At 34.2% G+C, this 144,179-nt stretch overlaps 5 protein-coding genes across 8 annotated transcripts in view; 3 read left to right on the top strand and 2 right to left on the bottom strand.

Moving 5' to 3' along the window:
* The first annotated feature begins 333 nt into the window (after positions 1 to 333).
* LOC136034840 (golgin subfamily A member 1-like) lies at positions 334 to 24,072 on the top strand. The gene is made up of 5 exons (XM_065716299.1): positions 334 to 419; positions 8,528 to 8,750; positions 16,105 to 16,683; positions 18,109 to 18,318; positions 19,337 to 24,072. The coding sequence occupies exons 2-5, from the start codon at positions 8,532 to 8,534 to the stop codon at positions 19,472 to 19,474; spliced, it is 1,146 nt and encodes a 381-aa protein (XP_065572371.1). The 5' UTR covers positions 334 to 419; positions 8,528 to 8,531; the 3' UTR covers positions 19,475 to 24,072.
* A 4,317-nt stretch (positions 24,073 to 28,389) lies between these two features.
* LOC136034843 (hepatoma-derived growth factor-like) lies at positions 28,390 to 68,920 on the top strand. Of its 4 annotated transcripts, none has more exons than XM_065716302.1 (8): positions 28,390 to 28,480; positions 35,233 to 35,362; positions 39,442 to 39,503; positions 40,618 to 40,888; positions 49,698 to 49,861; positions 60,452 to 60,626; positions 64,551 to 64,658; positions 68,654 to 68,920. In XM_065716302.1, the coding sequence occupies exons 2-8, from the start codon at positions 35,300 to 35,302 to the stop codon at positions 68,789 to 68,791; spliced, it is 981 nt and encodes a 326-aa protein (XP_065572374.1). In that variant the 5' UTR covers positions 28,390 to 28,480; positions 35,233 to 35,299; the 3' UTR covers positions 68,792 to 68,920. The 4 variants fall into 4 exon arrangements, with proteins under 4 accessions (XP_065572374.1, XP_065572376.1, XP_065572377.1 ...); XM_065716304.1 differs by lacking the exon at positions 28,390 to 28,480 and adding an exon at positions 28,680 to 28,700; XM_065716305.1 differs by lacking the exon at positions 28,390 to 28,480 and adding an exon at positions 30,043 to 30,063.
* Positions 54,668 to 58,199, bottom strand: LOC136034841 (uncharacterized). Its single transcript, XM_065716300.1, has one exon. The coding sequence runs from the start codon at positions 58,116 to 58,118 to the stop codon at positions 56,382 to 56,384; it is 1,737 nt and encodes a 578-aa protein (XP_065572372.1). The 5' UTR covers positions 58,119 to 58,199; the 3' UTR covers positions 54,668 to 56,381.
* A 1,941-nt stretch (positions 68,921 to 70,861) lies between the features above and the next one.
* LOC136034842 (uncharacterized) lies at positions 70,862 to 74,399 on the bottom strand. Its single transcript, XM_065716301.1, has one exon. The coding sequence runs from the start codon at positions 74,396 to 74,398 to the stop codon at positions 72,704 to 72,706; it is 1,695 nt and encodes a 564-aa protein (XP_065572373.1). The 5' UTR covers position 74,399; the 3' UTR covers positions 70,862 to 72,703.
* Positions 74,400 to 89,907: 15,508 nt separating this feature from the next.
* Positions 89,908 to 144,179, top strand: part of LOC136034845 (hemolymph clottable protein-like) — a 55,743-nt gene continuing 1,471 nt past the window's right edge. The window contains exons 1-32 of the mRNA XM_065716306.1: positions 89,908 to 90,002; positions 92,610 to 92,776; positions 93,658 to 93,981; positions 96,565 to 96,801; positions 98,057 to 98,306; positions 100,028 to 100,292; positions 101,739 to 101,907; positions 103,325 to 103,541; positions 104,094 to 104,236; positions 105,296 to 105,425; positions 107,541 to 107,726; positions 109,114 to 109,287; positions 111,538 to 111,690; positions 112,212 to 112,364; positions 113,514 to 113,696; positions 115,806 to 115,985; positions 117,722 to 117,898; positions 118,849 to 119,016; positions 121,427 to 121,647; positions 122,467 to 122,633; positions 124,616 to 124,835; positions 125,725 to 125,962; positions 127,183 to 127,378; positions 128,746 to 129,037; positions 130,944 to 131,199; positions 132,573 to 132,861; positions 133,824 to 134,025; positions 135,470 to 135,610; positions 137,654 to 137,936; positions 139,878 to 140,257; positions 142,243 to 142,511; positions 143,883 to 144,042. Coding sequence (XP_065572378.1) covers positions 89,969 to 90,002; positions 92,610 to 92,776; positions 93,658 to 93,981; positions 96,565 to 96,801; positions 98,057 to 98,306; positions 100,028 to 100,292; positions 101,739 to 101,907; positions 103,325 to 103,541; positions 104,094 to 104,236; positions 105,296 to 105,425; positions 107,541 to 107,726; positions 109,114 to 109,287; positions 111,538 to 111,690; positions 112,212 to 112,364; positions 113,514 to 113,696; positions 115,806 to 115,985; positions 117,722 to 117,898; positions 118,849 to 119,016; positions 121,427 to 121,647; positions 122,467 to 122,633; positions 124,616 to 124,835; positions 125,725 to 125,962; positions 127,183 to 127,378; positions 128,746 to 129,037; positions 130,944 to 131,199; positions 132,573 to 132,861; positions 133,824 to 134,025; positions 135,470 to 135,610; positions 137,654 to 137,936; positions 139,878 to 140,257; positions 142,243 to 142,511; positions 143,883 to 144,042 — 6,624 coding nt within the window. The 5' untranslated portion in view covers positions 89,908 to 89,968. The remainder of the gene's footprint in view (positions 90,003 to 92,609; positions 92,777 to 93,657; positions 93,982 to 96,564; positions 96,802 to 98,056; positions 98,307 to 100,027; positions 100,293 to 101,738; positions 101,908 to 103,324; positions 103,542 to 104,093; positions 104,237 to 105,295; positions 105,426 to 107,540; positions 107,727 to 109,113; positions 109,288 to 111,537; positions 111,691 to 112,211; positions 112,365 to 113,513; positions 113,697 to 115,805; positions 115,986 to 117,721; positions 117,899 to 118,848; positions 119,017 to 121,426; positions 121,648 to 122,466; positions 122,634 to 124,615; positions 124,836 to 125,724; positions 125,963 to 127,182; positions 127,379 to 128,745; positions 129,038 to 130,943; positions 131,200 to 132,572; positions 132,862 to 133,823; positions 134,026 to 135,469; positions 135,611 to 137,653; positions 137,937 to 139,877; positions 140,258 to 142,242; positions 142,512 to 143,882; positions 144,043 to 144,179) is intronic.

Consider the following 144,179-nt stretch of genomic DNA (forward strand, 5'->3'; position numbering starts at 1 on the left):
TACTGAAAAAGTTACTTTGAAGTAACTTTTCTGTCGTTCCAGCTGCTAAATAGCCTCAGCTGGAACGGAAAAAGTTACTTTTAGTAACTTTTCCGTAACTTTTAGTTACTTTTTGTCTCAGCTGGAACACGCTCAGAGCTTATGAACGCGAGGAGACTCCAACATTTATTTTCAAATTGCGAGAACATGTTCTGTTTCTTTTTAAAACATTGAGTAACTTTTCTGTCGTTCCAGCTGCTAAATAGCCTCAGCTGGAACGGAAAAAGTTACTTTTAGTAACTTTTCCGTAACTTTTAGTTACTTTTTGTCTCAGCTGGAACACGCTCAGAGATTATGAACGCGAGGAGACTCCAACATTTATTTTCAAATTGCGAGAACATGTGCTGTTTCTTTATAACATATTGATTTGCTGGAAAAGGGTAGGAGGAAAATGACAATATGTCAATGATATATTTTTTATCATATCTACATAATATGAAATCTTTTTATATATTATAAAAAGGTCTAGGCTACATTGCTGATTCGCCACAATTCTATATGAGGGGATCTTGAAAGTAGGCTAGTTGAGGGGGAGCAAATGAAACTAAACTATAAGAAGTGAATTCAAAAACTATTTAAAGGTTTACTACTGAATAAGGATGGTTCTTTCTTAAAAATAACTTGTCTAGAGTAAATATTTTGTAGTCAGACACTTCAGAAGGAAACCTGCTAGCCTATACTAAACAGAAAAAAGCCTAGGCTAGTACAATTTAATTTTGGTAATTACCTAGTTTACCATATAATTTATTTAAATGGAAGTGCTCAGGTCATTTGATGCCTTTTTTAATGCTCTTTCATAGTTTAGTGATTGCCTCTTGGACTAATTAGCCTACATCTTGAGCCCTTAAAGGAGTCTCAAAGGTATTTGACTGTTTTAACCACACAAAGAAATTTTAAACAGTGGTAAAGTTATTGGAAAGTGGTTTGAAACATGCCATTAATCTATAAATAACTTGTTCAAAAGTAGGCCAAATAGGCTATACTCCAAAGATATATTAGTAAATTTCTAGTGGGTCATATAATTTAGCTAAGATGAAAGTGAAAACATCATTTCATGCCTTTTTTTATAAAACTACATTTTTTAAAACTTTATAGCTAAAAACTCTTTCATTGTTCAAAAAATAGTTCTGGGGCTAAATGCATCTTGAGCCTTTAAATGGGCCCTAAAGGTATTTCATATGAACTATTAAAGAGCATAAAAAAAGCATCAAATGATGTTCTCACTTTCATCCTAGCTAAATTATATACCTATAAGTTTGCAGATTTGTTTTGGGTGTCCTTCTGTTATGTGGGAGGGGTCAATCTCCAGGATCTCATTTTCTTGATTGGTTTAAAGGAGTTTGTGTGCCTACATCATGTCCACACGTTTCTGCCTGTAGACTAAATAGGGGAGGTTGAATTCCATCAGCCATTCACTATAGGGCTTGTTTTCCATTGTGGCAATCAGCTTAGTGGCCTTTTGTTGGATTTGCTCAAGAACTACCTTGTCCTTTTTTAATTAAGGAGTGGCTCTAATTAAGGAGTGGCCTTACTCATGTCATGGTTAAAAAATATATGTAACTTACAAATTAACTTATGTAGCAAACTTCTATATTTGTATGTTTTTATTGCATATATGAGGGGGTTCACCCCTTGTCAATACCTTGCTCTTTACACTAAAGCTTAAAGTTTGTCCCAATTCCTTAAAAATGACCTCTGAATCATAAAAGCCATAGAATAAATAGTTGAAACTACTAAAAATACTTTAGAGTAAAGAGCAAGGTATTACAAGCAGGTAAACCCCTCATCTCCGAATAATTTCTGTTTGTTTTAAGTTTTAATGCTGCTCCTCACTTTCAATAGAAAATTTTTTTCATATTTATTTTTCATTGTTTTTTAAATAATGCTGCAGGGGAGTAACTCGTCCCCAAAGACATAGCTATTAGGTTTTTCAACTATGGTGAATAAAATGGCTATCTCAGAATTTTGATCTGGTGACTTTGGGGAAAAAATGAGCATGGGAGGGGGCCTAGGTGCCCTCCAATTTTTTGGTCACTTAAAAAGGGCACTCGAAGTTTTAATTTCTGTTAGAATGAGCCCTTTTCTGACATTCTAGGACCACTGAGTCAATACAATCACCTTTGGGGAAAAAACCCTAATAAACATGCATCCATGATTTGTCTTTTGGCAAAAAATGTGAAATTCCACATTTTTGTAGGTAGGGGCTTGAAACCTCTACAAGAGGGTTCTCTGATACGCTCAATCTGATGGTGTGATTTTCGTTAAGATTGTATGACTCTTAGGGGGTGTTTTCCCCCCTATTTTCTAAAATGAAGCAAATTTTCTCAGGCTTTTAACTTTTGATGGGTACGACTAATCTTGATGAAACTTATATTTTTAAAATCAGCATTAAAATGCAATTCTTTTGATGTAACTATTGGCATCAAAATGTTTTGGTTACTATTGAGCTGAGTTGCTCCTTACTATAGTTTGTTACCACAAACTGTTTGATAAGGGATAGCTCATTTATGTATATATTGAACAGGGTAGGGCCCAGGACACTGCCCTGGGGGCCCCACTGGTGACTTTGACTTTAACAGAGAGTGTGTGACTGTTTGGTCCTGTGGTCACTTTCACTTGCTGTATTCTGTCTCTCAGAAAATCCTTGATCCAACCAATCACTTGTGGACTAAGAGATATGGTATATAGCCTGTTAATGAGGTAGCAGTGACAAACTTTGTCAAAAGCTTTGGCTAGATCCAGCAGGATTATATCCACTTAAGTGAACATATCCAGTTAAGTGGACATTTTTTTGCTGTTAGATATTTGCCATCAACTAACAATAGCACTGAATTTGGCAATGAGAAACTTGTCTAATAATAGTATTAATTTATCAAGATCTATCTGAATTTGAGTTGTCACAGTGTATACTTGCACATCACAGAGTTATTTGTTCCTTCCAGACCCTAACTTGCCCCCCTTCCCAGACCACAGTTAACCTCCTTTCTATCTGAAATTTAGTCTTGTTAAAACTAAGATAAGAAAAAAAAATCGTCTTAAGACTAAGGTAAGCCTGCACAATACAAGCATCCTGGGAATATAATTATAATTATCTTTATATCTTTGCCTTTATTTTGGCAATGATTTTGACAAAATTATGCCCCTGATTACATTTTATTTTATCCAATTTTGGAAGCACTAAAATCACTGAAAGTTTTAGCTATCAGACCTTTCATTGTTTGAAAAGATTGCCAGATTTGTTTTCATCATTTGTCAGTATTAAGTAAAAGCTTCAAATAAATGCATTCTGTAATGACTATTCTTTTCTGAGATATTCTACCTATGTACAGCTGAAGAATCTACTCTGCTAATAGCCTTCTTCCAGGAAAATAACAGCAATAGGCAGCCAAGATAATCATTATGTTCTGAGTGTCAACATTTTGAAAGACATTTGAATATTATTGCATATGGAATCCCTCCCCCCTTCCTAGATTGATGATGCTGTTTTCCTGAACAATTATTTTCGCCACACTTATGGACTAGACATTTTTACCCCCTCCCCAAATAGCCAACAACTGGCAATAACCCTCTGGTAGCTGCCTCCTTTCTATGTCTCCATCTTGTTTACTGAATCAAAAAAACAGATCATACACAAATCATTTGAAACTAAAGGAACAATCTGTTTCTATGGTAACAGTTCAAAGGAAGATTGTACCAAGCTCTAGTCAAGGAGTTGAAATGCTAGAAAGCTAAAGGAGAATTAGATTTTGATAATTGAAAAGGGTGCTATCATACAAAAAAAAAAACAATTAGAGTTATCCCCCTGACTGCTCTGATATCCCACTAATAATTGTGCCTTCTTGTACCCCTGTAAATGATTGAAATGAATATGGATTAGCACCACCTAATCTTGTCTCTCAACTGCATAATAGTGTTCATAATAGTATTTCTTTGTCTGATGCTGACCTTTCTTTTGCTTCTATTTCAAGTGTTTCTACTATGACTTAACTTGCTCACTTATAGTTTCTTCTTTGTCTTTCACAGTGATGTATCCAATAATATATTAGTTCTTTAGTTCCTGCTTACTCTAGTCCTGCATCCTCTTGGATTCTTACCTCACAAACAATGAAGCTCTTTACCTCCAACGTTGATAGCCTCCCTAATGAACTTTCTGAACTTACCTTTGGTATGATAATGAAAAAGTGGATCTTGTAGCAATTGTAGAAGTTGCACCAAAAAACACCTTGTCAGCCTTATCATTTTATGAAATTAAAATCAATGGTCATCAACTCTTTTCAAACATGAATTCCCCACTTTGCCACAGAGGAATTCGCCTGTATGTCAGGGATGGACTAAAGGTAAGTCTCATCCATCCTAATTCTGTGACTGTTGAGAGAATTGAGTCTGTTTAGATAAAAATACATAACCAAACATCATCAATTGTGGTGGGTGTTGTATAAAGAAGCCCCTGATCTCCCAGTGTTTTCAACCCCTAATCTAATTTTGGTGCTATGCTTCCCCATGTGATGTCCAGTTTCATAAATTATGATCTTGTCCTTCTGGGGAACTTTAATCATCCTGAAATTTAATGGATTAGTGGATCTGGTTTTGTACAAGGGATTTTCCTTTTTTTGTCTTCTCTCTCTGATAATTCTCTGTCCAACAATATCTCAACCAACAAATTTCAGAGAGGGTCAAGCTTCTAACACTCTTAATCTGGTTATTTTCACTAATCCAGACCTTCTTATTAAGAAAATAATATCCACCCACACCTGTTGGTAATAGCATTAGTAATTGTAATTATTTTGGAGCTATAATATCTACTAAACAAGCATCTTCTAAGCAACAAAAATATATCAATTACAAACTAGTCTCCAAAAGACTTGTCAATGTCAGTTGGAAACAACTTGTTACTGATAATATTAATGCGAGTTGGTCTAATGCCAAAAATGAAATTTTGCGTGCTGAGAAGTCTTGCATCAGAATTTTTGGGCAAAATAGGCCAAGATTTTACCTTTTTTAACTACCAAAATAATAAGCTAATTAATAGAAACACTGTGCATGGAGTCACTACAGAAACAAAAACTCAGAAAAGTATCAAGTATCAAGTCTTAAAACTTTTTGTAACCAGACAGCCAAACATATCAAGGAGTTTAAGAGAATCATTCTAATGAGATCAATTCCAATGTTTCAGAAAGGTGGAAATGATTTTACTGAAGATTAGCAACATATTAGGATGACATCAGTGGTTGTTAATGTTCTTGGAAGATCAATCAATTCTGCAGTTATTAGACATCTCAAAGCAAATGATCTTGCTCAGCTCAAAGCATGGCTTTTGTTCTGGAAGATCTGCTTATACCAATCTCCTTGAATCATATGACCACATCACTAAGTTACTTGATACTGGGGTGCCTGTTGACATGATTATGCTTGACTTTTCTAAAGCTTTTGACAAAGTTTGTCACAAGCAATTTGCAATTATATAATGTGGAGTCAAGCGTAAAGAGAAATCCCTGCTCTGGATCCTTTATTTTTTTTTTTCTTTGCAATCTCAATGTGTCAAGTTATTTAATGGCTGTGGTCAAGATATTATTTCTTCCTCTATGCATGTCTTGAGTGGAGTTCTTCAGGGAAGTATTTTGGGTCCTTCACTATTTGATATCTTCATCAATGATGAAGATATTATAATGATCCTTCCACTATCAGCAGTAAATTGACACTATGCTGACAACCTGAAGTTTTGTTGATCAGCCTTGTTGTGTGAAGGTCATGCCCTTCTACAAAGTAATTTTGGACTGATTTGTCAATGGGCCAAGGCTTGGCCTTTTGAAGTCCATGTTGCTAAGCGTCATGTCATTCACTTTGGCAAAATGAATCCTTGTTGCTCATATTTTTCTCACGCCACCCATTCTTCTCTGTAAATAATGAGCAAGATCTTGGAGTAACTATTGACACTGAACTAAAATTCAGCACTTATGCTAAGAAGTTTTGCTGCTTGTGCTAGTTCAGCTATGGGGCTGATTAAGTGTATTCTTTCCCTTTTTCCCCCTCAAGTCATTAGTCTTCTGTACAAGGGACTTGTGCATCCCAAGCTTGAAGTTACAATGTCTCTAATCTCAGCTTATTTTAAGAAAGACATTAAAGTTGTGGAAGATATGCAGATGGGTGCCACCAAAATTATATATGGCATGCAGGAGCTTTCCTATCCTGCAAGACTATCAAAGCTGCAACTCCCAACACTTATATACAGAAGAAATTGAACTGAGCCCATTCTAGCCTATAAGTTAGTAAGGGCTAATACTCTCCCAGCATTATTTCCTACTGTTGACCCTAAGTCAAGAACTAGAGGTCATCAACTGAAACAAGTTAAGCAGTCTACTTTATCCAGAGTTGGCACTCAATTCTTTTCTTTAAGAATCATCAACAGTTGGAACAAACTCTTTGAAAAAACAGTTACTGTTGAATCCATTGACATTTTCAAACAAAGGCTGAATGCTGAGTGGTCCTCCAGAGAGTGTAAACTCAACTGGGAAGCTATTGATCTTCCAACTGCACTGGGTCATTAAAGAACTTTGAAATCAGCTCAAATCATAAACTCTGGAGCCTGACAGGGAGAAATCCTTAGGCTGCTCCAAGATCCAATTTAAGGTAAGGTAATTACAGCTGGTAGAATTCTATTTAATGTTGAAAAAGAGACTAAAACCCAAAATTAAATGAAAAAGTATTACCAAGCTACTATGTTACCTCTGAATTCTAAGTCTTAGAAATTTGCCTATTTAACAGGTCTACACCTATTGGAATTTTGACAAAACAATATCATACTTTAATTTTCAGTTTCTTTCTCTCTAGTTTTAGATTTGAAAATGCAATTCCTGTTATTTGAGCTGAATCTTAAGCCATAACATTGGTTTTTCCTACATTTAGTAAATGTAATGACAGATCTTTGAAACTTCATAAATCAGGATTGAACAAAATTGTGAATCTGAAACACTTTTCTTGTACTTCATGTAAGTTGAAAACCTAGGACATGCCTTCCCAGGACATACTTTAGTCTATAAAAGGAATGCAAATCACCCTACCCCCTTCCTTTTATACTTTTAGATGCTTCCCTCTCTACTAATAAAAAGTATAAAAAGTCATTTTATTGTAAATATTTCCAAGGTCTAGTAGCTATGTCTCTGTTTGATCCCGTGTGTGTCTCAAAAGACTAATGGTATTGAGGTGGAATGTCAGAGAATGTTGAAAGATATGTTGAACTAAATCAAAAGACACTATATGTATCTACCTTTCTATTATAATGAGCCAAATGGATATCTCAGAATTTCATTCAGATGTCTTTGGGGAAAAAGGGACATAGGAAGCAGACCAGTTGCCCTTCATTTTTTTAATTACTTAAAAGGGTGCTGGTCTTTTAGGACCCTTAGTTCGGTACAATCATCCCTAGGAGAAACAAAAATTTCCTATTAAATTTTGTAAACAAAACATATTCATGATCTTCAAATGACAACAAAGGCCATACTGTGGTTCCATCATAAAAACAACAAACTTGGAACTGTTTTATTCATTTATTTGAGTAGTCTGCTAAGAATGGCTCTTGGATATAGGGCCAAATTATTTTTAATGTCTGAACAAATTTCTTTATCTTGGGTAAATTCCCTGTTGTTTTACTTGTTGTTGTTTTTATCCATGATGATTCTTTTGCAAAAAATGTACAATTCCAGATATTTAGTTTCGTTTTTTTTTTAAAGTAAAAAATGATTGGAGAACAAACAGCCCCTGTCTTTGAAAAGTTCTGGTACTTTTGATATCTAAAAAGTGATCAATCATCCAGGATTTTTCTTTGGTAAAAAATAAACAATTTCAAACCTTTGTAGACAAAAGCTTTAAACCTCTACAGTAGAATTCTCTGATTGTTCTGTAGCTAGGGAGGGAGGCAGCTCCAGCCTCAAAGTGATCATTTTAATGTCAAAACATTCTACCTTTCATTAAGTCTTCAGGTAAATGCAGGATTAGTTTTGAGAAAGGGGTAGGGGGTGGGGGCAAAAATTGATATATTGGAGACCCACTAGTCCCTGCTCTAAAACTGTTTTGAGTGTCTGGTCTTTTTGGTACCCCTTAGAACATCTGATCAACATTTCGAGGTGCATATTTTCTACTTTCTCTGTGGCTGCTCAATTTTGCATGTAGGGGAATGTTTCATGGTTGGGATGCCAGCTCCATGTAAAAAGGAAAATGATTGGTTCCTTTTTACCCATATGCTAAATTAAAAGTTCAATTTTTGTTTTCTATTCAGTGTTTTCATATATTGTTTTACCTTAATTGAGTGAAACACCTATGTTTAGAAGCATTTAGTGCCAACAACTTACTGAACATGTTCTTACAAGGACTCTGGGTGCAAATATGGGCTTTTGTGTTTGTTATGTGCATCCAGAGGCTGAACATAAATTCAGGGTGACTTTTATGATTCTATTATTTACATTCAATGAGTGTTAAAATGTTTGCTTTCTAGGAACATGTTCAAGAAATTGAAGGAGAAAATAGAAGAGACAAGTGGAGAAGATCTTAGAAATGCAGCCACATCTTTTATGCCTCCAATACCTGCTCTTAAGAAAGATACTAGAGCCTCTCAGGGAAGCATAGCACATGGATCTCAAAAAAGCCTTGCTAGTATATCTGCAAGTATGACATCTATAAGTGATCAGACTATTGTGCAAGACTTGTCCTCAAATCAGGTAGTGTCTTCATTTAAAATCAATTTTAAGGGTTGTTTAATTTCAGTTGTCACAGCCAAAGAAGTGGCAAGATTGTTGAAAACCATTTTGGGATGATTGAAGAACTATTGTGACTTATTTTGTTAAATTACCAACAAATTTTCAGATATACATGGTTAATATATTAGTTGTTACTACCTGGTATGGAAAAAGTTCCAAAGCTACCAATAGCAGAATTTGACAGAATTCCAAAAGCTGCCGACACTTTAGCAGCACAACTTGTGTTTTGACAGTTTTTCTTTGAGCAAAAAATATTTTTATACGTAAGTATGGTATTTTCAGACAAAATCTGACAGCAAATTTGGAAACTGCCAAGTAGCATTGCTACTTTGTTACCCCACTTTTTGCATGGTGGGCTGCTACATTTTCTTCTTTGTAGGCTGTTCACTGCACTAAAAGACAGTTGGCTATGAGTGTAGGACTTAAATATTTATTTACTTTGTATTTTTATATTTTATTAACTAGATGTCTGATATTATGGATATTATTCTGATGTTATTTTACGAATAACTATATCCTTCTGGGAATGACTTCTAAGTTTAGTCCCATATTTGCTGTTTTCTAAAAAATCAGAAACTTTTAGTAGTAAGTCCTTTGTGCATAAAGGAGTGCTAAATGGATGTACTGAAGACTTCTTTTTATTGACAAACTTTTTACTTAGATTACTGTGACTTTTGGATGATCTATAAAACTTATATAACATTTTCCTCTGGTAGTAAACACTGTATGAATCATGGCATCAGATTCAACACCATTTTGAGTGTAACTGAAACCCAAGCACCTAATCCCTTGCAAAATTGAGACATGATACATGATAACACATCTAATGGTAACACATGATACATGATAACATGATACATGATAACACATCTAATGATGTGTTATGACAATGATGTGTATAAATGACAATGAGGGACAAAATAAAAAAAGAAGAAATAAGGTCTAATGTTGTAATTTAGATTGACTTGTTACTCTTCAAAATTGAGTCAAATGGGTGATCTGATTTTAATGAAGGTTGAGATTTAGATAGATACCGTGTCTCAGAGCTCTTATTCAAAATTCCAACTGGATCTGGTGACATTGGGGGGAATTGGAGGGGGAAACCTAAAATCTTGGAAAACGCTTAGAGTGGATGGATCGGGATGAAACTTGGTGGAAAAAATAAACAAAAGTCCTAGAGACGTGATTGACATAACCGGAACGGATCTGCTCCCTTTCGGAGAGTTGAGGAGAGGGTTAATTCTGAAAAATTAGAAAAAATCAGGTATTTTTAACTTACGAAGGAGTGATCGGATCTTAATGAAATTTCATATTTAGAAGGACCTTGTAACACAGATCTCTTACTTTAAATCCCGCAGATCGAGTGTCATTGGGGGAGTTGGGGGGACCGGAAATTTTGGAAAGCACTTAGAGTGGAGAGTAGGATGAAACTTGATGGGAATTAGCACAAGTCCATAATACGTGACTAACATAATTGGACCAGATCTGCTCTCTTTGGGGGAGTTGGGTGGGAGGGGGGTAGTTCAGAAAAGTGGGAAAAATTAGGAATTTGTAACTTACTAACAGGCAATCAGATCTTAATGAAATTTGATATTTAGAAGGATCTTGTGCTTCAGAGCTCTTATTTCAAATACCGACCAGATCCGGTGACATTGGGTGGAGTTGGAGGGGGAAACCGGAAATCTTGGAAAACGTGAAAATTGAGGTATCTTTATCTTATGAATGGGTGATCGGGTCTTAATGAAACTTGATATATAGAAAGATCTTATGTCTCAGATGCTCCATTTTCAATTTGAATTGGATCTTGGCACACAGGGGGTTGGAGGGGTAAACAGAAATCTTGGAAACCAGAAATCTTGGAAAACGCTTAGAGTGGAGATATCGGGATGAAACTTGATGGGAAGAATAAGCACAAATCTAGATACGTAATTGACATAATTGGAACGGATCCGCTGTCTTTGGGGGAGTCGGGGGGGGGGGGGGATTTCCAGTGCTTTGGCGAGTTCGGTGCTTTTGGACGTGCTAGGACGATGAAAATTGGTAAGCGTGTCAGGGACCTGCACAGATTGACTTGATAACACTTGTTTCCCCGATTAGACCATCTGGGGGTCTTTAAGGAGAGGGAATATTGAAAAAATGAGGTATTTTTGCTTGCGAATGGGTGATCGGTTCTTAATGAAGTTTGAAATTTAGAAGGAGCTCGCGTCTCTCGACCGTATCTGGTGATATTGGGGGAGTTGAATGGGGAAACAGGAAATCATAGAAAACACTTAGAGTGGAGAGATCGAGATGAAACTTCGTGGGAAGAATAAGCCTAAGTCCTGGATACGTGGTTGACATTGCCGGACTGAATCCGCACTCTTTTGGGGAGTTGGGGGGGGGGGTGTTAATTCGGAAAAATTAGAAAAATTGGGGTATTTTCAACTTAAACACGGGTGACCGGACCTTAATGAAATGCGATATTTAGAAGGAACTCATGTCTCAGAGCTCTTATTTTAAGTCCCGGCCTGATCTGGTGACATAGGGGGGAGTTGGAGGGGGAAACCAGAAACCTTGGAAACCGCTTAGAGCAGATCGGGATGAAACTTGTTGGTAGAATAAGCAAATGTCGTAGATACGTGACTGACGTAACCGGACTGGGTCTGCTCTCTTTGGAGGAGTTAAAGGGAGGGGGTCTATTGCTTTGACGAGTTCGGTGCTTCTGGACGTGCTACGACGATGAAAGCTGGTAGGCGTGTCAGGGACCTGCACAAATTGACTTGATAAAGTCGTTCTCCCCGATTCGACCATCTGGGGGGGCTGAAGGGAGAGGAAAATTAGAAAAAATGAGGTATTTTTAACTTACGAATGGGTGATCAGATCTTAATGAATTTTTATATTTAGAAGGACCTCGTGTCTCAGAGCTCTTATTTCAAATCCCGACCGGCATTAAGCCTCTGATTTTTTTTTTTAAATCAATCTATTGATTCTTAGAAGTTTGCTAGAGCTCATGCCATATGAGCTCTTGGCTCTTCTGACCTCATCACAAGTGTCATATGAGCTCTTAGCTTTCGCTCATTTATGATATGTAGTGCTCATTTTGATTTTTTAATTTATACCCACGAGAAACATGATATAAATTAAAGAAACCTAAGTAAAGGTAAACTAAACCTAAGTAAACCTAAATTAAAGAAACCTAAGTCGTATTTTTTTTTTTTTTTTTTTTTTTTTTTTTTTTTTTTTTTTTTTTACTGATGCTTTACATTTGACTGAATATAAAAGAGCCAGTTTTTCCAAAAAGGCACAATTAAAAAACTAAATAAAAAACTAAACAGGGCTTCATTGTTCATGATAACCAAGCCCTGAATAATTTATAATCAATAAAAACAGTTATTTTTGGACTTTATGAAAATTTGAAGTTTTCAAATTGAACTTTATGAAAAGTTTTCACATTAACTTATATTCAAATAAAGCTGAAACTTTTTGAATAGAAGTCACTTTGGATATACCCCGGCTAGCAAAATTGTGGTTCGGAAAAAAAGTTGATTGTTCAGATTTTCCCGAAGTTTTCTTTGAAGCTGTCTAAATATTCCGATCCAAACCACGAGGCTATTTATAGAAACTAAATAAAAACATTAGCTGTATTTATTTTATTTTTTATCTCATTTTTCACTGCTGCTTTACACTGCTATGAAAAACAAAATGTCAAGTTTTGCCAAAATGGCACAATAGGTATATGTATGTGCTTAGAAAACTAGGTGACGTTCTGCATGCTAATTTAGCCCTATATAATCAAAAATAATCCTTGGAGCACATTGGGCTGACATGCAAAGGTTTCTCTTTCGCGTAAAATGCCATTTATGACTGGTAAAATTGCAGTTGGTTGGCGGTGCTAGTATGATCACATGGTCCGCATGGGAAAAAGACACCCCTCCCCATGACATGTGAGCTGGGTCCCTCTCGGTATCACGGTATTGGAAAAACTTTTGATCAACACAGTCAAATTTACAGTTTTTTTGTTTTTTTCAATGATCTATTGTCAGCGAAAAGTATTTTGTAACAAAAAGTAGTTGTATGTATTCAGAAAATCTCAAATAGGATCCAAATAAACTTAAACTTAGGTTAAACCAAAATAATAACAAACTAACACAAAATAGATGAAGACGGTTAAATTATTCTCCTTTATAAATTTTGCTGAGTTTCGCTGTGTTATATGTGCATTATAAACTTTTTATTTATTTATATTAATCTCTTTTGAAAGTAGCAAAGTCTCGTCTTTTTTCACTTTAGTACACTCTTTGAGTTTTTCATATAAGAAGTGGGAGAAACGTCTTTTTTCTGGTTTGGCAAGGCAAAGTCAAGTACATTTAAATGGGATTTGGGAGTTCGAAACCATGTTCTTTTTCTTTCAATTGGGCTTAGTCTTGACGATCATGCTAATATTTTAGTTTCTCTGGTTAAATAAGATAAAAAATTTTAAAATTACTTTAAAAATCATTTTCATGATCATTTAAAAATCATTACTCACTTAAAAAAATCTAAACGAAATAGTGTATTGCTACAATATTAACACTAAAAACACTATACAGATAAAAACAAAGATGAATGTTGATAATCATATCAAACAGTTCTTGGTAACGAACTGTAAGTAAGGAGCGACGCGGCTCAATGTCAACCCAAACTCTAAGAAGCAATAATATTTTATGTATAGAATCTAATAATTTAATAAGCAATAATCTAAGAAGCTATTATTGATAATAATAGATACATCAAGGGAATTGAATTTTGATGCTTATTCAAAATATGTAAAGTTCTTTAAATTTAATGATACCCATCAAAAGTTACGAGTCTGAGAAGATTTTTCCAATCTTTGAAAAGGGGGAACACACCTCACAATATCAAGTGATCTTAATGAATTCAATCCATCAGATTTAGCATACCAGAGAACAATACTGTAGAGGTTTCAAGCCCCTTCCACAAAAGGTTTCAAGCCCAAAGCCACAAAAATCTGGAATCTTGTATTTTTTGCCAGATTTGGAATATTTTTTTCTATGGGTGATCATATCGAATCATTGATCGTATAAGATCGGGAGAGGGCTCATTTGATTGGAAATCAAAAGTCCTAGTAACGTTTTTAAGTGACCCAACATATTGGAGGGCAGCCATCCCCCCACGCTTATTTTTCCCCAAAATCAACTGATCAAAATCATGAGATTGCCATTTTGTTCAGCAGTGTCGAAAAATTTAATAACTATGTCTTTGGGATGACTTAGTATCCTTCAGTCCCAGGGGGAAGGGCTGAAAGTTATGAACTTTGCCTTTTATTTACACATAGTATTGGCTATTGGGAAGTATACAGACATTTTCAGTGGGTATTTTCTGTGGGGGGATCAGGAGAATTACGTGGGAAGATCTACCCATGGAATTTTTTATGGGGGAAGGAAATTTTCCATGGATGGGGCAGTCGGATTTTCCAGCATTATTTAAAAAACGATCAAGAATTAAATTCAAAAAGCTAGTTTTTTTAATTGAAATGAAGAAGCAACATTAAAACTTAAAAGAAACAGAAATTATTACCTAAATTAGGGGGTCAATCCTCATCAAAATCTCGTTGTTTACACCAAAATTTGAGTTGGGACAAAATTCGAACTTTAGCGTAAAGAGTGATGTGTTGACGAGGGACGACCCTCCTTTTCTAAGTAGTAATTTCTTTTTCTTTTAAAGTTTTAATGTTGCTCCTTACTTTCAGTTGAAAAAAAAACTTTTTTTGTTTAATGGAACTAAGGTAACAAGAAGAAGACATAGTAGCATTAGGCCTTAAATTTTGTGACTTTTTATTTATAAAAAAAAGCATTAGTAAAGGTCTTGTCCTTGTATGTATACCAGACAAATACATTAAAGTGATTAGGGTTATGTATGAGAATAACACTTCTGTGGTTAAAGTAGAAATGAGGTGAGCAGCTGGTTTCGTATTAAATTAGGAGTTAAGCATGGTTGTGTTCTATTCTCCTTTACATTGATCAGTTTGATGTATTTTATCTTAAAAAAGCACAGGAAAGGCGATGGGAGACCACATAATCAAATGGGAGAGAATTTCTCCTGGAATTAGATTATGCTGATGATTTAAGCATTCCAGATGAAAGTTTGGGTAAAACGAATGAGCTTTTAGAGTTTTGCGAGTTCAAGCTGCTAGAATAGGCTTGAAAATAAATGTTAAGAAGACTAAGTCACTAAGGCTAGGTATAAGTGAAGACATAAAGGTGACATTGGGTAACGAAAAAATGGATCAGGTGGACAGCTTCACTTACTTAGTATTATTAGTAAAGACGATGGGAGCAGTGACGATGTTAAAAGTAGAATATCCAAGGCTCAGGTTTTTTTTTACAGTTAAAAAAAAGTTTGAAAGAATAGGAAGACAAGTCTCCAAAACAAGACTAAAATATTGAAAGCTGCAGTGAAGACAGTAGTCAAACATGGCCCTGAAGTGTAGGCGCTCCAAAAAGCGGATGGAGATTTGATAGATGTTTTTCAGAGAAATTTCATACGGATTGTTCTGGTTAGCCGGCTGACTCACCGTATTTCAAACATTAGGCTGTACGAAAAGTATGGTTCAATCCCGCTTTCTAGGGATATAATGAGAGAAAGGTTGGGATGGCTAGGGCACGTTCTGCAGATGAAGGATGAGAGATTGCCAAAAAGTGTTCTTTTCGGCCAACCCCCTAGGGCTAGACGGAAAGCAGGTCGTCCGTAGTTGGGGTGGGAGGATCTCATAAAGAAAGATTTAAAGAAAATGGGAACTTCCTGGGAGGCTTTGAATAAACTGGGATAGAGGAGGAGTATACATAGCTGTGTTGACCATGGGTGACCTGATCCTGCAATAAGTCGTTAGTAGTAGTGGCAGTAGTATAAACGTGGGGCTAAAAATCTTACTTCAAGGATTTGTGACCATGTTGATTCCAATGGTACACTTTTTCTTTGGTCTGCTTCCATTTTCATCAGTTTTCAAGCTCTTTTTCGTAGTTCCCACTAAGCTGTTTTGGCGATCAGCTTTTAATATTTAGATAAAGCGAAACAATATTTATAATTCTTGAATTAGCTTTAAATGACTCTAAACGTGTTTTAAACCTTTGGCTACTATGGCCTGTGGTTAAATCTTTACTAGGTTCCAGCTATTGTGGCAACCGTGATCTTATTTTAGTTAAGTAAAGCCCATTGAGCATTAATAATAGAGAAAGCATATCTAGGGTACGGATTAGTGTTTGTTGCTTAGATAACTTCTATTTTTTAATTGTCTTTTTAGTATGGCAAAAAATATGTTGTTTTTTTTTTTTTTTAGACAAAAGGAGAAACTAAGCTTGGAAACGCTGATCAGAAGGCTGTCTTTGAAGAAAAAGAATCCCAATGTAGTTTTCCAAATGAAAAATGTGATTTAATGGAGCAGCTTATAGATGAAGTAAACGAACTAAAACAGGCGCTCAAAGATAAAGATACCTCGATACATGCATTGAGTGATGCCAATAAAACCCTGGAAATTAAATTACTTGAAGTCAGTGACAGTCTAAAGGTTAAAAACAATGAACTAATATTTTACATGGATGAGTTGGAAAAACTGAATAATCGTAACGTAGCTTTGGAACATGAAAAATTATTATCGTCATCAGCAACTGAACTTCTAGAGAATTCAAAGAAAACTATCGAAGAAGACCTTCATCACCTTAGGGAGAGTAACAATAAGTTAAGTGATTTAAACGGTTATCTTGTTAAAAAAGTCTCTAGTTTAGAAGCAGAGGTGGAAGAGCTTAGTCAAAAAGTCATGTCTTCAAGGAATTTTGTGGACGTTGAAAATAGTGACTCTTATAAAATAATAGTCAGTCAAGTAAATAGCCTGAAGGAAGAAGTTGAAGAAAAGAATAAGGTAATTTTATATGATATGATGTTTTTGAATTCTGTAAGTTCAAACATAAAAGGGATTTTTTTTATTAACAATAACACATTTGTTTGGACAGGGGCGATCAGTAGATATTTTATTGTGATAAGGGGGGGGGATATTACAGTTTTTTGTTTAAGATTTTTCATGGTTTGGATTGCTCAAATAATGAATTTTGCGCCCAATGTTTCAGTTTTTCCGAAAGTTTTCTATCTAATCGGTGGGGAGAGCAGACTAATGGAATATTTGTAAATACGCATGACAGGAGGAAAAAGAGTGCTATCAATGTTTTATCTTAATTCAAAACACACTGTTCACGTTTTAATGTCGGACTACTGGGTTACTTTAGCTTTTAAAATGTTTTCATTTTAGCAGTGCATTTCATGCACAGAGAATTACATACTAATTGTAATTTTTCTACAAGAAATCTCCACTCACTCCCCATTTGAATAAAGAGCTCAGATAACACTTGTACTGGGTGAAAACAAAAAAAACAAAAAAGTTAAACCATGCTACATCAAAACTACAGTTTGTTCTCATTGTGTAGTTGCCAAGGTTATAGGATTTTCTTCATACTGGGGGAAATCCCCCTCTGTATCATTACAAAGATGAAGCCTAATGAAAAATAATAGCCTTATATCCACAAAGTTACCTTTCAAGAATTTTCACACAACATTATTTTTGAAGTCACCTTAAGATGCAATAGAATGGTGCCATGACCAATCCTTCGTGCAAAATGAGAGGGCCTACGTGTGTGATTGGAGACATTTCAAGACCTAACTATCGATTTTTAGCTTCTTAACTGGAAGTGTTAGTCACTAAATAATCTTTAAAAATCAGTGTGATAGTTTACAAAGACACTAATGCTAAAAACAGTAAAGACAAGAGTGTAAATTGACACTTTTACAATTATTTTTCAAAAGTATTTAGTGACAAGCGCAACCAGTGAAAAAGCTAGAAATCAGTAGCTAGGCCTTGAAATGTCTACAATCGTATAAATATGCCTTTTCTCATAGGTCTTCGAACACGATTTCAAAAAGCCAGTTAAAAGAAACTTCTCGAATTTAAAGCAATTGCTGAACATATCAAAAGCCTATAGGCTTGTTTTTAGTGTGCTTGGTATTAGTTTATCTGTACTCTTTCACAGTTAGTTTTCTCGAATCATATAGGTCTTTTCAAAAAATTCTTTTTTTATGAAAAGTTAGGTCTTGGTCACTGCACCACCCTTTTTCTGCCTTTTGCATATTTGGGTGAATTCAAAAATAACTTAAGCAGGTGAACGCAAAGTAGCTTTGCGGATACAAGGCTGTCTTCTGCCTAAAATCATCCATATTTGGTTTTGATATGTCAAGTGTCTGTTTGCAAGTTTTTCGAAATAATATTTGGACTCGTGATTTTTTGTTTTTTTTTCAGAATATAAAATATCTGCAACAACTTCTTTCTGGTGTAAGAAAAGAGCTTCAAAAGCAGATCAAAGTACCTGATGTGAAGGAAATAACAATTGTGCCTGATTGTGTCTCAGCACCAGAAGCAACCCAGCTGATCGACGCAAATAAAGAAGATGTGAACTTTCAATATTTGAAAAATGTTATTTTTAAATTCCTGACAAGTGATGATTATGAGGTAAAGCAGCATGGAATTTATATACTTTTGACTCAAGTTAACTTATTCTTCTTCTTTTTTTTCAACTGCAACTTTTAACTGTTTATGAAGACTAAAATGCAACATTGAACAAATTTTTTAACATTGTTGTTTACTTTGAAGTAACTGAATGTGAATAAAATATAGCAAATTTAGAATGGATAGACATTAGAATGAACAGTAATCTCATTTTTAGACATATATTTCAGAATAATGTATGTGTTGAAGAATTTTGCTTTTTTTGTCAGATTTTTTTTTTTTTGAAAACTAACACTGTCCATTTCCAGAAATTCTTTTCGTAGAAATTCTTTTGATTATACATTTGTAATAATCGATTCCGTTTTATTAGTCCTATAAGCAATCATTTTTTATTGATTTATTTTTAAATTGCTGAAAAGAAATATTAGCTTCAGCTACCCTTTCTATAACCTCACATGGCTGGCTAGTTTTTACGGACACTAACTAATTTATATTAAGCGAGATTTATCAGTGAAAATTCTCAATATTTAAAGCTGCAAATAACTGCTGGGCAAATAATTTCAGCAGTTGAGCAGTATGTCATTTCAGATATCTTTTATTGTAGAAACTTGGCTGCTAATCCCTTTGATCATGGGTGTGCATCGTTTCCACTGCTTGAATTATGCACGAAAATTCTTTTCATGGGTAAAATCTTTGACATTTTTGCAATAATAGTCGAGATTGTAATCGAAATAAGAACTTAGAAAAATATGAATATTGCTTGCATTGTCATATTTAATGAATTTTATTTTGGCAAAAGTTTTGAACGCATTTTGACAATATAACTTGATAATCTTGCTTTGTTGCAAGATTTTGATTTGGGAGTCCTAAGGATAATCTATTCGTTGGGTTGTCAATGAAGAGTAGATTCTCTCAGTCGGATCGTCAATAAAATCACAACTCTACAATTCAATCATTAATGGAGAATGCCTTTAGTGTTAGAGTAAAGCTATTTTCTAGTAATAACCATTTTCCATTTCAGGGTAAACATTTAGTACGAGCTGTATCTACTCTGCTTAAACTAACAAAAGCTGAAGAAAAGTTTCTACTAGAGATGCTTGAATGGAGGAATTCCTGGTTTAGATCCCGCCCTAACTTACCTAAAGGTGAAAATCTTTAACCCCGTCAATGTTTTCTTCCTATCTTGTTACCGGGATTTTTTTAACTTAAATTCTTGTTCATTTCTTCCAAGAAATTCATTATTGGGTATGTCTAGCAGTAATGGCCTAAATGACCACAGGCCTACCAAAACTTTGGAATGCAGTGCAATGACCTTGTGAATGTAATAAAGTACCCGTTGCTATTTCTTTGATTTTATGCGTCAAGTTCACTTGTGTCGTATCTTATCTTAGTGTCAAACAATTGATTCAGGTACCTATGTAAAGACAGAGAACGTGTTGGGTTCTTCCAAATGGCCAGACTTTTGCGACTCCGCCATGTTCTAACTATATAATTAGTTGTTTTTTTTTCGCCTCAATTTGCCACCTAGCCCCTTCTAATCAGTCTTTTACCTGAAATAATTCTTCCACGAGTGCTTCTCTTGAATGGGTCCTAATTTTTTGTTTTCACAAAAAAATTCCCAAATTCTTAGAATTAATCCTCAGAAGTAACTAATCAAAGACATCTTTGTTTTCTAGAAACCAATATGACCAACTTTACATACAAATAAAAAAAAATTTCATTTATTATAAGTAAATTTTCATGAAAATCAATTTCTTTATTAAACATTAATTAAATTCACTAAATATTCATGTGACAAAAATCAATCAGTTTAACATTAAACATTATTTTTCAATCGAGCCGATTTTTCAAGTGCCTGTTCATTTTGTATGTTTATTATGTATGTTATTTTGTACTTGTTTAAAGGAGTTAAGAGATTGGAAATATAAAAGGCTCAATTTCTACTGAATAATTTTCATATTTTATTGTAACATATTCGAAACCTTTTGTGTCTTGAGGTCGCTTTTTTATGTTGGTTAAGTCGAAAAGACTTTCGTAAAGTGTCGTCTGTTCAGCAGTCTGATACTTCCACTGGACGTTCTATGCAGCTAACATTGTTCAGGCAAATAATATCCATGTGATATTGTCAGTAACGATGTGGCTTTACGGCTCTTTATGTATATATATAATGCATAGATGATATTTTGCCAATGAAGACTCCTATTTTATAAGATATTGTTGTTTGGATTTGCTGTTGCCTGAAGCCTCAAAAAGAAAGTGTATTTTTACGCCCAAATCTTCAAACTCGCCGTGAACCTTTAGATGAATACAGAAGGATGTGTAGAGGGGGATAGGGTAAAAACTTACTTCAAATGTTCCATCATTCCTGGGAATATATATTGGTGCTCTGGGGTGATAGTTCCTTTCTTATTGCAGAAATATTTTTTCTATACTACATAAAAGATTATGCATAACATTATGTTAATATAAATACAGAATATTTGACTATATGCCTTATTAATTCTTATTATTAAAATTTCCTGTAAAGCAACGGAATTTATTTGAAGAAAACCCAGGGGGGCATGTATTGTGGTTAAAATCACTTTTTTTTCACCTTTTAAAATCACCTTTGGCCCGAACAAGCAATCTGCCTCAACGGTAATGGAAATTCTAAAAACAGAATTTTGATCTATTCTACACACTTGCAGCGATTGTCCTTGTTTTTTGTTTTATATTTTTTATTTTTTAATATATTTTTTGTAATTTTTTTTTTTTTTTGTAATTTTGTAATTACATCCTCGACCTGATATGGCTGTTAACTATCTGGCGGACGGAGCACAGCTTGATATATTTTGATGTATCATTATATATCGATATATAAAGGTTAATGATAACCTTTGGTTATCATGATGTAAAATCACCTGGTTAAAATCACCCTTTTTTTTTCTTTCTTTTTTTTTGCTAAAGCAGCCATTTTCCAGTATCTTGTATCAGTATCTCTTGCAAACAACATTCGGACAATGGTCGACTTGGATCTTTGCAGACGTCATACGTATATTCTTTTCAATCTGTTGAAAGGGCTTTTATTTTGTCTTCATATTTCCCATCGTACATATCAGCTCTTAACTTTGTAGGCCGAAGAAATTTAATGAAAATTTTGTATAAAATGACTACTAGGGCCCTTTTTTTGTATTAGTAAACCCATTTCTTGACTTAAATTTTATATTTCTTTTTGTTTGATTGTTAGTTTTATTGGTTTGTTTAAATTTATTCTCTGCCAATTCTTATGTTTTTGAGCTTTTCCTCTGCATATTTGGCTCCTTGAATTAAAATTGTGGTGAGTTAGGTTTGATGTTGCTTTTGTAAAAAATTGCCTTCTTTTAGTAAGCTTGTACGGCGTTAAGATAGAGCAAAAAAATATAAATGAATATGCGTTATCCAGCTATTTTGTCTTTGGCCTAAATTTAAAAAGTAATTCCTGATTTAGCTTATCCATACTTTCTTAGCTGCACGATGCTGATGTAATATTTCAGTATTTAAGAGTTTTTCACTAGTTGTGCAGTGATAATCCATTTTCTGTCCTATTGCTATAAATTTGAGACCCAATCTGTTTCTCCTTCAATTGATAAGGTATAGATGGCAGTGTTTATTTGCTAAATATTTGGATCTGCACTTGTTGTTGGTCTTACCATTGAAAGTGCTTATGTTGCATCCCTATTTTAGACCTATTATGTGTTTCATGTCGGAAGTTTAGTACATTTTTACGAATTTATGTTCCCTGTTGGTTTATTATGCATAGTTTCATTCTACCTGTCTGTGCATAGTGTAATGCTAAGAATGACAAGTGGGATTTCTTCTTTTCTTCTAAGGAGCTATGGGATTTTTTATTTACACAATTTAGCCTTCTTTTTGTCTCTGGTTTTCCTCAGTGCATAGGTGGGACAGCATTTAATTTCTCAACTTATTGGATAAGGTTTAGCCTTATCCATAAAGCTCTTCACTTTTGCTGTATATTTTAGCAGAAATCGTTCCACTAGGATTTTCATAAAAGCCAGCAGCTTATGGAACATGAAGCAAATACTGCACTCGAAATAATTAAAATTTATCCATCCCACTAAACAAAAGGCGTGGGATAAATGTCTGCTAGTATTTTCGAAATATTTCTAACTCCGTAATTAAGCTATATTTGTGCTTTTTCCACGACAAGCTTTTTACACTGCTTTGAGTGCCTTGTTGCACATAATAAAAAGGGCTGCGTGACAGTATTCCTTTGTCCTCTGCGTCAATACAATCCAAGTTTTCTTTTTTATGTAACGTAAGAAACTTAGAAAATAGACTCCGATTTTACGTTACTCTTTACAATATCCGATTCTACTCGAATGTTTGGAAATATTTACAGTGACCAGGAAATGATGCACCATTCTAATCAAACTTTACTATAATAAACTTTGTCCTGAAAAATTTTGTCCAAAAAAAATGGATAATTTATATAGATTTACTGCAGTAAAAAAAAAACTGATTAAAGCCAGTGTTCTTTACGATAATCTAGATACTGTAATTACTTACTTTTGATAAAAAATGAATCCCTGGAAAGTTTCGTTTCATATTGATAACATATGTAGGCTACACTGGTCACTTGCTCTTAATAAAATAAAGCAAAATTAAAACAACACCAGAGGCATCTCACACTTTAGTTTGTGTTTTGAGAAATACCCTAGAGAAGAATTGTCTGAAACAAGTGCAATAAAGTGCAAAAAATAAATATTTCCTGTAGATGATACTCATCAAGATTAAATTGTTTGGTGTATGTAGATTATTAGGAAAAGATTGCCTTTGCCTAGTTTTGCAAGGCAGCATATAAAAATGCCAGAATTTCAAGTAAATTCAATGAGATTTCTAAAAAAAAATAACTATTGTCGTATTTGTAGCCTAACATCGTGGCATTCCTTATACTAAGGAAATTATTGTTCTTTGTAATGAGGTTTATGGGATTGTATGTAAAATGGCAAAAAGAGCAAGAAAGGACTACGTAATTTAAAAAACATAAAATAACGTAGAAAACATCAGGTATTTAATTATGTGACAACGTGAAAGCTCCATAATTCTTCGAAGAAAGGTTTTAATCTCTCTTGCTATTTCTGTGCATGGTAACTGTCTTAGAAAATTAATAAACCAACATAACAACAAAGTAAACAAGAATAAAAGTAAATGAATAATCATAGACAATGAAAACAAGAATTATAATGAAAGGATATTGTGAAAAAATTTGTAAAGAGCCTTTTTGAATTAAAGTACGGCAGCATTAAAACTTAAAAACCGACAAAAGACTCAAGACTCATTTTTTTTTTTATGGCGTTTTTTGGTTTTGTTGATGAAAAAAAACTAGTACCTAACTGCCCGGCGAAGTGTTGTTGTTTGGAGCTAAATTAAAAACCATAGATATCTTCTAAGGCTAAGGCTCGGGAATTAAATTCAGAAGCGTAAGAATTGAATTTTCTCTTACCTATATTTTGCTATTTGCAATTTTGCTTGAGCAACATTTACTTTATATGGATGGAAAATCAACCGTTAAATTTTGTTTAGATGTAAGTCTGTTCCTGTGATTTTGATTCTTTGGTCGTTTGTGAATCTAATCGTGTGAAATGTTCTTTGTCAGTTATCAAAAATTTTTAGCATACCAGTAACAGAGCTAGTCTTTTTGTGAATCCTTTTCTTTTCTTTTTCTCTCTTATAAGACATTAAGTTTTTAATAAAGATATACAGTATTCTGGTTGTGGATATCTTGGATAATCATAGTTTATGCACTAGCATATATTCTGCCGTAGTAAAAGCGATCTTGCCTACCCCATTGCTTATTCTAATAATTCGGGTAGAACTTTACTGTCATGTTTTTTTGTTTTTTTTTAACGTACAAACTGAGGTCTTTAAAAGCAGAATAATGTAAGCATTATTAGTTTATATAATTGGAATTCCCAGCCCCCCCCCTCCAACCTCGTACAAAGAGAACAATTGAGTTTCTTTTTACTCGTGATTATTTGGGGAATTGACCTGAATTATTATTTGTTATTCATCGAAAATTTAGTGCGCTAACAAATTGAAATACAATGTGAAATTTGTATAAATTCACAGTTAATTTACAGTTAATAATTTTATTAACTGTAATTAACTGTAAAATTAATTTTACAGTTAATAAAAAGGTTGTGATAGTAAATTTTTGAAATAAATATCTTATATCACATAAGTACAATTTTTGTTGGGAATAAACTAGTCGTGTGCTCTGGCCGTAATTTATTTGCGTGTGCACGTGGCTCTGGTCATAATTATTCATAGTTCTTGTGGACCCAGGTCACGACAGGAAAGTATGCAGGAATTTGTTTCGAAGGATAGTGAACAGCTAGATTAAAATATGTTAAAAACAGATGAATAGAATGGATAATATGAGAGAATATGCAAGAAATTGTAAAAATCTTGATACTCAGGGGAGGGGGGAACAGTCTTGAAAGCATAGGGGCCTTTATGACGATAATTATTATGGCTCCAACACTGGCATGTTGACTGCACTAACCTCGACTGGGGTTGCGAGCAATACTACTAAGTAACAAACTATACTCCTGCTAAATAGTATTCATGCAAAATGTTTGCTTGACAGATTACCCACTCCCTTCCTAACTTAAAAAAAAAATATAAGCTATGACACTTTTGGGCCAATTTCCGATACTTCTATACTTATGTTGATAAAACTATTACGAGTAAAGAAATTTCAATAATTTAGATTTGTGAAAAATATGGGCCTCACGGCGGAAAAAATCTACCTTTGCAGAATACCTGACAAAAAAAATTACAACCAACAAAACTTATTATCTGTAGTTGTTCCGTAACACAAAAAATATATACGATTTATACATGGACAAAGCGGCTATCGGTGCTCCAGCCCATCAATGTTATATTAGAGATGCTTACAGATACCAAGGGGTCTTGGGGGCTATGCAATCCTGCATGCATTAAGATTCCTCCTGAGAAGCAGACACTAAGGACAAAACAGTTTACCTTTCAGTTTTCCCATTCAAGCATAATCCTGCTTACCATGACAATGCGCTGTAATATAATTTCCATGGTATTCATGAAGAAGCAGCTACAGGTGGCTTACATTAAGCTGGGGGAGACGGCTATGAAAATGACGGTTTAATTACCAACGGCTAATCTTGAACTGGATCAAATTGACAACTTGGCTTATTTGCATGTTTGTATGATCACCGGTATTGTGGGCGCTTCTGGTGCCAAGATCAACGGTGTAGGGAAGCTTTGTATGTACCGTTTTTTCGTCTTAGAGTTAATACTGTATAATCCCTTGAACATATTGAAAAAGTCTACCTAAAAACCTATTGTTTCTCTTTAACCGTTCATGGTCTTGAAACATTATTTTCCATCTTTGGAGGCTCCTGCCATTTCTTGCAAGCGTAATTGTGTGAATCCTTGCTTAGGGTAACAAAAAGGATTGGTTTTCTGTTGAACTGTTTAATTGTTTGGCAATTGAGCTGAATTTTTGCTTGCTAGTCCTTTGACCATTGACAACTGTCTTTCGGGCCTTTTTTCGTAGTTCATATTCTTGAGGGATTGTTAAAGGTTTGTTTCCAACTTTCATAGCTGGTCAACTTTTTTGTCAAAATTTTGATACCTCATTATTTTCTCAAGTTGACTAAAACAATTTCGAGACAATAGTTTTTGCTAAGATCGCAACTTGAATATTTCTAGAAAGAAAGAAACAAAAGGAAGTTAGAAATAAAAGATACACAGAAAAAACAGATACTTTACATGACGGCTAGCAAGAGAAATAGGATTATACATGCAAAAAGTAACAGCTTGATTATCCTACATCTGCCGGATGGTTCCGTGTAAAATCATAATTTTGAAAGAACACAGAAAGCTGACTCTGGACTGGGTCAGTGGTGTGGTGTAAACCACACCACTGTTACGGGAGTTCTTTGTTACGGTGTGTTGTTACCACACACACCACTGTTACGGGAGTTCTTTGTTACGGTGTGTTGTTACCACACTGTTACGGGAGTTCTTTGAGCGGTTACAATGAGTTCGCATAGAAACCAGTCTGAGAGATCTCTTACCTTTTTGACTTTGTCGTAAAATGGAGATAAGCCCAAGTTACTCACCGAAGTTTGGTTTGATTAAGAATATGTTAAGTTTGACACTACCAAAGAGATATTAAATTGTAAAATAAATGTAGAAGGAAAATATGGGTTAATAAGAAGCTCCTTCTCTTTTTCGGGTTTCATGAACCACCTGGTAATGTAGTCGGTTGATGAATATAAGATCCAGTTTATGCATGGTTCCAGACTAAACCATTTGTACGTAAGGGGATTGAACCTAAAATACCTAGAATTTTTCTAATACGACGTATGCGCATTTTATAGCCAAGACACTGAAGTTGATGTTGTTTATTGACACCGTAGAAAAAAAAAGGTTTAGAGCAAACCATGGCACCAAAGATGAATCGATGTTTGTCATGACCTTACATTATGATAATTCCTCATTAAAGTTAAGTGAGTTGGTGTTTGAAAAAGTGTAATCATTTAAAGAATACTTGGTTTTTGGATATGCCAACATGATCAGAACTACTCAAAATGACTTTTAGGTCATCATTTTAAATTTCAGGGGATCACGGAAGGCTCATCGAGTAAATTTTGTTCCTAGAGATGCCTTACTCCCTTTCTACTTGGGTATAGGTAAGCATATACTCAAAATCTTTTATTCGCACTCCGAATGTTGCTGTAATAAAGAGGGGAGATGCCAACCCCTAAGCCTCCCTATTATAGGGCTATTAAAAATAAACTGCTACAGTTTAAGGGAGGCAAAGGGAAAATCTCTGTCTCCATATTGGTAGACCTTTCACAAAAATTTGGCCCTAAGAATTAGGGTTTTGGAGGTTGAGGCATCTTCAAATGATTTTTTTCTATGATTCGAATTAACCTTCGAAGTTTGCCAATTCCAAAGAAGACATTCATTAGTTGAATTGACCTCAACAGTAAATTTAGCGGAACTGAAAACGATATTTATCGAAAACAGCTTAAAACCGATAACATTATAATAAAAGATCAGCTAGTTTGATTCATCCAAAGAGAAGGGACAGATAAAATGCGTCATTAGCAATGGACAAAATTTGTACCCAAATTAATTTTTTAATGCTCATTTAATTTGTGACTCAATATTTTGAGATTGAGTCACCTCTTTGCTTTTTTTGTATGAAGGTGGCTCCTTTTTCTGACTTTTTTTATTCAATTTTTTCTTGAGTCTTGAAAAATTAGCTCTTCTTTTACATTTCTTATTACTTGAGACGGCTTGGCGGTGGGCCTTACCGAGATTCCAATTTCCCCCTTGTGTATATGATTCACTGGCTGGGTGTTATCCTCACTGCTGTTTTGTCCCTTTGATTCTTATTGTTTTATTTTATTTATTTCCTATTGAAAACTGTGGAACTACGCACAATATGATTTGATTTTGGATATCCCAAGACAAAGTTCAATAGCTTTATTTGTGATTGAACTGGAAATTCAACTTTTAACATTTATAGTGAATAGATCATGCACGAGACAAAGTGAAATAAATACAGCAAAGGACGCGAGAGAAATGCCGTAGACAAATGAAGAAACCTGGTGCTTACCTTTTAATTCCAAGAATATTTGTTGTTTCTAATAATTTAGATTAATAGGAAATTACAAAAATTCTATGTTTGGAAGCATTAATGGACAAAATTTAAAATAGGATCTGTTGAAATTTAAAACTTGCAGATCCAGTTCCAGTTCCGAAAATTGTTGAGAGATATATGGAATGTCATCAAGTCTTTTCACCTGTTTGACTCCTTCATCGGAAAAACTGCCCACTTGAAGCACTATTATCCTCTAGTCAGAAAACGACGAGTCCACGCTATTATATACAATAACATATTATTATTGATTGTGGGAAGTGTGAGTACCTCAACTACCTATCCTCAGCAGTTTAAAGTCACTTGGCCGGCTGGCACCAATACGGCTGTATATGTATAGATTTGAATAAAACTTGCCAAAACAAAGATTTGGCAACATGGACAAAACGAGCGTTAAAATTTAAATACAGATCTCGTTTGTGACAGATCTTGTGAGTCCTGTGGTGGCCCAGTGGATTTGACCTTAGCTTGGTAATACGGGACCCAGAGATCGAATCACGCTGCAGGGCCGACGCAGGGACCTTAGTAGTCAAGAAGCGTCGTTAATTCTTAAATAATAAAAATAGATCTTGTGACCTAGGCTAATTCATGAACTAAAATAAGCTAAGCTGGTTAAAATATGCTAAAACATTAGGCTGGTATTATCTACTTGCAGAAATTTAAAAACTGGACTATTGGATCTGATAATTTGGTTAAATTCTAGTTTATAGAGGTTTTGCTATCTTGAAAATTAGTTGATCTAGGTAAACGAGTCTCTCTGGGCCATATTCATAGCAATAATGATCTCCTGGGAAGGTATTTTGAAGCACCTGCTTCCAATTCTTCTTCCTCCAAAAGGTAACAGCCTTATACAATAGGCATATCTGTGTTATAGATTTGAAAACTTACAAAATAGATGATATCTGATCAAATCAGGAACACAAAAAGCATTTTATTTCTCATACCTTTGCTCAAACCTGATTTATAGTGTCTAAAGTCCTATAAATATATTTTTGAAATTCAAGAAAATCCCATGGTCCCATGGTCATGGTAAAAACAGGAAAATCATTTTTTTTTAAACCAAGACCAATAAAAAAAAATAATGAAAACTCAAATTTTAGGTAGGCTTATGCTAGCCTAATAGGCTTTGTTTTTATTTAAAGCTTAGATAGATACTGACCTGTCATGTATACTGTTTTTCACACCCTAGACATAAGAAAAGGCAACCTATCTTCCCATGGTTTGTTTTAGGCCCTAGATTCAATCACAAAAGCTACATTCACCTAACTCAACTAGTGTTCAATATAGCAAGACTAGAATTTTACCAACCATATTGTAAAAAGTTTTAGAAATATCGTTTATGGCTTAGACTAAGGGACAAAAGAAGAAAAGCAGAGACAAGGCCCAATGCTGTAATTAGAAGTGACTTGTTAACCTATAAAATTAAGATAATTTAGCAGTAATTATGGACCTATTTTCTCTCTTTGAGGGCAATATTAGAATAACAAACAAATAGGCTAATGCCATTTAGCCTACATTCTTTCTAGGTATAATCTATCTTAGGCTAGGCCAAACATCAAGGAAAATAATAAAAAGAAATTTGGTAAAATTATAGCAAACAGTATTTTGTATAAAGTGAATATACTACTCAATGCCCTTTTTATGCTCTTTACAAATATAATAATTGCTTCTACCACATATTCAGATTTAAGCACTTTTTGACCTCTTAAAAATAACCTAAATATGGGGTCATTACAAATCTACAATAGTTTAGAAACAAATTTGGGCTATATATTTGCACATCAGGGGGTGTGGGTAAAGCATAGCTATATTAAATACATAAACTAACCATTGCTGTATTTAATATAGTTAAATTTATAGCAAACAGTATAACTGGTGTTCATAATAGCCAGCTTTCATATTTTTGACCAAAAATGCATGCTTTTATTTAAAATTTGATGTCAAGGAAGAAGAAAACATCATAACATTAGAGAAATTAATTTATCCAAATTAATATTGGAAATTCAGTGCTTGTGGATTATATAATATTAAAAAAATAGATTTATAATGAAACAGTAAGTTTGAGATCAATGTTATAAGGTATTTAAGGTTTGAGACCAATTTTCTTAGCCCTTTTTATACCCCATATTTAAGTCATTTTTAAGAGGTCAAAAAGTGCTTAAATCTGAATTTCTGGTAGAAGCAATTATTATATTTGTAAAGAGCATAAAAAAGGCATCAAGTGGTATATTCACTTTATACAAAAGCCAGTAATACTGTTTGCTATAAATTTACCAATTTTTTTAATTAAAATGGTAACAATTATGATAGTATGAATAATAGAAATCATCTGCATATAATAAAGGGTTCTGGTAAAATTCTAGTTCAGTGACTTTTAACTATCTTGGAAAGGGGTTTGGTTAGGATAATGAAACTTTCAAGGATGGGTCTAAAGGCTAAAGTATATCCCAAGAAGGTATTCTAAAGTACCCACCTCCAGTCCTTCTCACTCTTGAGGGCCCTGAAATGTGCCTACATGACAGGTCTGTACCTATTAAAGTTTTGACAAAACAACATTTTACCTTAATTGTCAGTTATCAGTTACTTTTTCTCTGTCTTTAGTTCTCAAAATGCAATTCCTGTTATTTCAGTAGAATTCTGAGCCATATCAATGTTTTTTTTTTTTTTTCAAAATTTAGGAAATGTATTTGTATATCTTTAAAACTTTATAAATTTGGATTCAGCAAAGTTGTGAAGCTGAAAACAATTTTGCTGTACTTCATTCAAGGAGAAGATCTATTCTTACAAGCTTTCACTTTTATAATACACATATTTTTAAAATGTTATCAAAGGTCAGTACCCTCTAGAGAGAGAGGGAGTAGAGGTACATACTTCAAAATACCTTCACAGGAAATACTTTAGCCTTTAGACCTATCCCTGAAAGTTTCATTTTCCTAACCTAACCCCTTTCTGAGATAGCCAAAAGTCACTAAACTAGAATTTTTACCAAGGGTTCTTTTCTGTTACAGCAACCCTACTCAAGAATTACACTCTGTAAAACATGAGAAAAAATGTATAACTGGTTTTTCATCTGTCTGTATTAAGAGACAGTTAACTTGCACTTGCTGAAAAACAAGTGACAGGTGACCAAATACAGTAGACCTATATAATTTGGTTTATATATTTTTGCATTAAGTTGGGGGTTGGAAGTAAATTATTTGGACATGATGAATTTAGAAAATAATTCTTACATCATAATATGCAGAATAATTATAGCTTACACATTTTGTATGCAGACCTGCTTTATTTAGGGTTGCTATAACAGAAAAGTACCTAATAAAGCAAGAATTCTGCTACTATGGTGTTTCCTTTTGAAGTTTACCTATAGCCTATGTATATATCTGACCCAATAAGTTAGGGTTTATAGCTTTATTATAAAATTGCTATGGCTGTATCTGGCCCAATTAGGACAGGGTAGAGAACAATTTTTATGGCAAAGAAGATTGTGTTTACAGAGTGTTGAGTACTTATGTATTATACCAACCATACATTGTTCTTGATCTGTTTAAAACTATTTTCTCTGTCTGTACTTGAAGATTATCATCATGGTCTGAGTGAGATAAACTACTATGCAGCCATATTTTAATTAACTATTAATATATATAGAGTTGGTTAGGTTTTTAATCTAATACATAAGTATCAAGTGTTAAACAGGAAATTTGAATGGTATTACCCTTTTGTTGTTGTAGATTTTCCTTCAAAGAGAGAATCTTTGTAGTTAAGTTCACACAAGATTCTATTGTTGACATAGGAACAAGGTTAACACATTACCTAATTTCTTTTCTCATGCTCTTTCTAGATATAACAATTATTTAACTCATGAATACACCCTCTCTTGATGGTCCAATATACAGCCATAAGATATACAGCTGTACAAGACTAAAATAAACACTTAAACAACAAAATTCTTACTTTATGATTCACAGCACACAGAATGATGTGGTTGGTGAAGAAGTTGAACTTCTCTGGCATTCTGCAGAAATGTCAATACAATTTCTTAGGGTTACCTTATGTTCTGGTCTGTTCACTTTTAGCAAGAATAGATTTGATTGTGTCACTATTTATCATTTGAATGCCATGGTGATGTCTCCTCTCTTCCTACAGTACGTTAGGGTAGGGAGGCCAAACCTTTCTACTCACTGCCCATTGACAATATGTTGTTTGGAAAAAGGAAGCTTGGTTGACCTCAGCAAAATATATAAAACAAAACAGCAATTGCACAGGAATGACAAAAATTCTATCATAATCCTTCAGAAACAGAGCTCCATGATTTGTCATGCGATGAAGGAATCATGCCAAGTTTTGTTTAATCATAAAACATTCATCTGTACACACCCTCACTAATCAATCACAATAAAAACACTTCAACTCTTGAATCATACTCTGTCATTCATACCTCCACATATAAAACAAAAATACAGATCAGCTATTGACAATTTGCTACCAATAAACTTTCTTCTTAGTTCTTGTGTCATACAAAACTCAACATGGAGACAGGCAAGGACTATTTAGAGCTTCTTGATGACTCTAGAGTGACAACTTATCAGTGAAAACTTGATGACCTTGTTTGCCTTTGCAGCTTGCATCCAATAGAGACTATGAAATTTAAGCTTGTTGTCAATGATTATGCCAAGATTGTGTTCTTTCTCAGAATTCTGAACTGGAATATCAGTACCTACAGAGTTAACCATGCGCTAGCTATAGCAAGGATTATTTGGCCAAGAAACAGGATTTTATATTCTCTTTGGTTAAGCTCAGGTTCTCATATAGAAGAACAATTTTTGGTGAAAACTGCTGACCCAAGGAGTTTGGATTTGTCTGCATATAGCTCCAAGCCATTCTTAACCACCTCAGGAGCAACATTTATGTAGAGATTAAACAGGGTTGGGCCTAGTTTGGTTCCTTTCAGGACTCCTTTCTTAGCAAGAATTGATGCAGAGTAAACAAGGTCACCTCTTTCATCAACATCAAGTGGATTTTTATCAGGTAGAAAGCTATGGATTCAGCGGGCATTGTCATTGTCTATGTGATTTACAGACAGCTTTATGATCAGGTAATGATGGGATATTTTATTGAAGACCTTAGCCTGGTTGAACAGTAATGCATGCATCAATGAGAAAACCCTCTTCCAGCATGTCTGTTATAGTCATAGAGTTGTATTAGATTTGTTTCAAGGGACATACCTTTCCTGAAGCTATGCTGACCAGTAAAAAGGAGGCCATTCTTCATCATATGTCCAATGGTGGCATAATTGACTGTCTCTTTGATAAGATTGGCCACAAAGGCAAGGCTAATGGGTTGGTAGTTCTCTGGCTTCATTCCAGATTGTTCTTGAATATTGAAGTAATTATGGCTATGTACCAGTCTTCAGGTAGGCTGCTAGTTTCAAGAGACAACTTGAATAGCAAACAGAGCAGCTCAGCTACTATATCAGCAAGTTATTTAAGGAGCCAGTTGAGATTAACATATTTACTTCTAATGCTATCCCCGTTCATAAATCATTTTTAAATCACTCTTGATATCCAATAGATCTGAATATGCAATGCAAAACAACAGAGAAATGTATTAGTTAGGGCTAACAGTCATGACAGTAGACAAGTATGGTTCTAAAACAGGGATGCTCCAAAATACGGAAGAGTAGTTGCTAGATATTTTCCAGAGAAATTGTTTTGGATGCTCAACTGACTGACCATATCTCAAATACTAAGATGTATGAAGTATGTGGTTTTAATCCTGCTTTCGTGGGCTATAATGAGAGGGAAGGGATCCCCCTCCCCCCTCATATGGTTCCTAGGCATAGGACAGAAATCAGACAAAAAAAACACACCATTTAGTAGTCTCTCCAAATATAATTGTCACTGCTGTTGTAATTGCATCCCAGCTCTACCCCCCCCCCCTTCTAGTGAGACCAGATATAGCCATATGCCTTAAACTGTTACAAAAGCTTACTTATTTTTTTCAAATTGGCTGTATTTGCCATTAAAAACCAACTTATGACAATGAATAAGAATAAAAAGATAATATCAACAAATAAAATCAGCAAGCTTGTGTGTATATTCGATGGCTACATTTTATTTGACCAGATTAGCAGGCTAGGGGGCAGGGACACAATTATGAAGGCAATGAATATTTTATTCAAAAAGAATACTGTATTTATAACTTTAGGCAACTTCTTTTTTTCTATCTGATTTCTGTCCTGTAAGCTAAATTAACAAAAGCTATTAGGAAATGTTATCAAAACTTTCAGGAATGGTCCTAAGCTCAGTTTTTACAGTATTCCCAAGAACAGTTGACCTCCTTCCTTTAGGGCACTTGCTTTCAAAAACGCATCTAGAGCCAATTAAGCATCTAGGAAGGTATTTCCAACATATCACCAACAGTCTATTCCCACATATAATCTTGACGTTTCAGCTCTGATTGCATGACACTCAAAGTTAGGTTAAAATCGCTTTAGATTGTTGCTAAAATAAGTTTAATTGTTGGTTTACATCCTTTTCTGAGCTAAGTACTCTTTTAACAAAGTTCTTATTATTACATTCAGGGATTTTCTATGTATTAGGTTTTCAGACTTGTGTCCAATTTAACTGGATTGCAAGAACACCCCCCCTCCTCTTTTAGCGCTTATTTGATGTAAGTCAAACACCAATTGTGAAAAGTGTAGATAGTCTAATTTGGTAGGTTGTAGTGCAATCTTAAGATATCAGAATTTAATCATTACCCCAACTAGTACATTTCCAGCAAACTGTTTTTTTTTTAAATAATTTTATAAAATATTGGCTAGGATTAATATAATAATGTCTGATATTAAGCATAGGTACACTTATGTACCACATTTATTGGAGAGAGAGAAGAGTCAGTTGATAGCTTTGTTTGGAGGGAGTAGAAAGAAAAAAAATATATTGTTCTATGGATTTATTCTTTTGAAAAATCCCCTCTCTCCCTTGTCCCTCTGTGTGCATATATAATGTTTAGGCTTTACAACTTTTGATTTCTTAGCAATGAAGATAGTCAGTCATTCTTGCTTGACTAATTTTCTATTTCAAGAGATATGGTTCTCCTTTTAAGAATCATTTTAATAACAATATATGTATATACTTAGTCATTCTATCCTGTATGTTTTAGCTCTAATTCAGCAGCTTGGTCATACAAGTTTTTTTTTATGTTGAAAATGTTTTCTTTTTCAGTCACATTTTGCTGTAAAGCAGTGTCTCTTTACCCTAATCAATTTGATTGAAGGTTATTTTCTCTAAGATGTTCAAAGTTGGAGACAAAGTTTTTGCAAAATTAAAGGGATTCCCACACTGGCCAGGCAGGGTAGGTTTTTATATTTATTTATGCAGGTGGTAATTATATTCTGTTAACAAAAATAATATAAATGTATATGAAAATTTCCCCAAAGCAACAATAACTGTAAATTTGCTGTGATCATCCACAGTAGTTGGATTCAAACTAACAGGGTCATTCATACAAGACAGACAACTGCTATTGAGCCACAATGGCATATTCAGTTATACATTCCATTATATTCAAGTCGAAATCCCTACTTGGAATAAATTTAATGTATCGGATTTTTATTTTTCTTCTTAATATGCTGATGTACCATTATTCAGTTTGTACAACTATGAAGTACTTTTTGAAGGACTTTTGTCGTCATCAATTATGGTGAATCATCTGGTGACTTCATTAAAAAAAACTAGAAGATTTTAAAGAAAATTGGATATTTGATAAGATTAGTTGATGATTAATTTTTTTTTCTAGAATTACTTAAGTGAAAATCCATCTGGCACTAAGTAGGCCTAATTTAACTTGGGAAGATCCTGGTAGGTTAAGCAGGTTAGCTGGCTCTGAGATATAGGCCTAGTTTGACAAAATTATGCTTTCTTAACCCTTCTCTGCATTTTAAAGTAACTGAAAAGACAAGTTCAAGTCAGGTGTTTGACATGCTTGACTTGCAATCCTACGCCCTTTGGTGTATGGGCTCAAGTCCTAGTGTTGCTTATAATTTTTTTGGGATAGGGTTAGTATTGTGACACTGAGCTCAGACAGAGTTAATCCATCTCCAAATGGATACCGGAAAAAATCTGGAGGAAAATATGAGAAATATCAGATGATTTGCCCCCAACTATCCATAGCACTTGTGACAGAATGCAGATAATCTGCCTGTTCCGTGTGGAGCATCAGTCTGATTGCGAAAAAGTTAAGGAAATATTTTGAATAGTCAATTATACAGCAGTTTTAAGCCAAACAAAGTCGCCAAATGCTGGATGATTTTGATGATTTTTTTTTAAACTAACACAAGTGTCCACTCTTCTTCTTCTTCTGAAAAACAGCACCTGGAATCCAAAATAGACTCCTTTCAGCTTTTGGCAGGTTCTCTTCTGATTATTGATCTGATATTTCCAACATCATTACAATCTTGATCTTAACATTTTTTTATTTCTTCTTAGCCCTACGATTATAATATATGAAATTCTGCCTGGTTAACAGATAACAAACACAATAACACAAAACAAAAGGAAAAAAAGGAAAGAGAGTAATTGGTGGCTTGTGTGAAGTAAGAATAGTCAAGCTACCTGTTCTGTTTAAGGTTCATATACCAGCTGATACCAATATAGCTCTTCCTACCTGCTCTCATTCTCTTCTGAACTTGAGAACTCTATTGGTAAACTGCCTCAAACAATATATGTATCCATGAAAAAATCATAATAATTATTTACAGGCACCTTTCATTTCCTATATTAAAATTGGCTTTAAACAGCTCGTCTCAATATCATTATTTATCTTTAGGCTCTCAGACATGTGTTTGATATTTGCTGCAAGGTGTGTTGTGCTGTTGCATTCAAAACAATGTGTTGCAAAGTCTCTGGCAGTTTTGAACAAAATCTACTGTATAGGTGGCCCCTTTTATTAAATTCATACTCTTCCTTTCTTCTAATTAGAGAGTTACTCTTTCTTCTGAAATAAAAAAAAAAACATTAATTTCCTGCAAGCTGAATTTGAAAATAGGAGGTAGGATCCGCTTCTAAGGTATTCTCTGTCATGTTTTGTAACATGGAGGATGGGAGCTGGCGTCAAGATAAATGGGTTTACCACCGTAAAATTCTCAAACGCATATCAGCAATTTCATTACAGTGTATACCCTGATGATTTGGATTGTGTTGAAATCGGATGATAATGAGTTTCTCTTGCATATCAAAGAGAAAATTGTTAAGGCAGTACAAATCTGAGTCAGCAACTGACTTGTGTACATTAGAAATCAATTGTAAAGCTGACTTTGAATCTGAGAGCACAAAACTCTTTTTGACGAAGGAGGTTTCTCTTTAACTACCTTAAGTTCCTCAGTTATAGCTTTGACCTCAGCTGTCAGGATGAAAGATCTATTTGGCAGCCTTTTACAAATATTCAAAGAGTAACTTAGGATATTCCTAGCTGAAGCATCTTTGGACCTTTTTACCAAACCATTTATGTGAAATGTAGGAAGTTTGGGTAGTCAGTTAAAACTTTCTGTCTGAAAATTAACTTAATCTGTGTGAGAAAATAGCTTGACTTCATGCAAAATATAGCTCATTACATCATTTTTACAACTGGAAACTAGTTCAGTGAAAAGAATCCAAGAGCAGATGTGTGAATTGTTCTTCAAATACAATTACATTTTCTTCATTAAACAATTACATCCAAAGGTTTGAAAAGACATCATAACTGGGCCAACCGCTTAGATTTTTGTGAAGTATTTGGTTACCAGCATGTTGCATTGACGGCATACCAGTTACTGGCCAAACCTTATGACTTAAGGCATGGTTGTGAAAGCCAAAGGCTAATTTTACTGCCTTTGGAGGGTTTCAAAAATTGCTAAACTTTTTTTTACAACATCCCCCTTATGCTTCAATACCATACTCAATTTTGGAGTGGATAAACCTTTTATAAAAATTAAGTAGGACTGGTCATGAGCTGGTCCATTTCACAAAAAAAAAACATTTTAAAATAGTTAGCCTTTTCATGCAGGATTTTCAACGGAATCAGATTGTTTTCTTCCAAGTCGGACTGTAGTCTAAATGGATACCAACAAGCTTGGGATAAGGGTCATAATCAATCTCATTGCTATTAAACCATATTTTGGAGGGGATATATCCTTTTCTTTTTTAAAGATAATAAGCCATAGACAAAACCATAGCTCTTTCATTATTTGGTTTGCTTCGGTTGGCATGTCATTTGTATTGGTCCTAGAGCTCCCAATCAAAATATCATCAGCAAGTTGAGCAATAAAGGGCTTGGCTAAGTGATAACCCCTACGGAATTCCTTTATGTAGTGGATAAATATTAGAGTATTTTCTATGGACTCTAGCTTTATAATACCGGTTGGATAAGTGATTATCCAAAACTTGATAACAACACGAAAGTCCATATTTTTAAGAGTTTTACCAAGTAAGGTTTTATCAGCATTGCCAAAAGTAGCCTCAAAATCAACAAACATGGCCATCAAAATCGTTCCTTACTCTGTGAATTGTGTCATATTGGCTTCTGGAAGGTCTATATTGTCTACAGTTAATCTGCTCCAACAAAAACCAGATTGGGACCTATGCAGTAACTGGTTAGATTTAAGAAACTATTCCAGTCTCTTATGAAAAATTTTATCTGAGAGTTAATAGAGGACCGGTAATTTTGAGATAGGACTACAAGACTTCAATCTCTCGGGAGGTTTTCCTGGCCTAGGTACTGGTACAATAATAATCTGCTTCCATAACTTCGGAAAACGTCTACTCTGCCAAGATTGATTGTAAAACGAATTAGTTAGTTTTTAAAAACGTCTCCAAAATATCTTCTCCTTTCGCTTATCCTTACCATGGAGTTTCCAACTTAGGTGTTTTGCCATTCCTGTGGAAACATAGGTTTTAACAAAGCTAACCGGAAAATCTTTTGCCTTTTCTCTATCTGTATGTAATAATGTACCTCCAGACCATGATGACTCCTCTTTTAGCTCTTAGTACTGTCTTTTTGACACCCAATTCTACTCTCCTCAATGAAATCAATGCTTCTTAGCTAGGATGTCTTTGAAACCTCTTTCTTGCCTTTTCAATATTCTTGATTACATTTCTGCAATCATTACACATGTTTTATGCTTTTTTAATTGTTAGAGATCTATTTTATCAGAAATAAGCCCTATAGCTTTGTGTACTGCTCTTTCTAAATGGTGTGGCGCTTGGCGTTCTTTGTCTTCTTGTGTTAATAAAGAATAGTCAGCCTCATTTAAGTGTCATTTAAAAGATTCAAGTTAGGTTTCCTTTTGTTAAATTTATGCATGGGCGGGTTTGAAGCCAAGTTTTCCTTTGTTATCTGACAAAGGAGAGCAGTATGATCAGTCTCTTGTTCAGTATAGTATGTTATTTTATTTTCAGATACTTGACTACTCCCAAGACAATAAGAAGTATACATTATTTTATTATGGGACCCACGAATGGTAAGTTTGCTTTATTTGTACAGGCTCTATATGGGTACATCCGAACCACGAATTGCACTCCCGGCCGAGGGCATCGAATCAGGAGATCGGTACCTGTGCAACGCAGACCAATGGTCAACATTTAAAAAAGTTTCTTTTTGTCCTTACTGGAGCAATGTGTAGATTTTCATTTTACAAAAGCGATTTTTGTTATAAATCTAGAAAGCACAGCGAGTGGAACTAACCTCTAAACATACATTTAGCTCACTTTTCCTGTATATTTTCCTATAACTTACACCTCTTATGTATTCCTTTTCCGAAAAACTTTCGGGTCTTAGAAGCACTATCCTCATCTCCAATGATGTTTTGAGTGCATTAAGTGTTGAGCTCGCTATGAATATATGAATTTTTTTATTAGTTTTAAAGGAAATATGGGTGATTTAAAAATATAAAAGACTTATTACCCAATGGAATGTACAATCTAGGTTACTATTATTATTACGGTTACACCTAAAAAATCAAGTCATGGTTCCTGCCACAAAGGCCAATTGCCTCCATGCTCCAAAATAACAAACTAAAAATGTAACACCAATAGCTAGCAGAATACCTGTGCCACCTTGGGTGTGTAATTTGAGATAGGTCTTGCCTATTTGTTTTTTCTTTGTAGAAGAGGCTTCTGCTGTATATCAAGGTGGCCGCCAAAGTTTTCTCCCATTTTAAGAACCATAGCTGGTTTGGACTGGATTGGGGGAGGAAACACTCATCCCTCAAGAGACAGAAGATATTCGCCCACCACTCGCTAGCTATTAGTGGCACGCATCACTTGATTCTCAGAACTTTGCTAGCAAGAGCAAAGTTCTCTTGCTAGCAAACCTTTATCCCAACTCGGTTTGCTTCCCAAGGGATCTTTTCTTGCGCCATGGTTGGTGCTTCATATGCTCAGGAAGGCTGGTTCCCCAGGGCATAATTTTAGCAGCCTTTGCTAGTTTTGATCCATCTGATCTCCGCTGTTGCGTTGACCTCTGGCTGTTTGATGTTGTGATTTGCCATGAATAACAGCATAGTAGCATTTGTATATCATTTACCGATAACATAAAAACAAACACAGAAAATTTAAATTTGATATTTTTTTTAGTGGCTATGCAAAAGAAGAAGATCTATCTTTCTACTCAGAAAATAAAGATAAATTCGGCACTAAGAAGCGTAGGGACTTACAAGTGGCAATAGAAGAAATCGAAACGAATCCAGATATTAGCGACGAAATAGAAATCGTAGTACCCCCTCCTCACTCTGGCAGAGGCAGGGTAGAATCTCAGAGAAAGACCATTAAATCGATTACCGTGAAGAGCCCTGCTGGTGACGTGTGTGAAATCCACTATGATCATGATCGCCCAGAAATTTTTAAGGTTTATTTTATTTTAGCAATATTTTATGCTTATAATATTTTAAAATTTATTTTGATGCAATTATTTTACCAGGCCTAGTTGCATCTTTTATTTTACATTACCAGATCAGTCTTAATAGTCATTCTTTTTTTCAAAGACTAGATCTACCAATTCAGCTACAAAATTATCAAATGATAAAGATTTTAAGTGTCTATTTTGGCGTTACTAATAATTACTAATATTAGTGGCGTTACCATAAAATACCATAAAATAGTTCTGAAATGCTTTTTACACAGACGCTATGGAAAAAAATGGAAAGCAAAAAAAAATAAATATGTATTCTTTAGCGACTATTGGAAATATATTGACGTTTTAGGATATATTGTCGTATCTTTCGTGACACGTGATATACAAAGAAATGAAGGCACTTTTAAAACTTTGAAGGTTTGCATGAAGTGGGTTGTTAGTGAAAAAAAAGCTCCAGTAATGAGTCAATTTACAAATTGCTATCATATGATAAAATTAATCAATGACTCCGAGAAAGAAGAACAGGATGAAACTTCTAGAAAAAGTAAACTTTCAGGCAGGTTTGTATATTTTTGGAGACGTAGGGTATTTAAAGAAATTAGGACTTATTTTTAGACAGTAAAGATATACAAGAAGTTGGTTGTTGTTCATGACAAAAAAAAAGTCCAATTTCAAGTTGTTGTGATGTGATAAAATTAAACAAAAACTCTAAGGAAGGGGATGAAATATCGGATTGTGTATTACTGATAGGGTAGTAAAGTTTAAGTGGGATTTTCAAGAGACGTTTGTCAAGAGGTCTCGGAGTGGAATTGATCTCAGATTAGCAATATAAGACCTGGAGTTAGATCTCAGCTGCAGCTATCGGGCCCAGAATCTGATTCTGGTCATGAGATAATACAAATGCCTCTGCGCTGTAATTCAAACAAGAAGAAGAACAGATATTTCGTCTTAACATGGGAACCCGTCGTAAAAAATTTTAACGAGGTTTTGTTACAATGCCTGGGATTTCAAAACTTTTTAATTTTTAGCTCAACGGGTATCTGGCAATTAAAACTCGGACGATTTTCTTTTATTCTGTGCTTCATATCGTACCAGCTAACTTTGCCGCCAGTTGAGCTTAAATGAATATATGTAAAGTATCTTTAAATGTACCAAATCAAAAATTGAATTTGAATCTGGTTGAAAACATCTAGGGCCTAACTTTGTACAGCTTCCCCTACTTCTTCTACTGAGGACTCCTACTAACGTCACCATCTGAGGCCTCTCGTATAAATGTATCCTGCTGATTCCAATTCCTGCCGAAATGCCAAAAAAAAAAAATTGTACAAGTTTCAAGAGCGTCATCCTCGAAGATGACCGAACTCCAACAACCTGTTCTTACTTGCAGCTCCCTCTCCTTAGCGGATATGGAACCAAATTTTTTACATCCTCGAGGCATTGGAAGCCAGTAATAGGCGCATCCACTAGCCCAATGTGACAACTCCTCGTCGCTGAAGATGACATTGGTATAAGAAGGGACTTAGAAAAATGTATATTGACTTTGTAGCCACTTGAACATTATCGTTTTTTGGCCTTAGCATAGGTTTTAAGGAAGAACCATCAGCTTTTCCTTAGCTGGATCTAGTAAAGGACAAGCCCCAAGAAACTAGGCAGGGGAGTCGCTCAAATTTAACCTCATATCCCAGAGAAGCAACTTTTCAAATATACTTGTGTTATATTATCTTTATGACGTTATATTACTGTATCATACCCTTTTCCCGAATTCTGAACAGTAAGATCTTCGAACTTCATTGCGATTTCACTTAATTTTCGTTAAGTTTCAGACTATTTTTCGAAATTCGATAAATTTGTTTTCAAAATAACATTTTACCATTAAGACACGTGGATATACTAGTTGCCACTCGTGAATCGGCTATAAATGATTATGCTTTTCCATTATACAATTTTTCTAAACATATTTTTAAAGTTTTAATCACTAAGGGCCGTGATTTGATAGCAACACTCTTCCAAAGGAGCCCTTAAACATCTCTCTGTGATTTTTCAGCTCCCCACTGGTGGTGACAGAAAACAGAAAACAAAGCATGAAAATAAATAAAAGACACACCTCACTGCTTCCCATGGGAAAAAGGGATTTTCGTTGCTACTCAAAATAAAGGACTGTAATTCTCCTAAATGGGGTTTTTGGTAATGGTGATTCAAGTGGTGTAGTTTTCACTTTCATCCAATTCAATTTTTGTGGGAGCTCAGACCATTTTCCGAAACTCCTATAAATTTGTTTTTGTAACAAACTTCTATCATTTAGATTGATCGAAATAATAGTTACCATTCCTGAATCGGATTTAAATGGCCATTTTTCCTTATTTGACAGATGTTTTTTGTTGATTTTTTTTGTAAAAGGATTTTTTAAATTTTGACTGCTATGGGCTAGAATTCTTTCTTTACTAGGTTCGGCTAGGTTTTTTCACCAAAAGATGTGATAAAGATTAGTTAGTATATATTTGTAAAACAAGCCAAAGCATATATTTCAAACATGGCCCCGCTTAGGTTCTGCCCGAGTCTTTGGCTCTCCCAAAAAGGCCCTTGGCATCATGGCCTTCCACCCTTGGATAACATATTTTTTTTGTGAATTTTTAAGCGGCAATTTTTTAGATCAGGCAAATGCTTGATGAACCATGTCCTTTTGCTGATAATAATATTAAAGGGAACGCTCAACCATTGACCATATTAAACTTGTATCTGTTGGCAAGCTCAGATTGATCAAGATTTGTGTCCACCTTTGCTGATTTTATCTTCTGTAAACCTTTTCTTGGTATACTATGCTGACGACATCCTAAACCTTAGTCGAGGTCTTCAACGTATTACCGAATGTTTTAGAATTTTTGAAGTGGAATACCAGAAAGTTGGGCTTGAATTTAACTCTTCCAAATCTGATATTGTCCTGTTTAACTGGAAAACAGATTCTTCTGTCCCTTCATCATGCTTGGATCTAGCTTTGTTCAACCTGTCGATCACCTTATGTATCTAGGTCTGCCCATTGCTTCTTTTATCCGACACACCCGAAAACTTCTTATTCAACAAATTAGATGTAGAATCTCAAAAGTTTACGCTTCCGTTGTATCTTGTAAACTTCGATTCAACCAACCTGTTCTAGCTGTCCTGTCCTAATTAAAACTGACAAGAGTAAAATCCGATCCATGTTCTTTCGTTTTGCTAATTATCTGCTTCATCTGCCTCCGTGGTATAGAAATTCGCTCGCTACTGCAAAATTCAAGGTTTCTAGCCCTGAGGTTACCGTCGCCAGACTGATAGCAAAACATAATAGAAAAATAGATAGGAATTTAAGTGAATGATGCCACATTCTTAAGCAGCTATGTATTTTCTTTCGCGTTTTCTCAGTGTTGTTTTGTTGTTGTTTGCAGTCTGTAGGCCTATTGTGTTTCTTTTTTTTCTATCCTCCGTCTTTTTGTATGTTTGATGTCACGGTTTGTCTAGTGATGTTTAATAAGAATAACAATTTAATTCTTGTAAGGTTGTTTAACGCTATTGCTCTGCAGTATGTATATAGTATGCCGCGCCATTTTGAAGTTCTTCTCGCACATATATTATGTAAATTAGATGGTGCTATTGTCGTTTTTCAAATTATCTCCTTCGGCTCCCACCTTTGACCTGAAACTTGTTTGTGTTTATTCGTTACAATATAACTGATCCATGTACTCGTTTCAACAAGCATTATGAATTTTAATGATTAAACTGTCACACGACTGGAGCCATATCTTGCAGTAATGGCTACATAAGAAAGTAAATGTTTGTGTTTACACTTGTTCGCTTAGAAGTCTTTTTTAAATTCTGGTTTCTTTCTTATATTTGCTTGTGATTTATCTTGCGAAGTGTTTGATTGTTGTCTTTAATGTTTTATTATTTTGTTTTCTTTTGCTGCTCCGTCTTCTTGCTTTTGTATGACGGGTTTTCGAATAAATAAACAAATAATTTTTTTTTACCATTGGCCTGCCTTAATATAAAGAAAGAAAACGATAATATTGAAAAAACGTACAAAGCGAATATTTCGAGATGACAACCGCCTCTCTTCTTCAGCACGAACAAAATAGCATAATTCAAGGAAAATACCGAAGAGAACAAAGTCGAAGAGTCAATGTGAAAAAAAAAACAAAACAAGAACCAATGAAAAAACCCAAAAATAAAAGATAAATAAAATCCAAAAATTATTAGAATTAAAACCTAATACATAACAACCATCGATGGCAGTTGTCCCTCTAACAAGAGCGATCCACCACTAGGATCCATCGTCTATTTAGCAGGCTAGAGTCTCGTTCTTTATCGGAATTAGCCAGACAAATCGCTCCACCAACTAAGAACGGCCATGCACCACCACCCACTGAATCAAGAAAGAGCTCTCAATCTGTCAATCCTTCCAGTGTCCGGGCCTGGTGAGGTTTCCCGTGTTGAGTCAAATTAAGCCGCAGGCTCCACTCCTGGTGGTGCCCTTCCGTCAATTCCTTTAAGTTTCAGCTTTGCAACCATACTTCCCCCGGAACCCAAACACTTTGGTTTCCCGGAAGCTGCCCGCGGAGTCATTCAAGTAACGTCCGCGGATCGCTGGTTGGCATCGTTTATGGTTAGAACTAGGGCGGTATCTGATCGCCTTCGAACCTCTAACTTTCATTCTTGATTAATGAAAACATTCTTGGCAAATGCTTTCGCAGTTGTTCGTCTTGCGACGGTCCAAGAATTTCACCTCTAGCGTCGCAGTACGAATGCCCCCTTCTGTCTCTGTTAACCATTACCTCAAGTTCAGAAAACCAACATAATAAGACCGAGGTCCTATTCCATCGTTCCATGCTGTGATATTCAGGCGCGGTGCACCTGCTTTAAGCACTCTAATTTGTTCAAAGTAAACGTATCGGCCACCCAGGACATTCGGTTAAGAGCACCCCGAACGATCAATGAATTGTCCGATCGAGGCAGTGACCACCGTGAGGCGGCACCACCCGACCGAGATCCATATCCAATTACGAGCTTTTTAACCGCAGCAACTTTAATATACGCTATTGGAGCTGGAGTTACCGCGGCTGCTGGCACCAGACTTGCCCTCCAATGGATCCTCGTTAAAGGATTTAAAGTGTACTCATTCCAATCACAGGGCCTCGGACGAGTCCTGCATCGTTATTTTTCGTCACTACCTCCCCGTGCTGGGAGTGGGTAATTTGCGCGCCTGCTGCCTTCCTTGGATGTGGTACCCGTTTCTCAGGCTCCCTCTCCGGAATCGAACCCCGATTCCCCGTTACCCGTTGCAACCATGGTAGACGCATAGCCTACCATCGAAAGTTGATAAGGCAGACATTTGAAAGACACGTCGCCGGTGCGAGACCGTGCGATCGGTTATAGTTATTCAGAGTCACCAAGAGACGAGTCGAAACCCGATTGGTCTTGATCTAATAAAAGCACCCCTTCCGTGAAGTTGGGGCTATTGTGCATGTATTAGCTCTAGAATTACCACAGTTATCCAAGTAGGATATAGTACGATCTAAGGAACCATAACTGATTTATTGAGCCATTCGCGGTTTCGCCCACTGGGGGCTTGTACTTAGACATGCATGGCTTAATCTTTGAGACAAGCATATGCTACTGGCAGGATCAACCAGGTAACACATTCACGTTACCATCAGGCACATTAGAAACGCATTGAAACAATGAGATTTCCCTCTAGGAGTAGGCCACCTTGCCATGTCCTTTGAAGACCCTTTAATCCCATTAGTCAAAGGCTCCAATGATACCAAAATCATTACTGAATCAAGGATTCCACACTACCCAAGATTCGTCTAGCTCAACAGATGTTTGGATCAGATTGATTCCCCGGGGTTCCCAACCCAATCGCTCTGAACCTCACCCATCAGTATATAGTGTTTTAGAAGCGCTAACCCATTGGAAAGCAGTCCTCTTGCAATCCTAGCGCCTTCAAAATCACTATGCTTGCATTAACAATCGCCGAAAGACCTCTCGCTGGTAGCAGTTGGATGGTCCAACTAACATTCGCCAATTTCAAACAGACTTTTCCTTGACACACTTCCACAAGAGAATTATAACCGAATTATAGACCAAATCATAACCAAATATTATAACCAAACTTCATATAACCAAAATCATAACCGAATCAAGGATTCCACACTACCCAAGATTCGTCTAGCTCAACAGATGTTTGGATCAGATTGATTCCCTGGGGTTCCCAACCCAATCGCTCTGAACCTCACCCATCAGTATATAGTGTTTTAGAAGCGCTAACCCATTGGAAAGCAGTCCTCTTGCAATCCTAGCGCCTTCAAAATCACTATGCTTGCATTAACAATCGCCGAAAGACCTCTCGCTGGTAGCAGTTGGATGGTCCAACTAACATTCGCCAATTTCAAACAGACTTTTCCTTGACACACTTCCACAAGAGAATTTTTCCTTTATTGGGCTCGTGATTCAATTCACTCTTTAGTGCAACTGATTGAGCCTTGCCGTGACAACAATTGAGCTAAAGTAACCAGACAAGCCCTAGAGGAAATGAAGGGCACATTGGCTCTCTCTCTCCTTGGGGTCTCTCCTGGCACACTAGCCCATCACCCAGGCCTCAATATTTCCATTCGACTCTCATCAACTAGATACAGCTACACGGGTGCACGGATGCTTAAGGCCGTGAATGATTAGACCGTTGCTCAAGCGGTAACCATGTGCTACACCAATACCAACAACAGGTTCATTTAGACTAAGATCCACTTTAGCCCGTGTCTACTGCTTCCATTCAACCAGCTCAATTTTTCTTTTGGATAGTGACCCCCTCATATAAGGTCTGGGGATTATCGGCAGGGGTTCCGATTGCAAATTTCTAATTTTAATTAATTAAACACACTTTTTAACATTTTTCAACAGGGTCATTGAATCAAGCCAACTGACTGGCTAGTGGACCAACAAGCCGTATCAATGCCAATTTCATACATACATTGAGGCCAAACTCTCGCCTGACTTCTCTATACAAGTGAGAAGTGACAGTTTTGATCTGTCAAAGTTTGACACACCAATTGGTGTAACTAATGCAAGCTTTGCTGTGACAACAAACATACCAAAACTTTGCCAGACAAGACCAAGTGGAAATGAAAGGGAACACCTCTCTCTCTCTCTCTCCCACTGGGTCTCCCACTGGCATGCTAGTCAACTTTCCTTGTTATAAAGGTTTCCAATTCTGCATACAATCACACTCATCCACTGAGTACAGCTACACAGGTGCACGGATGCTTAAGGCCGTGAATGGTTTGACCGTTGCTCAAGCGGTAACCATGTGCTACACCAATTCCAACAAACATGTTTGTATAGGCTGAGATTCACTTTAGCCCGTGTCGACTGCTTCCATTCAACAAGCTCGATTTTCTGTTCGATAGTGACCCCCTTATATAAGGTCTGGGGATTATCGGCAGGGGTTCCGGTTGCAAATTTATAATTTTAATTAATTAAACACACTTTTTCACATTTTTTCAACAGGGGTATTGAATCTAGCCAACTGACTGGCTAGTGACCAACAAGCCGTATCGATGCCAATTTCACTCATACATTGAGGCCAAACTCTCGCCTGACTTCTCTATACAAGAGAGAAGTGACAGTTTTGATCTGTCAAAGTTTGACACACCAATTGGTGTAACTAGTGCGAACTTTGCCGTGATAACAAACAGACCAAAACATACCAGTCAAGACCAAGTGGAAATCAAAGGGAACACTAGAGCTCTCTCTCGGTCTCTCTTTCTCTCCTTGAGTCTCCCACTGGTATGCTAGTCAACTTTCCTTGATAGTGGTTTCCAATTCCACACACAATCACACTCATCCCACTGAGTACAGCTACACAGGTGCACGGATGCTTAAGGCCGTGAATGGTTAGACCGTTGCTCAAGCGGTAACCATGTGCTACAGCAATACCAACAACATGTTTATCTAGGCTGAGATTCACTTTAGCCCGTGTCGACTGCTTCCATTCTAATTTTTGCATTTTGTGCAAATCTCGGATATTGGCGAATGACTCGCTTTATGGTTGTTATGCACTTTCATTTGCCACTGCACAATGTACCCTTTTCTGGCGACAGAGGATTGAAGTTCATTGCTTGCTGTGATTACCATTTGGATAATAAACTTGACAAGCTAAATTTGTTTTTAGGGTGTTTTTGTTGTTATATTGTAAAAATCATGTTAACTTAGTGTGTTTGTTCATGGTTTAAAAATGCTGATCAATGGGGGCATGGTTGCCCCTTTGGGGCAACCATGCCCCCATTGGGCGTTTGAAAATCGTGGGCAAGAAACGATAATCCCAATATTAAATTCTATTTTATTTTGTCTCATCGGCGTCATCATTAGAGGCTAATCAATAAAAAGGAATATTTTTACACGTGTTTGAAAGTGCTGCCTCGTGTGATTTTGTCTAAATTTATGACTTCGTATCATGCATACAAACCAATCTGTAAAATATCAGTTTATAAAAACCAATAGATCAATCAATTTATAAAAAACTACGTAGAAATAAGACATCAGATTTCAAATGGATCCGTAACCATCTATCTACGATGGTCCTGTGACCCGTTTTGCACTTTTAGCTCTATTTTTACTCACTGCATTGGTTAAAATCAAATTCTGAATGAATTCAGCCCTCCCTCCACATGTAAATTTGCCTTTTCATATACTGGCTACTGAGTTGATAACTGACATTTTATTAGCCTGGCCAAAAACTGTAGGAAGTCTTTTGATACCACGATCGTTTTTATTTCAGTCTAAAGAAGAAGAAGAAACCTGGGAAAAGGAAACACAGGAGAATTTGAAACGGTTACGAGAAGATTTCGAAAGTGGGAAGTTCCAAGTTGCTGAATGGGCTCTTCCACCGAATTTACGGCCGAAAAAACAAGATAAAGAGGAACAGAAACTCTTAAAGTTGATGTTAGTTTTTTCTTTTTCTTCACTATTTAATCAATTCTTTACTTTATCTTTTTTTTTATGTTTATCGCTGTTGGTGTGGCGCTTCGCGCCATACCCACACCTATCTGGTGGGGGCGCTTCGTAAACCCCCTCCCCCAAGCCCCCCGCGCGCGTAAGTCGTTACGCGCCGTATTAGTGACGCGCCATTGTAGTTGTGTCCCTGTGTCCCACCTGTGAATATAGATAGTTCTTTTCCATTTTCTCTACCACTCTATATTAATCAAGTATTCAATAATACAATCTGTGTTAACATGCTTTTTTAGCTTTTTTAAAATGATTGCCATTGAGCTGTGTTTTTTCTTTTTTTCTCTTTTTTCCTCTTTTATTTTTTTATTTTTTTATTTTTTCTTTTTTTTTAATTTTTCTTTTTTTTTAGTTTTTTTCACCTTTTTTCTTTTTTAGTTTTTTTAGTTTTTCTTTATTTAGTTTTTTAGTTTTTACTTTTTTTAGTTTTTTTTGTTTTTTAGTTTTTATTTTCTTTTTTAGTTTTTCTTTTTTAGTTTTTCTTTTTTAGTTTTTTCTTTTTTTAGTTTCTTCTTTTTTTCTTTTTTAGTTTTTTTTCTATTTTGTTTTTTAGTTTTTTATTTATTTTTTTCAGTTTTTTAGTTTTTTCTTTTATTTTTTTTAGTTTTTACCTTTATTTAGTTTTTTCTTCTTTTTTTAGTTTACTTTTTCTTTTTCAGTTTTTTTTTATCGTTTTTATTTTTGTTCTTTTTTTATTTTTTTTTCATTTTTTAGTTTTTAATTTTTATTTTTTTTTCAGTTTTTTTACATATTTTATTTTTTTATAGTTTTCCCTTTCGTTTGGTTTTTTTCTTTTTTAGTTTCTTCTTTTTATTAATTTTTCTTTTTTAGTTTTTTCTCCTTTGTTCAGATTCAGATCTATACCGCATTTTTCTAATGATTGCCCTTGAGCTTTGTTGATGGCGATTGCTAATCGAATATTCCCTCTGTCCCCGTCGTCATTTATATATCCCCCCTGTGCCCCCCCCCCGGTGTCCCCGTTGTTGTTGTGTCCCTGTGTCCCGGTCGTCATTTATATTCCCCGTGTCCCGGTGTCCTGGTCGTCATTTGTGTCCCGTTGTCCCGGTCTGTAATTTCTCTTTGATGTCCCGGTCGTCATTTATATTCCAGGTGTCCCGGTCGTCATTTCTGTCCCGGTGTCCCGGTCTGTAATTTCTCTTTGAGTGTCCCGGTCTGCATGCAACTTATTTTTATATATACTCTTTGAGTGTCCTGGTCGTCGTTTATATTCCCTGTGTCCCGGTCGTCATTTGTGTCCTGGTGTCCTGGTCTGTAACGTCATCTTATAATGACGTCATATACAAAGCCTTATATACTTATAATGACGTCATATGCAAACCCTCTTTACAAAAAAAACAAACATGTATACAACTTATTTTTATATATATATACTAGCTGTTGGGGTGGCGCTTCGTGCCCCCCCCTAAGCCCCCCCCGCGCGCTTAAGTCGTTACGCGCCATATTGGTAACGCGCGATTGTAGTTGTGTCCCTGTGTCCCACCTGTGAATATAGATAGATATAAATATATTTTTAACTACGTAAAACTTGCGAATATACAACATTCTTGGCTGTCCCATTGTCTGTGCATATAAATAGATTGTCAGGTTTACCGACTCTTGAACATGCAACATATAATTGTCCATGGCAAAAACAGTCTGTATTCAGATCTATACCTTATTATTCTAATGATTGCCCTTGAGCTTTGTTGATTTTGATTGCTAATCGAATATTCCCTGTGTCCCCGTCGTCATTTATATATCCCCCTGTGCCCCCTGGCGTCCCCGTTGTTGTTGTTTCCCTGTGTCCCTGATTGCTAATCGAACATTCCTTGTGTCCCGGTCGCTTTCTCTTTGAGTGTCCGGTCGTCATTTATATTCCCTATTGTGTCCCTATGTCCCACCTGTAAATATATATATATATATATATATATATATATATATATATATATATATATATATATATATATATATATATATATATATATATATATATATATATATATATATATATATATATATATATATATATATATATAATTTTTTAACTACGTAAAACTTGCGAATATACAACATTCTTGGCTGTCCCATTGTCTGTGCATATAAATAGATTGTCAGGTTTACCGACTCTTGAACATGCAACATATAATTTTCCATGGGTAAAACAATCTGTATTCAGATCTATACCTCATTATTCTAATGATTACCCTTGAGCTTTATTGATGGTGATTGCTAATCGAACATTTCCTGTGTCCCCGTCGTCATTTATATATCCCCCTGTGCCCCCCGGCGACCCCGTTGTTGTTGTTTCCCTGTGTCCCGGTCGTCATTTGTGTGTCCTGGTCGTCATTTATATTCCCTGTGTTCCGGTCGTCATTTGTGTCCCGGTGCTTTGTTGATGGTGATTGCTAATCGAACGTTCCTTGTGTCCCGGTCGCTTTCTCTTTGAGTGTCCCGGTCGTCATATATATTCCCTATGTCCCGGTGTCCCGGTCGTCATTTGTGTCCCGATGTCCCGGTCTTTAATTTCGTCAGTCGACAAACATGACGTCAGCCGACACAGAAACATGACGTCACCTGATCCACAGATCCACACACAGACAACTTATTTTTATATATATAGATATATAAGATATATAGACTAGCTGTTGGGGTGGCGCCCCAACACCTAGTTGGTGGGGGCGCTTTGCGCCCCCCCCCCCAAGCCCCCCCCGCGCGCGTAAGTCATCACGCGCCATATTAGTTACGCCCCATTGTAGTTGTGTCCCTGTGTCCCACCTGTGAATATGTATATATATATATATATATATATATATATATATATATATATATATATACATATATATATATACATATATATATATACATATATATATATACATATATATATATATATATATATATATATATATATATATATATATATATATATATATATATATATATATATATATATATCTATATATATAAAAATAAGTTGTCTGTCTGTGGATGTGTGGATGGATCAGGTGACGTCATGGAAAAAACTAAAAAAAGGCAAAAACTACAAAAAAACTAAAAACTAATAAAAAAAAATAAAAAGGCTAAAAAACTAAAAAAACTAAAAAAAGGTAAAAAACTAAAAAAAACTAAAAACTAAAAAAAAAACTAAAAAAAAGGAAAAAACTGAAAAATAGAAGAGAAAAAGAAAACTAATAAAATTTTAGGCTAAAAAAGGTAAAAAACTAAAAACTAAAAAAAAACTGAAAAAACTAAAAAAAGGCAAAAACTACAAAAAAACTAAAAACTAATAAAAAAAATAAAAAGGCTAAAAAACTAAAAAAACTAAAAAAAACTAAAAAAAGGTAAAAAACTAAAAAAAACTAAAAACTAAAAAAAAAACTAAAAAAAAGGAAAAAACTGAAAAATAGAAGAGAAAAAGAAAACTAATAAAATCAAGAATAAAAATAAAAAAAAAATAAAAAAGATAAAAACTAAAAAAAAAAGTAAAAAGAAAAAACGAAAAAAAACTAAAAAAGCTATAAAAAAAAAGGTAAAAACCAATAAAAAACTAAAAAAAAACTAAAAAAGGTAAGAACTAAAAAAGAAAAAAATAAATGACGACACTCAAAGAGAAAGCGACCGGGACAAAAGGAATGTTCGATTAGCAATCAACAAAGCACCGGGACACGGAGTATAAATAACGACCAGGACATAAGTAAAAAAAAAAACTAAAAAAACTAAAAAGAAGGTAAAAACTACAAAAAAACTAAAAAGAAAAAAAAACCTAAAAACTAATAAAAAACTAAAAAATCTAAAAATCTAAATAAACTAAAAAAGAAAAAAGGAAAAAAATAAAGGAGAAAAACAAAACTAAAAAACGAATGTATATACAGACCGGGACACCGGGATACAAATGACGACCGGGACACAGGGAATATAAATGACCATACATAAGCCATAATGATCAGGACATAAGTAAAAAACATAAATGACGACCGGGACACAGGGACACAACTACAACGGGGACGCCGGGGGGCACAGGGGGATATAAATGACGACCGGGACAGGGAATGGTCGATTAGCAATCACCATCAACAAAGCTCAAGGGCAATCACTAGAATCATGAGGTATAGATCTGAATACGGATTGTTTTCCCATGGACCATTATATGTTGCATGTTCAAGAGTCGGTAAACCTGACAATCTATTTATATGCACAGACAATGGGACAGCAAAGAATGTTGTATATTCGCAAGTTTTACGTAGTTAAAAACATATATATAATATATCTATCTATATTCACAGGTGGGACATAGGGACACAACTACAATGGCGCGTAACTAATATGGCGCGTAACGACTTACGCGCGCGGGGGGGCTTGGGGGGGGGCGCGAAGCGCCCCCACCAACTAGGTGTTGGGGTGGCGCGAAGCGCCACCCCAACAGCTAGTATATATATATATATATATTTAACTACGTAAAACTTGCGAATATACAACATTCTTGGCTGTCCCAAAGGTCTGTGCATATAAATAGATTGTCAGGTAAAATCAGGTACACTGTCAGGTACACTGTAAAATCTATACATTTTAATTAGACTAACTGACTTTAAGATGGTACCGACGAAAGAATTTAGAGCTCTTTACTCTCCCATATATTTTGAAGTACCTAAAAAGACAAGTCTGCAGCAGTTTAGTACCTAAAAAGACAAGTCTGCAGCAGTTTAGGATAATTTAATAATTACACATTGGCAGTGAAAACTGATCAATGAAACTGATCGAGACTTATATCCAGCTATTGGCTTTTTAACCGCTGCCACTTTAACATACCAAACCCTTCGAAAATGGATTGTCCAGAATATTTAATTTGGGATATGCTCCAAAACCGTTTAGAGTGCAGATCAGTGATTTTTTGCTTTTGGGGCCACTTTTGGGGATGGATAGATAAAAAATTTGGCGAAAACATTCATACATTAGGAAAATGCCCTGTTAGTGTTATGCCCTCCTAATAATATTATTTCCAGGTGTATGTCGTCCTTTTTTCTTCTATTATTTCGGGTTTACCTCATTCTGTATTTCGGAAGCTACTTCTAGTATAGGCTTTGTGTTAAATTTGTTGAGGAAATCTGGGAAGATACTTTTTGTAATTCTAACATGGAACATTAAAAATTGGATGGGAAATTCCAGGGCCAAATTAGGCCATGTACCAAGCTTTCTCCAGCCTTCAACATAGCCCTTTTGCAATTGATTATCGTCATTGACAGTCAGTGAAAACCAACTGTTTCCTAACAGAATGGGTTTTCGGGGCTGTCAGTGGCAGAAATCCATTGCAGTCGACTGCATTTAGCTGTGTTGAACCGGGTTTATCTCTACTCCTTTCCCTACTTCAGAGCAGTGAGTTCTCGTGAATTATAAAAAAAAAGGTTTTGCTAGGTCAGTACAATTTTACGTAAGAACTTTTGGAATGTAAATAGGAAAGAAACAAACCTAATAAAAATTAAATGAGAAAACAAACAACGCAGAAACCAAAAAGAATAAGAAATGAATGCCTAAATTAGAAGAACTAGAAAACCTGGATTTTGTTTTTTGGCCTTTAAAGGTTTCAAATCTGTTAATTCTGATTTTATCTATTGTTGTTTTTTTTCCGTTTTGTTAGGTTTTTTAATTCTTCCAATTTGGGTTTTTATGTGTTTTTTGTTTTGTCTTTCGCGTTGTTTGTTTTTATCGTTTTATTGTTGTCCGGTTTGTTTCGTTCACATTTATTTTCGGAAAAGGTGAACATGTATCCTTGAAACTTTGTCCTATAGCTCTGAAGAAGGGAAGTGATTGTCCCCCCGAAATATTCGTCTTGTTACATTGTAAAGAAACAACAAAGAAACATTATAAGAAACAGCATATAATCTTGGTTATTCTCTCAGCCGTTCTTAGATTTAAAATCCTTTGTTCGTCAGGACAGGAGTTCGAGTCCTGCTGTCGCCGATTATTTGGTTTATAATGGGGTCAGTGGCGTGACTCTGTAAATTTAGCCAGAGCTGAACTAGTTCTAAATGGGTGCCTGGAAAAATATGTGGAAGGTATTTCGTCCATTTTACGCTATTGAAGATAGGTTTTCGAATGTATAAATAAATTGTGTTTTTTATTGTCATGATACATGTGTATTATGATGCCATCATAATAGCAGTTAAGATGATTCGTCCGCTGAACCTTACTGCAGAATTCACACTTCTCTGAAAACAAAGAAACCTGAAACCTGGTCTCTTTGAAACCTCTCTTGAACTGATCTCTTGAATCATCAGTTAAGAAATAGTTTTAAACTAAATATTGAGGAAAGCGGAGCAATATAATTTTTTGCAGTGACACTTCCCAAAGTTATTAAAAATTGTCAAAACAAGGATTTAAATAGCGCATAATATGTCGCTTAATTGTGTCTGTTGTCTCTGTTAATTTTTTTTTCTTGGGGCTTTCGTGGAGTCATAGCTGTTTACCATCGCTCTCTGACATTCCGCCTTCCATAGCTGCTGTGCCCCCTAAATTCAGTTCTTCCTCCATAACCTCTACTATTCTGCCATTTTAGCCTGACTTCTGAGTTCTTGGCAACTTCATACAATTTTGGGTCGACTTTTTGATTTGCTTCTTTGAGAACCCCTATTAAATCTTTAGCCTTATTTCCTTTCTTTGGGGTGAAGAAGGTGTGTGCAATCCCAGTCCGGTTGGATCTCCCAGTTCTTCCTATTCTATGAATGTAATCCTCACTGTTCTGAGGGTAATCATAGTTAATTACATATTTTATGTCGTCGATGTCTAGACCGCGGGCTGCAACATCTGTTGCCACTAATATATTTATCTTGCTATTTCTGAATTCTTTCAGAGTCCAATCTCGTTCTCTTTGATCTTTGTCACCGTGAATGGCCTTTGCTGGATACCCGTATCCGCGAATACTGTCTGCTATTTCGTCAGCCATTTGTTTTGTTTCTACGAAAATAATTGTCTTCTTTTCCTGCTCTTTTGAAATTTTAGTCAAAAGCCAAATTAACTTAATGTATTTTTCTTGTTCTGAGCACACTTCGACAGTTTGTTGAATATTGTGATTGGCCGATAAATCCTTTGAGCCGACGTTCAATTTGATGTGTGGGCCTAGAAAGTCTTTTGCTAGGCTTTCAACTTCCTTCGGCCAAGTGGCTGACCACATCAGAATTTGAGTTTCACCGCTAATTTTTTGAAAAATTTTCCTGATTTGTGGTTCAAAGCCCATATCAAGCATCCTATCTGCTTCGTCCAGGACGATGTAAGTACATCTCCTAAGGTTTGTTTTTTTTGTTTCTAAAAATTCAATCATTCTCCCAGGAGTAGCAATGCAAAGCTCAGATCCTTGTTGCAAATTTTTTATTTGCTGCCCCCTTGGAGACCCACCGAAGACACACGTGCTTCTTATGTCAGACGATGCTCCATATATGTCTGCCACAATTTTGATCTGTTGTGCTAATTCTCTAGTTGGAGCTAAAATCAAAGCTATGGGTCCATCTCCTCTTTGAAGTTTTGCGCTGTTTTTAATGTGGACGATCGATGGCAGTATATAGGCCAGCGTTTTACCTGATCCAGTTGATGCGATGCCTACCATATTTCTACCAGATAAGGCAATTGGCCAACCTTGTGCTTGGATTGGAGTGGGACTATGTAATCCTTGTGATGTTAACTGAGATTTTAAATTATCAGGAAAACCTGCTTCTTCGAATGACATGGTTGGATGAGGGACGTCTACTCCTTCAACTAGAATTTCTTTAGAATCACGATAGCTGTCTACTTCTTCCTTGGATCTTTTTGCGACAGTAGGATGGGGACTATAGAAATTATTTTGTAATGGCTGTCGTTTGTAACTACCATGATCTCCTTGGTTCGAAAGAGTTCCACCTGAATTTTTAGACTCTTTGAACTTGCTGTTGTGGTCATGATTACGACGAAAGTATTGCTTGGGATTACCATCTCGTCTTACACTGTATTGGTTGGAATCACTGGCAAACTTGCCGCTAAAATTGTTGAATTTTTTTTCGCGTTCTTCTAGGCGACAAGTACCCTGTTCTCGTATAGGCTTGTAAAAAGTTTCATTGCAGTTTCGAATTCCTTCAAACCAGTCGTTGTGAATAATGCGATGGCGAGGTAAGCATTCTGTCGTGCCACCTGCTTGTTTTCTGTCGCTTTGATTCAAATAATTTGAGCGCATGTTTCGATAACTATTATGGATCTTAACAAAGAAATGAAAGGATATAAAATATTTGCGAAAGCACGATGATAGCACCTAAAACAGTACACAAAAAATTGACTAAACGTTCTACTAAACTGCATTCTATCACATGGACTTAATTTTGTGTTTAAGATCTTTTTGCGTTCGTTGATTTTTCGAAAATATAAATTTAAGTCTGTCTTCTAAAGATTTTTGATTACTTTTTTATGTAAAATTAATGTTGAACTAAAATGACGTTGCCTATCATGTTAAATATTTGCGTCATGTTTTTTTTTGTTAATTGTCGCTGACGTCATAATGGTATTTCTATTCTTTTGTTTCAATTTAATGTCATTTTGCGAGAAAGTTAACTTTTTGGATAGTCCTGCAGTTATGTCGAATTTTGATGTCTACTTGGTAATATGGACATCCGAGTCCGATTTCAGATGCAACAACCCGCCCTAGGGTCCAGAATATGATTCTAGTGATGAAGTTATGTGAATATGTCTCCATAATCATCCGAACAAGAAGAAGAAAGAACATCTGGATCTGCAAAATTGGGCAACAGGCTAACCTGTGACTTGTTAACAAACTAGATTGATTAGGTAGATAAAAGAGACAATGGATAGAATTCAAATAAAATTAAACTGCTGGTTAGATACTAACATACCAACTATTAAATGAAAAAACGTCAATTGTTAGTTGATGTTTGCTTACATACCTGAATGCAGAGACAGTGCTTGAGAACGATAGGAACAAAGCCACATTGTACTATGGAAAGATAATATAATGTTTGATGACTAAAATATTTCCTCATTTCTTCGATCCTTGTTCTTGGAGGATATCCTTTTTAACCCTAAACTTAAAAGTCAAGTATTCGACGCGAAAAGATAACAAATTTTTAAAGAGGACATAAATAATTTCTTATACTACACTGCTTTTCCATTTACGAAAAATTAGAACAATAAGCGTTTTTAAAAGTTCTAAAAACTTTAGCGTAAGGAGTGAGGTATTAAGGACGGGGTAACCGCCCTCACATACGTAATAACTTTTTTTCGTTCCAAGTTTTAATGTTGCTCCTTACTTTCATTTGAAAAACCTTGTTTTTTTATTTAATTCTGACCGTTTTTAAATAATGCTTGGAAACTAGATCCCCCTCCATGGAAAATTTCCTTCCCCCATGAAAAATTTCTCCATGGAAAGATCCTCCCACGTAACTCTCTCCCCTCGATCCTGCTCCCACCAGAAAAATCATCCTTGAAAACGTCTGTATACTTTCCAATAACCAATACTATATGTAAGCAATGGGCTAAGTTCATAACTTGCAGCCCTTCCCCTGAGGACTTTGGGGGGGGGGTTAAGTCGTCCTCAAATACATAGTTATTAGATTCTTCGACTGCACTGAACAAAATGACTATCTCAAAATTTTGATCAAGGGACTTTGGGAAAAATATGAGCATGGGAGGGAATTAGCTACCTAGAACATTTGATTTCCGATCAACTGAGCGTTCTTTCGATCTTCTACGATCAGAGGTTCGATCATAGAAGATCGAACCATCAACAAGAAAAACACGCATTAGTGATCTTTCTTCGGGCAAAAAATGCAAAATATTTCCATATTTTTGTACATAGGAGCTTGAAGCCTTTACTGTAGGGCTCTCTGGTATACTGAATCTGAAGGAGTGGTTTTCATTAAGATCACTTAAATTTTTGGGGAATATTTCCCCCCTTTTCAAAATTTGGGAAAATTTTTCTCAGGCTCATAACTTTTGATGAGTACCATTAATTTGAAAAAATTTACATATTTTGAACAAGGATCAAAATTCGACTCTTTTGATGAATCTAATGTTATCAAACATCTGTTTCTTAGAATTACGGCTACTATTGAGCCGCATCGCTCCCTACAGTTTTTTTACGACGAACTGTTTGATTGTGATTTTGTTTACGTAGGATGAGCTGATACTTGAAAAAAACTACGAATGGCTGGATGCTTTTTTTAGTCTTTCAGTATTTTTATGTGGTTTTAATTGTTTACCTCTTCTGACCTCTTGAAACCCTTAGAAACCTTAGCCCCTCCCATTAAAAGATCAAAAATACGCAAAACTGCAACATTTGGAAAAAACATGTTTCTCTCATGGAAACATTTTTTTTCAAATCTCAGTCCCTCCCCCCCAAAAAAAAGGAACCTACAGATTTCATGGTAGATTTTGCAGTACCCACAGCCTTGCGTGCGGCATCACTGGCAGCATCATTTGCACATTGCGCTGCATCAGAAAGATTGCAAAAGAAAACAATATAAATGCTTGACTTCTAAATGTTGATTTACATTTTAGGTGGCTAAAGAGAGAAGTTGAACTATTGGATTATCATGTCAAAATAAAGGAACATCTTTCTGTTAAAGATCCGAATTGTCAGTTGGCAATGGACTGCTTAGACAAACTTTTAGAATTGGATGTGGCTCCGCTGATGCTAAAAAAGCACCCTTATGTCTTAGATACCATAAATAAGGTTTGCTAAATATCAGTGTCTTATTGCGTCCATTTAACTATTGTACTTACAACACTAAATTGACTTGTGATATCTATCATTGAACCTCAGTCTTGCACAGTCTAACTATTGCATCAAGAATAATGTGTCTTCTATCATACAGGCTAATGAGAAGGAGTAACATAATTAGATATTGTGGTCTCAGTTATTTCGAAAATCTTAGCATCTTTAAAAAACTGAAAAAAGGCATAGTACCTTGGTGATAAGATGCCAAAAGTAATTCCCTATTAGTGAAGTGGTTCATCCGCTTTTTTTTATGTGTGGAATGAAAGGGTGCCTTGAGTGATTTGTTCCGGTCCCATGGATGTGGGGTTATCACATACCTTGGATACCTCATCAAAAAGCTCGCAAGACAATAATAAAAAGGCTGGGTGCACTAAAATGCACTGCTATATTTGAGTTGACTAAACCTTCCAGCTGGTGTGGTGGTCCATCAGCGTGGATGGATCTATGTGTTGCTCGTCTCCAACTTGTATTGGAGATGAGTAACGCCTGACAAATATATGAGCAGCTAAACATTTGACAGGGATTCTTCATTGTAAAGGCTAACGGTGTTAGTTCTTCAGAAGTTTCTCTATGGAAACTCTGACAAGCAGCTTAATTTTCTGTATCGTTTACATCCTCATAGCTTGATTTTTCACAAAAATTCCCGTAATTATTTCTAAAACCAATTTTATTCTAAGATTGATTGATTACTAAAAAGTTACCGATCTTTACAGTGCATTGGTCTTTGCTATAACTCGGCTTGCTCTGGAGATTTCTGGCTCTTTTTAATTCCGCTCATTAAAGAAATATTTTTGAATAGTCATCATGGTTGCAGCGTCATATGCAACCTAGTAAAGATTAAATTCTAGACCGTAGAAACCGGAAATTCAAAGATGTGTTTTAAAAAAAATGTTAAATAATGAAGAATTGCCATTTGAAACTGATTCGGGAATGTATTGTAGAAATTTATTTATGTTAAGTGTCCCCCAAGCTGATGTAAAAGAGTCCCAATCCCATAAATTTCTTTTTATCAATATTTAGGGGCTGTTGTATTTTTAATTTAGTTAAATGATCATCTCTTAGATAAAACAAATTCTTAGGAAACATAATAAGATCCGTTCCTTTGCTATAGAATAGTATAAGTTAAGGAACTTTAGGAAGTAGAGGTCATACCTTCAACACTTGAGGGAGTCGGAGACGGGTTAGGCTGTGCCAAGAGTAAGACTCGGCAAATTGGTGTTAACAGTCGGTACTTAACCGATTTTGCTGTACCGATTTCACACAGTCCTCCAAGGGTAGAATATACGCATGTTGAATGTAACGAAATATCTACGAAGAAGTTTTCTTTATAACCTGTCATATAAAAGGTCTAAGACACCATAAGAACAGAACTGCAGAATTGTGTGTTAGTTTTTGAAATTCAATTGATAATATGAATAGGTTAATGATAAAGGAATAGAATTCCTTTCTTCCTAGGCTCCAGTTCATAAAGAATTATTACTAACAACTCTCATGAGGCTGAAAATACATGACTCCGTTCCATTGAAGGCAGAACTCCAAAACGTCAAATAGCATCCCTTACGGAACCTTATTTGGATTATACATGAAAATAGAAATTTTAATGCGTAGTTTTTTCACAAAAAGCTAAGAGCAGATGCGAACTTTAAGCATAATTGAGCTTATATACAAAGTCAAACAGTTCGTGGTAACAAACTGTTGTAAGGAGCGACCCGGTACAATAGTAACCAAAAGTCTAAAAAACGGAATTTTGATACTAATAGACACATCAAAAGAATCGAATTTTTATGTTGATTTTAAATATGTAAATTTCATCAAATTTATTCTTACCTTTCAAAAGTTACGAGCCTGAGAAAATTTGCCTTATTTTGAAAAATAGGGGGAAACACCCCCTAAACGTCATATTATCTTACCGAAAATCACACCATCATATTCAGTGTATCAGAGAACCCTATTGTGGAAGTTTCAAGCTCCTGTCTTTTTTTTCTTTTCTTTTCTCCAGGGATAATCGTATCGACCCAGTGATTCTAGAATGTCGCGAAAGGGCTCATTCTAATGGAAATTAAAAGTTCTAGTGTCCTTTTTAAGTGACCAAAAAAATCAGAAGGCACCTAGGCCCCCTCCCATGCCCATTTCCCAAAATCAACGGATCATAATTTTGAGGTTGCCATTTTGTTCAATATAGTCGAAAACCCTAATAACTATGTCTTTGGGGGTGACTTACTCCCCCACAGTTCCCAAGTAGGGATTGTAAGTTACAAACTTTGACCATTGTTTACATATAGTAATGGTTATTGGGAAGTGTACAGACGTGTTCCGTGGTATCTTTTCTGTTTGGGGGGAGGGGGTTACGTGGGATGATCTTTCCAGTGAGAATTTATCATGGGGGGAGAGAATTTCCATGAAGGGGGTGCAGGATTTTCTATATTCTTTAAAAAATGAAAAAATACATATAAAAAAGTTGTTCCACTGGTTGTAAGGAGCAGCTTTAAAACTTAAAACAAACACAAATTATTATGCATATGAGGTGGTTCATCTCCTCCCAAATACCTCGCACTTTATGCTAGAGCATTTTTTGTAATTTCAACTATTTATTCTACGACCTTTGTGATTGAGGGGTCATTCTTGAAGAATTGGGATAAAATTTAAGCTTTAGTGTAAAGAGCAAGGTATTCACGAGGGGGCGAACCCTCTCAAATACGTAATAAAAATATACAAATGTAGAAATTTGTTACGTAAGTTAATTTGTAAGTTACGTATATTTATTACTAACAAAACATTCGTAAAAAGATAAAAAAATTAAAAGTTCTAGTTCCCTTTTTAAGTAACCAAAACATTGAAGGTTAACCAGACCTCCTCCCCCATCCCTTTTTTCTCAAAATCGTCCTATCGAAACTACGAGAAAGCCATTTAGCCAGAACAAAAACGATATATAAATTTCTTTCTAATTATTCATGTGCGGAGAGCCAAAATCAAAACATGCATCAGTTCAAAAACGTTCAGAAATTGAATAAAAAAATAAGTCTTTTCAACTGAAAGTAAGGAGTGACATTAAAACTTAAAACGAACAGGAATTACTTCTATATTATTATGTTTATATTATTATTATTATATTTTTATGTGAAAGGAGCTGTTCCCTCCTCAACGCCCCGCTCTTTACACTAATTCTTTATTACTTCATTACTTTCAGTTGAAAAACTTGTTTTTTATTATTTAATCATGTACAAAACGAAATAAAAACAAACCATTGCTAAGCTGGTTTCAGGGGGGGGGGTCAGCAGGAGAGTGTTTATCAGGAGAATCAAAGTGTAATTCAACATGTCAGGGAGGTGAATTTTATAGTACTTGGAGAAAGAAAGAAGTATTTAAGGCCGTGATGCCCACCTACGTGGTGGGCATGGCAATATTTTGGTGGGACATGGGTATTAAGTGTAACCTTTGGCTGACTATACTTCTGAGCTTTAATTTTGGAAAAAGATTTTTCGTGTGAATGAAGTCACATTCAAATGCATGACACCCACAGCCCCTAAGGCTGGAGTTTCATTTGTGCTTTATTGAGGACTAAATATATTGCTTTTGATAGAATTGCTGTTAAGGCTTTTTGTTTTTCTGGATGCTTGAACAGAATAGATTTACAGGAAGAAAAGAGTGACAAAACAAGGGTATTCCCGTGCAAACTTGAAGTATTACAAAGTATAAAGTATATAAGTATACAATATAAAGTATACAAAGTATAAAATTCCCGTGCAAACTTGAAGTATACAAACATGTTCAGATAAGCTATTGTTCAGCCTAGATTGCTCGGTTTATATTTGTTTCGTTGTTTTAATTTTAATTTTATATATTTATTTTTTCGATAAATGCTGACATATTTTCTTATAGCTGAAGCGATATGTTGGACCAAAATCGGCTGAAGACAAAAAGGAAGAGATTCTTCAGCAGGCTGATAGCATCAGGAGTAAGGCTGAAAAACTTTTCAACAAACTAACAGTAAGTTTTACTAATCAATCTAGTATAAAATTCATCCTAATTCATTAATTATTTATGAGGGGGGGGGGCATGTGCTTCCCTTAGTTTTTTGCCTCTTCTCCCACAGATTGATTCTGAAAAATAACCTTATCGGGTGTATTTTCGTCGAGAAAGGTATTATTTTGGTATTTTATTCAAACATTTTAGAAAAAAACAAATTCGCCATTCTTGATCTGAAACATATCTTGCCCCCCCCCCCTCACTAAATTTTTGCAAATTGACGCCACTGACGAAAACTTTTTTCTGAGATAAATAATCGTAACAGCAAATCGATCCTAAAAGTTGTTTGCTATTTCATACTAAACGCTGGATTTGGACCAAAACTTCCCATCGAGGCCATGAACCCAAAAGTGGGTACATTTTACATTTGAAGGCAATATCTTACTATTAGGTGGGTTGAGCAAGGGTATAAGCGCTTGGGTGAGTTGAGTGAGTGAGTGAGTCAACGCTCACACAGTTGAGTAAGGGTACAAGTGCTGCTCTTGTCAGTATCCAAATATCTGACTTTTAGCCAAAGGGATATTTATAACCCAACCTATTCAAAAAATATACTCAACCGATTGGTGCAGTCAAAATTGATCTGATGTAATTAGTAATCAATTTTTTTTCCTCTAAAGTTTGCTCTTTTTTCTCAAATTGGAAAATTGTCGAACGCTAGCTCATGATATTCCTTGTATGAACAACTGTTTGTTAATAGTAACTATTTAGGTTTTTTCACTCGCCTGTAAACTTAAAGCAGCCCTTTACTAATATAAAAAAAAGCTTTACTAATATTAAAGCAGCCCGTAAACTAATATGCAGCCCTTTGAATTATCATGGCCAGATTGTTCCAACCATCGTTGGTTTTGTTGCTATCAGATTGACTTTTGCAGGATAAATGAAATGCAAATATATTAACTTTTTTAAAGGTTTTATTCTCAGTTTGGATTCATTAATTCCAGATGTATCCACTGACTGAGCCAAAATGATGACTTTAAATAGACTTTTTCTTACAGAACGATCTAAAGTTGTTTAGAAAAAGTTGGAAAAGGGAAAATTTTCTTTTCTTTTCACCACATGTTTAAAAAAATTTAAAGGTATTTTTCAATCTAAAGAAAAATAATCTACAAAATCAATGAATCTTTCAATCTACAAAAAAGCAGCATTATAGGTTGGTTAAAGGTTAAGAGATGGGGCTAAATAAGAAGAAATAAAACATATCATTGAGGAAAGTACTACTTAAAAAAAAAAGTTTGAACCAGGTCATGCGCCATGCAGCAGGAAGTTCTGTACAAGTCTGGAGCTAAGCTACGGGATGCCTATAAGGATAATTATTACCGTTATTGCCGACTAATGAAGTAATTAGAAGCAAATATATTTGAATAAAATCTGACGAAGGAATGGTATTCTAGTAAGAACGGCTGATCCGTGTTTCAGGCTTAGAGAAACTGTCAAGATCATGAAAAGGAAGCTTTACAAACATTTTGACGTATGAACCACCTGATATTTCAAATTAAAACGGGTCTTTATTTTAAAAAGGTAGTCCGATATATGGATGAAACTGAATCTCAGCTATTGGATGATTGCAAAAACTATCGCTGCACAATGACAAATTAAACAACCCGTATGACTTTATGGGTAAAACTGAATCTCAGCTATCGAATGATTACAAAAACTATTGCTGCACAATCACTCATTCAACAACCCATATGACTATATGGGTAAAACTGAATCTCAGCTATTGGATGATTGCAAAAACTGTCGCTGCACAATGACAAATTAAACAACCCATATGAGTTTATGGGTAAAACTGAATCTCAGCTATCGAATGATTGCAAAAACTGTCGCTGCACAATCACTCATTAAACAACCCATATGACTATATGGGTAAAACTGAATCTCAGCTATGGGATGATTGCAAAAACTGTCGCTGCACAATGACAAATTAAACAACCCGTATGACTTTATGGGTAAAACTGAATCTCAGCTATCGAATGATTACAAAAACTATTGCTGCACAATCACTCATTCAACAACCCATATGACTATATGGGTAAAACTGATTCTCAGCTATTGGATGATTGCAAAACTGTCGCTGCACAATGACAAATTAAACAACCCATATGAGTTTATGGGTAAAACTGAATCTCAGCTATCGAATGATTGCAAAAACTGTCGCTGCACAATCACTCATTAAACAACCCATATGACTATATGGGTAAAACTGAATCTCAGCTATGGGATGATTGCAAAAACTGTCGCTGCACAATGACAAATTAAACAACCCATATGAGTTTATGGGTGAAACTGAATCTCAACTATCGAATGATTGCAAAAACTGTCGCTGCACAATTACTCATTAAACAACTCATATGACTATATGGGTAAAACTGAATCTCAACTATCGAATGATTGCAAAAACTGTCGCTGCACAATCACTCATTAAACAACCCATATGACTATATGGGTAAAACTGAATCGACTATATGGGTAAAACTGAATCTCAGCTCTCGGATTATTGCAAAACTGTCGCTGTACAATGACTCATTAAAACCGTAGGAGTGAAGTGAAATAAAATGCTAAAACTTGCACAGAATACATAAATTGAAGATTTACTAAAATTTTAGAAGACCTTGCATTGGTACCTTGCGCAAATTTTGTCTTTCTACAACCCCCATTTATGATTCAATGGATCTTGATGAAAGTAAATACTCTTTTATCAGAAGCAAATATCTAACTCTTGAGACGATGACCTGATTTTGACGCATAACCTTCTGCTTATTTTTCACTTGAATGTTATAAAAACTGTTAAATTCGTCCAGGCATATACAGGTATACTTTAAAAATAGTTCTAAGACGGGCAAAGTAAATCCGTTAGCCTATTTAGCCTATTAATTCCGTTAGCCGTTAGCCTATCAATTCTAATTTTTACCATATAATAGAAATACATGCTCATTTGGGGTGATCAAGGGATTTTTCCAAAGTTATTGACCTTAAAAAGTAAATTTTTGGGCTGAAAAAAAAAATAAATAAATAAATAAAAAAAAAACAAGGCACCCATCCAAGCTGTCCATCCGAATACGATTTCTTATGTCTTTCATGGTGGGAGACAGTAAACCTCTAAACGATATTAGTTCTAATCGTATATACTAACTTTTGTGTTGTTTTGGCGTCAGGTCATATTTTATTTGTTTCAGGCTCTTTTCGAAATTCTCATAAAATTGATTTTGTAATTAGGTGGTTATGGCTTTCGAATTAGGCTAAATCAAGAATTTGTTTTCTCTCATGACAGTTCCTTTGAAAACATTAAGAATTTCGGCTAGTAATGGCTTGCTCTTTATTAAGTTGCAGCTACTGCTGCAACCATGAAGTTCTTAGACCAAGGAAATGCCAATGCAGAAAAAGAAAAATTAATAAAAATAAATAATAAAATAGAGAGGTAATTTCGCCAAAGTTCTAATTTTTACCATAGTTTTCTAAAGGTACTAGGTACTAAAAGGTCTAGTTTTCAAAGGTACCTTTGTAGTTATCTAAGATAAGCAAAGCTAAAGAATCTCTGTGATTACTATTATGCTATTTTCGGGTGTAACCATATAAGGGCGGTTTGACCAGTAAAAAAAATTGTAGTCAAATTTGGTTTTATGGCCTAGTCACAATGAGATTTTACTAAAACCGAGATTTAGCTAGACCTAATTTGGGCTGATTGAATTTTTTGATAGGCTTAAAAATCTTCCGAAAAGTTCTGAGTGACCTAAATGAGCGTTAGCTAAATCTCGGTATTAGTATAATCTCATTGTGAATGGGGCATTACGGAAACAAATTTTGAAACTTAGTAGTAAACTTCCATTGATTGTCACTCCAATTAAGAGCAACATCAATTCCATCCACTGTGCTCACTAAATTTTGTTTCTTTTTTACTTAATTAGTTAACAATATTAATTAGTTTAATTAGTTTAATTAGTTACCAATAATTTCAGCTACTCTTCGTCGTGCCTGAAGGGAAAACATTCAACGAGGTTTTTATCGCTCAAATTGTCGAGTTCCAAAAAGCTACCTATGCCTACTCTGATGAGCGGATAATGATGCTCACGGAAGATCCTGTCGATTCCCGATGAGTCTGAAGAAGTGTGAGTTATCTTAAGTATATTGAATCCGATTTTTGGTCAAATAGCTGTTTATTATAATTGCTTAAAAATAAATTTGAAAATGTGACCTCTTTTGTAATAAATGTTTGTTAATATGGATTGCTATTATTTATTAATTTCAAAGTCTGTTTATGTTAGTGTTCACGGTGGCATTTCTTATTGCTAACCTAGTGTGCTGCGATCTGTATTCAGGGTTTGTGCCTGGATCTTATCCCTGTCAAAACGATCAGGACATTCTTGACAGGATGTCCCTCATGTAAACACTTTTCAAACGATGTTAGTTTTGGTTTTAGAAGGATTTCTATTGAGTTGTTTTTTTATTAGTATTAGTAAGGTTTTAGTAAGGTTCAAAGCTATTTCTAACATATTAAATACAACCGCCTCTCTTCTCCAGCGCAAAACGAAATAATATATCAAACAGTTCATGGTAACGAACTGTAGTAAGGAGTGACCCGGCTCAATAGTAAACGAAACTCTAAAAAACGGAATTTTGATGCTAATAGATACGCCATAAGAATTAGATTTTTATGCTGATTTTAGATATAAAAGTTTCATTAAATTTAGTCTTACTCATCAAAAGTTACGAGCCTTGGAAAATAGGGGGAAACACCCCCTAAAAGCTATAGGATCTTAACGAAAATCACACCTTCGCATTTAGCGTGTCATTTAGCGTGTCTATTGTAGAACTTTGAAGTTCCTATCTACAAAATGTGGAACTTAGTATTTTTTCCAGAAGACCGATCACGCCTGCGTGTTTATATGTTTGTTTGTTTGTTGTTTTTTTCCCCAGGGGTGATCGTATCGACCAAGTGGTCCTAGAATGTTGCGGAAGGGCTCATTCTAACAGAAATAAAAAGTTCTAGTGCCTTTTTTAAGTGACCAAATAATGGGAGGGCACCTAGGCCCCCTCCCACGCTAATTTTTTCCCAAAGTCAATGGATCAAAATTTGAGATAGCCATTTTGTTCAGCATAGTCGAAAAACATAATAACTATGTCTTTGGGGCTGACTTACTCCTCTACAGTCCCCGGGGGAGGGGCTGCAAGTTACAAACTTTGATTAGCGTTTACATAAATTAGGGGTTATTTGGAAGTGTACACACCTTTTCAGGGGGATTTTTTGGTTGGTTGGGGGGTTGAGGAGAGGAGGCTACGTAGGAGTATCTTCCGTTGGAGGAATTTGTCATGGGAGAAGAGAAATTCCATGAAGGGGCGCAGGTTTTTCTAGCACTATTTAAAAAAATAACTATGAAAAAATAAATATGAAAAGTTTTTCCCACTGAAAGTAAGGACCAGCATTAAAACTTAAAACGAACAGAGATTATTACGCATATGAGGGGTTCATCTCTTCCTAAATACCTCGCTCTTTATGCTAAAGTATTTTTAGTAATTTCAACTATTTATTCTACACCCTTTGTGATTCAGGGGTCAGTCTTAAAGAATTGGGACAAAATTAAAGCTTTAATGTGAAAGCGAGGTATTAACGAGGGGGCAACCCTCCTCATATACATAATAAAAATATACGAATATAGAAGTTCTTTACGTGAGTTAATTTGTAAGTTACGTATATTTTTACTAATAAAAACTTTCGTTCAAAATTAAAAATTCGAGTTGCCTTTTTAAGTATCCGAAAATTGGATGGCAACTATTCCTCCTCCCCCACCCTTTTTCTCATTTTCGTCTGATTAAAGGTAAGAGAAAGCCATTTAGCAAAAAAAAATAATACACAAATTTCGTTTTAATTAATCATTTGCAGAGAGCCAAAATCAAACATGCATTAATTCAAAAACGTTCAGAAATTAAATAAAAAAAAAACAAGTTTTTTAACTGAAAGTAAGGAACAACATTAAAACTTAAAATGGACAGAAATTACTCCGTGTATAAAAGGGGCTGTTCCCTTCTCAACGTCCCGCTCTTTACGTTAAAGTTATTTACTGTTTTATAAAATAGAATTGAGAGAAAGAGTCGAACTTTAGCATAAAGAGCGGGACGTTGAGAAGGGAACAGCCCCTTTTATACACGGAGTAATTTCTGTTCGTTTTAAGTTTTACCTAAAAAGACAAGTCTGCAGCAGTTTAGGATAAGTCTGCAGCAGTTTAGTACCTAAAAAGACAAGTCTGCAGCAGTTTAGGATAATTTAATAATTACACGTTGGCAGTGAAAACTGTGAGTTGAAACTGATCAATGAAACTGATCGAGACTTATATCCAGCTATTGGCTTTTTAACCGCTGCAACTTTAACATACCAAACCCTTCAAAAATGGATTGTCCAGAATATTTAATTTGGGATATGCTCCAAAACCGTTTAGAGTGCAGATCAGTGATTTTTTGCTTTTGGGGCCACTTTTGGGGATGGATAGATAAAAAATTTGGCGAAAACATTCATACATTTGGAAAATGCCCTGTTAATGTTATGCCCTCCTAATAATATTTTTTTCAGGTGTATGTCGTCTTTTTTCTTCTATTATGTCGGGTTTACCTCATTCTGTATTTCGGAAGCTACTTATAGTATAGGCTTTGTGTTAAATTTGTAGAGGAAATCTGGGAAGATACTTTTTGTAATTCTAACGTGGAACATTAAAAATTGGATGGGAAATTCCAGGGCCAAATTAGGCCATGTACCAAGCTTTATCCAGCCTTCAACATAGCCCTTTTGCAATTGATTATCGTCATTGACAGTCAGTGAAAACCAACTGTTTCCTAACAGAATGGGTTTTCGGGGCTGTCAGTGGCAGAAATCCATTGCAGTCGACTGCATTTAGCTGTGTTGAACCGGGTTTATCTCTACTCCTTTCCCTACTTCAGAGCAGTGAGTTCTCGTGAATTATAAAAATAAAGGTTTTGCTACGTCAGTACAATTTTACGTAAGAACTTTTGGAATGTAAATAGGAAAGGAACAAACCTAATAAAAATTAAATGAGAAAACAAACAACGCAGAAACCAAAAAGAATAAGAAATAAATGCCTAAATTAGAAGAACTAGAAAACCTGGATTTTGTTTTTTGGCCTTTAAAGGTTTTAAATCTGTTAATTCTGATTTTATCTATTGTTGTTTTTTTTCCGTTTTGTTAGGTTTTTTAATTCTTCCAATTTGGGTTTTTATTTGTTTTTTGTTTTGTCTTTCGCGTTGTTTGTTTTTATCGTTTTATTGTTGTCCGGTTTGTTTCGTTCACATTTATTTTCGGAAAAGGTGAACATGTATCCTTGAAACTTTGTCCTATAGCTCTGAAGACGGGAAGTGATTGTCCCCCCGAAATATTCGTCTTGTTACATTGTAAAGAAACAACAAAGAAACAGCATATAATCTTGGTTATTCTCTCAGCCGTTCTTAGATTTAAAATCCTTTGTTCGTCAGGACAGGAGTTCGAGTCCTGCTGTCGCCGATTATTTAGTTTATAATGGGGCCAGTGGCGTGACTCTGTAAATTTAGCCAGAGCTGAACTAGTTCTAAATGGGTGCCTGGAAAAATATGTGGAAGGTATTTCGTCCATTTTACGCTATTGAAGATAGGTTTTCGAATGTATAAATAAATTGTGTTTTTTATTGTCATGATACATGTGTATTATGATGCCATCATAATAGCAGTTAAGATGATTCGTCCGCTGAACCTTACTGCAGAATTCACACTTCTCTGAAAACAAAGAAACCTGAAACCTGGTCTCTTTGAAACCTCTCTTGAACTGATCTCTTGAATCATCAGTTAAGAAATAGTTTTAAACTAAATATTGAGGAAAGCGGAGCAATATAATTTTTTGTAGTGACACTTCCCAAATTTATTAAAAATTGTCAAAACAAGGATTTAAATAGCGCATAATATGTCGCTTAATTGTGTCTGTTGTCTCTGTTAATTTTTTTTTCTTGGGGCTTTCGTGGAGTCATAGCTGTTTACCATCGCTCTCTGACATTCCGCCTTCCATAGCTGCTGTGCCCCCTAAATTCAGTTCTTCCTCCATAACCTCTACTATTCTGCCATTTTAGCCTGACTTCTGAGTTCTTGGCAACTTCATACAATTTTGGGTCGACTTTTTGATTTGCTTCTTTGAGAACCCCTATTAAATCCTTAGCCTTATTTCCTTTCTTTGGGGTGAAGAAGGTGTGTGCAATCCCAGTCCGGTTGGATCTCCCAGTTCTTCCTATTCTATGAATGTAATCCTCACTGTTCTGAGGGTAATCATAGTTAATTACATATTTTATGTCGTCGATGTCTAGACCGCGGGCTGCAACATCTGTTGCCACTAATATATCTCTTTGATCTTTGTCACCGTGAATGGCCTTTGCTGGATACCCGTATCCGCGAATACTGTCTGCTATTTCGTCAGCCATTTGTTTTGTTTCTACGAAAATAATTGTCTTCTTTTCCTGCTCTTTGGAAATTTTAGTCAAAAGCCAAATTAACTTAATGTATTTTTCTTGTTCTGAGCACACTTCGACAGTTTGTTGAATATTGTGATTGGCCGATAAATCCTTTGAGCCGACGTTCAATTTGATGTGTGGGCCTAGAAAGTCTTTTGCTAGGCTTTCAACTTCCTTCGGCCAAGTGGCTGACCACATCAGAATTTGAGTTTCACCGCTAATTTTTTGAAAAATTTTCCTGATTTGTGGTTCAAAGCCCATATCAAGCATCCTATCTGCTTCGTCCAGGACGATGTAAGTACATCTCCTAAGGTTTGTTTTTTTTGTTTCTAAAAATTCAATCATTCTCCCAGGAGTAGCAATGCAAAGCTCAGATCCTTGTTGCAAATTTTTTATTTGCTGCCCCCTTGGAGACCCACCGAAGACACACGTGCTTCTTATGTCAGACGATGCTCCATATATGTCTGCCACAATTTTGATCTGTTGTGCTAATTCTCTAGTTGGAGCTAAAATCAAAGCTATGGGTCCATCTCCTCTTTGAAGTTTTGCGCTGTTTTTAATGTGGACGATCGATGGCAGTATATAGGCCAGCGTTTTACCTGATCCAGTTGATGCGATGCCTACCATATTTCTACCAGATAAGGCAATTGGCCAACCTTGTGCTTGGATTGGAGTGGGACTATGTAATCCTTGTGATGTTAACTGAGATTTTAAATTATCAGGAAAACCTGCTTCTTCGAATGACATGGTTGGATGAGGGACGTCTACTCCTTCAACTAGAATTTCTTTAGAATCACGATAGCTGTCTACTTCTTCCTTGGATCTTTTTGCGACAGTAGGATGGGGACTATAGAAATTATTTTGTAATGGCTGTCGTTTGTAACTACCATGATCTCCTTGGTTCGAAAGAGTTCCACCTGAATTTTTAGACTCTTTGAACTTGCTGTTGTGGTCATGATTACGACGAAAGTATTGCTTGGGATTACCATCTCGTCTTACACTGTATTGGTTGGAATCACTGGCAAACTTGCTGCTAAAATTGTTGAATTTTTTTTCGCGTTCTTCTAGGCGACAAGTACCCTGTTCTCGTATAGGCTTGTAAAAAGTTTCGTTGCAGTTTCGAATTCCTTCAAACCAGTCGTTGTGAATAATGCGATGGCGAGGTAAGCATTCTGTCGTGCCACCTGCTTGTTTTCTGCCGCTTTGATTCAAATAACTTGAGCGCATGTTTCTATAACTATTATGGATCTTAACAAAGAAATGAAAGGATATAAAATATTTGCGAAAGCACGATGATAGCACCTAAAACAGTACACAAAAAATTGACTAAACGTTCTACTGAACTGCATTCTATCACATGGACTTAATTTTGTGTTTAAGATCTTTTTGCGTTCGTTGATTTTTCGAAAATATAAATTTAAGTCTGTCTTCTAAAGATTTTTGATTACTTTTTTATGTAAAATTAATGTTGAACTAAAATGACGTTGCCTATCATGTTAAATATTTGCGTCATGTTTTTTTTTGTTAATTGTCGCTGACGTCATAATGGTATTTCTATTCTTTTGTTTCAATTTAATGTCATTTTGCGAGAAAGTTAACTTTTTGGATAGTCCTGCAGTTATGTCGAATTATTGATGTCTACTTGGTAATATGGACATCCGAGTCCGATTTCAGATGCAACAACCCGCCCTAGGGTCCAGAATATGATTCCAGTGATGAGGTTATGTGAATATGTCTCCATAATCATCCGAACAAGAAGAAGAAAGAACATCTGGATCTGCAAAATTGGGCAACAGGCTAACCTGTGACTTGTTAACAAACTAGATTGATTAGGTAGATAAAAGAGACAATGGATAGAATTCAAATAAAAATTAAACTGCTGGTTAGATACTAACATACCAAATATTAAATGAAAAAACGTCAATTGTTAGTTGATGTTTGCTTACATACCTGAATGCAGAGACAGTGCTTGAGAACGATAGGAACAAAGCCACATTGTACTATGGAAAGATAATATAATGTTTGATGACTAAAATATTTCCTCATTTCTTCGATCCTTGTTCTTGGAGGATATCCTTATTAACCCTAAACTTAAAAGTCAAGTATTCGACGCGAAAAGATAACAAATTTTTAAAGAGGACATAAATAATTTCTTATACTACACTGCTTTTCCATTTACGAAAAATTAGAACAATAAGCGTTTTTAAAAGTTCTAAAAACTTTAGCGTAAGGAGTGAGGTATTAAGGACGGGGTAACCGCCCTCACATACGTAATAACTTTTTTTCGTTCCAAGTTTTAATGTTGCTCCTTACTTTCATTTGAAAAACCTTGTTTTTTTATTTAATTCTGACCGTTTTTAAATAATGCTTGGAAATCTGGATCCCCCTCCATGGAAAATTTCCTTCCCCCATGAAAAATTTCTCCATGGAAAGATCCTCCCACGTAACTCTCTCCCCTCGATCCTGCTCCCACCAGAAAAATCATCCTTGAAAACGTCTGTATACTTTCCAATAACCAATACTATATGTAAGCAGTGGGCTAAGTTCATAACTTGCAGCCCTTCCCCTGAGGACTTTGGGGGGGGGGGGTTAAGTCGTCCTCAAATACATAGCTATTAGATTCTTCGACTGCACTGAACAAAATGACTATCTCAAAATTTTGATGTCGATGACCCGCCATCGACAGATACTAGCGACGTTAGTATCTGTTGATGGTAGTTCATAATTTTTTTTACAAGTTTTGGCTTTTATTGAATTGTATTCATCTTCTTATTTTTTATTTTTTCATTTGTTCTGTTTTGTTTTTTCACAATTGACTTTCCGCGTTTGTTTAGTTGGTTTGTTCTTCAGCACTTTCGTTTCGCACTGAAGAAGAGAGGCCGTTGTCCATCAAGATATTTGCTTCGTTTGTTTATTCTTTTGTTCTCTTTTGGCCTTAAATCTATTTTTGATCGTTTCTTTTTTTTTACGAAAATATTCACTTTGTTTATTTGTTCAGTATTCTCGTTTGACCTCAAATTCCATTTTTGATTATTTTTTTTTTTTTAACAATATTTTTGGTGTTCATCTTCACAGGAATTAAATGTAACTAGCCAAAAAAATGGCCTTTTTTTCCACGAAACTAAAAGCATGATATATAACTAAATTGGTTCTTTAGTAGTAAAAAGCTCCTTATGATCATGACGTCATATCTAAAGTGTCTTGTCTTTTTTTGGCTAATTAATTTAAAGTTACCGGATTTATTGCCCGTATCCATTCTCAAGGTTCCAAAATTATTGTGCATAAATTTCGTGTTTCTAACTTGGTTAGCTTATTTATCAGTGCCTACAAAACCAGTGTATACACCCACACAAACAAAATCTATATATATAAAATTAAGTTGTTTGTCTGTTGACCAACGTCATGTTTGTGTGTCGACTGACGTCATTATAAGGATTGAGCTGTATGTCGTCATGAAGTTGTTTGTCGACTGACGTCATTTTTGTCGATTGACGAAATTACAGACCGGGACACAAATGACGTCCGGTACACTCAAAGAGAAATTACAGACTGGGACACCGGGACACAAATAACGACCGGGACACAGGGAATATAAATGACGACCGGGACACAGGGACATAACTACAACGGGGACGCCGGGGGCACAGGGGGGATATATAAATGACGACCGGGACACAGGGGATGTTCGGTTAGCAATCACCATCAACAAAGCTCAAGGGCAATCATTGGAATAATGAGGTATAGATCTGAATACGGATTGTTTTTCCCATGGACAATTATATATTGCATGTTCAAGAGTCGGTAAACCCGACAATCTATTTATATGCACAGACAATGGGACAGCGAAGAATGTTGTATATTCGCAAGTTTTACGTAGTTAAAAACATATATATATATATATATATATATATATATATATATATATATATATATATATATATATATATATATATATATATATATATATATATATATCTATATATATTCACAGGTTGGGCACAGGGACACAACTACAATGGCGCGTAACGACTTTACGGCCCCCACCAACTAGGTGTTGGGGTGGCGCGAAGCGCCACCCCAACAGCTAGTGATTTAATATATGCGCATCAGATTACCTAATATATTTCATGTATGAAGTAGTATTTTAGCAGGAATCTTTTGGCCTATCCGAAAAAGTGAGCGAATTACTTAAAATCTTCCCAAGTTGGGTTTTTAATTTTTTGAAAATATATCAAGTTTATTGCCAATTATCTGAAATCTACCTGTCAAAATCTATAACCAGTAGATCGCAAGACACTCCGTCCAATTTGTTGTTATTCCTCTTGTCGAAAACCTATCCTTTAGAGCTATTTAATTTACTTATTTACTATTTAATTTACTTACTTTTTAATTTACTTAATTCGTGTTTTTTTTTTCTTGCGGAACACAATTAGTTAAATACCTAAAGATATATTTTTTTTAGAACTCTCTTTTCTATAAATCGCCTCCTCTCCCTAAATTTAGGTTAGGTTAAGTTAGGCTAGGTTAGGTGAAACGAAGATTGTAGTTTTAGAAAAGCGAGAGGATGTGTTGACCCGCTTGGATTATTAATTGAGAAGTGAGTCAATTATCATATCCCTTTAGTTCTGAGTTTATGTATTACTAGCAGAAAAGCTGGTGCGGTTTCCCATGGCTTTTGTCACTTCTATCTGCTCTGTCTGACCTACGGTCCTCAGAGTTGGGGGCTCTTGTCACCTTCCTCCAATCGCTGTGGTTCACAACTATATATTTTTACATTGTTGTAGCCTCTCTTCATTCTTTAGGTTCAAAAATTTTCTCCGTAAGTTTTCGAATTTACAGCTTGATTTGATCAAATCTTTTTTCAGTCGCTTTCTTTCGCTTGCTCAGGTGTGAGACCCTTGCTAATATCGGGCTCTGAAAGTCCCTCCACCCACTCAGCCCACTGTGGTTGGGCTTGGGGATTTCATTTTTACAATGACTTTTTGCTTCGATCAGGCAATAGCTTGGACATTCGCTCTTCACACGCTTCTTATTTTGACGTTACATTTCCAGATTTGTTTGGCTTACATTTTTTATCCTTAAATACCTCATAAATAGGTCAAAGATTTTCCCGAGGTTTTGGGAAACACATTTCTTGTATTTTCATTTGAAAATGGCTTTTTTTTGTATTTTGATTAAAAAACTGCCTTTCTTTCCCTAGATTTTAAAATTTTGTTTTTGCCACCCTCCCTCCTCTGATTTCTGAGGATTGGTGCCGCTGATTAAAAGGATTTGTCTCATGAATGCGAAAAAGTTTGGTTTTCTATGGGCCGAGGGTCGTTCTTTATTAGGTTGCAGCATTTCCTGCAACCATAATAATCTTGCAGCGGTTAAAGTAGAAAAAGCCAGGTTAGCAGCTTGTTTTCTGCTGAATCAGGAGTTAAGAAGGGATGTTTTTTCTCCATTTTTGTATAGAGTATTTTGATGGAATTTTTCCTGAAGAACCCATCGAAGGCTATGGCAGAAAATGGTTTCAAATTGGAAGGTAAAACTCTCCTCGACTATGCGGATGATTTGATTGTCTTAGATAAATAGGCTTAATGAATTTTGAAGATTTAGATAGTATAGGGTGCAAGAATGAGTTTGAAAACTAAATAAAATTAATAGGTGAGAAGACTAACTTGCTCAAATGAATAATTAATGATGAAGAGATTTTATGGTACATAACGAGAAAGTTGTGAGTAACATTGGTCGTGGTGTAGTTTTTTGTAACATGAGAAGAAAAGTTTAGAAGAGTCCAAAATAAGTTTTAGAACTAAGATTAGAATACTAAAAGCCACATTAATCTTTCTATGTTAAGGAACTCTGTGGTTTCCTCAGGACCGTAGTAGGGAATGGTCTGGATAATATAATCTACAATAACATCTTGCTTTTGGAGCCAGGGTATCGGAGTCTATTAGAGAAAATAGACGATAAAATGTTAAGGATCTTCCAGATTAGCAAAGGTTGTTCTGGGAAAAGTCGTATTGACATGATGTCAGAAATAAAGGCATCCGAATTCTGACGAACGGAAACTTAAGGAATTATTAATTACTTATTATTACTGATTGTTATTTTAATACTATATTAACACTAATATTAAATTTAATTAATATAATACTAATTATTAAATTAATCACTAAAAAATTTTAATTACTAATTATCTTATGTTTATACTTGTGTTATCGTTTTCTTATTTCTACTTTTGTATAAATCACATTGTTGTACTTCCCATTTATTACTACGTTCATTTGAACTAGAATGAAACCGTTTGACTCTTCCAAAGAATAGTATAATTAATAAAGAAAAGGAAGTCTCGGGGTGAATTTTGTTTATTTAATTAAGGAAAATTGTTGGATTCCTATGATGTCGACTCACTACTATTAAACAGCGCAGGAATTTAAAACCCCTCCTAAATTGGTATCGGCTTTGCTTGGTGACTAATTAGTTGTGCAAATGTTTCTTACGATAAAACATTACAGAAATTTCATATGCAGGTTATAAGGTATGAAAGAAACGTACATGCTGTCGATTATTGGTGAAATAAAACCAGTTGGTAAAAATGACCAGTTTCATTTTTCAAATCTGTAGTTTCCAGTTTCCAGGGGTATATCCCAATGTTTTCGAACGACGTTCTTGGAAAAAGACGAATGTCAAAATGTCAGTAGATTTAGTCGTGAATGACAGGAGAAAAATCCATGTATGTACTCCCTACATCTATGTACTCCCTACATCTATGTACTCCCTACATCTAAGGCTGTCAAATGGAAGTTGCTTCTATGAAAAGGCATTTCCAGATATTAATAATGTCAGTTTTATTCAAATGAAGCATCCAGTTTCCAGTAACGTCATAATTGAAAGATGTCAATTATTGGTGAAATAAAAGCAGTTGGTAAAAATGACCAGCCATTCGGTAAAATCTATTGCCCCATCCCTAAATAGAGCTGGTTAGTGACACCTCTGTGCCTAAGTTCGTTAAGTGCTGGACAGATATAGAGTTTTCAACCTAAAATCATTTTTAATACTGGATTTCTGAAAATACTTGCTATCGACTCTAAAGGCCTGTTGTAGAACTCATTAGGATAGAGGTCTGACGTCATTCCGTCTAACTTAATTTGGCTGTTTAATACTGTTGTAAAAAAAAATTCTCTTCCTGCCTCTATGTTTTACAGATTTGAAATAGTTGGTAAGAAAATACCGTCTTTGTTGAGAAAAATCCAAATTGTTGTTCGTATTTGTACGTTATTATAACGCTGGAAGAAAACGTCACGTTCTTATAGTGCTTAGCTGTGTTCCTTCCTTTGACTCTGATAAGTCTAATAATTGTCTTTGCAACTTAAGTAATACTCAAATGGGTTTCACTCCATCGGTCAGATCACATCTCAGTTCTTTGACTGCCTGAGTTGGTTCATAAATTTCAGTCATTTAGTACCTTCAAAAATTAATAAAACAAATTTTTTGTTTTGATTTGATTTGACCTCCTTCCTTGTTGATTATGAAACATCGACATCTTCTTTTTTTCTTTGTTTTTTCTTTATATCTACATCTAGTACTTACACAGAAACAAGAGAAGAAAAAAAAACAACAATGAAAGAAAGAAAAACCTATAACTGGTGATAGTACTTAAACACATCTTGAAAAAAAAGTCCATTACAATAAAGATCCGACCGCAATTTAGCAGCCCTATTATCGTCAACAAAATGGGTCCGCAGCTCCATATCTTGAAACTAATCAGCAGTTGCAAGTCGGAACAACAAAAAATGTATCAATTTTTATCCATTTTTGTTGGCTTCACAGCTGTGATAAGGCTATAAAACAGAGAAAAAGCGGAGCCTATGAGAGGTGTGCTTTAGTATGACGACTATGTAATCCTTTTCGTGCCACCTTAATCTTTCAACCAGTTCACCGTGGCCTCTCAGAGCTCTCATTTTGAAATAACCCAATAACAGAACATGCAATGCAAAACCGAGCTAAACATTTGGATTAATTCTTAAAATCGGAAAACAGGTGTAGAACATTTTTCTAAAATAAAAAATTGTTAAAAGCTCTACGTTAAAAATATTAAAAGATAGCCATATTGCCAAATATTTATGACATACCGCTTCATGGAGCGAAATTATTAATCTAGTAAACATGCGTATGGAGCTCTAAAGATAAAACAAGTACGAATTACCTCAACCGCATAAATTAGCATGTAGCATGACATAAGTAGCATGTTATTATGCAACAGGGATGGCGAGGCACTAAGAAGTAATTGACAATGAACAACCAAGTCAAATATCCAACTCAAATCATGGCTAGCAGTAGACACTTTTATTGAATCTATTGTAGAGTAATGACACAAATTAAACGATTTATGCTACAGGGATGGCGAGGCCCTGAGAAGTAATTGGCTATGAACAACTCAGTCAAAAATCCTGGCTAGCAGTAGACACTTTTATTGAATCTACCACAGAATAATGACACAAGTTAAACGATTTATGCTACAGGGATGGCAAGGCACTGAGAAGTAATTGGCTATGAACAATCCAGTCAAAAATCCTTCTCAAATCATGGCTAGCAGTAGACACTTTTATTGAATCTACCGCAGAATAATGACACAAATTAAACGATTTATGCTACAGGGAGGGCGAGGCTCTGAGAAGTAATTGGCTATGAACAACCCAGTCAAAAATCCTGGCTAGCAGTAGACACTTTTGTTGAATCTACCACAGAATAATGACACAAATTAAACGATTACTCCGTACTTTTTTTTTACTCCGTACTTTTCGCAATTGAAGATTCCTCTTCTAAGTATATCCCCAGACCTTCAGCAATTTATTCGTAATCTTCATTTCACATCGTCTTAATTCATGCTTTGATGCCTTATCTACTTCCCTCAGAATTTTGTAAGATTTGTCACTTAGGAAGTTCTCATTAACTCCTTCACTATTCTACCAAGCTTTATTTTTGTTTATTTTTTTGCTGATATTCTAAGCTGTTTTTGCAACTTCACCTCCTAAAACACAAGCTGCTACTTGAAAAACTGTTTTCCTTAAATTATGTTGCCCAAATTCTATATTTTAATTCCGAAATTTACAAACATTTGCGAACAGTTTACGATTGTTACCCTGAATTTATGAATGTGAAACTACTCATAATTATTTACTCCTCCTAAATCTTACCTTTAAAAATCTATAAAGACTGTAAATTAGAAAATACCATTTGAGTTACCATATCCTCTATATAGCCTACTTTGACCTTTGGCCGACAATCACCCTAAAAAAAGTATAGCAACAAAGCAATTATTGATATGGGTCTGAAATTAAAACAAAACAGATATGACGTAATGATTATCCAGTTTTTCAAACTGCTGAGGTTCAAGGTAATACTTTAACCTTCAAAATGTTTAAATAAAAAAAAAGAAGTTTTTTTTAACTGAAAGTAAGGAACGACATTAAAACTTTAAACGAACAGAAATTACTCCGTGTGTGAAAGGGGTTGTTCCCTTCTCAATACCCCGCTCTTTACGCTAAAGTTTGACTCTTTCTCTCAAATCTACTTTATTAAACAGTAAAAAACTTTAGCGTAAAAAGCGGGGCGTTAAGAAGGGAACAGCCCCTTTCATACACGGAGTAATTTCTATTCGTTTTAAATTTTAATGTCGCTCTTTACTTTCAGTTAAAAAAACTTTTTTTTTTATTTCTGAACGTCTTTGAATTAATGCATGTTTGATTTTGGCTCTCTGCACGTAAATAATTAAAATGAAATAAGCATATTAATTCTTTTTTTTTGCTAAATGGCTTTCTCTTAGTTTTGATCAGATGATTTTTAGAAAGAAGGGGTGGGGGAGGAGGCCTAGCTGCCCTCCTATTTTTCGGTTACTTAAAAAGGCAACTAGAACTTTTGATCTTTAACGAGCGTTTTTATTAGTAAAAAATATACGTAACTTAAGAATTAACTTACGTAACGAACTTCTATATTCGTGTATCTTTATTATGTATATTAGGGGGTTTGTCCCCTTGTTAATGCCTCACTCTTTACACTAAATCTTAAATTTTGTCCCAATTCTTTAAGAATGATCCCTGAATCGCAAAGTCCATAGAATGAACAGTTGAAACTGCTAAAAATATGTTAGCATAAAGAGCGAGGTATTTAGGAGGAGAAGAACTCCTCAAATGCGTAACAATCACTGTTCGTTTGAAGTTTTAATGCTGCTCTTTACTTTCAATTCAAAAAACTTTCATATTTATTTTTTCATTTTTTATTTGTAATAATGCTAGAAAATCCTGCACCCTCTTCATTGAATTTCTCTTCCTCCATTACAAATTCCTCCAAGGAAAGATCATCTCACGTAGCCCCCTCCCTTCAGCCCCCCCCCCAACCCAAAAAATCCTCGTGAAAACGTCTGTACACTTCCCAATAACCATTACGGTATGTAAACACTGGTCAAAGTTTGTAACTTGCAGCCCCTCCCACGTGGACTGCTGGGGTTAAGTCATCCCCAAAGACATAGTTATTATGTTTCTCGACGATGCTGGACAAAATGGCTATCTAAAAATTTTGATCCGTTGACTTGGGAAAAAAATAAGCGTGGGAGGGAACCTAAGTGCCCTCGAGGTTTTTGGTCGCTAAAAAGGGCTCTAGAGCTTTGAATTTTCGTTAGAATGAGCCCTCTTGCAACATTCTAGGACCACTTGGTCAATACGACGACCCCTGAAAAAAAAAGAACAAATAAACACGCACCCGTGACCGGTCTACTGGCAAAAAATGTGATGTTCCGTATTTTTGTAGATAGGAGCTTGAAACTTCTACAATAGGGTTCTCTGATACGCTGAATACGATGGTGTGATTCTATGACTTTTAGGGAGCTAAACACTCCCCCTATTTTCTAAAACAAGGCAAATTTTCTCAGGCTCGTAACTTTTGATGAGTAAGACCAAATTTGATGAAACTTATATATTTAAAATCAGCATAAAAATCCCATTCTTTTAATTTGTCTCTTAGTATCAACATTACGTTTTTTAGAGTTTCGTTTACTATTGAGTCTGGTCACTCCTTGCTACAGTTCGTTACCACGAACTGTTTGACTTCCTCAACAAGTTTGTCCAAGGTAAAGATATGTTCTATTTCTCTCTTTCTCCTAAAGGAGGAAAAAGCAGCTATGATGACCCATTTATCCGTGTTTCAACTTTATTTCGTTTTTTAAATCTACTCTTTGGAATGGGCCATTGAGCTTGACTGTGAGTTAGAAGCCAAATGGTTGCCGCTAACCTTAGCATTAGCCCACCCCCTGCTTCTTAGAAAGTCTTAATAGGGTTTACGGTACCACCCCAAACTGCGTCATTGTCTAACTGCATCTAGAAACGTCTTCCTCATGAGCACAGTCCTTGATGCCTACTAAATAAGAGCTGTTGATAAATCTTCAAGTTAAAGAAATATTGTCAAATAATTGTTTCTGATATTGTCAAATAATTATTGTCATGTTGTCAAATATTGCCAAATAATTGTTTTCTGAATCGTCAAATAGTCGTTTCTCCCAAATTGTCCTTTCGTCGAATCATTTACCACCACGGTGAAGCTTATCTCGTTATCACTAGAGGTTCAGAGGTAGGGTTAAAAGCGCATGAGGTGAAATTGGATATGAAAAGTTATGTGCACCTCAAAATGGTCCGCAACCCTTCTAGAAATACTTTTCAGTAAGTGTATTAAGATGAGAATGGCTTGAGGTCCAGGGGATGAAACATTCATTGACTTTTGAGTTTTTAACAGCGTTCACTTGTTCGTAACTTCTCCAGCAGAATCCTCAAATTTTTTCATTCTGTCAGAATTTGTACTTGATATCATGGCATGGCAACAGACACCTAAGTCTAAGGTCAGGAGGGTCAGGTAAACATTGTTTGGTTAATGTTGCCACGACATTTCCGTGTGATCTTAAATATAGTTTGCTGGTTTCATCAAAATGAAAAGTTTCCAGCTTTTTGTGAATTCGACATTTGTTTGTAGGCTTGGCAGTTGTTTTTGTATCTAATAATTTCAAGCTTATTATTCTTTAAAAGGTTTTCTATTTAACATTATTTGGTTGAAAAAAAAAATCGTAATGAGTCTATAACGGCTTCAAATTTTTATGTAATTTTGTTTTCTTTGGTTGATTTTTACAATATTATAAAACTAAATATTTGATATAATTATACCCTCAACGTTTGAGTTTAAAATAATGTCAAATATGTAGATTTATAATCTATTTTGTTACTTTATTATAGAAAGACCGAATCGTAGGTATGGAACAATCGCTTGGGAAATTTAGAAAGCAAAATTTTGACGCTTCAAAAAATAGAGGTATTTCCAGACCTGAATGCATGGAATTTAGTATCCATATTGCCATGCACCGAACCTCTAAAAAACGGAATTTTGATATGAATAGATATATCAAAAGAATCGGCTTATTATGCTGATTCAAAATATATAAGATTCATTAAGCTTAGTCTTACTTATTAAAGGCTACGAGCCTGAGAAAATTTATCTGATTTTGAACAAGGAGAGAAACAACCCATATAAGTCAAAGAATTTTAGTGAAAATCGCACCGTCATATTCAGCGTATCAGAGAACCCTACTTTACAGGTTTCAAGTTCCTATAAAAAAAAAATGTGGAATTTTGTATTTTTTGTCAGAAGTAAGGTCAAGAATGCGTGTTTATTTGTTTTTTTTCCAGGGGTGATCGTATCGAACCAATGGTCCTAGGACATCGAGACAGGGCACATTTGAACTGAATTTAAAACTTCTAGTGCCCTTTTTAAGTGACCAAAAAGATTGGAGGACAACTATCCCCTCTCCCACGTCCCTTTTTCCCCAAAATCGTTCGATAAAAATTTTGAGGTAGCTATTTTGTTCAGCATAGTTGAAAGGTCCCAAGACTATACCTTTGGAGATAACAATACCCCCTCCAACTACCCCTGGGGATAGGTCTTTATGTTATAAAATTTGCCCTTTGTTTACGTATAGTATTCGTTATTGGGAAATACACAAGTATTTTTCAGGGGGAGGACATTTTGTGCTTGGAGTCGGTTTCCATGAGGAGGGAATTTCCGGGCATGAGCTTTCCAGGGGAAATCTAATGCTAGGGAGATTTGGCAGAATTCCTATACGAAATTATTTTCATTTGTCTTACTTTTTCAATGCAAGCTGAATTTTGGATGTGGAGATGCTCTTGGGGAATTGTCCGGGGGAGATTTTCTCTGGCGCGTTTTGATTTCCGGGGAAAAATTTCCATAGAAAGGGTATTTCCAGAGTAATCGGAAAAACGATTAGAGCTTAAAGTCTTTTCAAATGAAAGGAGGGAATTTCCCGGCGTGAACTTTTCAGGGGAAATCTAATACTAGGGAGATTTGACAGAATTCCTATACGAAATTATTTTTATTTGGCTTACTTTTTCATTGCAAAATGAATTTTGGATGTGGAGATGTTCTTGGGGAATTGTCCGAGGGAGGTTTTCTCCGACACGTTTTGATTTCCGGGGAAAAATTTCCATAGAAAGGGCATTTCCGGAATGATCGGAAAAACGATTAGAGCTTAAAGTCTTTTCAAATGAAAGTTAGCAAAAGATGATTTTTCAGGCTAAATCGTCTGCAAGAAATTTTACAAAGAGGAGGAATTTTGAGCGAGAATGAAATTGTCCGGAAGGAATTTCCAGGGATGTGTGTGTATTTTTTTATGGGAAGATTTTTTCACGGAGGAGTTTCCTGTGATGGGAAGGAATTTTTCATAGAGGGTGAGCCAGATTTACCGACATGATTTGAAAAGCGATCATAAATTAAATTTTATAAATTTTTTTCTCCAACTGAAAGTAAGGAGCAACATTAGAACTCCTCAATACCTTGATCTTTACGCTTATGTTTGACTGTTTGCCCCAATTTTTTAAGAGCGAATCCTGACACACAGGGGTCGTTTAATTAGAATAGGAAGTTCTTTTTTAAGTTCTAAAACCTTAGCGTGAAAAGCAAGGTATTGACGAGGGGGGAAATCCTTCATATACGGAATATTTTCTGAATTTTGAGTTTGAATGTTTCCTCTTAATTTTAGTTGGAATTTTTTTTCATTTAATACTTTTAAAGGGGGCATAGCTTAACAGGGAAAAGGGAAAATTAATTGCCAACCTCCAAGAAAAAAGCAAAATAATCAGTGCCATGTAGTGTTAACAAACTAAATTGTTAAGGTAATTGTAAAACCCCGAACTGAAATTGCATTTTTTTTTTTAATTTTTTTTTATCATTTCTGTTTTTTTTTTATTTTAGCCAAATAAGATAAAAACATTATATTTTGCGTAGGTATAAGTATACTTTTTCAAACCAGCCTAGTTCAACAAGCCAATCTACCCTTAATCTTTCAGAATCCCAAAATAAGTCTGAAAACCAAAGAATCTACATATTTTTAGAGCCTTATATGTGCTTTTATAAAATTGCAAAAAACATATGAGGAAATTAACAATGCTAATCAAGTTTAAAAAAAAAATATCTGGCTTTATAGCTTATGTGACAATCAGGGGCGGATACAGAAATAAGGATTTTTTTTTTGGGGGGGGGGATAAATTCAACGGAGATAGCACTCAGATCCTCTTTCCCAGTTATTACTATTTCCATGGACTTGCTAATAAATTTTACTTTCAGAAAATGCTTACAATAAATGTTTATGTCGATCTCAAATTCAATGATGATAGACAATTACTGCGCTAAAGCATCTCGTTCTGTCAACAACTCATGGGGGAAAATTCCACTTGCTTTTACAATTTTTCCATAGTTATACATCTAGTTGTTCTGATGGTGCCAATTTTTAACACGAGCTACAAGAGTCCTAGGTGGAATGCTTTCAACGTGGAGGCAAAAAAATAACAATGGGAGAAAAGTTCAGTCCTGGTTAAACTTGTATGCAGGACTCCAAAATAGTGAGAATATAAACGTTTGATGAAAGTACCAAATTACAATTAAAAACACCAAAACGAACTTAGAAATTAGAAATTAACAATCCTTAGTCTACCTAATAAATTTGGATTTAAAAAGGAGCAATAGTCTAAATTCGTCTTATATCCTTCCAATTTCTGACTTGTTTTGCATTGACTTTTATTTATACCCTGAAATCACCGTTGGCTCTGTTAACGCTTAAAGGACAACTTGTATTAAGAAACAAGATACATATTGATTTGATAGAAAAACAAACAAACAATATGGTTTTAAAATTGGTTCAGTGTGAAAGAAGAAACTTGGTGATTTTTTTGGTGATGGGGAAATTCTAAAATATTTCTATGGAAGGGGAATCTGTGATAGATTTTTTAGAAGGAGCTTCCCCCTCTACTCCACCTATGAATCGATCAAGAATCATTTATACCAAATATAAGTAATTAAAAATAAATTTTAATTTCGCTATTTTTTTGGAAAGGGGGGATTACTGATTACTTGGATCTGTAAAAGAAAGTCTTTAAAGTCAAAAATGATTAGTTAAGCATGAATGTTAAAGTAGTGAATTCGTGATTTTTTAAATTTATCTTGCAAAAGAATTCAAATAGATAATTAAGTATATCATGAATAATATCATGAATATACCATGGTATATAAAATATATAGTAAATAATATAATATCATGAAGGATCAGGCCCCCGTGACACGTCCACAAAACTACACATAGCTGCTAAGAAACATCTTGAGATCAACCCGGATCCTTCTGTTATGGAAACTATTCGTTTCCGTGCAGATGCTGACATCTGTAGAATTTATATGAAGATGAAACTTGGTTTGTGATTGATGAAGATGAGGCAGCTATCGTACCAGAAGAACCCATACTCATTCTTGAAGATGATACACCTCATATGACAAGAATGGAAGAGGTTAATTAATAGCTTTAAACATACTTAATTGAAAATTCTAAAAATCTCTTAATTAAAACGTTCGTAACCTAAACGTCATCTCCATCCGCCATCATTGTAGCCACAATAATGGTGACAATGCTTAATGATGGTGACCTTCAACATCTACTTAATACTAAACACCCTCTAATTGGCCTATAATATCTCCCAATACCTCCTCTATATCAAACAGCATTCCAAAATTTTCTTCAATACCATCATCGTCAAAATCTGAGAAATGCTCAGAAAATTATGACAATAGTAAAAAATTAGAAAGTACATATGATTGCTTGATTTATAAGCGTAGTGTAATGGAGAAAGTTTTAGAAAACAGAAATGCTATAAAACACAAATCTGAAAGAATTTACTTTTCGGAGAAATTGAAAAGAAAATAACCTCACTGAATTTTTCTCTTTGGTCAGTACATATACTTGCACGAAAGGGATGAGGGAGGGGGAATTAATCATCGAAACTAGTCTGAGAACCCCTTCCCAGAATACAAATTAGGAAAATTTGACATAAAATCCGTTATTTCGTGTTTGACTGAACACTTTGAGCCCATAGAAATTTGCTGATCCTCCTTCTCCTTTTCCCTTGAAATGACATATCTGCCTAAGTTTTGACAGATCTTGTCGTTTTTTTTTTATACATTGTAACTAATTGAGTTAGTGAATAATTTTGTCAAGCTTAGACGTTCTTACAAAGTTGTTGAAATGTTTTGCAATATATTTGTAGCTTTTTCTGCCTGTGTCACTAAAGATGACCTTTCTTTCCGGTGTGTTAATTCTGGCACTAATTTCGCTGACGGAAAAGTTGCATTTTTTCTCTTTAAATTCTGCGAACCATCTGCAACAGGTAGTTAGATCTCAGGGAACCCTTACCGTGTTCAGAAGGGTAAACAGCCACCATGAAGTGGACAATATTAGGGCTTCTCACCCTAGGTAAGTCTCCTTTTTTGCTCATTTTATTTTATAATAAAGAATAAATGACGGTTTCATGCCTAACACTCGCAAGAAACTTTGGGTTTGTTTCTGACCCCCTTTGCTCCAAGAAACTCTATGATTCTTGATCTATATTCTTACGATAAACAGCTAAGTTAGTGGTTCTATTTGAAGTTAAGGAGACTAGAACTCCAAATTTTATTTGACTTTTAGCAATCATTTCAAGATCAAATTATAAGACTCCCAAAATTAAAAGAATTGAATGTTTAAAGTATATAAAAAGTACCCCGAATAAATATATATATATATATATATATATATATATATATATATATATATATATATATATATATATATACATATATATATATATATATATATATATATATATATATATATATATATATATATATATATATATATATATATATATATATATATATATGAGTTATATATGTTGCCCTCAAGTTCCCTTGAAGCCTAAATTATGATTTATTCATTGTTATCAGTAAAAGCCACTTGAATATTTGGGTCGTCGTTCTGAAGAGGGACAGGGTGCATGGTATGCAGGTTAATTTTAAAAAATCGTAGAAAATACCCTAACTACGGCTATGAACATATCGACTGGACAATATCATCCTATTGACCTAAAAATGAAGCAAGTCTGGACTGTTCTTCAGTTCAAGCCTCAGTTTGAGGAGAATACTTAGCTCTGTGCTCCTGCTTGACAATGGTGACCAGTGCTTTCTCCAGTATTTGCATCTTCCAGGGCAAAAATAAAACTGCCACTCCATAAACTCGAATTTGGGAAATATATAGTCTGCTTGAGGTAAACATTAAATGGTTTTAAAATATAATAATAATTTTTATTTAAGAATATATACACAGTAGGACAGTCGGTAGCATCTAACCTTCTTTAGCCACAATAGTCGTTTGTCCTGAAAGATGGCTATACCAGTTGCGTGAAATTTTCACGGAACTTTCTAAGTTGAAATAGAAGTCAACTAGCTAATGCCTGAGCCACAAATAAGTCGCACCTGTCGATACAAAAAAGCCAAGATTTATAAATTATATCGGCTATTTCTTGATTGTGTCCGTGAATACCAGAGGTTCGAGCTGTTTTATGTGGTATGCCATTTAGTTAGACCTAAACGAGAAAAATATCGCTTGTAGATTAGTTAAGACGAGCCCCTCTTTTTCACCAGCATTATCAATAATTTTTCAATTCTTAGAATAAACTGTCTACAATTTACTGTAAATAATGAAATAGTTCATTTTCAATTAATAGAATATATTTTGTGAAGTTTTGTGCATAAAATTTATCTGTGGTGGTGATTTATCTTACGAGTTATAGATGGAATAAGTTATATCACATATCAAATTATAGATATGAATTATAAAATTAAATTATTCGCCAATCAAAGATGATTGCGGAATAAATGGAGGCTAATAGTATTTAATTCGTAAGAAGTCATTGAGCTGGAATATGGTAAATGGTTAGAAGCAATTTTTATAGGTTTGTGAGAACAAATATTGACTAATAAAACATTGTTGCCAGCAAACAGCGGGAGCACATGAATGACATGAAACAGCATTTAGTTTCAAAATCAGCCCACAAATTGGCACACGAAGAAAACTTCATGATAAGAAAATTACTTACGATTATTTCCTAAATAAACAAATTCACAACTTTTGCTTTTATTCTTATCTCGTGCGTACAAACCTCCAACTGTTTTTTTTTTTTTTTTGTAATGCATCAGTTCTTCAGTTGTGCTTCATGTTGGAGAAATTAATAATTTTTACCATTATTAGTAACAATTGTTAGTAAACTTATTAGTTACAAATTTCTAGAGATGCGTGGAAATACCTTTGGTCATAGACATTGTTGCCAACAATGTTTGGCAGAACGGCGGAAGCGCGTCTCACTCATTGGGTGTGTTTTAAAATCAATTGCAATTAATGATAACCAGATAACCAACATTAGTATCATATCCGTATATTAAAGTGCCGAAGAAGTGAAATTGGGAATTGAGAAATTGGAAAATTGGGAAGAATAAATTGAAATTCGCAAAGAGTAAAAAAAAAAAAAAAAAGAACGAGAATGGAGTTTATAAGCCCAACGAAAATGCTGAATCAAACAAAAAGCGTGGTCCGGGAGGATATTCGCTTTCTTTCTTCAGTGCTATAAGAAAAAGTCTTGAAGAAAAGTATTCCCATCTTCTGAGCGAAAACGCAACGATACAATCCAGATAAAAATAAAGAGGCAAAAACGAAAAGCGTGGAAAACAAAAAGAAACCAAAACCCAAATTGGAAGAATTAAAAAACAACCTAGAAACGCGGAAAAAGTTAACAGGAGATAAAATTAAAATTAACAGGAAACATTAAAAATCAAAAAACTCAACTCAAAAAGCTAGCCGCTTACCAAAATGCAACAACTAAAAATGCTAGCATTTTAATTATTTCGGCAGAATTTTTTTCCTACATTTTAGGATGAATGCATAATTAATAATAGTTAGGGTTCATACCGAACCGTTAGTTTCTTTATGTACAATTTCTTATGCTTGTTTTACTTAATGTTTCGTATAACAGTTATTTTTTTTTCTTAGCTTATCTTGGACAATCTTGTGTTTGGTCACCTGGAAAAAGTTATATTTATGAATACAATGGATGGTTAAAAGCCGCCATTCCCGAAATCGATGATCAGTACGCTGGGATACATTTGAATGCTAATTTGGTTGTTGAAGCTGAAAATGAAGAAACATTGCTTGTTGAGGTATAAAATTCTTTTCAAAATGCCTTTCAAACAGAAGAAAGAAAGATTTCTCTAACAATTGACGCCTAAGTCCATATTTCCCTATTTGAATGGCCTTCACCATGTTTTTTGAATAATTTGCCAAGAATTTTCAACCTTGCTAATAAAAATTTACTACAAATTTGAAGAAAAGAATGCTAAAAAAATTAGAAAATCCTTCCTTGCAAATTACCGAATCTCTAATCACCCTTTTTTTTATGTAAAAGTACATTAAATTGTTGCAGCAACATTATAAAGGGTTGCTAAATTATCAGGAGCCCCCCTTATAATTTAGAAATTGTTTAGTACGCTAAATGTAGTCCTGTCATTTAGTCACGTTAAAAAAAATTGTTCTCACTTAATATCTTGCTGACAATACGCATATTAACTTTTGACAGTTAAACAATTTAATTAACTTAATTAATTAACTAATTAATTTAATTAGTTAATTTAATTAACTTAAAAAAGTTAAAAAATTAACTTTTGACAGTTGGATAATTTGAAGCTACCCTGTCAAAAGTTTTTTTTGCGTGAAAATTGCTCTTTTTTTCGGTTTTTCCATTGGTTTTATAATTTTTGGTTTTATTTTTACATTGAAGAATAGCTAGCTCTAGACTGACCCTTTTTTCGCTTTCACATAATTTTTCTTTGAGAAGAAGAAAAAAAATCTAAACTGTAACAAACCAAGTAACTTCACTTTGCTTTTTTTGCCACTTCTTTGGTAGTTACTTCTGAATTTAATCTTCGTGTATTTTTAAATTGAATTGTTATTAGCAAAAAAAAAATCAAGTTGTAACTAATTCATCTCTTGTTTTTCCATGTTTTCTATAAGAGAATCCATATTTATTGGTCACTTTTTTCAGCTTCGTAACGTTCAAGCCCGTAAGTTCAACGAAGACGTTAACGTAGTTATAACTGAGGACCATACGAAATGGATGACCTTAGGCGACCCAGTCAGTGTTCTTGGCACATCTTGTCTGGAAAAGCCTTTCACAGTCAACTTCAAAGGAGTTTATTTTGAGTCCATGAGTGTTGGAAAAGATGATCCGCTATGGTGTATAAACTTTAAGAAAAGTATTGCATCCAAGTTCCAGTTGGTGCTTAAGACACCAAAGGGCAAGAAGGGAAGCATTGGAGCTATGGAATCGTTGAAAGAAGGTGGCATGATTAAGTACCCAGTTATGGAGGTAAGTTGCTTTAATAGGATTTGCCCCATATTTCAGCATTTGAGAAGTCTGTGGGTAATCAATTTCGAAGATCACACTCCCTTTCCACAACGATAAATAAAACATTGAATAGGGATAAATGATATCTCTACTGATGACGGTCGCTGTACATGCTATCGAAATACCCATTACATTTTGTGGATGTTATTATCATTGTCTAATAAAAGGATTTATCCCTATTCGAACTTTTATGTATCGCAATGGGTAATCGTGGCTAGATAAAGAATTTTTGACTAATCGGGTCCTGCCTTTGACAGGGCCCTCCGTTACCATCTAAATGAACAAAAAGAAGATTTTGAATTTAAAGGAAATTGTTTTTACGATAAGGGATAAATCATGAGCTATTCATATAATTTAAAATATATTTATTTTAAGTTTGAATTGCTGCATGGGATTTATTGATTGGGTCATTATTATATAATATACACTTTATAATATAGAAAACGGATACTGTAAAAGTTCATGTCAAATTTATTGAATTTAATCAGGATACTCCTATGTTAAAGAGATTTTGCCCTACGTATGTAAACTACTATACATCCAATCGGATGTATACTACTATACATAAACTACTATACATACAAAAAAATCCAATCGGGCCCCGCACCTGTTATTCCTGGTCCTATGGGTATATAAAGTATTGAACAGTATCTACTAGGCGATTGTAAAATTTAAACTGATAAGCAATCACGAGAAAATGTATAATTATTTCGCAAGTTATTTTTAACTCTCTTGAATTTCTTTCTTAGCTTAATTGTTCAGTTTGTAAAACTTTTTTGGAAGAAAAATGAAAACAGACGATCACATGCACCAAGTTTATCAGTTACCAAAAATTTCTCAATCGGGCATCTGTATCATGTACAGTGATTCATAAATTATCTCTTTATGAGTAGTGACTTTTTGGTACAATATAATACAGTAACTGTCGGGATATAATACACTCAGGGCTGTACCCAGGACTTTTCGGGGGGGGGGGACTTAAAAAAGGACAAGTGATTATAAAGGTTTCTTTGTGCAAAAAACTGTTCATATGTATTTTTGTTACTTTTTGTACGAGTTGTACAAAATTTCGGAGGGGAGATAGTTAAAAACAGCCACCCCCTCTAGATGCAGCCATTAGTACGATGCTGTAAAAGTAGCAATGCTATGCAAGATTTCAACCAGTAAACAGTTTCAAATAATTAAATATAGTATAAAAACATATTAAAAATTTGATTTTGGGGTTCTTAGCTATTAATCTCTTAATAGGCTTTTGCTTTCCCATAATGTACTCAAGTATTTACACCATATGGCTATTTGTGCGCTTAGTACATAGCACAAAATAATCTGAGTTGCTAATGATCCAGAAAAAATTTATAGTCGAAATCTCTAAGATATTTTTGAGTAGAATTTCCAACTATACACGGGGGAAAAATTTGTCACCACTTTTAGTTCCTCACTATATAGAGACCCAAAATACCTCGATATAGCTTTGAAAGACATAAAGTAAAGATGTACAGTATAAGGGTTACGGATTCAGATACAAAGTAGGATGATTAACTGCCCAGTTAAGAAGGTAAATTTTATTTGTTGTTTAAATTATTTTGTTTGTGAAAAATTAGAGACAGCAAAAAGTACAAGAGGAAAGTTTGGGTGCAATGAACGCTTTGAAAGGATAGTTAGCCTTTAAAACCTCTTACATACGTTAGTGATCAGACTTGGAATAATTCTTTTTTTTCATTTTTTGCTCTTTGATTGGTTCATTTAACCGTTCTAGTGGGCCGATAGCGCGCTGTAAGCCTTTATCATCGGCACTCAGATTTCTGACTCTGTGTGGTTCTCAAACAAGCTTATTGTGAGCAAAAATTGTGTTTTGGTAAAAAAAAAAAACTTTAATTGGAAAAGTTTTTTGATAGACGGCTATTATTATTTTGCAATGTAAGACTATGTTAAACTCACATCATATTTCATTTCCGAAAAGAATTTTGTACTCTCTCTAGCATACGATAGCCTATAGTGGATATTTTTATTGCTTTTCTTATTTTTCATGTCAGGGAAAACTGACTAGTAAAAAATTAAAACACTCTAAACATATAAGGAAATTACAAACTGGGATGAAATGAGGATGTCAAAGTAACGAACCATATATCTCAGGGATATTAGACGAGGAAGACTCGTGACTATTTGGCATTACTTGATTTTGTAAGAAGGTCTCGTTGACGTAGACAGTATTAAAAGTTTTTTAACAAGAAAATGAAAAAAAATGTTGAAAAAAGAAAAAAATTGTGGGGCCGAGTTGTACCCAAGCTTTAAGGGTCCCCCGAAGATGGTATAGAAAAAACTCTAGGCATAAAACCTAGGTAATTGGTCGATTAGGGGTGTAAAAGACCCTGAGCTCTTAACAAGCCTTAAGTTCCAAGAAACCTAGGTAAATGTCATATCAGGCCCCAAGGTCTTACTAGCATCAAGGCCATTTTCAGAAAAACTGTCTATTGATTTCGGCATGTTTAATGCATGTCTCTTCCAGAATGTGTCTAGAATGTAGAACTTCTTCTTCTTTTCAAGGAATGTGTCACTGGAGAGTGTGAAACCTGGTATGAAATCTCCGAACTTCCCGAAGAGAATGTCAAATCTAAGCCCAATTTAATCCCATCTCCTGAGCTTTGCAAGGGTAGCAACTTTTTCCATATTGTCAAGACCCGTGATTTTGACAAGTGCAAACGTCCAACTATTTTAGCTCGTATATCTCCCGCTGGATGGCGTTGCTCTGTTGACTCTGCTGTCTGCGGTGGAGCTAAAAGTGTAAGTATCAGGTTTTATGTAGTAGTTTCTGCCAAGCTCGTTCCATAGATGTAGATTTAGAAAGTAGATAAAATTCATCATTTGATCTGAGCTTAGGAAATTTTCACTTAGCAGTTATGCCATTTTCTTAGCCAGAAAGTCTTGCAGTGGTTTTAGGATTGCAAATCTTCTTCTTTTTTTGTAAGGTTTTTAAAGATATTCCCAAAAACTCACGATTTGGAATACATTGTCTGGAGATACTCCAATACTCCATCCTACGCCCTTGTTCTCGTTCTCTAATAGTTCTCTTGTTAATATTCACCTTATTGGACGCCGGTGTCTTTCTTTTTCAGTAAATAATATTTCTTTTTAGGCCTAATTTGCAATATTATTTTTTTCCATTTTACTGTAGCATAAAATATTTCTATTATTTTTAATCGTTGCGTTGGAAAAGTGTTCCAGATTACACACAAAAGTAGACAGTTTATTTATGAAACCTGTAAGGACTGAATTGCTGGCGAAGATCATGCCCCTTTCATTCGTAAATAAGTCGCTCTCTTCAATCAGAATATAGCTTATGCCTTTAGCCTTGCAGTTAAGTCTTTACTTTACTTGAGTAGGGGTTTGCAAGGGCGGACTTACTGGTGCAGCGAGGTATTTTTGTTTGTTTTTCCTGGAAGTTCAAGATCTTTGATGGTGCCACTTTTTGCATACCACCAAGATTACTAGGATATATTTTTTGTTCTACATTCATGGCTAAGATTCTAATCTCAGATTGGTCGGGTGGGGATCGTCCCTTCGATATTTTCTTCTATTTATTCCATTTTGTCGAAGAATCCTATTCGGTTTTTCATTTATTGTTAAACCGCTGGTTTATTCAAAGAGAGTTTGTTTTAGCAGTATTTATGAACCAAAAAGCTCATGAACATAATTAATTTCCATGATAACGAGCCTAATCACAAATTCTAAGAGACGCCAATAGCAGATTTTAAAGAAACATTATTAGATATCCAATTGAAAGTTTCGTGTCCAAGCAGTGGAAAATTTAATGTCATCTTCTTCTTTTAAGTTTTAGTTTAACTCTATATATAAAAACAAATCCTAATTGACCTTATTAATGCAGACATTGTTAATCTGTTTTTGGCCCAAACCTTTTTTGCAGTCCCAATTGTTCTATAGTCCTGTGGTTCCACTATATTCTATTGATTTTTATTTGCTTTATATTTTTATATCATATTTTATTTTTTTGCTGGTTCTTGAGTGTTTTGTTTTTCAGCGTATATCCACGCAACATATCACCGCTTGCGAAGGGAAACAAGGTGAAATGATCATTCAACGCCACGCCGTTGCGGATATCCGTACAGTTCGACCATATGCTATTACAACAGAAGCACTTAAGGCAAAGGCATTTGTAATGCTAGAGCTAAAATCAACTGGATCATCCAAGGCCATTTCTGGAAGATCAGGAAGTGGTGAAGTGATCAAATCCCTTCTTTATGTTCACACACCCGAACAACGTCATGGAGGTAAAGATGTATTTTAGTTTAGTTCAGTATATGTATATATATATATATATATATATATATATATATATATATATATATATATATATATATATATATATATATATATATATATATATATACAGAAGAAAAAAAGAATATTTATGGTCTACTATTGAAATTTATCTGTCAGATAAATGGTCAAATTCAAAAGTCGAGGATTTCGCTCGTCTTATACTGAGATCAGTGTTTGGTTTATAGTACAGACTGAGTGTTTATAGTATGGATAGAATATGCCTTTTTTCAGCTTCAAGTTAAGAAATAGTCATTATTTTTTAATCAGCAAGTTGAATATGCTAACTTTTAGTGTTGTAAAGCATCTTTAGCAACTTTTCTATTTAAAATCTTCCAATACTAATGTAAAAATCAGCGTTAATTTAATCCCCTTCTCAATTTAAGAATTTTTTTAAATTATTTTCTTATTTCTTGTCAAAGTCAAACCTTTTTAGGACATTAGTAGTCAAACCTCTGTAAAAATGGTCGATAATGCGGATACTTTGGAAAAAAAAATTTAATTTTTATTCGTTTATTTATCAGTATGATAGGATGAAGCACAGTACTTAGTTCCTCTTTTTAGCAAGTATTCCTCTTTTGTTTATTCATTTAAGTCTTATAACCAGATATGTCCATCTGGAAGGACATCCAGCACCCCCTGAAGGTATAAGCAGTGAATGCTGTTTTTATCGTCCTTTATGCAATATATGTGAAGAGGTATATGTGTAATTCTGTGCGTCCGGAATGAAAAGTTAAAATATAATTCTCTCAAGTAACATCCTGAGACTAAAACAACTGAAACATAGAGATTAATTGTAAAAAATGCCGAAATTTTTGTGCAAAAGAACCGGTCAGATTGTGGGTATTTTTACTGGCGCAAAGTTTGGTATAGCAAACACGGGTGAATATAACAACAGGAGGGGTTATTTGCCTTTGATTTTTAGCATGCGCTTAATGAATAATATAACTGTATTTCGGAAATGTGTCAAAAAAATAAATTAGTAGAATTACAGCACGGTTTTTTAGCACAAAAAAGCATAATCGGAGTACTTGGAACCATAGGACAGCAGTCCCCTTTTCTCTCTTTGATATAACATTAAAATGATCAAATCTTTACCTTTTCCCCCAAAAACATATTTTTTTCAAACATCTGTCCCTTCCCCTTGAATAATCTTTTGATACGCCTACGAACACCATAATTTAATCAACCTCCGATTTAATAAGCCAAAATATCGATATGTGCAAAATATAATTTAATCAGCTCCCGATTTAATAAGCCAAAATATTTATGACGCCCTTTAACCCGAGGAGAACACTCTCAGATCCAACCATAATGGCCTACAACCATGCCATTAAGTTCCTTAATCAAATAGCCAACAATAGTACTCCATATACTTAACTTCCAAATTAAAGTAAATTTTAAAATTGTCAAGAGTTAAATCTAAAAGTTAAATTGAAGTTAAATACGTAGTGCGAAAGCAAAGAAACTAAATTTTCAATTTATTCTACCTTCAGCTATCTCACTTGCAGAAGAAGGGCAAGCCAGCCACATCTGCAACTATCCGTTGTGCGATTCGATTACAAATGGGAAACGTAAAAAAAATCTTGGACAGAAAAATAACTTCAATAAAACAAAAGAGAAATCAAATCCGTTACAATAGCAGAGTCAGTAAATTCTAATAAATTTTCAGGTCCTGTCCCCAAACCTGGATTAACTAACTCTATTCGTCTTGGTGGCAAGCGACGAGACCCTAGAATTATGGCCAGCGAAATCCGTCGTCTCATGACTGAAGTTGTCCGTAATATGGAGTCTGAGGAATTTTACACAGACCCATCACATCTTGGAGTTATTGATAAGCTGGGTATGATCAGAAGAGCTGCCACTTATTTGAACTATGAAGAACTGAAATCCGTCTTCAGCAAAGAACTGAGCATGAACCAAGACAGTACACCTTTGTAAGTTTGACTAACTATCTTGCATAAGGGAAGATCTCTCCTAAAAAGAATGGGTTAAATATCTCCCAAAAAATAATCCACACTGCATCCCTCGGAAACGTCCCACATACTAAAATTACAGTATTAGTTATAATATTTATTATTACAATATACGATGCTAAGATAATAAGGTATAGTAATAAGATATGTTCCAGTATTTACTTGTTCTTGTTCCTTAAAGAAATTTCTTCCACCCTGAGCGAAGCTGAGACGACATCTCTACTTTATAAAACTATTTAAATTTTAAATCCAATATTTTAAAGCTCAATCATGAACAAATCCTGACTATAATGCATCCTTTTTTAAATGGTGGATTTAAAATTTAACTAGACTCACAAAACAAATGAATATTAGAGAGTCAGCTATTGCTACCTATGTTAACCTCCTATTAACCTCTTGTATTAACCCTACATAGAAACGTAAAGGCATAACATAAACCCTGATAAAAGTAAGAAATTACCAAGAATTATGGTCTTGAATTGAACTACCTTTCCACTGGAACGTGTAATATTAACAAAGAAATTGAGGGAAAACATTATCAGTAAACGCTTTTTTTAATATCAAGAGCAATGGAATAAGCTGGAAAGAGTGAATGTTCAATTCTTTTCTTTTCCCAATTATATTTTAATCTTGAAACTTGCGTACTCCCCCTCATATATCAGCTTCAATTTGCTTTAATTTGGAGCAACAAAGCCTGTATCTGAAATTGGGATGACACCCTTATCTGAAATCTATCCACCTCAGTTTTTAAGATAGTGTCATATCAAATAATGATTCTATTGAAAATTTGCTGCCAGTGGTATATTTCAGGAAATAGCTTAAATGTTAGGTCAAAAATAAACAAATCAAATCCCAGTATTAGCTAAATATATTTAGGTACATGTACGAGCTCAAGGGGACATATCATCTAAAATCGTGCTAGCTCACAGCTATAATGCTAGAAAAAAACTTATCTAACCTACAAAAAAACAATTAGGTGTTTACCGAAATTTTTCTAGCCAAGCGTATACCACAAACCTTCTGTTAGACTTTGGTCAGCCATTTTTCCTGTCTTGTAGGCTGGCTTAGCTTGTAAAATTACCCTAGACTTAGACTTTTCCTTAAGGCAGAATTTTTTTTCACCTTGTTCTCTGTAATCGTAAATAGATATGACTTAAACAATTTTCACTCTATTTAAGGTTTAATTTGTCGATATTTATACTCTTTTGTTTATTAGGTTTTTTATACCTAATTTAATTTCTGATTTGATACTTTTGCCTATAATTATTTACCCTAATATTGGAATTGTAATTTATATAATTATTTCATCTTCAAATTGTATCAAAATGTTTTTTTTTCGTTTTCATCTTCTTTTTATTTTTTTAGCCCTGAGGTGTTTACCACTTTTCATTTTAAAATATATTACAGCCAAGTTGCGAAGGATTGTTTAGTTGCAGCTGGTACAAACTCTGCCATAATGCTTATCAAAGAGTTGATCATGAAGAACAAGATCACAGGAGAACGTGCCAGACAAACTGTTGCTGTACTTCCAATGACGATTAAGACACCAACACGGGAACTACTTGGAGAGCTTTTCGTAAGTAGAATATCGTTTTACTATGAACTGTCGAAATTAAATCCATGCGCTTCATAGTTTTCTGGTAATTGTTGTAAATTGTAATGAATAACAGAGACAAGTTTAAGTTTTCCTTGCACCGTCTGAGAGAGGGAAGATGTTTAGTCCTATAGACTTCCCCTTTAGGGAAAAAGTTTCACATCAGAATATCGAGAGGCGATATTATTTGATAGTATAGCATTCTTGAGTATAGACTCGGCACGTATGTGAATTAGGTCTTCTGACCTTATACAACGTCAAATAAAGAAGAAAGAAAACTAGATCAACCTGAAGAAATTTATCGTGTTTTTAACAATTTTTTTGAAAAAAATCGAACTGCAAATATATAACCAAAATCACATATTTGATTAAGTTTTGTTTATCAAATCATAAAAAATCGATGAAATAGATTTCATATATAAAGTAATAGATAAGTAAATAATAAATTATAATAGGTAAGTAAATGAATAAAGCAAGCTCTCACAAAATCACTAAAAAGTGATTTAATATACACCCTGAAAATTTTTATCTTATAGCATCCAATTGTATTTCCATGTAAGTCTTGCCAAGTGTCCCAAGTAATTTTTACGTTATCCAGGGTGTGTTGATAGTAAGAAAAAAAGAAGAAAAAAAAATATAAAAACTGCTTTAGAGCATAAGGGATTTGAAGGCCACAGAACATAAGGGCTAAAATACAACCTTTGCTCTATTGATTTGCTTATTGTTGGGCAAATTTTTCCCTTTTCATGTGAATCTAAATACATATCTACCTTTTGAAAAATGCAACTTTTTTAGAAAACTCCGTGGTGGCTTGGCTCTATTATATCCTAACTCCCTCGCCTAAAAGAGAATTCAAAATAAAGAATCATTAGCCTTTAACGTTTCTTTTAAGCCCATCTTGACCATTTAGAAATAATTCAAACCATTCCGGAAACCACAGATTGTAGTTTTTCATGTGTTGATGTGACCAGAAGATATAATAAAATGATTAAGGGGTTCAGAGAAGTTTTTTAGGGGTGTAACACGTTAACAGAAAGAAAAAAATGTAAGCTAAGAAGTTTGTATATTTAATTCTCTACAGTAAAATTTATGAGGTCATGGCTTTTTAGGAGGGTCCTTAAGGACTATTACCCTCACTCATCTTCTGTATTAGGCATTTACAAACAGGAATAATCCCCCCTCCCACCCACAGTTTTTCTTCACTATTATTGGAATTTTTCAAATAATTAACGTATTATTATGTTAGTCCCCCTCTACCCTTCTCCCCTCCATTTAAAAAATAAAGCATATGTACATGTACCTTTCTGTCAGTTCTAGAAAATCACGCTCTAATTAGATAGATAGTATGGGTTTAAAAGCTAAGCTATTTCTCGATAACAAATTCAAATGTTTTTTCTAGGATTTGCTTGATTCAAAATCTGTAGAAGAAGATGAGCAATTAGAGATCACCCTTGCCCTGTCTCTTGCCACCATTGTCAACCAAGCATGTGTCAACAAAACTGTCAGTCGCCGGATGTATCCAGTAGCTGTAATGGGAGAATTTTGCTCTCCAACCGACCCAATCGTTACCAGAAAACTTCTCCCCTTTTTCAGAAACAAAATTTCCAAGTCAGAATGTGAGTATTCAATTTTCTTCACATTTATTCATACAAATGTATTGAACGTAGTGTTTTGACTGTTATCCAATTTTGTTTCTTAAGCCAAATGGTGATGATGGTGCCTACCTTATTGTACTTGGCAACCTCGGTAGGAAAACTTGTTTATACCCTTTCCTACCCAACAAACTTACTGAGTAAATGACCTTAAAAGATATATTTTCTTCCCTTAATTTTGATGCATAGAACAGTAAAGCTTACTCTTGACTTTTTTTTAATGGAATCAATTAAATTCCAAATTGTATCCTAGAAGAATTAAACATGAAAACGCAATAGCTCGTGATTTCCATTCATTCTTCAATGAATACAATTTTTTATTAGTTTTGAATTTTTATTGAATGAGATAGTTACCAGCTTTAATTTATAATTAGAGAATAAATTATTCTGATTAGGAAAAAACGTTGTAGCTAGTAACAGATGTGTAAAGTCCACAGCCTATGAAGCAGTATAAATTCACTGTAAAGTGCAGTCTGTTTTGACTGAAACATTTTCTTGAAACAATTTTTATTTCAGCAAACGGTGAAGTCATTGCTTATCTTACTGCACTTGGCAACCTTGGTCACGAAAGTATTCTACCCATTGTTGTTCCAATTATTGAAGGTGAAGATGTTGCTTCATTAGAGCTCCGTATGGCCTCTTCGTTAAGATCATCCGAGGTGAGGCTTTTTTTACTCAAAAATAAGACCTACTGTAGCTAATAGGCAAAAAAAATTTCTGTTTTGAGTTACAAATAGGTGAAAATGAGAGAGAAAGAGAGGGGGATATAGAAAGAAGCTTAAAAGAGTCTGAGAGTGTAGGAAAAAACGACAAATTGAAGTTAAAAAAGACAATAGAATTTTTTTATCACTAAATTTGATAATGATAAAAGGTCATTTTTATTTTCCTCAAAATTTAATTTTACGGAGCTACTTCTTCTTCCCTTTTACTGGTTTACTTAAATATAGGCCAATGAAACTCTAGTTTTTTTCTAATATATCCCGAAGGGACAATAGAATACTTTTATTTCTTTAAGATATGCAAAAGAATAAATCTTTGGATGTGAAAAGGCTTATATCCATTTGATTACTCGTAATCGGTTTGTTTAGACGCTCATACTCAGATTAAAAAAGAACAGAGAGTGCACAAAAGAGGAAAAATTGAAGCTAAAACAAGACAATAAAAGCGGCTCAATTTGGTCTTTTATCACTTTGTCCATCAATGGCAAAAATGTTATTTCCTTTCTCCTCAAAAATATAAATTTACGGAAATCCCTTTTCTTCCCTTTGTCTTGTTTAGTTAGAAGGAGTCTAACGAAGTCCTAGTTGTTTTAATATGCGCCGAAAGAATAATAGAATCATTTTTCTTTAGAAAATGTAAAAAATAAATTTTTAAACGTGAAAAGGCCTATAGTCATTTAAATACTTGTAATCGACTTAACCTAGACCCTCGTACTGAGTTTAAAAAAAAATATTAGACTTCACAAACAAACTTTCGGATAATTTTTGATGTGGCAACTCGTTCTGTGAGTGTAGATAACAGACAAAAGAGACTTTTCGAAGAAGACAATGCAGACGAAGCCAAATTTTGAATGAGAGTCTGGAGGTTACTAAGTATTTACCCGCTGTGCATAGCTTTTGTTTGCCGTCTTGGATAATAGTCAATCTTCAAAATCATCTTTTATTAGAGAATGCCAGATAAATTCTGATGGTATTTTTGATGATAATTTTTTACTCCAGGGACGTAGGTCACGTCAGTCACGAAGTACAAGAAGTTCATTTGGACTTGAAGAAGAAGAGGAAGAGCTTGGTCTTTCACGACGTGCCAAAAAGAAGAACTACAGATTACCGGAATGGGAAATGTCATCAGGTAAATGTCCTATGGAGTATTCTAATTTGAGATCAGTTGACGGAAATATGAGCATACAAACTTCTATGATTAGAATTAGGTACTTCAATACCTTGTTGGATTTGTCTGTCAACTTTGGGAAACATCAACACGTTTTTTTTTCGTTTTTTTTCTTACGAACATGAAGCTGTAATTTTCATTTTTAGTACTTTATGGGCTTAGATCTCGCCTTTTCACATGTTTTATATATCAACATATAGGATGTCTAATGTTTGAGAAGAAAGAATTTTTTTAGCTTGGGCTGGGATGAACTGGAGTGACTAGGCAGTGGTTTTCTTTAATGTCCCAGTTTATTCTGAGCTGCATTCCTATCCCTCTAAGCATAAAACAGGCTATTAAAAAGGCTTAATAATAAAAATACCGCGCTGCTCCCTTCCTGCTAAAGATAAGTCAAACTAATAAAACAGAAAACATCAGTCCATTCCATCTACATTAAAGTATGAACCACCGTGTAGCAGTCCTGTTCTGAAATGCTTCGTTAAATGTTGGCTTTAAATATTAGCAACTTTTGGAATTTTAACCGCTCAAACATTTAAGATTGAATGGTCTTTGAAGAGTTTGAATGACTGGACCCGTCTACCGTTATTTTTCAAAATGTCCGGTCTGCAGAATTCCCAGAATACCTAAGCATCAAAAAGGCTATCAAAGATGAATATAGGTTAATGATGAAGATAGATATGACTTCCCCCATTCCCATATTATTCAAACTATTAAAACAGCAAGCTTCAGTCCATCCACTTAACATTCAACATGCGTCGTCATTTTGACTGTTAGATATTGTATTCTTAGCAAATCTGTCCCGTTATCCGACGAATATACAACTCGAATTTTAATCCCTTCTGCGTTTAAGCTCTTCTTTATTCGAATTTAAGTTAAAGTTAATCCTGTCATTCCTGTATTATATTCAGAAAGCATCTACAGGAAAGGTAGATGGCACGCAATATGAAAATGTTTCTACCAAACAAAAAAATTGCAGTCGATAATTAATTTAGTTTGAACAGTCTGTGACAGGCATAAAAGTAATAATTTATTAAGGAGTATTTTGGGATTACCAATCATAAAATAAGAATTAAGTTAAAAATACAGGATAAATCATAAAATCTTGAATGTTTGTCTGATCTAACCCTCCCTCTCTCACGTGTGTGCCGCATTTATGGTACTTGCGCTCAGACAGATCTATATTAAAAATATTATAAAATGAAACATTTAATATGAGGTATACCCCGTGTTATGTAAGGGGTGTACAAGTATTACACCCCGTAATTATTTTGTAGTAAACAATAAGAACGTGAATAAATTTAATCTCTTTAAATTTTAGGGAGTGAAGTGTGTTGAAAATTATTGATTAAATATGCTCTTTTGGAGGAAGAAAAGTCTTCCAAAATTGTAGGTGATAGATTCAAAACAATTTAGTTTGTTTTTTCTTCCGATGCAAGCAGTATTAAAAAAAAGAGTTAATCCTTCGTACTTTCTTATTGTCAGTGTAAGTATATTTAGTTGCTTCAATTGGGAGTAGGACCTCCTCTTGTCAAAACTAGCAGGAATAAGAATAATTGTTGGTCTCTGAGCTAAGCCAGACACTTACGCAGATAAACCTTGGAAGTACTACCCCTCCTCCTCCGCCCCAATCCAAATCTAATGAACTCTTCGAATTTTCTATGGTTTCCTACAATTGTAAAAAAAAACTTTAGTTTTTGCTTGTTTTGTTTAATGTCACCCGCATCGACACCTCTTGTATGGGAGCTATGGCTCAATTTACTTAAGATATTGTCCACTAGTAGTTTTTCCATCCATTACAAATAGCAAAACTTTAAAAAAAATGGTCAAAAATTGAACGCCTAAAGGAACATTGTGATTCTTTTCTGTAAATCAGAATCATTTTCAGACTTGTCTCACATTCGTTAAAAATTTGCTAGTTCTTTATTTCATGATCTCTAATCTTTTGAATAGCTTTCCGTCCATTTTTATAACCAAATTAATTGTCGCTTTAATGTATATACGTTTTTTTCTTGGGAGGTGGGAGGGCTATCCAAAAAATTGACTAACGTATCCAACATAATCAATCTGTTTTTGCAGGCTCCAGCTCAAGCTATGGAAGTGCTTTTGAAGAAGAAGAGGAAGAATATGAAATGACTCCATCTGAGATGCGTGCTTTGAACATACCAGAACATGAAACAAAAATAAATAAAGGTGTTCTGAGAAAATATGGTGTGCCCGAAAGCGAAATTAGATCACTCAAGAAAAGAGGATTTAGATCATCAGGTAATGGAATAACAAGTTTTAATCCACGATAAGGGTATGGTGCAAGAACACAGTATGGGGGGGGGGTGTCAAGAACCTCCCTATGAGAACAAATTTAAATTAAAAAATTATCCTTATTTAAATCTAAAAAAATGGTGGTATACCCTTTCCTTGGGAATTTCATAGTGGTGGTTATGGTTTTGATGCGATTTATCTGTGAAGAAGTTTTTCCTTCGGATTTCAAAACTAATGAAACATTTCAGCGGGTCGCTGAAAAGATGGTAATATCTTACAATAGTTCCACTATAAGATGGCCACTCGTTTTCTTTTTCGTAATCAGTCAAGACTGAAAAATTTTTAAATGTCAAGAAGGTATATATATTTATGACAGTTTCTAAGTGTTATTTCTACTATACATACTGGTAGGATTGTTTTAATAACGTCACAGGGTATTTTATGACCAAAGATTTTGAATCAGTGGATGGGCATGAGCCCTGTTTTTTAGCTGTTAAACTGTGGAGAAAGTGAATTTAGCCAGTTAATCCGAATACGCTTTATACACGGGTTACAACTTCTTTCCCCTAAAGTCTACTCAGTGGGAAAAGCATGTTCATTGTTCACATCTAAATGTCTATGACTTAATTTTCTGTGACAGTTACAGTTTAATGTTATAATAGATTTTAATGCAGAACAATCAGGCTACAGCAAGTACAATATTTAGCTTTTCGTTTAGTTTAATTAAAGTAAAACTGTCTTTTTTTCAATTTTATCAAATATCATGTCTTTTTCAAATGCAATAATTTTGTCCTGTTTCCGATGCCCAGTTAGTCTGATTAAGTTCTCAAAAAAGTAATACGATTATACTATTTTGAATTGATTTACTTGAAAGATCCTGTAAAACCCAATCTTTTTGTTGTTAAATACATGCCAAAGAGATAACAGAGTACAGTAAATTTTAGAAAAAATGTATAAGAAAAATTTAAGACATTAATTCTTGTTAATCAGCTTTTAGCATAAATGGAAATATTAAGCCGTCAGTCCCAACATAAAAAAAAAAAAAAAAAATCCGGAATAGGTTAATCTGTAGCGAACCCGCCCCCCATTTTTATTTCAAATGGGAATGTTAGCTTGCAGAAATCTTGCTGATAAGGGCTGGATAACTCTTATGAAATTTGTTTTAGAGGTTCGGAGGATAGTATGAGATGATTTTTTACGTTTACTGAAAAAAGTGTCATATTTTAAGAAGATTATTTCAATTATTTGGAATGTTTCAAAACATAAAATTTGAATCTTGGACTTCACTGATCGTACTCTTAGTCACATTTCTGCTGAAATATTTTTAGAGAAACATTTAAAAATATTTTAATCTCTTGAAGATTTTCCCAATTTTTATTCTTTTCTTTTTTAGGTGGAATGTACTCAGGGTCCCGTGGTTTCGAAGAAGAAGAAGAAATCGATTTATCTCCATCTGAAAAGAGGAAATTTGGCATTCCTGAATATGAAAAAGTCAACAAAGGAATCCTCCGCAAATATGGAGTCTCAGAGGAAGAAGTCATGAGCCTGACAGGAAAAAGCAGATATGGTTAGTTTCGGTTTAATATTCAGCTAAGGATCTTAAAGACATAATAAAAAAGAAATATAGAATAGCTTTTGAATCATCTAAAACAGTATTTGTATCTTTTAGACAGTTTTTTTCTTTTTTTTTGGGGGGGGGGGTAGGTGGGTTGGGCGGATACACCCGCTAGCGTATGCTCTGTGTGCCTTTAGAGGTTGGAGGTTCAACTTCAGGAATTTAAAGACCTGTCTAAATACAGAAATGCAACTTAGCGCAACGCTACTTACAATAACGCAAAAGATGTGAAGTCGAGGCTTTTTAATTCATTCTAAAATTTAAAGCAAACTTCTCATTTATAGTTTAGTAGTAAACTAAAGTTTAAAGTTAACTTCAATTTTGAGGTTTTATTGGTAGCTTCATCAATTAAAATCCTGCAACAATAAATATTTGAACTGCTGAAATCGGTACTTCAATTATGGTTTTGCACCTTGGCATCCCTTTAGACTGGGTGCGTTCATGAAGTTTGCGTGGTTTAGTTTATTTGAAAATTTCAGAAATGGTCCGTCTGAGAAACTCTCCTCGAGCATAGTAAAAGAACAGAGTTTATTCTAAATTCGACTGAAATTCAAAAAGATAATAAAAAAATTATGGTTTTGCACCTTGGCACCCCTTCAGACTGGGTGGGCTTATGAAGTTGCGTTGTTTAATTTCTCCAAAAATTTCAGAAATGTTTCGTCCCAGAAGCTCTCCTAGAGTATAATAACACAGCAAAATTTATTCTAAATTTGACTCAAATTGAAAAAGCTGATAAAAAAGTTCAAATAATCGACTGAAAAAAATTCGTCAAAGCAAAAAATTATAGCAATTGTTAAAATCAATCAATCAAGATTATAGTCAACAAAGGAATCCCCCACAAAAATAACATGTAAATATTTTTTGGAGGAAAACTTATTTTTCAACTGTTATTAAAGTACACAGTAAATAAGGCGAACAGAGTTTTTGTGCCTCCTTGACACCGTAACTAGGTAAAACTTTACCCAGTTACAAAAATATTCGATAAAAAAAACCATGTTCTGATTAAAAGCTTTCGCTCCTCGTCTACAAAAGTTTTTTTGTATAGACGCATCGTCTTATGCAATATTTTTAACAGTAATAAAAAGGGAAAAGTGAAGAATTGATTGATCGAAACACCAGCTATTTATAAAAAAAATATTAAAGATTGTGGTGTAGAATTTTAATCGTAACTGACAACCCGGTTATGAGGATTCGATTTTTATTGGCAGTCCTACATTTAAAATGTAGTTCTTATCGATTCGGAAAATCTTCCTACTGACGAAGATTATTAAATTGAGCTACTAGTAGAATCAGTGAGGGGCTGGTGATGCTGAAGGTTTTCTTGAGTGTGTCTTAAATGAGAGTGCAAGTTTTGAAAAATATGGTGTTACCCAAATTACTCGGTAAAGATGCTCCATGGGTCCTCCTATGACGTCATATTCTTTGGGTATTGGCAATCTTTGCTGTGAGCTTAAGTATGATGCCCTCTAAGTTTTTGAAATAGAAAGAATCCGTAAATAGTGGATGCATCGAGGAAACCTTCAAATAGCATCTTAGAAACGAGCATTACATAGGTTTCTAAGGCTACCTTTTATTTTGTATTCTGTGAACTAAAAAGAGAAAAATAAAGGTTTTATCTGCTTAAGGAAGAATAACCTCTATCTTTTTAGGAAATTTTAAGCCTGATTAGTGAATTTAGAAAAAAACAACATATTTTTACTAAGGATGTTTGAACAGAAAAAATCACCGAAAAATTTGCCTCTGATTTTTATTGCAGACAATAAGTAAGTACAACTAAAAAATGAAGTGAATGAAGTTAAAAACAAAGAAAACTGAAAGAATGAACAAAATTCTGGTTAAAAGAAAATCGTTCCTATTTTTTCAAATTAAAAAGAAAGGAAATTCACACTTTAATTGAAATGTCCTGTGGTGGCGCAGTGGGTTTGACCTTAGCTTGGTAATACGGGACCCAGAGATCGAATCATGCTGCAGGAATGCACTGCTGGGCCGAAACAGGGACCTTAGTAGTCAAGAAGCGTCATTAATACGATACAATACAATACAATACACTCTAATTGAAATGGTGCTATTTTCTCCCCTTTTCAGATGTCATAATACGTTTCATGTATGATTAAAACGTTTAATTGAAAAATCAAGTTTTTCTTCAATGAAATAGCTAATGAATACCATATTTGGAATACAATCATTTTTTCTTCTTTTCAGGAGGATCTCGCAGCTACGAAGAGGAAGGAGAAATTAATTTGTCTTCGTCTGAAAAAAGGATGCTTGGAATACCCGAACATGAAAAAGTCAATCACGGTATCCTTCGCAAATATGGTGTTTCAGAGAGTGAAATCAGAAGACTGACAGGCAAAGGTAAATAAAACGTTAATTCAAATAATACATTAGGAGACTTCATTTTAGTCTTAAAAAGGAAGTATAATGAATTTTAATATCTATAATAAAATTTAGTGTTGTTCTTGCTCTTTTTAGATCCACGCACATCAAATATTTTCCATAGACACATTTTTTTTGTCTATTTGATGAAATCCTAATATTTTGTACCATCGATTCAACTACTTTTCCTCTTTTCTAATTTATCCGACAGTCCTTATTCTTTTTTCGCTCTTTTCATGATATTTCTATTGTAACGAATAAAGATGGCTTATTATGAAGTAAATTATCACTGATCGTGAAATTAAAAAATCTTATCTTTCATAGACTTTTAAAAGAGCAAAACTGAAAAAAACTTAAAATCCTCTCATTTTTATGTGAAATGATACTGATAGTTGATCAAGAAATGAATGATACGTTTAATTGAGAAATTAGGTTCTTGTTTTCAAGGAAAAAGCCAATGAATGCCTTATTTTAATTAGAATTATTTTTTCCCTTTTTAGGAGGATCTCGCAGCTACGAAGAGGAAGGAGAAATCAATTTGTCTTCATCTGAAAAAAGGATGCTTGGAATTCCAGAACATGAAAAAGTCAACCATGGAATCCTTCGTAAATATGGTGTTTCTGAGAGCGAAATAAGAAGATTGACTGGCAAAGGTAAATTTTACTATTTTTCGATAAAAAATCGTGGCCCCAGATCCATTACGGATTCTTTAAATCTAGTTTCACCACTGAGTTTAATGAATATGCTGATTTTATCTTTGAAGGAGAAAACAGATGGTTCTTTGTGAACAGCCTTCCTCTAAGAGAGAGTTCCAAGGGAATCTGTAATACCGATTATAGACATTTCTTGAGTTGAAGGAGTTACTTGAAAACGTAAATTCGTTTCTTAGATTACAGAAAGTATTTTTAATAAAATTCACATTATATCAAACCAAACGAATACTTTATTTGGTTTTACAAAAAGGTTGAAGTCTCAAAGGGACCTAATAATACCAAGGACAGCTAACACGAAATTTTATTGAATTGGTTAAGTGGAAATCTAGAAATTAATAAATATCTTAAAAAATAAAAGATAGGAAATTAAATGCTTAATGAAAAAGACATCCATATGTGGCACCACAGGGAACTCCCAAAGTGGTCAAAGTACTCAAATGATAGTTCTTGTGAACTGATTTTTAAAGTTTTCTGAGCACGTATGCTAGAATATTTCTAGGGACTGCTCTTTCCTGAACATTCCTTTCCTCGAACATTTTATCTTATAAAACAAAACAAAAACCGTTTGGTACATGCATTACAAATTCCTTATATACAGTTTCATCATTAAGTCAAATGTATGTGTTGATTTTATCCTTTAAGGAAGAAAACAGATGGTTTCTTCTTCTTCTTTGAAGAAGAAGAAACAAGTTCTGGGTGAACATCCTCCTCAAGAAGAGATTCTAAATGGATGTGTGGTATTGATTATAGCCATTTCTTGAGTTAGATGGAGTAATTTTACTTGAAAATATAAATTTGTTTTTCAGGTTCAGACAAAGAATTATAGATACGATTTATATTATTTAAAATCACAGCAGAACTCTGTTTGGGTTTTAAGATTTTTTTTTTGCTTATTTGCGCGAAGAATTTAAATAGAAATAGGAATAAGTTTCGCTTGCACAATTAAGTTTTTTCGGGAGGGGGGGGTCTCTGCTTTCAAAATTTGAATGGTTATGCTTAGCTTCTCCTTTTCAAGATTATTATAAAGCAGTTATGTATATTAGTCAATTAGCAACTATCTAATCAGTGAGTAAATTTTTTAACTTTCAGGAAAATTATCCTCTTCAAGCTACGGTATGGGATCCGAAGAAGGTGAAATTGAGTTAACCCCCTCTGAGCGTCGTCGGTTTGGTATCCCTGAGAAAGAAAGGAGACTCAACGTAGGAATTCTTCATAAATATGGTGTTCCCGAAGAAGAAATTTCACGCCTTACAAGATATAGTGGAAGATCTGGTAAGTATCAGAAGCCTCAAAAATAACTGCTGCAACTACTAATACTGCTACTGACAACTCACTACAGCACCAAGCCACCCGTGGCCAACCCAGCCACGCACACATTCCTTCTTTATTCCAATATATTCAAGGCCTCCCTCTTTATATCCTCCCATTAAGTCCCAATTTCCCTATAGTATATTCTTGCGACATCCTCCCACACAATTTGGGGTTGAGCTTATTTTCGTTAGGCCCTAGATGATTGGCCAACAAGGATGATCTTTGGCACTTTGTCATTCTTCATTTGCAGAACGTGTCCTAGCCATCTCAGCCTTTTCATGTTTTAGCCGTAGAAAGCGAGATTGAACCACATTTTTTACATAGTTTCTATTTGAGGTATGGTCAGCCAGATTGGTACCCAAAACAAATTGTAGGCAATTACTCTGGAAAATATCTAGTAAATCCACCTTCGTGTTTAGAAGCACCCACGCTTCAGAGCCATTCTTGACCTTGCTTACAATTTACGTTTATCTTATATAAACCCTTGTTCCATTTTTTGCACTTTTCAGTCGTTGTCCAAACTGTCAAATTATCTCAGTTGACATTTTATTTTTTGTTTACTTTTTTTATTTTTTCCTAAATTTTTCGTTTACTTCTCATTCAAGAGTGTCTGAATATCCATTAGTTCTGGTATTTATACTTGTATTTTTCATCCTCTATGGATGAAATGGCTGGGGAAATGGCAAATTTCAGTAAATAAATGGCTTCTGCTTTGTTATCATTATTTATTTTAATATAATGAACGTGGAAATGCGCCTAGCTTATGTTTTTGCCATGTTTTTTGTGTGTGTTTGTGGGAGGGGGGAGTTGCACTAAGAGTTAATGGTAACAGAATTGAGAGTTTCATTTCTGGACCAAAGCTCGCACAATGGTATAGAGTAAGTCAGCCCAGAGTCTCTAATATATGTGGTTATGTCTCTGACTTTCATAATTCGTAACAATACGGGGAATTTCCTTGTGTGGGACTTTAACCCAGGAACTACGCAGACGCTTGCTATGGGACTATGATAACATGCTCATATGCCACAAACCCAAGCATGTCAGCTTTGCCAAATTTGGTTATTATTGATTTACTTTACAATATATGTTTTCAATCTTATTTTAGCTCACCTTCGAGGAAGCATCACTGAAATTTATCAATTCACTACAAATATTCCCCCCCCCCCTTCCTACGCAGAAATCAAAACCAAAGGGTGGGAGTAATAAAATCTGGGGGTAGGAAAAAATGGATGGGGTTCAAATAACCCCAAGACACTAATCCCCCCCCCCACCTTCTTTGATGTCCCTGCCAGAATACCATATTCTGCAAGATGTAAATGGGTTTTACGGATAAACTTTTATGATAGAACGAATATGCTGACTGTAGACGAGGAGATACTTGAAAAGTTAATCATTTTCAATAATCGAAATTGTCACTTGCGAATTCATTTACAAAAAAAAATCTTTGTTTTATGATCTCAAATAAATGGCCTCATTAAGATTTTGCTTTTATGTTCAAAATAATTACCAGTGAATGGATTTTTTCACTGGTTAAAACATAAATCAATTTCAGAAACTTTGACATTTTATCTATATTGCATCTATACTGGTTGAATCTGTATTACAGCAAATTTGACAAGGGCATCGATTGAAAGTATGGTATGGAAAATTGAGTTTCTGTAAAAACAAAGAAATAATTGCTATTTAATAAATATAAAAAAGCTAAATAAAATGGTTATTTTCTTTCCAATCACGCTATAATGTAACCATCCTCATGCTTTTGAATTCTGTTCTCGAAGTTGGCAAGAACAAAATGAGAGGACAACTTAACAGAGATGGCGCCAAGTGCTTTAACATGGGCTAATGTCAATTATCACTGAGCTGGTGTATCAAGTATTTGGAGATAAATAAAATAGTTATTTTCTATCCAAACACGCTTTAGGCTGACCATGCTCATATTTTTAGATTCAATTCTTGAAGTTGTCAAGAAAGTCTTTTCTTATCAAAGGCAAAAAGAGCTTTGCCAAGGGCTAATATTAATTAATGAATAGTTTGACGAAGAGCTACCATTTAGTTTAGTAAAAATTTCAGGTAGCCAAATGTCATCACTGTATGAAGAAGAAGATGAAGAATTTGAGCTTTCCCCATCAGAAAAACGACAATGGGGCATTCCATCCCATGAAAAACGACTAAACAAAGGCTTGCTTCGTAAATACGGTGTACCTGAACATGAGATCCGATCCATGAAGTCTACTAGATCTACTACCTATGGTAATTGTTTCTTTTTGGTGTTTGTTATGAGAAAAGGAAAATTTTAAATACTGTTTTTATTATACTGTTTATATTTTGCTTGGTCGGGGGAGGGAGGGCTACGAAAGAAAACATAAAAAAAATTTTTATGTGCATTTTAGTTACTTTTCTGCAAGTTGGGCAAAAATTTGGGGGTCGGGGGGGGGGGGGTCAAACCTGGTACCCCTCCTCCCCACAGGATACAACCTTGGTAACAAGTTATGATTTAAAGATAATAACTCTTATCAAAAAAAAATTAGAGACATGGTTGAAATTCGAAAAAAGAAACATAAATTCAAAATTGTGAAGGGCACTTTGTAGCCTTTTTTTTGCTTTAAGAGCATTTACAAGGCTTATTTTTAGGGGGAGGGGGTATGAAGTTTAATCAATATTGCATTTTTATGGGAGAAAAAGGGTAAATTGGAGTAATATTCTAAACTAAGTGCTTAAAGCAGCGATATATTCGAAAAAAATATGTAAAAAATTTACATGTGCCTGCTATAGTAAAAGGTTACCAAAGGCAACCTTTGGTAAAGGTTACCAAAGGCAACCTTTGGTAAAGGTTACCTTTTCTTGTCTTGGTCAGCTGCATTCCGTTCCCAGCCCTGACTTTGGAAATAAGAAATGTGTTCCTGAGTGCAATTGTAACTAATGACCATTAATTAATTTTTATTAACGTCAGTCTGAAAAGGCCAAGATAAAAAGCTTTTCCACTAAAATTACTCTTTTTTTATAAAAGGGGCTAAGATTTTAGCACAGTTTGTAAGTATAGCACTACAAATCCTTTAGAATTTTCGTTATCTGTTGTCTTAGAATGGAAATAAAATAAATAATTATTTATAATTTGATGCTAATTATTTATCAATGATGCTTGAATGAGTTTTGGAACTTACCCATGGTCTTTATCAAATATGAGCATATTGCAAAGAAAGTCAAAGGACCATAGTAAAAAAAACGACAACAAAAATAAACAATTAAACGTCTGATCATTATGACGGAGGTTAGAAACAACCAAGCTTATAAAATTCCACGTGCTTTAACGTGTTTTGTAATTCCCGGGAGAAGTCTCCTTAACCATCTCCTAGCATAACCATCAGTCTCAGTCACGCATCATTCCGTTTTCGTAATATTTCAAACAATCAAATATATTATTTCTGAAATCCTTTAATTTTTTACACTCGCATGTGCAATAAACATATTTATTCATAAACCCATATATCGAATGAGAATATTTACCCTCTTCTGCAAAATTTCCAAAACGTTTTGAAAATGTCTCAGAACTCCTTTAGTTTGGTGTATTTTATTTGAAGTTTACTGTATTGAATTTTAATTGGCCCTTAGGCTCTTAGTAAAACTTTATTAAATTGATTTCAAAATTTCAAATGATGCCTTTTCTGGGCTTTAGGTGGTTTTTCAGTGACTGTTTCTTGGAATTTGTGGTAACTTCGTTGGCTCTGGATAGTTCTAGGGGTTTGACCCTGTCTGCAGGTCTATGGTCTTTGTTTACGAGAAGTATCTGAACTTTCTCTAAAGAATTCTTGTATGTTATTTAGCCCAATAACCCATACCCCTAGCAAGGTCTGGTTGTCTAGATTTCTAACCTATTATCTACTGATTGCGCCTTAAACATTTCTATGTTTAGGAAATGACTGACAAGATCGATTTTACAGTCAGTAATGATCCTTAGAAAATATTGCATTTACATTTCTCTCTTATAGGAAGCAGAAGGTCATCGCCTTATTACTCAGAGGAAGACGAAGAAGAATTTGAGCTTACACCTTTTGAACGTGAAAAGTTCAACATTCCACATCATGAAAAGAAAGTTAACAAAGGACTTCTTCGCAAGTATGGTGTCCCTGAGCATGAGATGAAATCATTGAAGTCATCCGGATATGGTAATTACTTATAATACATAATATTAATCAAACAATGACCTTGTAGTTACCCGATGGTAGCTATAGTAATCTTTCCTATATATCAGGGATTATCATAATATCTCACTGGTCATAGTAATTATTCCTTTTTTACGTTTGAAACGACTGAAAGTCGTCTTAAAAGAGTTATGAGATGACATTTTAGCTATTACTTCCGCTGGAAAGCATACTATGTAGCTCCTTTTAAGAGCCGTTTACTCAGTATTCCTGCTTATGCCTTTAGTTTACGAAATTATCAAATGAAAGTAAATGGTAATCCAATTATAATTTCTCAGGCGGTAATTTCTTTAAATTACCTTTAATACTAGTTTCTAATTTTCTAGTGGTAATACTTTTAAAGTAATAATATTATAATAATTCTTATCCTTTAGCTCTTAAACATAGAACATTTTTTTTCAAATTTACCGTAAATTCCCTTTTCTTTTTTTTTTCTTGCTGTTGTGTTCCATGCTGCCAAAAAAATATTTAAATTTGGAATCGCTTTTAACATTAATTCTCTTGGGGGAAAATGTGAAAATGTATAAAATTCTTTATAATTTGAGCTAAAACCAGTGAATTTAAGCATCAACCTCTCTTCACCTCAGCTTAAAAGAATGCTCAAATTCTAAATAGCTGGGGAACCTTTACTATCAGGAAACTGCTTTTTAAACAGATAGAACATAAATGGCAGCACGCAGCTCCCATTCTCAGGGTATAGTTAGGAATAAAATTTAAAATTTGGTTAGCTATGGCACTATATGGCGTCATGGGTTGCTTTTTGTGCCACTTGCTTCACCTGACCCAGTTTATGCTCAATTTCTGAGGCTATAGTTTGTCAAGAAATGTAAAATCTAATTTCAATTTAAGAATACGATTGAACTGACAAAAAGCAAAATAAAAGGCACTGTTAATTTTTGTGATCATTTTTATAGGTGGCCGATCTTACTTAGAAGATGAAGAAGAAGAGTATGAGATGCCAGCTTCACTTAGAGAGCGTTATGGAATCCCACGAGGGGAAAAGATTAACAAAGGAATATTGAAGAAATACGAAATCCCTGAACATGAAGTGACGAGGAAACGTGGAAGATTCAGCGAAAATGGTAAGAGAAAATTAATGAGCAAAAGTATTTCAGTTTAAATTGAAACCTTGCTACCCCAACTCTTTTCCAAAAATGGCAAATGTAAATGTAGATGGAGACAATATCGAAACGATTCCTGTATCCTATCATGTTTAAAACTTTATTTCCGCTTGCTTTTCAAGAGAATCCCAAGAATTTAATTCTCTATTATATTCTCTTCAGGGCTTCATTTGGAGCGTCCATCTTTTTTCTCCGCCTAGCAGGCCATTTAGAACAATTGTATTTATACGGTCCTTCTCCTATATAGAGGACGTGCCTAACCCGCTCTCGCATTTGAGTGGGTTGAATGGTTTATAAAATGGTATTGCACTTCATCCCTGTGCCTCATTCATAAAAATTTAGCGATTCTTCTGAAATACTTCGTTCATATCTTCTTCTTCTTTCTTAAGTGCCCCTGTATCTGCAACTCAGAAATTACTTACCAAATTACACACATCTCAGCTAATCTGGTATGTGGCTTTGTTAGATTGCTTATAGCCAAAATGAATTCGTGTCGCGTAACACTTCACATCAATAGCATTCGATTGTGTAGTTAGGCTTGTCTCTTAATATGTAAGCAATATATTCTTTAACAAACAATCAATACTGAAGCTAAATTGATAGTCTTCCCTGTAAGGTTAAATAGTCGCTAAATAGGGAAGAATACTTGAAAACTAATCAAATATTTTAATTATGTTTGATACAGATTTTGGCCTTAACTTTACTTTTCGGTTGTTCTGCATTGGGTCTCAATATATTTATTAGTTTTCTCTAGAAGATACTTTATATAAAGATCCTTTTCTCTGGAAGATCCTTGTCACTAGAAGATCCTTTGTGTTAAATCCATTGTAAAGATGTGATTCTATGCAGAAAGTGAATTGCTGAATCTTCACAAGGATCGCTCTTTTGAACAGCAAATCCAAGAGCTTGAAACCAGTTTAGCTAAGTTCCTGATCTCGCAGCATACATGAACATGAAACGAGCATCTGGAGCAAAATTGTTACATTAAATTTAATGTACTTACAATTTACGGACATTTGTAGCTGCAGGACTGGGATAACTGTCTACTTTAAATTTTTTTTAAATTAAATTTTTTTTTTGAAATAATTGGAATTTGAGTCATTTGAGTCATTGGAAATTTAAAGTAATTCGATAACGGTGCATTGTACTTGTTCCATATATGACCTGGCGAGAGGCTATACTATGTTCTATTTAGGTTCAGTAGGCTTTTGTTGATTCGGGGATGATTTTTCGGGGATGGGTACTAGAAGCTTTTATCAGGGATTTCAGTAAGGGAGGCATTTATTCCTTAGATTCTTTGGCCTCCCTCCACCCTAAATTTTGAAAAAACCTTTTCTGGGGTGTTTTCATTGAAAAATATATTTTGTTTGTATTTTCTTTGAAGAATTGAAAGAAAGTGACCAATAAGTCTCCCCCTAGGTTTGATAAAATATATTTCTCATCTAACCCCTAAATTTTTGTGAATTGAAGCTAGTGTCTTCTATATGTTTTAATACCAACTTCTCCTAATTATATAAAGAAGTTGACATAGAGAAGTTGGCTAATTATATAGAGAAGTCTCAATAATTATATAGAAAAGCACATGGAGATTTCAAAGAAGGCTCCTTTCATTAATTTGATAGCTATGGGAATAATGGGAACAATATGGGGCTTATAATCAAATTATTAATTAGTAGACTTTTTCTACAAATCCGAACTTATTGGTTTTGTTTATATGTATGCTTTTTGACCAGTTTCAAAGGCATGCGTATCAATTTTGTTCTGACTTAAATGCTTGAATACAGCATTATTATTATTTATTTTTAAATTCCTTTATTGAATTTGAATTATTTAAGCAAGCTTGAAAAAGAGGATCAATGAATGAAATAAGTCAAAATTTTCGCTTCAATTTTTTAGTTTGTAAATAAAAACAAAAGCCTGTTTTTTTTTTATTGTGGGATTGATAAAGTATCTTCACACTTTTTTTCTGTCATTTTGTGAAGCTGATCAGTTTGGCATCATACTTAAATGATTTCTAAAATAAATTCAACATATTGTTTTCCTTTATTCCTTTATTTCCTTAAATTCCTTTATTGAATTTTAATTATTTAAACAAGCTTGAGAAAGAGGATCAATGAATGAAATAAGTCAAAATTTTTTCTTATTTCAAAAATTAAAAATTAAAAAAATTTTAAAAATTAAAAAATTTAATTTTTTAGTTTGTAAATAAAAACAAAAGCCTGTTTTTTTTGTTTTTTGTTTTATTGTGGGATTGATAAAGTATCTTCAAAACTGCTCTTTCACTTTTTTTTGTGTGTCATTTTGTGAAGCTGATCAGTTTGGCATCATACTTAAATGGTTTCTAAAATTAAATTCAACATATTGTTTTCAGAAATGGAATGGTATAAAGGAAAGAGCCATAGCAGAAGCGGTAAAAGACATTTTGGCCGTAAGAGCAGAAGAGGTGGTTCGGACAAGACAGGTGAATACTTCAGTGACATCCCAGTCAGAGCTAAAGCTGTTTTTGCCCTTCACAAACTTGCTCATGCACACAATCCAAAAGCATTATTTATTTTGAAGTCTATTTTCTTCAATTTGAATGAGGATCCTGAGGTAACTTTTTCTTGTTACTTTTTATCTTTCCAATCTTCGTATAACAGTCTTTTGACATATTTTTCATAAATATCAGTTGTAAATTGTTAACATGCCTATCAATGACAGAAAGGTCCAAGGCATTTATTTTTTCTACCCCCTTGTGAGCCTTTTCAAAGCTAGATATTAAAGAAATGAAGAAACTATGGGAGTTACCTTCCTAGACCCCTTTAGATCTGTTCTAAGTTTGATATTGTTATTCATTATTAGTTTTTAATTTGTACTGGAGAATTGTTTAACCTGTACAAAGTCTTTCTCTAAGGCCAAAAGAGACTAAGGCCGCTTATTATACCCTTATTAAGTGGGAAACCCTACCCCCTGCTTTTAAAATGAGATCCCCTTTGGGAATGATATTAATAGGATTGAGGTCGAACCACCAGTCAAATGTCAATATGAGAGGATCTCGGTGTGTGTAATTGTTATTCAACCTTATTATCATCCAACTGGATGCAGGTTTGTTTTGTTTTTTTTTTTTTTTTTTTTTTATATCCAATTGCATACTTAAACCTTAAAAATTGATGGTTGGTTTTGTGGATTTCATGCTGTTTTGTATTTTCGTTTTAAATGCAAGTTTCTAAATGACAACTTTTTTTCTTTATGAAATTTTAGTGTATGTGTTTGCTACTTTTTTTTTAACATTATATTTCAGCTACTCTGAAGTTTAACTATGTTTTTGTCTATAAAATTTTCTTGATTATTTTTAGCCATGAATTGTTTGAGCCCGTATATAATATGTATCTTTCAGCTTTTGAAATTATGTCCTAATACTTTCATTTATAGGTTCGTATGGCTGCTTTGAATATCCTTATTCATGCTAATCCTTCTTCTGAAGTTTGGGAGCGAATGGCCATCGGCACTTGGTTCGAACCTTCTGAACAAGTGGCATCACTTGTCCGAACAACATTGGCCACACTTGCCACAGTTGAAGATCCCGTTGTTAGACCAATGTAAGTACTGGAGATCCATTTTCAAACTTTTTAAAAAACAATATGATATATTATATGGTAATAGGATAAACAAATAATTTTCCATTTTTAATGACCCTTTAAATGAATAAGTCAATGAATGACCAACTTATATTGATTTCGAGTCTTTCCTAACTAACTTATAACCTACTATTAATTATATTTCAGGCTTGTTTTAAATTTCTTGTTCTGTTCTATTGATACTTGATCAATTATCTAAATCCAAATTTTATCTATTTGTTTTTTTAAATTGTGTCTTGGTTTTTATAAGACGATTCGGCAGTATTATATCAGAGTCTTTGTTTAAATATTTTTTTTTCTGATCATTCAATAAGTTACTATGAAATAATAACGGAACAATAAAATGATTAAACAATGTTAGCAATATGTAAATAGTAATTCTAAATATTATTCATAAAATAAAGATAGCAAATAAAGTAAATATACAAAATAAATAGTAAAATCGAGCTGGACCACAAATAATTCAAAAAGGTTACATATTTGACAAATAGAGGGGGGTATATCTAAGAACTGAACTGGTGTTGTGGCTAGTGGATCCTTTATTTTAAAGGGTTTTGCTTATGGTAGTGAATAGATCATATTATCTCTGAGTTTATTAGTCAAGTATCATCGCTGAAGAAGGGTCCCTTTGATTTTTGTCGACTTTCGAGTCGACTTTGACTGCGACTTTTTAGAGTTTTTTGAAGCTGATTTTTTCCTTAATCTATCTTTTAATATTGGCTGATTCTCATTAATAGCACAGTGGCAAAAGAATTCAACGTATTACTAAAAAAACTGGCACACAAACTCTTGAGACTTTATGACCGGAAAAGCGCAATCGATATTATTTCGCAAAATCGAAAGAATTATATAAATAATAAAATAAAAATACAAAAATTTTAATTGCGAGAAAAGGGGGTGGGGCTCAATATTTATAATAAATTTTCGAATCTTACTCGTACTATCAATTTTTTTTTCATTTACCTTCACACATGCCAACTCTTCATTATGCTATTTTTAGATTAATAAATTGAGGTGGTAAAAAAAAGGAGGGGGGATACGAAGTTTACTCCTGTTCTTTCTTATTTCACATGTATTTTAATACTAAGAAGTATCTTCTGCTACTAGCGGAGCATTGGAAGCAGTCTTCCTAAGTGTTTGGCGTTTAGTCAAAGCTCGTATCTTTATGTGCTCTACATTCTGTACATCTTTTTGGTTTTTGTTGCAACCTGTATGCTATTGCTGTGACTGTGAGTTACAAAACTTCCGCCCCCTGAATAAGCTCCTCCTAACGCCGCTAATATTTTGTCAGTTTACCGTATCAACTTTTTCAGTTGCAACCAGGATATATTTCTGGCGATTAATTATTATTATTGTAAACAATAAAATATTTTTATTGGGATGATCATACAGTCTAACGCATTTTACCCCAAATTATGCTAGGCTGGGATCCGTACGATCATACCTAAAGGAGGGATGCTCCTCTTATGTTCAAGTCTAAATATATGCACACTATATATTCTTAAAGGGCACTGAAAGCATAGGCTATTGTGCGGTTAGTCAAACCAACATCCAGAGATTTCGTCATACAGGAAGTCGTAATTCGGTTAAACATAATCTGTTCCATTTGTTTTTATTTATTTTTTTAATATGTTCACTGCAAATTTTCATTAAATTTTAGTGTCTTGTTTTATGATTTTGTTTTATCGTTTATTGTTTTCATTCCAAGAAAGATCTATTTAGGTTTTTCTCTATAAATTTTGAAAATATCGCAAATCTCAAATGCCAAACAACTATGGCTACTAATACGACTTAAGATTTGTCAGGGCGCTTAGCCATATTTCAATAATGGTTTTTAGCCATAGTTCGTGTCTTAATTCAGTTCATTCAGTTTATTCTTTCAGTCTCTTTATTTTTTCTTTAGTATTTAGTAGACTTTATTCTATATTCAGTATATTTATTAGGGCTTTGAAAGCAAAGGCTGTTCTGCCATTAACCAAGCCCATCTCCAGAAGTTTCTTCCGTTCAGCCAACATTATTAGTGGAGCTCACGACTTCGAAGAGGACGAGGGCTACTTAATGCACTCCTCCCTGTTCTTTGGAAACTCATCCTATATGCCAGATAATATTTATATGAACTTGAATTCAAACAATGGACCATTCAGAATTGTTAATACGCTAGAGGTATTTATTTCATTTTTTCAATTGTAAAAAAGAACATTTGACGTCTGATAAAAATTATTTCTATTTTTTTTATTAGTTATCGAAATAATATATATATATATATATATATATATATATATATATATATATATATATATATATATATATATATATATATATATATATATATATATATATATATATATATATATATATATATATGAATAAAACAATTATTGTTTTATAGAAATTTGAAATTTCTTAAGTTTCCAGTTCATTCACTTTAGAAAGTTATATTTTATTGAATTTTACTGGATTTTAAGTCAAACTATCCTATCTTAAAGTCAAATCTGTGTTTGGGTACATTGCCCTAATTAAATAAAACAATGAAACCGATAAATTATTGACTCATAATGAATAATAAATTATTAAATGAGATATTCGAATGATAATGTAATCAATTGATTATTTAAGTAACAAATTACTTACTTAATCATTGATTAAATTATCAAGTCAGTAATATTTTTTGCTTATTAAAAGCTTCGATGAAAAACAATTTGAATCTTTGTGAATTTGGGTGTTTTTCTAGCCGTTAATGACTTGGATTTTTCACGTGACTTTCTATGTTTTTCTTTCAATATGCTCAATAGATACTTGATCTATAGCACTAAGGATAAAACACAATATAATATGCTACAATTCGTTATATTTAAGGGGGTCAATTCTTAATTTTTACAGGATCATAAACTTCGGGAAAATAATAAAAAAAAATGAGGAACATTTCAGATGATGGCAATTGCGTAACTGTGTACTGCAAAAGCAACCACGGCTCCCCAATAGTGGAACCATGGCAAGGAAATCCTAACCCAGCTCAGCAGATTAACTTTTAATTTTTATTTTCTTTTTTTAGACTTCCGTCTTTGGTCGTCACCTAGAGAAAATAGTGGAAAATATGGTAGATAGACTTATGGGCCGACCACTTCGTCATGGCAGAGAAACAAGTCCAGAATTACAAAAGATTAAGGAAGAATTGAACATTGTAAAACGAGGAGCAAGTGCTCCACAGGCATTTATCAGCATTAAACTCCTTGATGAAATTCAGCGATTCTGGGAAGTAGATGACAACATGTTCTCTGATCTCTCTGAAGGTGAATATTATTCATTATATTATTGTTTATTGTGCATAATTATGCAGTTGCCTCTGGTCAGTGGCTGGTGAACTTGTTTTCAAAGCTTGGAGGCGGTAAAATTTAGAGGTTGGTGGCTGTGAGACACGCCACAACCTTTGCTGTGGACGAACATAAGGTCATTAATTATTCCCTATCTTATGAAATAATTTTGCTTCAGGGGAAACATTATTGTTTACAAATTTGGTTTTGAATAGCTTGGGTGGTTTTCTCAAAATTTGGTTGTCCCTGTTGTGAGACCCTGGGGCAGGAATAAGTTAGTCTTTAATGAAGCGATGATTCCTGAAATGAGAAACCAAGCAAAGCTTGAATGACATAGCCGAGAATTATTATATATTTATTTTACTTTGAGTCAAAAATGCTCTAACTATCGGTAGGCTATCAATTGGGCTTAAGTAAAAGCTGGGGCTGGCACTCGACCACAATCTCAGCTTATCTTGATCTAGTCCCGGTTAGCTCACTACCAACCGTTTACAGATGGGGAGCGGATAGGCGAGCAGATGTATGTGAGAGGTTGTGGGCTAGTATCTGGGAATGATAGGTGACTCTTGGTGGCTTGGTTCTAGAGCCTAAAGTCGGATGTCGTAGAGACATATTGTAAAAATATTCCTTTCTCCTCAATTTGAAGGATTTCTTAGTCTTTTTTTTTAATTTAATGAGGCGTCGAAAAGAAAAAGGCTACTAAAAAGGAAGGGACCGATCCACATTAAGATCCAGATAGATTCAGATTTAGTTTGTGCATAGGTGAGCTAGATTCTCCTTAATTCCATTAATGCAAATTTAAAAATTCAACTTTAACTCTGTAAAAACATGATATGATAGAAAAAAACGAAGAAAAATAAAGAGCACAAAACACAAATAGCTTGAATCTAATAATGATTGAAATAGATTGTACTGATATTTTACTTTTCAAAAGTGAAACAAAAATGTTTCCAGAGTTGCCCATAGTTCGATAGAGTTGCCCATAGTTCGATTCCCTGACGGGCAAGGCTCTGAGGCTGTACCAAAATTCAGAATTCATTCTTTTTCTCTCTATTTCTCATTCAAATTAAGGATCTTGATTTCTCCTATGTTATTCTTATTTTAGCCTTAAATGCAAGATAAATTTCCCCTCCTTTCTAAGATGCCCAACTTGAAACGCAGCAAAACAAAGGCCTATAATAAAATGAATTTTTTTCTAGAATTTTCTGATTACTTCACTGGAAAAGGTCGTGATATCAACTACAGAAAATGGCTCCCACTGCGAGATGTCTACATCAGCGCACCGAGTGAAATGGGTATACCTTTCTTGGTGAACATCCACTACAAAGGGCTGACCTCCATAAATGGTAACGTTAACATGACGTCATCTGGTCTTGAAGCTGAAATAAATCCTACGTAAGTTCCAATGTACTTCCTTCAAAGCTTCTTCATAACTAGGGATATTAGTAATTCCTTTGAGGAAAATAACAAGTCCCTTTGACCCCCCCCCCCCTCCCTCACTTCTGTTCATCAAACTTTATTTATTTATTTTTACACTCGTATTATTTTGTGTTCCACCTAAAGTTCATTTCCAGCTTTTATGGAGCTGATATCTCTATTCAGATTTGTGGATCGTTTTGGATAGAAAACGATCTTTTTAAGATACAAATATAAATTATTATTATAAAATTCATTATTATTTTCAAAGTCAAAGACTTGGTACAATTTTTTTTCATAGTTGTATTTGTTTACAAGGTGGCTCAAATTTCAGCTTCAAATTGAACCATTAGAGGTTATAAAGAAGGGGGGTGGTACTACCCGTAGTTTAAATATTGGAAGCCTACGTCAAGAGGAACTTGACACACCTTGTGATTAAGGAAGGTTCATACATAAAGGTTTAGCTAAAGATGGATCATTTTTAGTCTAGATATTAATAATGTCTTTGACTTAGACTGGATCTGACTGTGCAAGAATTGTGACATTGGAAGAAAAGAAGAGCATAACTTTAATAAATAAATAAACATCTCATTTAAAATCTTTTTTTTAGTCTTCTTAATATTGAAATAATTAGAGAGTATAGATCTTTTTATTATAATCACATATAAAATATAATAATATGCCATATAAAAATAAAATATACCGTATAAATATAATATATCATATAAAATACAATATAATATACTATATAAAAAAGTATACGCATCTTTTCCCGTCTTTTTCGTAATGAGACTCGGTGGCTATGTTACCCATTTCGAAACATATAATAATCTGAATACCTTTTACCCAAACTGTTTAATTTTAACAGGTCTCAAATTCATAATGGTATTGTCTTACAGCTTCACACTCAAAGGGGCCCTTTTTAAAAAATCAAAATTTTGAATGAAACACCAGAGAATTTCAAAAATTGAGGTGTCTTAGCTTCTTTTGATTTTGAAAGGGGTTGTTTGGGTAGAAGCTCTGAAGTAAAATCATCATGTGGAACTGTTATATATTAAGCGAAATCATTGAAACTGTTTCCTGCCGCGACACTAGTCCTTGAAAGGCTTTGGTTTTTTATACCAATTTCTCTTCATTCACTTGAAACTTAGACTTTTGACATGCAGCCAGGTATTTTTAGCGCTTTTGGGCATTTTTGATGTAAATTTTTTGTCTCATATTTAGCTATTTGGGCTGATATTTGACGTTCAAATGTATTTTGAGAACTTGACAACCTGCACTGCTTTAGTGTTAACATTTCACCTAAGTTTATGTTTGCAAGTTTCTAATATGATTCTGTTTGACAGGGTTGCATTCAAGTTTGTCTCTCAGATTGGATTTGATGTGCCCATGGTTGACAAATATATATGCTCTGGGGTATCGACCCATCTTCATCTCGTTGCTCCAAATACTATGGAAGTTAAGGTTGACACAAACAAAGGACAGGCTGTTGGAGAATGGGAACCGAAGAAATCGCGGTTGGCACTCAGTCATTACCATGTCAAACCATTTACCGCCACTACAGACTCACTTGATTTTACACCAATCACTCATGTTCCTGACCTTAAGACTGTTACTGTTCGCTCTAGTCCCATTGAGGTGAGGGCGAAATATTCTTCTTTTATGGAAAAAAGACAGCTAATAAAAAAAAAGACAAATAGAAAATGATGTTTGGCCAATATTTATTGTAGAAAAATGTTTCCTCTCTGAATATATTTGTCATTTTCTTCCTTCTTACGGAAAAAAGATAGCTAAAAGAAAAGCACCTGTATAAAAAAGGATTAGCCTTATGAAAAATTAAAGGTAAATTTAGAAAAAATAAAAGTTCAAATGGGGATAAGTCCTTTTATTGGACAGTGAAAACTGAAAACCTGGATATTTCGATCACATATACCAGTAAAAGTCATCAGCAGAAAAACTAAAGTATTACAATTAAAACAAGTGTATTTAAATAGAACAAAATAACTACTTTTGTGTCACAAATAGTTTATAGTTCATTCATTAGACCTGTCTGAGAGAGTTCATTAACAGGGTTCATTCAAAGTCTTGAGTGGTAAATATTCTTCTTTAATACTGAATAAACGTAAGTTGAATTTCTAATAAGAGTAGTACAAACTTCTTTTTCCTCCCATTGCAAAAGAAATATTGTCATGTTTAAAGTTATATACATGATCGGTTACATTTCCCCATATATATGACGTAAAACATTAAATTAGGTATTTTTTTTAAGACACAACTGTGACGAACAAATAAAAGTTTAGCCTAAGAAAAAAGTACCTAATTTAAGGTATTACGTAAAAAATTGAGGAAAATATGTATCTTTGTCGTTAGAAAGAGGGAATTCCTCTCCTCCAAGATATATGTACTGGGAAATTAATACTTTGATAGGCACTATAAAAAAAGAAGGGGAAGTGAAAGGAGAGAAAGGAGGGAAGGGACAGAATGGAAGGGTCAGGTAAAAAGAGAACTGGGACACTTATTTGGTTTACTGTCAAAAGGAAAAGGCGTGGGCTATTTAAAAGTTAGATATTTTATGGAAGGCAGAACGAAATGGTTTACAAAACAAGTACTATTTCCCTTATTACGAGAAATTTAAGGCTTAGAAAAAGATTTTTTACGCCTTTTTGCTGTGATAACCGTACCACTTTATACCTGGTATCTGGAAACTCTTATTTATAGCAGCCCAGAAGTGGCTATAAATGGAATCAAACGTGATAAAATAAAACACGAAACAAAATTATTCATTATTTATTTATATCAGTGCACGTTTTGTCTTTCTTTTGAAGATGAAACTGAATAGAAAACAAGACTGAGAAGAATAGAAATACAAAAGGAAATGTGTGACAAAGGCTATAAGAAGGGAATAGTAGACGAGGTGTAAAGTGGGAAGGATTTGAAACGAGAATTTGTGGGAGGAAAAAACAAAATGGGAGCTGACAAAAAGGAGTTGTGCCAGTTTATTATTAGTTTATTGTATTAATTTATTTATTAGTTATTTCCAGTTGTAGCAGAGCACTTCTTTGTCTTTTTATGAAAATAGACTTCATAGAATAAGAAATAAGGGTAAGAAGTATAGAAATACAAAAGTAAATGTGTGACCAAATGTTATTATAACGGAAAATTAGATGAGATAAGAAGTGGAAGATTTAAAAACAGGAATTGAATAACAAAATAAAAAATTGAAAGTGCCCAGAAAAGAGTAAAATGCAAGTTGGTAACAGACTTAATTATATGAAAATTAGACTAATTAAAGTTAAAAAAAAGTTATGTAGAAGATAAAAATTGGGCAGAATCCCTGCAAATCTTTCTCTTTCACGAGAGAAAAAATTCTGAATCTTAACCCGTAGGTAAGGCTTTTGTTTTGTGAAGCAAGCATCATTGAACTATATAAGAAGAAAGTTAGAAGATAGTTATGTATGACATAAATGAAGTCTCTAGAAATACCTGCCATTTCAATAAAATGAAGCAGAAAAATGAAATTCTTACTGTTAATTTACTTTGTCAGGTTACCGTTCCCATTATGCAAACATCCAGTGCCACGTCCGGGAAATCATCCCTTGGATTCAATGTTTTTATGAAGCACAGATCAGATGTCTCTGGCTTCCAAAGAATGCCAAACATAATAAATTTCTTGGCTGACATCAAAGAAGGGAAGGTTGTCAACTGGATTCTGCCCAAAGATATTCGTATGCAAGAGACCAAGGTTGTATTTGATAGTGCCTCATCTGAAACTCATGGAGTACGCTTCAAAGTAGATTTATGTAAGTTAATATTATCACCTAATTTATTATATTTTATTATATTTTATATTTATATTTATAGTTTATTATATTTTAGCACCATTGTGTAGATTAAGTTCTGTAAATTTCTTTGGGGGGCCATCAAAACTGAGAGGACTCAAACATTTCATTGATTCTACTTATATAATTGGTATGTGTCCATAGCTGCCTGCCAGTCACTAATATTTACCTCGGAAAAAATTGTGTGACTTTATAATATGGGGAGCTGGAGCGACAATTTCTCATAACACAAATATAATCGGTCGGTTTTATGTTTTATACCTTTTGTTTGACTAGCTCCGCTTCTAGTTAGCTTTATAATTCACTAAAAAAAAAATTAATTCTGCATACTCTTATTTTCAATCCATCAGTTTTAATCCTTAATTTTATCCATTTCTTATTTATAGTTTGTAGCTAATCTTGTATTTTAGAAATGTAGTAAAGCAAAACTACCACATACGATTATAAGACGTTTCTGGCAATTAATTGAAATTTCAAAATATTAATTTCGTGAATTTACAGGCTAGATAGTTTCCATATAATTCCCTCCTTTCTTTTTTTGGAGTTTTAAAGAACCATCTCAAATATAAGATACTGCGTGAATGCTTGGCTCTGGAGTTGCCTTTTTCATCCTAAAATAATATACTATCTAAAATAAAACTGTTGTATATCACAGATAATGTTATTAGTTTTTCATTAAAAGAGTTCTGGTTTTTCAAGCTTATAAGTCAAGAGTTGTCTTAAAAATATATTTATTGAGTTAGTAGTAGTTATGATTAAATTGTATTGTCAGCAAGGATATGAAGCAAAAAGCAAATAAGAATTAATGTTAGCCGCGATGAACTGGAATTTATTTGTATTTTATTCGTATTTAAGTGTGTCAAAGTCATGTCTGTAGATGCGATTCAATTTTTTATTATTTTCATATGTACTAGAGGACGGCTCTTCGATATTTTTGTTGTTAGCAAAAAGAAAATATCTATTGAATAACCTTCAGAGGACAAAAGCACAAATTCAGACACTTTACAATTATATATGGCTAAAGCATAATCTATTGTTTCTTTAAGAAAGAATAATTTATCGAGTTTTCACGCTATATACCAATATATACCAATATTGGCACCTTATACCAATCTCAACCATTGAATTTTTACTTTTTATTTACCTTAGATGGCTCTGTTTCCTTTTTTATTTGGATAGAAAAGGAATTTTGGTTCAAAGAAGAAGGAGATCCTTTTCTGTTCAAAAAAGAATTAAAGTTTAAAGAACAATAAGATTCATTTTTTTGAAAAAGTTTTCCATTATAATTTAGTTTTTGGCAATTATTTTTTTATAATAAAACTTCGTCGTTGCAGCAAGAGCATCAACAACAAACGTTGGGGCTAACACCGTTGTTAAAACTGGAAGCCAACGCCCTATTGAGACACCTAAAGGTCGTGTTGTTGCAAAGATTTTCGGTCGATTAGACGAAGAGAAAGAAATTAAGCTGACTTCCTGGTTTGAAAAATACAGCGGTGGTGTTGCCACTTTTGTTGATGTCACTGCTGAACTCCTTGGACCCCAGTCCGAAAAGGTTGAGGCATGTCTTGGCGTTGGCAAAAGTTTTATGGGTCATATGCAAAAACTTGCCTTTGAAGTTGGAAAGTAAGTATCTATTTACTAGTACTTATGGGTTTTAAAAACTGCTGGTGCTACTGACAGCAAAGCGTTTCGTTACGGAGCTTGAAACATTTTTTAATGATCTTGATTGTAATATATTAAATTTTGGTTTCAATAGAAAGTCTATAAAGAAAGGGCAAGTTGGGCCCTTTGGCAAAAGCAGTTTGTTTTCTTCGCCCTAAGTTACAAAAGTATGAGAAAAAAAGATATAAATATTTTTTTCTGTAGTTTTTTTAAATTAGTACTTTTTCCATGGCTATTTCTAGAGACGAACTTGAATTTCTTCTTAACAGTTTCTAATAGTAACTGATTGTCATTTGATTTTCATTGATTGTCAGTGTAAGATGTCCCTTTTTATTTCTCAGAGACAAACTTGAATTTCTTTTCTCATTAGTTTCTAATAATATTTGATTGTCATTCGAGTGTCAATGATTGCCAATACACGGTAATATCCGTAGTTATTTCTCTGAAACGAACTTGAATTTTCTTGTCTTATCAGTTTTCTATGCTGTTTGAATGTCATTATATTGTCATTGATTGTCAATGCAAGATAATACCAGTTATTATTTCTCTACGACGAACTTGAATTTCTTTTCTTATCGGTATCACAAACTATTTGAGTGTCATTGATTGTCAATACAAGGCAATATCCATAGTTATTTCCCAGAAACGAACCTGAATCTTCCTTACTATTTGATTGTCGTTCGAGTGTCATTGATTATGAATGGAAGACGTGCCCATAGGTATTTCTTAGAGACGAATCTGAATTTCCTTTCTTATCAGTTTCTCATTCTATTTGGTTGTCATTTCAGTGTCACTGATTGTCAATGAAAGATAATATACGTTTTATTTCACATAGATGAACTTGAATTACCTTTTTTTCTTATTTTCCCATATTCTTGCACCGTCATTTGTAAATCGTGACTAATTTCTTACTTTTCTTCCAGGAGTCGTGGAAGTAAATTCTGCTTTGACAGTGAGATTGAGTGGCCAAAACTTGAGTCTTTGAAAAGGGAATATTACTTGAGCACAAATATCGATACAAATATTGACATTAAAATGGGATATGGAAGCAATTGTGATAAGCCTAGCAAGATTGTACTTGATGTTGATGGTAAACTTACAAGAAGCCCAGAGTTCTTAAGCGAGGTATTTTTTTCTTTATCCTATTTTTGACTCTTACTTTTTAAAATTTGTAATATTGTTTACTTTATCATTTTGTATTTTACCTCTGTCTCCTTTCGGCTCTACTGCATTTATTTATTTTTACTTTTTTATTGCATTGTAAGGAAATAGAGAAGCCATCTGAATAGCCCTCGTAATTGTACTAAGGCTATAAAAAGGCCGTAAACGTCTAATTTTAGAATTTGGTTACTTGAAAATTTTACTTTGACATATTTTCACATTTCACTTCTATATTTCCTCTTCTTCTCTCTTATTTTATTCTGGGTCCATGTATGTCATCAAATATTTAAAATTTCATGAAAAAAATTGAAGAATCCAAGAGATTGAGGGTTGAAAAAAAACAACAAAGCCTGGTATTCAAGGCCGTATTCAAGCGGGGAGAGGTATTACCGGTTTTGAACCCCCTCCTCGAAATTTTGTTTGACTAGTAAAAAAGTAGCAAAAAAGCGTATAAACAAATGTTTTGATGCGGTTTTATCAAAGTTTGTTTACGCTTTTCTTTTTAGGATATGATAATCTTAAGAAAAGCTCACGAAATAGCAATGAAACGAGAGGCGAAAGGAGGGAAATCGGAACTAGAAGGGGAATAAAAATCAACCAGTTTGTTATCTAAGATTAGTATAATGGAAATATAGCAAATATTTCATGTAAGAGGTCCATCCTCGGTACTGATGAAGAATATTAATATAAAATCCAACCAAAAAAAAAAAGGATTGAAGTAACACTCACGTATAAAGAATAGTATTTACATAAAAATTTAGTCGCTAGATTTTAGACGAACGACGGAAGTAGCTATGGAAACTGGATGAAAAACCAATTGGACCTGTGAAATTTTACTCTAACCAATTGGCCAATTAACCAATAGAGCCAAACCAATTGGCTTCATCATTGGATTTTCATGGTTTTTATTCCATACTTTTAGTTGTAACTCGTTTCAAGTTCCTTTTATGGAAAAGTTATTGTCTATTTTAATAACTTATTAATTTAACTCTGCAAAATTTCCTGCATTGATTAACTAATCTTAATTTCTATTATTTGAGTTATTGGTTCCCCCTATTGAAAAAGTGGATTGCTCTGACTTTTTAGTTTAATTATCACATTTTTAGTTAATTTATCTGGCTTTAGTAATGAAAAGTATAATTGGATCTTCATTCCTGTTTTGATGTGACATTTTACAGAGTTTACGGAAAGCTAATCATTAAATACGGAGAAATGTTGTTTTTTTTTGTCACAGCAGAGGGAAACAGGGTTTTCAATTGGCCGATTCATTTGTGGTATGGTCCATAAACCGTCAAATGAAAAACGGGCCTTTCATTGCTGCATTTAAGGCAACGACACTACTCACAGTGGCTGTTCATTTGTCAATGTCTGTTTCATCACCACGTATATGTTTGTTTTTATTTTTAAGATCCAATCGATGCCATCCAGTGAAGAGTGTAAAAAAGAAGAGAGCATTGTAGACATGATGGTTGGCTCAAAGGCTTGTGAAAGAGCTCGTCGCCTCGCCACTGATCTGAACGAACTTGAACTTGATATTGATATTTCTGATGTAAGTAGTCCGAATTTTCAAGGTTTTGGAAACAAAGAAATCCTGATTTCTTTACTCCAGGCTTGTATAGATAACAGCCTGAGAATAGGGGGAGGCCAGAAACGTCTCCAAGACAGGACTTGAGACAATGAAGTCATTTTCCGCTAAAATTGTTGGAAATACCCATAAAAATAAATTTAATAGTTTAAAAAATATTAGTTAACTTTGCTGTAATATTACGGGATGTGATAAAGATAAAAATATGAGTCCAATTCCTTGTCAGCAAAATTAGACCTGGGACTCAAATTCAATAAAGATGGCGTTCGATGGTTATATTTGTTAAATTTTAAAAGCTATAGAAAATGTTCCCTGTTCGTTTTTATATTTGGTTTCTGTAGGATGTACGTTTTATTTGAAACTCATCTTGACATTTTGGAAGAAATATTCATTCATTTGTGTCTACAGTTATAAAGTAGCTTTATAATAAATATGCGCCTTTATAATCGCCATTTTATCATATTGTCAATTAGTCATTTTTATTTCCTGAATTTTAATAATATAGTTTTTCTAGTGGGAGTTTTTGTCTCAGATATATCCGAACCTAATACAATTGCAATCTTGATCTGTGGTTTTAATCTAATAAAGTTCCCTGTGTTTGCAGATTTTTTACAAGTCTCTCTTTATTGTTGCTGCATAGACAAGCCTTTAACAAGCTGTACTTTGTAGTAATTTAATGTTTTCAATGTACAATACTAAAAATTAATATAAGTCTTTTTATCAATTACCTTTTGTACTGCATTCTATTTAAAGTAATTTGTATGAAATCACTGGAGAGGCTAAGGATTTTCCTTAGTTCTCCTTCTGTTTTCGGTTTAATGTGAGCTATTCAGCATTGAAATTCTTGTTTTAGTTTTGAAATCTAAAGCTTTAGTGTCAAAGTACTTGATCGATTATATTGTCTTTAAAAAAATAAAATTTAAATTCCTTAAAACGAGCGATGTGTAGAGGAATAGTTTTCAGAATTATTATCTGTATTATGTTTTTTCAAAGAAAAGTTATTCTAGTAGCCGAAATTTATTCGCGTGACAACACCGGAAAAACTATTCTTAGAGCTTTCGCTGGATAGCTACTTATTTTCTTTGTAACACGGAGAACTGACTCCCTATCTGACTATGTTAAATACTTAGCCTTTAGTTTCATAATAGTTCTAAATTTGGATGCCTTACAAAATACTTTTTTTGTTTCGCACTTTCTCTGATTGGTTTTTCTCTTGATTTTTTCTTTTATTCTTTTATTTTATTGGTTTTCCCTGATTTTTTCTTTTATTCTTTTTGAAAATTAGACTATCTAAAAACGAAAAAAAAAATCTAAAATGAAGAAAAATGAAATTGAACACTAAGTAGTCTAAAAGCCAATATGGCTAACTCTGAACTAAATTCACTGGAACAAATGTTCCATTTTAAAAAAATAGCAAACAGAAAAAAAGTATTCTAACTAGAAAATCTGTATATTATCTTACAGATCTAGTAAAAAAAAAATATATACAAAAGAATTATTACTTTACTAAATGATTGGTACATTGTATTCAAAACCGGCGATGCAGACATACCTTCTTTTCAATTTTCTCCATTGCTTGGTTTATAAAGCTTAAAATGGAGCAAATCCTATATTTTGTGTATAGTTCAAGAATTTTTATTTTTTGCCAATCTAATTCTTATTCTTATAATTATTGCCAATCAATCTAATAGTTCAAGAATTTTTATTTTTTGCCAATCTAATTCTTATTCTTATAATTATTGCCAATCAATCTAATAGTTCAAGAATTTTATTTTGTATAGCTCAAGAATTTTTATTTTTTGCCAATCTAATTCTTATTCTCATAATAATTGCTAATCAATCTAATAGTTAAAGAGTTTTATTCTGTATAGCTCAAGAATTTTTATTTTTTGCCAATCTAATTCTTATTCTTATAATTATTGCCAATCAATCTAATAGTTCAAGAATTTTTATTTTTTGCCAATCTAATCTTATTCTTATTGCCAATCAATCAAATTCTTATTTCAGGTGCCAGATTTCATTGCCAATACAAGCCATAAGATACAAGACTACCTAACCTATATTGGTGGTAGATATATGTCACGTGACAGCGTTGATGTCAAAAACCCTAAGAACAAGGTAAAACTTGTGTTTAGAGCACAACCTGAGGCAGAAGAAACCATGAGCCTGAAGATTTTCAAACAAAATTCGAATATATTTTTCACAGGCGTTCCTGTTGGACCCGTTGTGAAGACCCTTGTACCAGTTAATGTTAGACTGCCGTTTATTGCTAACCATATGGACACTGTCAGTAAGTAATTTTTCATTCCTCTTAGTCTTTTGAAGTATTTGCACGTATTTTGCCAAAATGTGTACGGAACATGTGCTTTTCGGCTGTTAATTTTGGGCCTAACGAAAAGCAGGACGGCCTGAAATAGGACAGGAAGATTTCGTCAGAAAGGAAGTTAAAGCTTTATGAGAGGGAGTAAAGATTAATGTTTTGAATAGGTCGGGGCGAGGGAGACTGCGTTGCTGTTTCACTTAACCGTTTATTTTGGGCCATACGAAAAGCAGGACGGCCCCAAAGGATAGGTAGATTTCGTAAGAAAGGAAGTCAGGACTTCCTGGAAGGGCGTAAAGATTAATGTTATGAATAGGTTGGGGTGAGGAAAGCTGCGAGGCAGTTTCGGCATCAGACAGATTGATGTTGTATTGAATTAGCAGTAGCATTAATATTAAAATAATTATTAAATTCCTAGCTTTTAGATTGAGATTCAGTAATGTCAATTCAGGAAAATTTTGGGAAGGTTAAAGCACATCTTCGATTTTTTAAATCGAAAGCCCTAGGATAAAAAGATATTTTTTTCAAAACCGAGGGGAGGGGGTAGTTTTGGTTTTAGTCAATGAAAACATAAAGACAGGGTATTTCTCAAAATTTTGGGGGTAATCGTCCCCCTCCCAAAATTGGCAACTTGGTTGAGATTATTACTAATCACTTTATTGGAAATATAGAAAGTTCTATATTCTATTTTTTATATGGAAATATAATTTATATTTATAAATTATAAATATATTTATAATTATAAATATATTATAAATATAAATTATAATATATATTTATATTTATATAAATATAGAAATATATGAAACCTTTCCGCTTTGAGCAACGTTGTTTTAATACGAAATTTCAATTTAACAGTACCATTAAAATTCTCTGCTATGGATTTATTTTGGCGTTTCCCTGTTTTTACCATATAAGGTTTTGGATAAAATTGTAAAGCGGTGTTTTACCATTAACTTGGTATCTTTTTTCGAGTCGTTTTCTTGCTGTGTTTTATGCGAATGAAAATTTGTGTCTGTATACAACACCTTTCATACAACGCATGACGTTGTTACAACACTATCATGTATCTGTTTTGATCTTTAAATGCATGTGAATGTGACGTCATCTACATGAAAAATTTAGTTTTTTAAACTAAGGCTCTAGAGTATTACCATTCGAAGGCTGTACGTCTTGCCCATGACCCACTGAAATATTCTCATGCCCCACCGATGAGGCGTGTGCCCCATTTTGGGAATCACGGCACTCAAGCTTAGTAGGATAAATTCACTTTTTCGTTTTTTGTCTCCGTATAATATTGTACTTCTTTTTAAAAGGCTTAGGGAGCCAGAGTTCAAGGTCTAGATGACTAGCTGTTTCGAAAATCAAAATAAGGTGGTAAAATAGTAAACAATAGCAACCCTTCAATTTTCTGCTATATCTTCATTTATTAGAATGTATTATCTTTGTATAGTTGTAAATAAGCTGAAATTGAATTGACAGCATATATTTATAATTATGAACCCAAACAACCAAAAATCCATTGAACTACGATATAGAGAAAAGCTAATTTTAATTTCTGGTATCATCTCTGGTTTTAATAAAAAAAAATCTGCAAATAGATTTAAATTTAGTTTAGTATGTTTAAAACCACAACCCTAGTCTTCATTCTAAATTTTTAAGTTTAATCCCCAAGCTAATATCCAAAACCCCCTTCCACTAAGCGTAAAAGGGATTTATTTTATTTTGTTATGGCCCAAAGCCTTGCAATCGTGCCAATTTTGTCATTTGTGCCAACAGGCCTACTGTGGCCCTCATTACTGCTAGAGATACGAATATGTATATTCACTTACCTATCAGATTGTTCTTAGTACGTCTTTAGGGTCCTTTTAAGCTGCATCAGTTAATTCTATTATTATTTTTTCTCTTTAGGTATATGTGCCGTTGAAAACACTAAGGTTTCCACATTTGACAACGTCATCTTTGACGCCCCTCTTTCTGACTGCGACCACGTCATCGCAAAAGACTGCTCGGGACGCAACCATGTGGCTCTCTTAGGTAGAGAAGAAGCCGGAACCAAAATTGCCACAATTATTACCCAAAACGACAGAATTGTTGTGGATCCATCCACACACAAGGTGGTTGTCAATGGACAGGAATACACTGTTGCAGAAGATAAGTGGGTTATTGTCAAAGACGAATATGGCTTGCCAATGATCTCGATGAAAAAGACAAGAGATGGTTTTATTGAATGTTTAGGACAGAAGCTTAATATTAAGATTTCTGTTAGTCCTTCCAAGATTCTTGTTTGGGTAGGTCGTCTTATTTTTCATTTCTTTTTATTTCTCCTTTGAATTCGTTTTTTATGTGTGTGGTAGTTACCAGCTAACATTATTACTATAAGTTTTTACTAATATTTACCACACTCATTTCAATTTTATGTTTTTGTAAACAACTATTGTCAACTAGTCTTGATATAATTTTAAAAGTTGATTTTTAGAAGTATTTAATTAAATTTAATAAAAAAAGGTGTTTCGCAATAGTAAATACTGATTAGTAATTTCTATCCATACGATAAAATTAGTCAGATTTTGGCTACTAAATATAGTAAAGAAAACAATAAACCCTACACGACAAATAATATATGAGATCTGAATTAAAAACTAATTAAGTAAAGATTTCCTGATCTATCAGTGACGTTAATATCCAAATCTACTGTAGAATATCTTCATTAATGTGAAACATATTTTTTTTTAAACTCATTGATTGATAACCCTCCACCATACACCAAGTCATCAATGGAAATTATTCCTAATATTAATTATTCGAAGTTCAAATATTTTTTTCTTAGGATTACATTGCAGCATAAGCAGCTCAATACAAGAATGAAAAAAACGAACTTGAGCCTAAATTATTTGTAAATTTTGTCTAATTTCCGCCATTTTTCAGTGTCTCTGTGTATGTGTAGTAATAGGTGAATATTATAATTTAATTACAATTTATAATTTAATTACACTTTAATTATAATTCAATATAATTTAAATATAATTTAATCATAATTTAAATATAATTATAATTTAGGAATCTAAAAGCGAAACCACGGTGGTTTGCCAGTCGTGCAATTGTTATTTCTGCTTTTATTGGAATTCTTAGGAGTAAAAAAGGTAAAAAAAGGATTAAAAAAAATTATACCCGAAATTTCACATTTTATTGGTTGTTTTCTAACCTTTTAAAACATTTTATTGGTGGTTTGAAGGATCGTCCTATCTCATCCAGTATAAAAAATTTTAGTCTGTGTGGCCAAACTATTTAGAATTAACTGGGCGGTCTTGTCATAGCTTGTAGAGCTTGGAAAAGATATGCAAATCAAGATGGAAAACTAAAAGCCAAAATCTACTTTTCTGGAGATGCCCATTTAACTTCTTCCTTGTTATGCCAGATATATGTATAATCAGATCAAATGAAACTCATGTCATTAGAAAAAGCAAATTTTATCTTTCCGATTAAATAGAGCAGAATCTTATTTTTGAAGCTCAGAAAAGGGTAGTCCTTAAAGAAGTGCTAGAATACCTGTTAGAAAAATGTTATAAATCAGCTCAAAGGAAATATTATTTGAACAATTTGACAGCTTTGGTAGTTCCCTGTGGTGCTACTCATTTTGATTGAAAATCTTGTGAACACAAGTGACATGGAATTTCAATGTCTGTTAAATCAAATTTCTTACTCAAACTACAGATTCTAAATAGTTCTGGATGGTGGCTAGTCCTTGGGAGAAATTGCTAATGGGTCCTTTGTCTTTGAAACTTTCAGCTGACGCTGAGGCCCGCAGAATGATTTTTAGGCATAAAATTCGCTCAGTTATGCAGGTTTAGCTCGATAGGTACTCAATCTTTGCGTGAGATCAACGATGATCTTCTAAACAAACTGATAACTATTCTATTTTTTTAATTTCAGAAAAAAAAACTCTTCAAAGAATCTTGAAGAAAACGTTTACTTCTAATGTATATTCTACCAAATTTTACGAAAGGAAATCATCTTATTAATTTAAGTGCAATTCTAATTGATTTCTTATATTAATTTTAACATGATCATTTTTTTTTCTGCAAATGCAACTTTGAACCAAGAGCTTTAGAATCAGTTCTGCAAATAACATCTAGTAAAAATTTGCAAAATCAAGCTTTGCTAGAAATCGAAAAAAAATATAACTGCAAATAAGTTAAAAGCTGACGAAATATCCACACCCCAAGAAAAGAATATTTAAATTTTAAAATCGTTATTTAGTTAAACTTTTACCTAGGGTGTTGGCTGGCTACGTGGAAAAGTATGTGGTGTCTGTGGTAATAGTGACAATGAAGTTGTTGGTGATCTCGAAGGACCACGGGGTACCACTCTCTCATCTGGACGTCATCTAGTTGCTGCTTACATGCTCAAATCCCCCCGAAAATGCAACCCCATGGAATATGAAAAAGTTCAAGAAGAGGCCATTCGAGAAGAAGAGCAGAGCCTTAGAAATGTTCCGTATAGTGGACTAGCTAGAACTATCAAAACAGATGGCGTTAAAATTGGGTAAGATTCTTTTGTTAAACGATTGTTTCCTTGCGAATTAAATTAAAATATTTGCCTATTTAGAATAAATCTAGACTAACAATTTCTTCTTAAACTACCAATCTAGAGAATGTCTGGACAAATATTTCGGATTGGTGACTCGAATCTTCTCAAAATTTATTCTAAAGAATTTAGTCTGGGAGATTTTCAGAAAGTCATATATTTTAAAATAAATTTGAGGCGAGGTTTGGCTAATTTATTGACGAAGTAGGTTGGAAAATTCATTCAAACTCACTTTTAAATTTGTATTAAATAAATTTCGACAGGAATTCTGTCAAATTTGGGACTGCAAGAATTTTTAATTATTCTAAATTTCCGATTTCTTTACATCCGGGGTTATCACGATTTGCTTTCTCCTTTTTTCTTCTTTTCGTCATAAAAATTAGTGTTCAACTCTGTAGAAGTAAAATTTACCATTTTTGGATCAATCTCAATTGTAAATTGTTTCATCGTTCCAGAAACACAGTTTTCTATAACAATAATTTTCCACAAAATCACTTCCTGAATAACCAAGATCGATTTTTACCAAGTAATGAACATTGTACCACACATAATATAAACGGTACCTTAGCGAGCACCTAAAGAAGCTAAATTTGACCCTAAAATCCGTAGATGAATCAGTTATAATTTCCTGCCGACCTAATTGTTTCACCTGTTAACTCTAAATATGTCGTACCATAAAAATCAGGCAAAGTATAATAAATTGCGTAAAATACATACTTTTCTTGTTGATAAAATTATTAGCTAAGATTTGCTCAAATTTTCTGTGAACCAGTAGACTGAAGAAACTATTCGATCCCTCCCCACTCACCATTAAAAGGTGTCTCTGATTTGATTTTTTTTTCTTTTATTTCTTCTTTTCTGTGTGATTTAGAAGACTACGTAATTTAGAAAAAGCTACTTTTTAGCACGAACTAAATGATATATGATTTAATATACCCTTTAGAGTGTAGTGCACCTGACAAAAGTTGAAACTGGCCCTAGTGTCAACAAATAAATAACGATCACATCCAGCGTTTGGTGTTTTCAGCATTTTCTGTGTAATATGAAGGCAAAATTAGCTATATAACTGTTAGCTTATAACATTGTATAAGTGTCAGGTCTCACTTCTGGAAAAAAGTAACGCCAAAAACTAGATGACGTTGATGATTTTTTTACACTAGCATCGGTTTTCACTCTTATAAGTTGCCTATACTCTTTGACGTAGTGTTTATTCATCGCAAAAACTGTTTTCTACGAATTTTTAATGCATAACTTAGGCCCTATAGGTATAAAATCAATGAGATTAGATATCGCCCTCTCTGCCGAAATGTTTACACCTTGTATTTCTAGAAGTCCTCTCTTAACCTCGGCATCCAGAATGGGAGGATCAAGCGGGTGTATGACATTTAGAAACAGGGCTGCAACCCGAGCTGGAACAAAATGCTTCACTACCGTCACTTTACCCGAGTGTCGATCTGGATGTAGAGCTGTAAACACCATTGAGAAACGAGTAAGTAAAAACATATTTTTGTTGTTTTAAGCTTTCAGGAAACCATTAAAGGGATTGGTTTGATTTTCAAAGAATTTTATATTCTGTCTTTAATTTTCAGATTAATATATTTTATGTATTTTCACTTTTGCCGAGTG

The sequence above is a fragment of the Artemia franciscana genome, chromosome 13, assembly GCF_032884065.1.
Source record: "Artemia franciscana chromosome 13, ASM3288406v1, whole genome shotgun sequence".
NCBI classification, from domain to species: Eukaryota; Metazoa; Arthropoda; class Branchiopoda; order Anostraca; family Artemiidae; genus Artemia; species Artemia franciscana.

Excerpts from the sequence above, each read along its gene's own strand:
- LOC136034842 (XM_065716301.1), bottom strand. The coding sequence starts at position 74,398 with ATGCGCTCAAGTTATTTGAATCAAAGCGGCAGAAAACAAGCAGGTGGC.
- LOC136034843 (XM_065716302.1), top strand. The coding sequence starts at position 35,300 with ATGTTCAAAGTTGGAGACAAAGTTTTTGCAAAATTAAAGGGATTCCCA. Across the intron at positions 60,627-64,550 it reads TCTTAGATACCATAAATAAG|CTGAAGCGATATGTTGGACC; the intron begins GTTTGCTAAATA and ends ATTTTCTTATAG. Across the intron at positions 64,659-68,653 it reads AACTTTTCAACAAACTAACA|CTACTCTTCGTCGTGCCTGA; the intron begins GTAAGTTTTACT and ends CAATAATTTCAG.
- LOC136034841 (XM_065716300.1), bottom strand. The coding sequence starts at position 58,118 with ATGCGCTCAAATTATTTGAATCAAAGCGACAGAAAACAAGCAGGTGGC.
- LOC136034840 (XM_065716299.1), top strand. The coding sequence starts at position 8,532 with ATGTTCAAGAAATTGAAGGAGAAAATAGAAGAGACAAGTGGAGAAGAT. Across the intron at positions 8,751-16,104 it reads AAGACTTGTCCTCAAATCAG|ACAAAAGGAGAAACTAAGCT; the intron begins GTAGTGTCTTCA and ends TTTTTTTTTTAG. Across the intron at positions 18,319-19,336 it reads TGACAAGTGATGATTATGAG|GGTAAACATTTAGTACGAGC; the intron begins GTAAAGCAGCAT and ends TTTCCATTTCAG.